Below are 144,179 nucleotides of genomic sequence, written 5' to 3'. Positions count from 1 at the left end.
TTTCTATGTGCCAGGCATATTTCCAATGCCTATGTTTTAACCACACAGCAACTCCAGTATTAACTACAATTTACAGATGGTAAGTTCACAGAATTTAAGATATGTTTCTAGGAAGTCTCAGTAAGTGGCAGACTGAAAATCCCAATTCAAGTCTTTTCTACTTTACTGCAAAGCATAAAGTCTTTTCATGACATCAGTAGTTTAGAATTTGTTCTCCCCTGAGATGAGAATAGAGAGGTTGTGATGTGATGACCTAGAAAGGACACTCTTCTATTGATTGTACCTTCAGTAATCAATTAGTTCTACTTTTGTCATATCTCTCTATATCTCTCTATAGACATATATATCTCTTTATACATATCTCTCTATATATACATATCTCTCTATATATACATATCTCTCTATATATACACATCTCTCTATATATATCAATACATATGTACCTATACACGTGTATACTTCATATATTTAAGTTACTTTGGTATTTTTAGTGTATTTGTCAGTGTGGTCATTAGCATGTTTATAAAGAAATTTAATTGTTTCAACTCCCTTTTTTCTCTCCCAAATAACTAATAATAGTCATTATTAACTAGTAAACATTGTTAAAATATTCTCACACTGCCTGATAAGTTCTAGAAATTTTCCATAATTTGGCATCAACTTATATTTGCAGGAATCTTTTTTCTCCCTCTTAATACTTGGGAGTTAATTTGTTTCCAGTCTATGAGCAAATCTACTATTCTTCAAAAATTTGGAAATATACTGGTGGATCTAATTAAATCTTCAATTTTGCTTGCCACCATGACATATAATTAGTCTAAATCTAAGACGTTAAACCCATTTGTCGAAGTTGACTATATTCTTGATATCTCCTTATATTACTTTAGACTGCAATTTCTATATACATTTTTCATTTTGGTTTGATTATTTGATTATTAATTAAAACAATTATCCCAGATAAAAAAATAAGGGAAGCACAGAGATTTTTTTCATTTAATTACTTGTTGAATCCAAGGACCATTGTTTCTTCTTCCTATTTTTAAAATGACAGTTTATAGTCCAAATTCATCAGCGGTTCATCTAAATTCATACAGTGTTGTTTTTGTGATTTTTTTCTTGTTGCTGTTTTTCTTTTTAAATATCTTCCATTTTTCAGTATCTTGTAGTTTCAACTTTTTAATACTCACGTTATATATGGGGGGGATTCTTGCAGAATTCTGACCTTTTGGTTATTATTTACTTGGCTAATTGGCTGACCCATTTTAATTGAATATCCTGTATCTACAGTTTGCTAAAAAGAGCATAAAAGTTGTTCTGAAATAAAGTGTTTGTTCAGATATTCAAGCAGGCCTTCTAACAAAATCTTTTAAAGATATATCATTCGGTTGTTTTCTGTGTACTTATGTCATTACACTAGTTTCACATGTGCTTCAGTCTGTGAGGAACTTTAAGAGAATTTAGGTTTTTTTTTTTCCCAATTAGTATTTTGCAGTAGTCTGATAAGAAATGATTTTTGCGATGTTAAGCATACTTATATTATAGTTTTTTTTTCCTAGAGTAAAACTGATGCACAAGGACTAAAATATACTGATATCTGCTTTACATTCATTAGATATAAAACAATAAATTAGGATATTAACACATGAAATGGTCTGTATAACATTTCCATCACACAAACAAACTAGTTTCTGAATTGAACCTCGTTTCACAGATTTTGTACAATGAGAATGTTAATGGATATTTTAATAATTTATTGGTAGCATGACAAAAGGGAAAGCCAGAAGTGGAGCGGGGAAAATGGAAAAAAATTTTTAATTTATCAAAATTTGAGTATGAACTTCCTTTTTATAACTGGAAAAAAATGGGTAAAGTGTGAATTTATTTGGTTGAAAATATATTAGCATTCTTCTTCGATTCTATAGAAACATGCTTTGCAGATCCAAATACAAAAGGATTTTAATTACCTAGTATTGTGAATTATCTGGGCACTACAATTATCTTGGATAAAACTATATGAACTATATTTATACACAAGAAATATACACTTAGAAGATGTTTACTATATATAATTTTAATAGAAAAACATACAATTCATCCAAAGTTTTGTTTAATAAAGAAAAAAATGAAAAAATTTTATTCCTGTCTGAGATTAACAATAATATGGAAATTCCCTGCATTTCAGTGGGAGACATCAATATGCAGTTGAAGCAACTGACAAAAATGTTGCATTTATTTTTTTATTTAGGAGTGTAAAATCTTGTCCATGAAACTGATATTTCTGGTTTAAAACAAGTCTTATTTTCTTGTAAAGAATAGAAAATGTTATACTTTTTCACTAAATTACCCTCGATCTTAATTCAAATATCTGATACTTAACTCTAGAAAAATCAACCAGGTATTTTCTGTTTACAAACAAAGCTTCGGAATTTCGGAAACTTTTTATAACGTCCAGGAATAAAGAATACACTTCAGTCTTCTGTTGATTCTACGATTAGTTCGTTTCTTGCTCATGTGTCATGAGGCATATTAGTCATTCTGATGATGAGTCTGTACTCTAACCTTATGGTAAACTCGGTTTGCTGTAAGTTGCATTGATGCAACAGAAAGTGTCATTAATCTGAATGGTTATTCCTCAATTCAATTGTTGACTCTCTCTAGATAACCCTAAGCATAATTCTACTTAGCTTCATTGTAATCAACTATTGTATCATCTTTATAAAGTGTTCCCTGTGCATACAAGCAAAACCAGTTTCATAAGCAAAACAGCAGTTAAGAAACAACCACCAAACTTTACAGTTTTGTTTCAAATATCTTTTTTAAAGCAGCTGGAGCTTTATATCTTGGTCACATTCTCCTTTCCCAGTTGATTGCCATAGGTTAATAGACTGTAGCAGAACTTACTCTCAAAACAAGACATGTAATGAGAGCAAGAGAATCACAAGTAGCAAAGTCAGTCTGAAATTCAAGCTCATGGATATTCTACACTCTTGTGGTTAACCAACCAAGTTTGAATAATAAGTCATATAAACACAAGTTATCACTTCTGCTAAATTAATGTGTCTACTGTGTCTTTGACTCTCTTTCCTCCCACAGCATCAATCCCCATTTTGGGGAAAATAAAAGATTGTGGAAGAAGTTCCAAGTGATACTTAAAAAAAATATTTTTCTTTGGATGAGGACTTTTTTTAAAAGGTTTGCTGGGAAGATCAGCTGAAGGCTTAAAACCAAACCTCTGAAAATACTTTATACATTTAGTGATTAAAGAACATTTTTAAGCAGTGTTAGAGAAAGATATCTAAACCAGAGAATAAATTTACCCACGACCAATTTAGGAAGAACAATTCATTATTTACAAATCACTGGCAGCAGTAGACCATATTTAATACACTCAGACTATTGAGAAGAGATGCCAAGAATACTTCAAGACAAGCTGTCTTAAAAAAGAAAAGAGATACATTATTTTGAGGGAAAAAGTGTTGCATATTTTAGGCATAAAATCAATATTGGTTGAATAGTTATGGCATCTGTGAGAGACTGAATATACAAATGGACGTTGACCAGACCATACATGATAGTAGAATTCTGACCCACAATCAGTAGCAGTTAGTCCAGAAATCCCAGCCACAACTTCTTCAGTAATTAACCCAGAATAGTCAGGTTTTGGTCAATGCCAGCTTCCTTATCTTTCACCCAGCTTCCAAGTCAGGAAAGCCAGCTATGCTCCAAAACCCAACACAAGACACCCTGCTTCTACTCAACCTGCTTCTTGCTTCCCCATGCCAAGAAACTCCGATCAGCACTGACTTTAACACTTCCTTAAGTCTTCACTATGAAGCTTTCCCACTGCCCCACCTGCCTTTGGGTCTCTGCTAATCGTAATGGTGGCTGATCCCCTTGCTATAGCAAACTCTGAGTAAACGGGCTCTGCTTCATCTCATTTGAGTGGTCTTTGTTTATTTCTATATTCATAGTCAATCATTCTATTGAGTAGCTTAGCTCTGAAGAAAAATCGTTGGTTTGGGCATAGAAGGTTTACAAATCTGCTAACTCAATGGAATGGAATCTATAGCTCTGAGCTTCAAAGTAGTGATGGATGATTATCACAAACAGCCACAGCCATCTTAAATAGAGATCGTTATGGTTGAGTCATAAACATTTTAATTATCCCCTAAATTTTATGTTATCTCACTGTTTAGTTATGAAATTTATTTTGAAGAAAAGTCTCCTTGTTTTTTAATAAATTTATTTTATTTTATTTACTTATTTTTATTTTTGGCTGCATTGGGTCTTTTTTGCGCTGTGCGGGCTTCTCATTGCTATGGCTTCTCTTGTTGCGGAGCACGGGCTCTAGGCGCGTGGGCTTCAGTAGTTGTGGCATGCGTGCTCAGTAGTTGTGGCTTGTGGGCTCCATAGCACAGGCTCAGTAGTTATGGCACACGGGCTAGCTGCTCGGAGGCATGTGGGATCTTCCCGGGCCAGGGCTCAAACTCGTGTCCCCTGCACTGGCAGGAGGATTCTTAACAAATGCACCACCAGGGATGTCCCAAAGTTTACTTTTCTCTTACTTATTTAAGTAGCTTTGGTTTAATCTGTGCTAAACCATCCATAAGTACTAAATAGAAACCTTGTCATTCAACACGTTTAGAAAATGGGTAATTTTAGGCTATATGTATTGTCAATTAAACATGCTACTTTCCCTGTACTGCTTATAAATTAATTTGTCTTTCATGATTGATGAAACATTTCAAATTATGTACTCTTTCAGAATTAATATTAAAAATATTTTGACTACCATTTACAGTAGTTGTGTAAATGTGCAAATAATATATAAAACATATAAATATCCCTGAAATAGCGAAGCACAGCAACATGGTCTAATAAGACATAACTAAGTGAACTGATGATCAGAAGGAAATCTCCAAAGATATCTCAACACTGCTTTAAGCAGTGCCAAAGATTGTCACAGACTGGTATATCCAAACCACTTTGGGTAGATAATATGCTCATGTGACTTTCTCAGCATATATGTAAAGTCCAACAAAGACAGTGAAAGGAGATTAAGCAACGCTAATGCTGATATGACAAAAATATCACCGTAAGAGTCACTACATAAGTGCACAGCCATTTAGCCTCTCACTGTATAAAAGAATAAACATGTCAGCAGGAGATGATAAACATAATTTTTTGCACATTACTATAGCATGTATATTTTACAAATATAACATAGCATAAGATATGAGCATGTTTTATATGTAGGAAAAAGAAAAATCGCATTATTTTATCAAATGCCAGAGTTTATTTCTACTCATTTTCAGTGAATCTGTAAAATAAAATTACATAGCAGAAAACCTCCTTTTTAAACAACATTAAATGTGGCTACAGGAAAAACAGAATGCGAGTTTTCACATCGCTGAACCATAAAATATGCTCACTGTCATAAGCAAATGGGAGTCCTCAGGAAGTCATTTAATAAGACCAAATTTCTATTCCTTACAGCTGAGTGTTTTTCCACTGTAGGAGGTACTATGCAATCCAGAAAAGAGGTCGGCCTTTCATAACGAATTGCAGCTGACACTAACATGGGAGTCTATTCAGAGAGCTTTTTTTTTTTTTTTTGTAGTAGTAGTAGTATTTGTATTTCTTTTTTTCCCACACCTTTATTGGAGTATAATTGCTTTACAATGGTGTGTTAGTTTCTGCTTTATAACAAAGTGAATCAGCTATAAAAATACATATATACCCATATCTCCTCCCTCTTGCGTTTCCCGCCCACCCTCCATATACCACACCTCTAGGTGGTCACAAAGCACCAAGCTGATCTCTCTGTGCAGTGTGGCTGCTTCCCACTATTGTATATTTGGTAGTGTATATATGTCCATGCCACTCTCTCACTTCATCCCAGCTTACCCTTCCCCCCTCCCTGTGTCCTAAAGTCCATTCTCTATGTCTGTGTCTTTATTCCTGTCCTGCCCTTAGGTTCTTCAGAATGATGATTTTTGTTTGTTTGTTTTTTTTTTCAGATTCCATATATATGTGTTAGCATATGGTATTGTTTTTCTCTTTCTGACTTACTTCACTCTGTATGACAGACTCTAGGTCCATCCACCTTCCTACAAATAACTCAATTTCGTTTCTTTACATGGTTGAGTAATATTCCATTATATATATGTGCCACATCTTCTTTATCCATTCATCTGTCGATGGGCACTTAGGTTGCTTCCATGTCCTGGCTATTGTAAATAGAGCTGCAAGGAACATTGTGGTACATGACTCTATTTGAATTATGGTTTTCTCAGGGTATATGCCCAGTAATGGGATTGCTGGGTCATATGGTAGTTCTATTTTTAGTTTTTTAAGGAACCTCCATACTGTTCTCCACAGTGGCTGTATCAATTTACATTCCCACCAAGAGGTTCCCCTTTTCTCCACACCCTCTACAGCATTTATTGTTTGTAGATTTTTTGATGATGGCCATTCTGACTGGTGTGAGGTGATACCTCATTGTAGTTTTGATTTGCATTTCTCTAATGATTAGTGATGTTGAGCATCCTTTCATGTGTTTGTTGGCAATCTGTATATCTTCTTTGGAGAAATGTCTATTTAGGTCTTCTGCCCATTTTTGGATTGAGTTGTTTGTTTTTTTGATGTTGAGCTTCATGAGTTGCTTGTAAATTTTGGAGATTAATCCTCTGTCAATTGCTTCAATTGTAAATATTTCCTCCCATTCTGAGTGTTCTCTTTTCATCTTGTTAATGGTTTCCTTTGCTGTGCAAAAGCTTTGAACTTTCATTAGTTCCCATTTGTTTATTTTTGTTTTTATTTCCATTTCTCTAGGAGGTGGGTCAAAAAGGATCTTGCTCTGATTTATGTCATAGAGTGTTCTGCCTATGTTTTCCTCTAAGAGTTTTATAGTGTCTGGCTTTACATTTAGGTCTTTAATCCATTTTGAGTTTATTTTTGTGTATGGTGTTAGGGAGTGTTCTAATTTAATTCTTTTACATGTAGCTGTCCAGTTTTCCCAGCACCACTTATTGAAGAGGCTGTCTTTTCTCCAATGTATATTCTTGCCTCCTTTATAAAAGATAAGTGACCATATGTGCATGGGTTTATCTCTGGGCTTTCTATCCTGTTCCATTGATCTAGAGTTCTGTTTTTGTCCCAGTAGCATACTATCTTGATTACTGTAGCTTTATAGTATAGTCTGAAGTCTGGGAGCCTGATTCCTCCAGCTCCGTTTTTCTTTCTCATGATTGCTTTGGCTATTAGGAGTCTTTTGAGTTTCCATACAAATTTTGAAATTTTTTGTTCTAGTTCTGTGAAAAATGCCATTGGTAGTTTGATAGGGATTGCATTGAACCTGTAGATTCCATTGGCTCCCATGTGCAGAAGAATCCATGAGAGATTTCACTCTACTTGCTGCCTCCTAAAAGGAGACCCACCTTGATTTGCCTTGTGAGACTCTAAGGGAGTGCCCTGTTGAGCCCACCTGGACTTCTGACCTACAAAACCGTAGGATAATAAATGGGTGTTGTTTTAAGCTGCTAAGTTTGTAGTAATTTGTTAAACAGCCACAAAAAAAAGCTAATAGAGACAAGGATACATTGTGGTTTTTAAAGACATGGGTGGGGTAGGGCTCATTAAGAAGGTGCCATCAGAACAAGCATTCATAAAGGTGAAGGAATCAGGCATGTGAATATCTGGGGTGTGAGTGTTTTAGGCAGAGAAGTAGCCAGTGCATGAGTATAGGGCAAAATCTGGGAGCTGGGGACAGTGTGGAAGCCCAGAAGGCTGGAATAAAGTGAGAAAGTGGGACATAGGGGCAAAGAGAGCAAACATGGATCGGGGAGCAGATCACACAGAGCTGGGTGGTCTTTGTAAGGATTTTGGATTTTCACTGGGTGAAATGGGATATCAATGCATGACTTTTAAGCAGAGAAATGTCATAACTGACTTTGTATTTACAGGAGCACTAGTAGAAGCAGGAAGAAGAGGTTTGGGGGGAATTGAACGATGATGGTGGCAATTGAGGTGGAGAGAAGTGGTTAGATTTTGGAAAATGTATCATTGCCATACAAAACTCAACCCAAAAGCAAGTGGCTTGCTGCAGGTAAGGTTATGATTGAAAGATGTTGCTCTGATCTGATGGATTTGCTGCCAGGGTGTGATGGTTAATGTTATATATCTGTTTGGCTCAGTTGCCATACTCAGATAATTTTGTCAAACCTTGGTTCAGATATTTCAGTGAAGGTTATTTTTTAGATTAGATTAACATTTAATATGTCAACTTTGTGTAAAGCTGATAACCCTCTAAAATGTAGTGGACTTTATCCAATCAGTTGACCTCTCCTAAAGAAGAGGGAATTCTTCCAGTGAGTGGCCTTCAGCTTTAACTGCTACTCCTCCAGGTCTGCAGCCTACCCACCCTGCAGATTTTGGACTTGCCAACCTCCACAGTCATGTGAACCAATTCCTTGAAAGTAATCTCTCTCTTTGTGTATACAGCAGACTCTCCACACAGTCAAAAATCCACATGTAATTTATGTCCACCCTCAGTATCCAAGGTTCCACATTCTTTGGTCCACCCAATGTTGGATCGCGTAGTACTGTAGTGTTTACTGTTGAGAAAACTTCCACATGTAAGTGGGGACCCACAGTTCAAACCTGTGTTGTCTGAGGGTCAGCTATGTATATTATATTCCATCATGTTGGCTGTGTTTCTCTGGAGGACCCTAACACCAAAGGTCTTTGGTAGACTGCAGATAAGAGGTGCCTGGAGACGGTGGAAAAACCTTACCCTGAATTGTGTTCCTTTATTATTGAGCTCCTGCCGTGTGTCAGAGCTTGGTTAGGCCCCTGGGGATACGGCAGGAGGGAAGAGGAAGATGAGGTCCCTGCCCAACTTTGCCACTGCTCTGCCCTTTGGAAACACTACTTAAACACTCTAGGTTTTGAGTTCTTCACTTAAAAATAGACATGTGACTAACCTCATTCGGTCCTTGAGAACATTAAATGTTATAATGCATATAAAGTATTTAGTGGTGAACTGGGCTCAAAGTGAGCTCTTAATAATGACAGTGGTATTATTACTGTCTCCAACTCAAAGGGCATTATGTGGCTGCCATGAGTGTTAATAGTACATGTGGTAATAACAGCAGAAGAGATAATAACACCTTACACTGATTTGACTCACTTAACATTTTAAAGAACTTTCATATATTATTTCATTATTATGCCACTGATAACCTGTGTAGATTATTGTGCTTTTAACATCAATGGAAACCAGGAAAATGTTGTATGATTTTATCCTCAATTAAGCATAGGGATATAAGGGTCTGTATACACAAATTCAACATTCTACCTACTATGGATGAATTAATTGCCTGCTGTTATGAGTAATCAGTGTTGAAAAATTATTATTGAACCAAAAGTCAATAAAATGTACATGGAAAATATTTAAAAGAAGCATACATAACTTTTATAAGAATATTTTAAGGGACATATAATTTTTTTGAAAACAAAAATTAAAAAATAAACACAAGTTTTCTGCATTTTAACACTCAATTGTGCATATATTGTGTCATTAATGGAACTTTGCAAAATTACAGTAGAAACAATGGCAATTTTACTTCGGCATTTTCCAAAGAGTTTTGCACTGGAAGCTATTGCATTATATTTTAATTGTTTTCCCAAGGAGTAAATTGATTTTATTTAATACTTACTTTAATTGACAATACAAAAATAGAATTAATAATAATAATGGCTATACTTATTGAGTACACAATATGTAGCAGGCAATAAGACCAAGGCTTTACAGGCATTACACATGTAAACATCATTACAGTCCTGTGAATAAGATATCCTCTTTCGTTTTCCCAGTGAATAAATTGAAATCTAAGGAAGTCAAGTATATTTCCTAAGGTTCTGCCGTTTGCATGGCAGAGCTGGTATTTGAATTTTATTACTTGGATCCATGTTTGAAGATAGCAGAGCAGTCAATAGTTCTTAAATTGCATTGCATGAAAGGTATTAGAAGCATTGTTAAACCGCAGATGCCTAGAACAACACTTCAGACCTACTGGGTCAAAAGTTCTGAGGGTGGGGTTCAGGACCTTAATTCTCGAACACACAACTCAGGTATTAGTCCTGGGACGGAGGACTGGAGATCCACAATTTGACAAACACTGTACTCTTGTTAATGGAATTATTAAGATATTGTTAAATATGATTTTCTGTTGTAAAAGTTTTAATGTTAAATCATGTTCAGTGAAAGGGTTCAAATTTCTGTCCTCGCTGTTGTGTTAAATATATGTTATTATTTTAGGAAAGAACACATTGGGTTCATGTCTTTCCTCAGCTTCAGCCAAGATTAATGCACACCAAAGGACTAAGCTCCTCCTTCTAAATTCACCTTCTAAGGTTTTATGAACAAGCAGGGCTAGACTGATCTACTTCAGAGGGACTTAACAAAACTTGGAAGAGTGCTGATATCCTTGTGCTTTTTTTGTAAAAGTCAAACTTGCTTCTTTCTATATATCTTCCTGGACCATTTTTATGTCCTAGTATTTTAGGCTGCTTACATCTAAAATGCCATGAAGACTTCAAAATATATTTGTGTTGCATATGTATCTACTAGAAGATTAAATACATTATCATCAATAAGTAAAATAAAAAATTGTGGTGATGGGGTAGAGAGTGTGAGGGTTTTTAGGGTGGTATAAGAATAGCTAGCTATTATAACAGGGCTGGAAAGGGGGGTAACTCATTGATCTAACATTTTTAAAAATTCATTTTGTTTAAGCAATTTACTTATTCTAATTCAATATTATTCCAGCTAACATACTTAATTTGATGGGTTCCTGCCCTAGGAATTACTTGATTAAACTCTCTTGGACTTTGCAAAATTTCAGTTGTGTTAATGTTAAATCTCCAGCTATTAATGTCATTGGTGCAAATAATTGTTTTATATTAAAACACAAAAATTTTTACTTGCTTTTATTTTTTTTGTTTGTTTTTTTGTTTTTTTTTGTGGTACACGGGCCTCTCACTGTTGTGGCCTCTCCCGTTGCAGAGCACAGGCTCCGGAAGTGCAGGCTCAGCGGTCATGGCTCATGGGCCCAGCCGCTCTGCGGCACATGGGATCCTCCCGGACCGGGGCACGAACCCGTGTCCCCTTCATCGGCAGGCGGACTCTCAACCACTGTGCCACCAGGGAAGCCCTACTTGCTTTTAAATCATACGTGATAGTACTCTCTTGTTTTTGAAATAGTTTAAAATATATTTTAATCTCTAAAAGAAACTGGAGAAATTAGCAGGGAAAGCGATACTTTTTGTAAATAAAGAAAATGATTTTTAGAGGACTTACATGACTTGCCCAAGATCATATAAACAAGAGGTAGAACCTAGAAGACATTCAGGTCTGTGGATTCCTTGTTTAGTGGTGAATTACTAACTTGGTCTAACTGGTCTATGCTAACATCTATTTCCAGGAAGTTTAGCTATGTTTACTGATGTCTACCTACAAACCTTATTTTAAAGGATTCTTACAACATTGATATACTCAAGTTATTTCCCCAAGGAGTTTTGTCTGAAAGTCAATAATGTCCATCTCGCTGTCATGTCCTGCTGTCACTGCATTGTACCGTCTAGAGGAAGTGTATCTTTAGGGCACCTTTGTATAGGAGATTTGCAAAGCGGGGAGGTGGGGAATAAAGCAGTAATTTCTGTGTTATCAGAAGGGTAGGTTGGGGACTTCCCTGGAGGTCCAGTGGTTAAGACTCCACGCTTGCACTGCAGGGGCGCGAGTTCAATCACTGGCCAGGGAACTAAGATCCCATGCCACGTGGCACAGCCAAAACAAAACAAAAAAAGGGTAGGTTCTAATGTTAGAGCAATTGCACGTGGGCAGCACAAAGGCAGCATAAAGTAAAGTTCTAAGGGGATGAGCTCAGAAAGGAAATAGAAGAATCCAAGGCACCCTAACTACTGGGCCTTGCTGACCAGGACTATTTAGTCCTCTGTATCATCGACCACCCCAGCTTAGTTCATCCTCACAGGAGTATCCGGTCATGCCATAATCTGTAAATTGATTGCAATTAATTGATGAATTAATGGTTAACATTCATAGCATTCTCCAAGGTTAAATCCTGTGAAATGCATAGATTAACATTACATTTCAGTTATCTTTATACTAAAGCTTAAATGTCAACCTGAAAAAAAACAGGAAAAGCAAGCAAAACTCAAATGACACAAACAAAAAAGAAAACACCATAAAAGATGACTGTTGGTTCATGAGTAAGGAGTGCACTTTATTTTCTGAGAGAAGAAAATGAGGAGTAATAATTTCCTGAAGATAACCAGTCAGTGACTTTTTCCGTTAAAAAAAGCAATCAGTGGTGTTTTTCAAAGTAAATTCTCCTGAACAAGATTCTCTGACCAGTTCTCTTTCAACCATGCTGCTTCTCACACCTTCGTTAGGCTGAATTATGTTTTCAATAAAGTCACCAAAACATTAAAATTCTAAAGCCATCTGTCACTACTCATGCTTATTTTTTTAAACATCAAAGTTGTACTTGAAAACAATCAAGGGTAAGTCTGCATTCTCTTTGCTGGATTTGGAGAAATCAAAGAGATCTGAATCATCCACTTGTAATCTGTGTGGTTTTGGGTTAGTTACTTAACATCTTTGTGCCTCAGTTTCCCCATCTATGCGAAGAAGATCATAATCATAATGGCCACATTAGTTTGTCGTGAGGAATCAATGGTAATAAAGGTAAAACACTCAGAAAAGACCTACCAAATAGTAACCACCAGAGAAGTGCTCTTTATACATGTCAAATACTCTTTAGCATCAACAAACCTGTTTGGAGAGATATGGGAGTTTATGTGCCCAATTGGAGTTGCTGCTCCCACTGTTACTCAAAATGCAGATATTTGCAAGATTTTGAGTACTGCTGCAAATTCCAACACTTATTTGATGTTTCACTGAACCGTGGAATCCATGCATAATGTAGCTATATTCCTTTAAATAATTTACCACCAACTGTATTGTCTCAAAAGAAATGTAAAAATGAGTGAAATATTAGAAAACCCCATATACCTCTTCTATCTGGAAGCTTAGGACTAGAGATTTAAGAAATGTTTACTCTCTTTTCTCTTATGAGCTTATGCCTCCAACTTAGTGAGCATTATGCTATTTTAAATTTTGTTTTCTTTAGGGAATGCAAGGGCAGAGTATCTTCTCATAACTACAGAGAAGAAGAACTGTATGTGTAGAATTATATGATGACAATTAGAATATGATCTCCCTGGAAGGTAATCAGCCATTATATTGTTTTTTGGAGGAAATAATTGGAAATTTTTATCCCATGAAAGGATGAGGGCACAGAAAGAGCTATAGGGTTAACGTAAACAAAACAGAACAAAACAAAACCATGTAAGTGCTTGGAATAATAAAATCCACACACCTTATGATGATCTAAAAATCTCTACATGATTTAGCTCCTATCTTCCATTCTAAACTCATTTCTAAACCACTTGTACTCAGTCCACTCCAGACCCAATGGCTCCCATTTTAGTTTGTGTTTGAACACGTCAATCTCATTCTTTGAACTTGCTCATCTCTCTGTCTGGAAAGTTTATCTCCTGGACCTTCACAGGTTTTTATTTTCTTACTTATTTTATTCAGGTCTTCACTGAGATTCAAACTGAAACAGTACGGCTCTAAAGATGCATTTCTTTCCGTGCGATATAAGTTACGTGAGTCAACACAGTGTTGTGTGGAATGCCGTGGTGGTGGATCCAGCTTTTTTGAGTCCACAGATCGTGGTGCCAGCAAAAACATCATGCACGGTGTGGTGGGGAATCTATATCCAGAATATGTGTCTAATCCAGTGAAGAAAATTGTGGCCCTCCTCATGGTGAAAAATGACCAGTGTATTCTATCTGTCACCAGGTGTCAGGCTAGTCTACCTGGGGAATGGTTTCATAGAGGGGGCAGATAAGGCACCCAGCAGTAGCCAGATCAGTCTTGTTGGGGGGAAGTCCATGAATGGCCTCCACCCGTGCCACCGTGGCCACAGTATCCATGGACACACTGAGCAAGCACTGGATGACTGTGGAAAGAGGCTGACTTACACCCCCAGAGGGCATTATTTTGTCCTCCTGATTTTTAAGAGTCTCTTCTCCAGTTGATGCCTCTTTGGTGAGAGCTCACAGATGACAGAAATATTTTCACACTCCGTTCCCATTCTGAAAGTTCCAGCCACATATTTCTTCCTCCAACTTCCCTGTCACCAATAGTCTAATCTTATTCCTTGCAAGTCAAATCATTAGTAATGGCTTATGAACTAATAAAATCAGTGCTCCATCCACCTCCCACTTCAGTATTAGTGGACAATCAAACATACTGCTCAAATTCTTCCCACTGGGAAGATTTTCCTTCACCACTCTCCTCCAGGGTCCCCCTGAATGGTTTGGCAGTGTTGTAACCTTCTATATTCAAGTGGTGCCAGTATATCAGGGAGACCCATCTGTAAATCAGGCTCAAGTTTGTTTCTTATTAAGTTAGTGGTAAAGACACCACAGGTGGCTGCAGGCTTGGATTGAAAGAGAGGAGGTGATGCAACAGTGGTTGGTTGAAGGACTCTGGGTCACCTGTCCTTACTACTTACTTTTACCTTCCAACCTATCTGAGCTCAGTGTCTTACAAACTTTTCTATTTGATGGTAGAGTGTTTCTGTACACACCCAACCATATGAGTATGTGGGTCAGACAACAGCTAGTTTATTATGGATGCTCAGCTCATGTGGTCACCTGATAGCCCATGGTTAAGTATTCACTTTCTACAAGGCCAAAAGCAGTTTCTCAAAAAGTAAAATTATCTGCAGAAGAGGGCACAGATGCTCCAGAATCTGAGAGGTGTGTGCAGTGATTCCGGTACTGGCAATTGCCAGAGGCTCTGCACAATGGCCCTATTGGCCGAAGACACTTGGAGTGACCTTGGCACTGCTGAAGGGCAGAGCAGCCTGAACTTGCTTCAGAGGCTTCTCTTCCTCTGCGTCCCACTCAGAGAGAGCAACCTGTGGGTTACTCTGTGCCTGGGTTCAAGTAGCACATCATATACGGCATGTGTTGCCTCTACACTCATATCTTGATTTTTTTAAACAAAATTGGGAAGTATATGTTTCCAGAAAATATACAATATTGCTGAAATGGTAACATTAAAAAAATCTAGTTTTATAATCTTTCAAATAATGCCCAATCACTTAACATAGATATAGCTGGATAAAAACAAAAACAAAAACAAACAAAAGACAAAGCCAAAGGTCTCTTGCAATGCTAAAATCATATGATTCCATAAATTATTTTGGGGTCTAAGATATTATTTGCAAAATAATTTATTATTAACAAAGCATACCATTCTATGTATATTCATTATTCTCATTAATGATTAGCAAGTATATTTTAAATAGGATATTAAAGTTCATTAAGATCACATGTTTTTTTCCTGGTTGGAATTTTTTCTGAATGGATAAGCACAAAATTTTATTTAAATCTCTTTTAAAACAGATAAATAGGTAGAAAAAGTATATATATTAAATATATGTTATATTAAGCTAGGTGATTATTTTTCCCCATTTTAAAAGTCTATAGATTTTCCAGGATAAACCTTTAGGTGTTCAAAGTTGTATGCCAATAAATAATATTTTAAAGTTTTATTTTTTTTGTAGACTGCCTAGATAAAGCAATGATTTATCATGTATACACTAGGTACATAATAGAAATTTGTTGTATCAATAAAATAATTAATTACACATTTTATGGTAAAATACTCATTTAGAATGAACCCATTCTTTAATAAAACATACATTTACAACTGTGGAAAATTAGTATTTGAAATCTGTAATGTTTAACTGAACTTTCTTATCAAATTCATCACGAGAGTTGAACCAAATATAAGGCTCAACTTTCATGGCTTCAAAGCATAACTCAAAGCAATTTTTTAGAAATGGAAATAATAGCAGCAGTAAACGATGGGGGTTGTTTTGACAATTAACTGCTAGTTGTAACTACAATTTAAGGTATACAAGAGGGAATTCAGACCCTTAGGACCTCTGCCAACAGGCACCATACAGGCTGAACTCACCTGTAATAATTTGCCCAATCCATCCACTATTTCCTCCACAGAAGATGTTCAATGCACATTAGTTGAATGAATGGATATCTTATTAGTGAACTGTGACCTGCAAATGGTTCCCATATTGCCTCTTCACATCTAGCGTTTCCTTCAATATTCTCTGCTATATCTCTTACCTACCTTTAGGCTGGTCCCACTCCTTAATAACAGAAATGTTTAGCTCACTTCCCAGCCTACCGTATGCCTTCCCTGTGTTGCCTTGTCACTCACAGGACTCATTATCCTGCTGCTCTTCACTTTTATGTTGTTCAACTTTATCTTATCTCTCCGGTAATACACATGCACTGTTAGCCAAAGACATATTTGATGATACACAAATTGCTTTGGTTGTTAGACTGATGTTTACAGACCCAGAAAGGTATTTGATTTTCTAATGTTTACTCTAGGATGAGCTAGCATGAAGATTCAGTCTTACCAAGCAGACTATAAATCACATGCCAGAAGTGGCTGTATTTTGATTTTAGAAAGGTCACCATAGAAAATAATTTGTCAAGTGCTCATTGAAAGATTATTTCTTTTAAAAACCAAATTAATCTAGGCTATCCAGAATCTTACAATCTAAGAGGAAGCACACAACATGGATATATGGACAATGCAACGTCAGACAAATACATAAAAGGCATGATATTTGCCAGTTTTAACTTTTTGGCTCATTAAAAAAATCATTTAATTATAAACTCCCATGGAAATTTATCAAAGGTGTACCTTAAATAGATACGATATTTTAAAAATATTTAGCCCATACAGGGAGACCTTACTGTGTGTGGTTCAGTGTCAACTGAAACTTCTGTGTAGTGGCTGAGGGGACCGTGTTGCTGGGCTCATACCCGGGCTCCATCCCTGACGCCATGGTGCTCTGAGGATGAACATTTGTGGAAGTAGAGAGGTGGGTGAGTTTGGAAGTTGGCTGACTTCCACTCAACGAGTTATCCAATCTACACAGTTGCTCAGTGTGTCCTCTGCAGTGGCTGATCTCCTGGGCATTGATATGAAAAAAAAAATCCATACAGTTTTGCCTACTTATATGTTAATTGATAGCAACAACTTAGCGTTCTGGAAATTGACTAAAGGTGAAGAACAGTCTGAGAATCTCTCATGCTTGAAAAACCTCTGAATTTAAGGAGAATTCCAAATTATGTCTGTAGACACTCCACAAGCTGGAGGTAAAGCATAACGTGTCACTCCTCAAGTGTCGGGTGCATATAGTGACTGTTAAAGGATGAACACCATGAAATCCACATTTAACGTTACCTTTTATTCCCTGAAACTTGCTGGACAAGTTGGAGGAATGTCCTTGGCCCAAGAGACTATAAAGGGCTTGTACCAACCTGGTAAAGACAGGGCAGAGGCCCAAGGCACAAAAGAGTCTGAACAACAAGCCAGGAGCTCAAATTAACCAAACTATCGTTTCAAACGGAAAGTGTGGCATCAAATTAAACTGGCACATCACAGTCAAGTGTCTGCTTTTAATTTAAGGCCTGGAGGCATCAGCTAATTTAGGGTGGTTGTTAACCAATGTGATAAAGTCTGATTACAAATGGCAGATACACCAATGACACATGGCTCTGCCCGCAAGGACCTCAGAGTGGGTGAAAGAAATACATTAAATGTTCACAATACAATAAGATTATGGCAACATTCCTAAAGGCTATGCAACACAGAAGTGAACGGTCTCGTGAGGTGTGCTTGGGCTTCTACATGAGTTCAAGCATACATCTGTAAATTATTAGCACAGAGGGATTAGAACTGCTTGTAGAAGTAACACAGGACAATACATAGATTACTACTTCAGGAAGTAGTAATTTCCAGTTGCAGAAGGGATGACTGGACAGCCTACTATTTGCCAAGTATTGTGTGCACAGAGCTTTCAGGTACATGTGCTTATTGCACTAATCTGCTATCTGGTTATCATTAAACACACTTGTTATAGTTACACATGAAAGGAACAAGAAGTCAGATAATTTTCCCAAGGTCAGTTGGCAGGAAGAAAGAGGATTTGAACCCGCGTCTGAGTGACCCTAGTGTTGACTTCCTTGTCGTGGAACCACATTCTTGGCAACCACCAAAGCTATTCAATATAGCCCAAGTACCATACACTAAGTCCATCTATAAGATGTTTGTTTAGATGTATCAGTTAGGGTCCAGTTAAGACACTGAAGCCATACCAGTTGTTTTAACAGAATTTGGGAAGAATTTAACATACATATAATCATTAGCTAGGTTTTGAAATCTGAGCAGGCAAAAAAGCAACTCAGATACCATGGGGCAGTGCCAGAAGCAGCTACATCTTAAAAGGTTGAACGAATAAAGGGCAGGAAGTGAGAGTATTAGAATTTAGACATTTGAAATGTGGGCCTTTGAGTTGGGATGCAGATGTCTGAGGAGAGCCCCATCTCATCAGGACCCTCACTCAGGAGCTCAGAGAAGGGGTCCGTGTATCTGTCAAAGGAGTAATGTGGTTTGTAGAAGCAAGCTCTTGCCTAACAAAGCAAAATATGCCAGGATGAATTTGAAGCTGGGAGATAGTAGTTTAAGAACCATCATGCTCATTGAGGCTGCATTTCCAGAAACCCAGATGCCCTTTTTGATTCTTTTAGAAATTCTTCCCATAGGTACAACTAGTTATAAGTTACCACCATTACTGAAATTAACTAGTATCAGGAGCTGCTATTAAGTATTTTGTTCCCCAAATGCCATAATTTACCAAAAAGAATTCAGAATGTAGTTAATATATGATTCATGTTAAATTTTTATTTATCAAATGATAGTTAATTTTAATTTTTATCATAGACCCATGAATAAATATATTTCCTCTGCTGCAAACTTAAATAAAATATTTACTTAAGCATAATTATACCACAAAAGCTTATTCAAATGCCAGGTTCCGTTCAGAGATTTTCACAATTGTCTTGAATCTAGACAGGAGGGTTAATCACAGTGTAATTACTCTGACCTTAAGCCACATGTATCTTTTTTGTTTGTTTTTGTTTTAAAATTTTTATTGAAGTATAGTTGATTTACAACATTGTGTTAGTTTCAGGTGTACAGCAAAGTGATTCAGTTATACATATATTGTCTTTTTATATATCATGCTATTTATAATGGTTTTTGGCAGACTAGCCTTTCAAATGTGTAGGAACCTATTTAGTGAAAGGAGTGATTATAACTGTCATCAAGAACACATAGAGATCAGTAAGAAATGGCTACTGGACTCCACCTACATGCATAAGGACCTTCTGGAGATACAAGGAACTATAAAGAAGCTCTCAGCTCATGCTGAACTGGAATTTCTGTAGAAGATAAGCCAAGCACAGAGGCAAACTACATTACTCACAACATCTCATCAGAACCGAATATATGCTACAATCTATAAGTACAGTAAAAATTGAAAGAGAGAAAGAAATTCCCTGTGAGACTCAGGGAAGCTTTTGAGAATGAAGTGGAAGTTGAGCTCGACCTTGAAGAATCATTGCTTTCTCCTCTCATTTACCACCTGTGCCAAACACTGTATCAGCACCTAATAGCCTTCCCACTCCTCGCCATGTGAGCTGTCTCTCCATCAGTCTCTGAGTTCCTCCAGGTCAGGAGCTTTGCCTTGTTTATCCATGAGTATCTAGTTTGCTTTGATAAGCATTATCCAAACAGTGTGTTATAAGGATCTAGATTAAACGTTAACATCCTATCCATTAAGAAAAAAATTACCAAGTAGAATTTCTTCATTTAGTGAAATGAATATTGTACTATCTTCACTTTTGATTAATAATTTATTAGTAATGATTATCAACACGCTTAAATTCGGTAGAGCCTAGTCAAGGGAGAGAAAAAATGTTTAGTATTCCTAAGAACTGGAATTAAATCTTGCTTCTATCAAAAATAAATATCAACACCCTTTAAAATCAGATAGTATTTGTGAGCATCTGTCTACATACTTGTAAAATTAGGGACTTGACCTCATTGTTCCATGAAGTGCTTTCCCATAAATAACACATTGTGTAACACATTGGAAACACTGAATAAATATAAGCCATTTATTGTAAAAAAGACAATAATTTAAGTATCTTCTTCTTCATATTCACTTCAAGTAATTAGTAATACTTAAGTAATCACTTACATGTACCAAGCAATCTTACATATATAAATGATTTTTCTTTTAATAAGGAGAATAATTTATGATTAAAGCAATCACCCAAAAGAAATATGCTTAGTAAATTCAGGTTTTCTAAATTCTTAACTTGTCCTTATGTGCCTACAATTTCAATAAAGAATATAATCATTCTCATTTATTTGATTTCATGAAAAGAAGTTATTTTTATTTTCTCATATTTCTTTACATAACATCTAATTTACATTGTATAATGGTCTATAAAAGATTGCCAAACTAACATACATTATATGATTTGGGATAAATTGTTTTGGAAATGATTATAAATTTCTGTTTTCCTAACACTAATTGAATACAATATTTAAAGTCTTTGGCATCCTTCTGCGTTAATCAGTATTCAGCAGTTGAGAGCCAATGATTTCCCTGGGAATACTGATCAAAATCCTACTCAAGACTTCTAAAATTTGCTAGTCAGATGGGGACTTAATACAACACTGGATTTGTTTCTATATTATTACTTGCTTATACATTCTAATGCAAAAGTCAGATTATTATACATAGTAAACTAGAAAAGACTAAGAATAGTGGCTAATTGACCTATTTTAGATTGTTTTATAAAATAAATATTTAAAAATTTTACATCTGGCTCTAGAAAACCAGCCTTCACACCAATAACAACTAGAAGATCTGTAAAAGTGATCTTAGATCTTAAGAATCTGTTGAAATGCATCAGAGCAACCAAAGCAGCACTGACATTAAGGTCCACCGTTTTAGAGGAAAGGGAGGCCCAGGGACGTGAGTCCTGTCTTTGGTCTTTGACAATACTTTTGCAATTGATGCATTTGCCCATTTTAAGGAGCAGCTGACACTAAGTAGAGCTTTCAGTGGTTTCAAGTAGCTGTAGTGGGAGTGAAAAATGATTGAATTCAGGATTCTCCAAGGAGCATGTACCTAGGTAAGCACACCAGGATTTTTTATTGGACCCAATAATGCCCACAATGTACGAATAAAAGCAAACCTGGTAAGCCAGTTATAAAAAAAAACCCAAAGCCAGGTTCCAGTACCTCAGTCCTTACTTGGTTCAAAACTATCTGATCTCATCTTAGCTCCACTGCTGGAAGTATAATTCCTCTCTTGGGGAAAATAAAGTCATCTAGATTCTTAAATTATCTTTATAATTTTTCAGACACAGCTCATTATTCAATCAGAAATAATAATGCATAAGAAGGAAAAGAAATGATGAAAATCAAGAGATAAAAATAAGTGTAGAAATAGACACGTGGGACAGGACAATATTGCAATTCACCAATAAGAACTTTAAAATAACCATGAGTAATATAGAATATTAAGGGAATATAAAACACTACAAGAAGTAATCAAGAGAAATTGTGAAAAAATATAAAAATTGAAACAAGACAATAAATGGTTTTAACACTAGTTTATACACACATGGATAGAGAAACGGTAAGCTAGAAATAGGCTAGAAGAAAATATACCCATAAAGGCACGGAGATAAAAACATGAAATATACAGACACACATGGAAGATACAAATAGAATATAAAGAAAGGGTCTTGAAACAACTGCGATCGAAATTTGAGAAAAGAGGAGGGAGGAAAAAAATGGGATAAAAGCATATTTGAAGATGCATTGGACGAAATCCCTCTCACCCCCAAATATGAAAAAAAACCCCAAAATATTCACAGTACTCTATAACCCCAAACAGGGTAAATATAAAGAACGCCACACAAGCAGATCACAGCAAAACTTAAAATTTAAGATAAAGAATATTAAAAGCATCCAGAGAAACATGGACTTCTCAACAAGTAAAGATAGAAGGTTTAAGAAAATGAATAATTACCTTCAAAGTAGAAAAACAAACATAATACTGATCCAGAATTCTATACATAGCAAAAATGTCCTCAAAAAAAGAAAGGTAAATGAGTACATTTTCAGATAAATGAAAATTTAGAAGATTAGTGAACAGCAGGTCTGCATGAAAGGAAATAATTAGAGGACTCTTCAGACAGAAGGAAAATGATCCCAGATGGAGACATGGATGTGCCACAAGGAATACAGAGCCCACTGCAAGTAAATATGTGGATACATCTAAATGGCTATTGATTGAATAAAACATTAATGATAAAGTCTTGGGTATATGAATGTATAGAACAGCAAAATAATTGACAACAATTGCACGAAAAAATAGGAGTTGGTTAGAGAATAAACCAAGAGTTAAATTGTTTTAAGGTCTTTGCAATGACTAAGTGTTAAAAGTCTACTATTTGGATTTTAATGTTAATGATGGATTTTATAATTTCCATATCAAACCCTAAAAATTAGTAAAATAATATATAATAGAGGAAGAAAATGAAATACAATAAAATTTGGTTATTTGAAAAAATAGGAGAAAAGAAATAAAGGAGTATAAAGAGTTGGGACAAAAAAAGTGCAGAGAAGATGGTAGATTTATGCATATATACCTGTAATGACATTAGATAAATGAGTAAAATTATCCAATTAAAACTCTAACCTTATCAAGTTAGATTTTACAATAAATCTACTATAAGCTTCTTATAAGACATATCCTTTAAATATAAAGCTACAGATAGAGGGTGAAAATAAAAATATTGCAAAAGATATATGTTGCAAGTATGAAACAAAAGAAAGCTGGGAACAATATACAAAAAAACTCACCAGACTCAGTGTTCTTTAAGAAAAGATTACTGAGATAGAAACATTTCATAATATGAAAAAAATCAATATATTGGGAATATATAAAAAGTCTAAATATGTTTGTGTCTAATAAAACAGCCCCAAAATATCCAAGGTTAAAAGAAAAACAGAATTGAAAAGATCACCTGAGATGAAAAATCACAGTGGAAGATATTAACATGCTGTTTACATGATTTAGTTGTCATCAATTAAAAGTGACGACTAAAGACAGGAACGATTTACTCACGCCTGTCACAGCATCCTTATGAGTTTACAATTACACTCTCATGGGTTTGTTGAATTTTTTTTTTTTTTTTTTTTTTTTTTTGCGGTACGCGGGCCTCTCACTGTTGTGGCCTCTCCCGTGGCGGAGCACAGACTCCGCACACGCAGGCTCAGCGGCCATGGCTCACGGGCCCAGCCGCTCCGCGGCATGTGGGATATTCCCGGACCAGGGCACGAACCCCTGTCCCCTGCATCGGCAGGCGGACTCTCAACCACTGCGCCACCAGGGAAGCCCGGTTTGTTGAATTTTAAATCTGTAATTAACATGTGAAATACCTGAGGACCAAAAAGAGCAGAGGTTTAAAATAAATAATTTGGTGATGCTGTCAACAGCGAAGTATTATTTACTGTCCTCTGAATAAAAATGAATGCTAGTGATGCCTTTAAAACATCTCGAGTGTGATCATACCTTACAAAATAAAAAGGATCATGAAAAAACGAAAATAAATAGCCATGAAAGTTCATGTAAACATGGAAAAGGTTATAGAATCCTGGAGAAACAAGTTGACAAAATGAGGACTACGAGAGGCACTGGAGGTTTAAGAAATATATGCACTTTGTTCCATAAAACATTGAAGGACCCAAATTTGTAGCAAATTCCACGGCAGTTTTAAAGTTGAGCTGCTATAGTAAACTGGGCATTCTTGATACTTGAGCATGGAATGTGTGCACAGGGAAAGAAAATAGCATTGCACTTTACAAGCACTATATTGTAAGTGGAAAATGCAATGTCTTAAAGAAAACTGTATTTAAAATTGGCAAAAAAAAAAAGAAAGAAAGAAATGCACAAGCTAGTCCATTCTGAACTACACTCATGATAATACCCCTGAAATCATAGCTTTCAGAATAAGTGCATTATCAACTTTAAAATGAAATTCTGTAGTATTGTGCTGAATTAGCTCTTAAATAATCTAAACTGATATTACTAGGAAAAGGTTAATTTGTCAGTTTCAGTGATTGTCAACTAGAAAATTTGAAATCAATAAAATTAATATCATTTCTCATCCTATTCTTTATTTTCTACTCTATGTAGAAAATTTACATCATGCCTTTATATTTGACTAACATGGAGGTGCTTTGTATGGGAAGTAGAATCTTTACTACTATTGTTTCCAATTTGAAGCCCTCATAAACCAATTTTAACAGGTATCCAGTGAACATCAGTTAGAGGTTGTGGCACTTCACTGTACGTTATTCTTACTGCTTATAATATGAATAAAATGCTATTGTCCCATGATATGCTATCATTTTTTTTGCTAGGCATTGAGCGAAACAACGATGATAGTGAAAAATAAGCAAGAGCTTGACTTGGCCCAATTAAATAAAAAGCTGTCCTCCCATGGATGTGCTTTGACTATTGTTTAATGTCATAAACCAAACTTCTCAGTAGCTGTTGTAGAACAAGGCATAAATGATGGGTTTCTACACTTCCAGAAGAAGGGTGGAAATTCCTCCTTATCAAGTATTCTGAGTGGATTACATACATATCACTTAAATACACGGAAAATAATTTACATTGAGGGTCTTCTACCTTTAGGTAAAGGAGATGCAAGAGTTCTCAAGACATAGCGCCTATAAAAGAAAGCACTTTTGAATCATGCCATTACAAAGCTGTGATCAATGCTGTGGAATGGACAATACAGGCTTCAGAAGATAAAAATAAGAGAATGTTTCCTAAAGAAAATTAACTTTAAGACAGAATATTAATAAGAGCTGTTATTAGCCCAGTGAAGAGGATAAGGATGGGGCTTGAACCAGATAGAAGTTTCAAAATGACATTAATCAAAATAATAGGTAAAATATGTATCACCTATAATATATACTAGGCATTGTTCTAAGTACTTTTCTTAAATTAACTCACGTAGTATTTGTAAGAGCCTTGTGAGATAGGTAATATTACTATTTCCATATTGTAGATAAGGAAGTTGAAGCCCAGAGATGTTAATTAACTTCCTCCAATCACACAGCTAATAATACTGGCACCAGATAATCTGTCTCCTGAGTCTTACTATGGCCATTGTCCAAAGGAGAAAGCCTCTCTGAGGTGTCAAAAAACTCTTTAATCAAGATACACATATAACCCTTCTGTCTCATTAAAAGGTACATTTCCAATAACATTTTGCTTCTTATGCAATTTATGAAAGTATCATATATTTATATTGTTTTGATTATCTGTTTACCAATAATAATTATGCCACTCCAATTAAGAAGAAAAATGTGACAATTTAGTGTCACAGGAACATTTTAAGTTATATATATATATATATATGTGTGTGTGTGTGTGTAGTATACAAACAAATACATATATATCTACATATATATGTGTTTAGTAAAATATTTTCAAAATTAAAGCATATTATTTTAGGATGGGACACTGGAGGGAAGGTAATATGCAATTAGAAATTCAAAAAGGGAAATGCAGCAATGTAAAATTCACAACTGTTAAAGAAGAAATTTTTCTGTATTTTTAAAAGGACTATGGTGAGTATTGAGTGACATTGGTGTCTATAATCTATGGTATATATTTAAGTGAGAGAAAATAGTTGTAGTTCATATGTCAATATTTCCAATATTGCAAAATACATCCTTTATAACTATTTAAACTTGAGGTGAGAAACATAAGATACCAATTTAAATGTGAGAGGATGATGCTCAAGCACTTAGTGAAAGGATCTGTTTTCCCTCCAAAATCTAGAAATTTTATTCGTCTTTCCTCCTTCCCATCACATGGAAGGAAAATGAGATAACCTTCAATTTGTCCCCATCCAAGAGAAGGTCACAAATAACCACCCGGAGGGTATTAGGAAAAAATAAATTACTCATGAGTTACTGATTAAATTCTTAATATACAGGGTATGAGAAATTAACTTATAATGTTTTTAGATTACAAAATGTTTTGGACATCTGTATCTTTACAGGACACATCTTGATGAACTTTTCTGATTCTTAGAAATGACATGTGTCTGCAGATGAGATATTTCACCAAATATTTTTTTTAGAAAGAAAAGACCCAAGAGATTTGTTCTCCTTTTCATGTTCACTTAAGTTCAACTGTTGTGAAATAAAAAGTACTTGGCAATGTATCTTCTGAGATTTTTAAGAGCTGTATGTCTATGGCCTGGCAAGCTGCCAGAGTAGTATTCCAAATTCAGATGAAAACAGGTTATGCAGGAAGAGCTAACCTAGTGACTCAATAACGCTAATTATTTAAAACTCTTCATGAGAGTTAAGTACACTCTACAAGCCACTATCAATGTGACAGAGCTGTTTAATTCCCTTTATATTGTAATTATAAAAGAAGTAATTGTTGCTTTTCAACCGTGGAAAACTTTGTCTACGATTGTTCCTTCAACCCCCACTCCCTGTGGCAGATGGAGGGGGGCAAATCCTCAGAGAATGGAAATAGTTCCCAGAGACCTTATCTTTTTTCTTTTTTCACACCTACCAGGTAACCCTAGGTAAAAACAATAACAGAAATGAAAACTTCAAAGTTCAAACTTTCTAAAAGCAGAAGAGAGTCTCTGGGCCAGCATGGAATCCATCAGTGTTCTCAAAGTGAGGTCTCTGGACCAGCAGCATCAGCATCACCTGGGACTTGTTAGAAATATAAATTCTTGGGCCCCAACCCAAACCTACTGAGTCAGAATCTCTGGGAAGGGGTCCAGAAGTCTGTGTTTTAACAAGCTCTCCGTTTACCATGGCAACAAAAGGAATAAAATACTTAGGAATAAACTTACCTAAGACTTGTACTCAGAAAACTATAAAACACTGATGAAAGAAATCAGAGATGACATAAACAGACGGAGAAATGTACCATGTTCTTGGATTGGAAGAACCAATATTGTGAAAATAACTATACTACCCAAAACAATCTACAGAGTCAATGCAATCCCTATCAAATTACCAATGGCATTCTTCACAGAATTAGAACAAAAATTTTTACAATTCGTGTGGAAACACAAAAGACCCTGAATAGCCAAAGCAATCTTGAGAAAGAAAAACAGAGCTGGAGGAATCAAGCTCCCTGACCTCAAACTATACTACCCTATCCTTTTAAGTGTTCAATCCCTTCAGAACTATGTAGACATAGGTGATTTAATTAGAAGCCCATCCTGTAGGCTACTAAAAGTCTTCTCAATAGACAGAATAAATGTATTTAGAACTAAACTTCTTTTCAGGGAAATGGTTGTTACATATACTTGATACATTTCAAAATATTTAAAATAACTATATCAATTTCAATAATTTTTGGTCCCTGTCAAAGTTTAAATGATAATCTTCATGAATGCATGTCAGTGCCCCATGTGCCATATGCTATAAATGCAAGGAGATTATTGAATTTAGTTATCAATATTTATACAGTAGCTTTTTTGACAAATGCTCAGAGAATTGTAAAGTAGCTATTATGTTTAGAGATAAAGACTATGAGATAGATTTGCTTCATATTCCAACAATGTTTGCTATTGTTTTAAGCCTATACTGTTGCCATAGTTACAGCATGAGGCTCAAAAATCCTCTCTTCTTTGTAATATGTTAAAGGATGACTTTATAATATTCTGGTAGACTATAATGTTCACCAAATATACCATCATATAAATACAGTTCTTATTTTACTATCAGACCCCACTATATCAAACATGAAATGAGCAGGATTTTTTTGATATTAACTATGAATAATAATGCTTAATATTTTAGGGATTCTTATCAAAAAAAACTAAAGGAAAGGGAGAGAAATAAAATAATTTTTAGTTTAGTTGGTTTTGTTACATTATTACAATTATGCATTATCATTTTTATTCACATTACTCTAAGGCAGACATTTGTTTTTCCAAATCAATGCTTGAAAATTAGAATACAATTTATAATTTCTACATCAGTGGAGACATTGTGTCTTTGAAACAGTGAACCCTGGAAGGAAGCCCTTTGAATGGCGGCCCTCTCTTTCCCTCTTCCCGTATCTCAGATCTCTCAGACTAAATGTTCTCCACTCCCCCTTTATCATCGGATTCTGTGGATCATGAATAAGTCACTTATCTTTTCAGTCCTTACTTTCTGCCTTGAGAATGCAAGGATGACAGATAAGTACATTTGACATTTGACATCCCCCTAGCAAAGATGGGAAATGAATAAGATCGGATGTTGTGAGAATGAATGAAACTGCATCTGCAGAGAGAATTTTGAGCTTTTCAAGAAAACAACTAGCACGTTGCAGGTTGTCTGTTGATTGTAATTAATTCTTCAATTAGACAGGCAGGTATAAAAAAGAGCAAACAAATGTAAAGAAACCCCTTGCCCCAAATGCCAACTGCTAAGAATTTTTTATCTTGAACTTTTTGATTTCCATTCTGCCTGTGCACTTTCAGGACAAGGTGAGTGCATTTTCAGCAATGAAAGCTTTTGTTGAATAACTGAATCACGCAACTCTTCACAAACCATCTACTACCTATGCCTGCCTGAAGTTGCCTCCCTGCTCTACTGGCTAATTCCTTAAACATACCAGTCATCTGTCACACCGAAAAGTCCTATGAACGGCTTCAACATGATTTTTTTTTTTTTTTTTTTTTTTTTTTGCTGTACGCGGGCCTCTCACTGTTGTGGCCTCTCCCCTTGCGGAGCACAGGCTCCGGACGTGCAGGCTCAGCGGCCATGGCTCACGGGCCCAGCCTCTCCATGGCATGTGGGATCTTCCCGGACCGCGGCACGAACCCGTGTCCCCTGCATGGGCAGGTGGACTCTCAATCACTGTGCCACCAGGGAAGCCCAACATGATTGTTTTTTCTTTTTTTTTTTTTTTCTTAACATCTTTATTGGAGTATAATTGCTTTACAATGGTGTGTTAGTTTCTGCTTTATAACAAAGTGAATCAGTTATACATATACATATGTTCCCATATCTCTTCCCTCTTGCGTCTCTATCCCACCCTCCCTATCCCACCCCTCTAGGTGGTCACAAACCTCCTAGCTGATCTCCCTGTGCTATGCGGCTGCTTCCTAGATAACATGATTGGTTTTTAACGAACAAAGAAATTTACTCCTATTTACTCTCTCTTACCTCTATTTACTCCTTTCATTCTCTTGAGGTAAAGAAATTTGTTTTCAATTTAAAACCAAATACTATTATCAATATCCCTTGGAAATTCTACTTAATTAAAATGCTCTGGTCATAAAATCTGCCAAATAAAAACTTGGTTAGGTTTTTCAATTAACTGCATTTAATTAGAATTATATAATAGGAAGTAGAGCTGCTTGTGGAGCTTATCTTAATCAAAGAGGTTTGGGTTTGGTCAAAATAAAGAGAACATTTAAAAAGGAATGGATATCGATAAGATAAAATGCTTTTCTTTCCAATTTAAGTCTTCATCTGGCTGACACAACAAAGGAAAAGTCTCACGTTCTTGTTTAGTCCATTGTCAGGAATGTATTCTCAGGACTCAGATCGGCTTCAGCCTAATTCCTGCACACCTGCAGCCTCAAGGCTGTAGCTCAGTCCATAGGGCATCTCTGTGTTTGTACCCAGCTCAGACCCAGTTCAACAGGCTGTTCTCATGGCACTTACCTGAAAAAGGAAAAGGTCATAAAAAGCTGGCATGTATATCCTAGGATTTATTAATTTTATTTTCCTCAGCTCAAAAAGACAAAAATAATCTCTACAGTATTAAATTACAATGCAACAACACCCTACCCCAGTTCTTAAAAAGAAAGGATAAAAAAGTGCATCATTAGGAAAATTATGTGGTCAAAGTGTGTCATCTGCACTTCTCTTTGAGGTCCTAGAAATTATTTTCAAGGGTGTTGACAATAATTATGTATGAACATCATCCCGAGTTGAAAGCAGGCTTCTTTGCATGTGAATCACATCTATGACAAAACCTAAGGAAATAAAATGTCTTGAAGTCAGCTTGGATATTGCACATTTAGAAGCATAGGTTAATATTTATGAATTTGCATAAGAAAACTTTTGATGCTCATAAAATCTTAAATTTTAGGGCAAAGAGCTTTGTTTCTTGTTGCTCAAACTACTGTGGAAAGAATAGAACCATATATTTTAGACTTGGAGGCTTCATGGCAGTCCTCTTGATCTGGTATTCTGGTGAAACAGGGCATTTTACAGGAAAAGGGGAACGCAACTTGGCATAGGTCATGGCTTGACCTAGGTCAAAGGGAAGAACAGAAGTGTAGATCCTGAGCCTAAAAGTGTGCTACTTTGACTTAACTGGACAAGATACTACTGGTTTGCTTGCTTTCATTTCTTCAATTTAATTAATGTATTTTGAGACTTTCTATTAAGGTAATGCTAACTGCTATATCACAAAAGCAGAGCAGAAGTTTAATTATTACTCACATAAAGTCCAATTGGTGACTGTCATAGGTGTTTTTGTTTTTGCGGTATGAGGCCCTCTCACTGTTGTGGCCTCTCCTGTCGTGGAGCACAGGCTCCGGATGCAGTCTCAGCGGCCATGGCTCACGGGCCCAGCCGCTCCGCGGCATGTGGGATCTTCCCGGACCGGGGCACGAACCCATGTCCCCTGCATCGACAGGTGGACTCTCAACCACTGCGCCACCAGAGAAGCCCCTGTTTTAGTCTTGACTGGTGGGTATCACCTCCTTCTCCTCCACCTGCTGTTTCTCCAGGCACCTGGTTCCTCTCCCAGCAAGTCTATGCATTACACAACTTGTAGCAATGACTTAATGTAAAACAATATTTTTTCTATTTGATAATTCTTGAAACTGATTTAGGAAAAAGGGGATGGGATGAAGTATGACATGGCTTCTGGCATTACTAGCTGCAAGTGATGCATTTGATGTTTTATTTTCCTAATACCTAATCCATTTTTTGTATGAAAGTCACAGGGTACTTGTTCAAGGCCCCAATATTACTGGAATTTTTTTCATCATAAATGTTAAATTCCAATTCAGACAAATCTATACACAATTTTAAAAGCTGTATAATCAGAAGCTAAATTTCAATGTGTATTGGAGAAAAATTATTGCATATCTTATTGAAAAATAAAACAATAATAGCATGTATTATTCACTTACTGACAATTCTGGTGGTAATTTCAAACACCCAATGATTTCATCAACAACACATTTCTTTCAGTACTCCATACCGCCATCTTCAGATATTAACTTTAACCATGAGCTTGCTCCCTTATGGTCAAGTGGCCATGAAATCATCTCTTTATACATCTTCAGTTATAAAGATTTATATGATAATGCTCATAATTGCTGTGGATTTGCCTCTAGGCTGACATCATAATAAAAAAATAATGGATGATATCAGCTTATAGCTCACTATTGGCTTTTCCTATAAAACAAAGCAGTTATTTATCAATAACCAACTAAAACATAGTGATGATGTTTTATTTCTTAAAATAAGCAAATTATATAATTTCTTTTGTATTTATCTAAAGAATATTTTGGTTAATTTAATTTTCCAAAGTTGGGTCTTACTCTTAAAATTTTTCTAAATGGTGGTTCTAGTAATTTGATTAATTTAACAGGTAAACATTATATTTAAGTCTTATATTCTACTATCATGTCAATTTTCTGTTTATTCATTTAACCTTGAATTCATTCACATATTAATGCAGTTTATTTATGTTTTCAATTAAACAAATGATAACATAGTGGGGAGGCAACACGATAAAATGTTCAAATATGTGGATTCTACAACAAAACTTTCTGTGTTTGAATCTACTCCTTGGTATATCATTCAGTCTCACTGTGTCCAAGTTTTTCTACCTGGAAAAAAGAGATAAAATGCACATACCTCATAGGGTTATCATCTTTGTATGAGTTAATATATGTAAATTGCTTAGAAGAGTGCATGGTTCCTAATAATTACTAAATACAAATAAACAAATAAAGATACACAATTGAAGGAAAAGATATACTGTTTCCATAATTGCCACACATAGCTGTTTCTGTATGATTAAAAAGCTCAAGCATCAAAAGCAAAAATAGGCAAGTGGGACTACATCCAACAAAAAAGCTTCTGCACAGTAAAGGAAACAATCAACAGAGCAAAAGACAAACCTACGGAATAGGAGAAAATATTTGCAAGCCGTATATCTAATAAGGAGCTAATATCCCCAATATATAAGGAGCTCCTACAATTAAATAGAACCCCCCCCAAATAATCCAATTTTAAAATAGGCAAAGGACGTGAATAGATATTTCTCAAAAGAAGACATACAAATGGTAAATAGATACGTGTACAGATGCTCAATATTACTACTCATCAGGGAAATGTAAATCAAAACCACAATCAGATATCACCTCATACCAGTTAGGGTGGCCACTAACAAAAAAAACAACAACAGAAAATAACACAAGTGTTGGTCAGGATGTGGAGAAATTGGAACACTTATGCACCATTGATGGGAATGTAAAATGGTGCAACCTCTATAGAAAACAGTGGGGGGTTTCCTCAAAAAATTAAAAAGTGAACTACCATATGATTCAGCAATCCCACTCCTGGGTATTTATCCAAAAGAACTAAAATCACAATCTCACAGAGGTACCTGGACTCCCATATTCACTGCTGCATTATCCACAATAGCTAAGAGGTGGAAGCAACCTAAATGCCAATCAGTGGATGAATGGATAAAGAAAATGTGGTTTATAAATACAATGGAATATTAGTCTGCCTCAGAAAAAACTAATCATGCCATATATGACTACATAGATGAAGCTTGAGGATATTATGTTAAACAAAGAAGGACATAGTGCATAATTCCATTTACATAATATGTCTATGGTAGTCAATCTCACAGAAGCAGAGAGTAGAACTGTGGTTGCCGGGGGCTGGGAGGGTGCAGAAATGGGAGTTGCTGTTCAATGGTATAGAGTCTCAGTCACACAAGATGAAAAAGTTCTAGAGACCTACTCTACAACAATGTCCATATAAATAACAACACTCTACTCTATACATACAAATTTGTTAAAAGAGTAGATTTCATATTATGTGGGGGTTTTTTAAACCACAATTTAAAAAACAAAGTTCAATCAATTCAAACCCAGAAAAACTGGGTTTGTTTTGGTTGGATATACCACACAACCAATGGTCAGCTGATGACCTATATTCTCCATTTTCAAATTCTACTCCTGATAGGACAAAACCTAAAGAGTTTGGGCTTTGAGCTAACACCTGCTGTCAATCTGGCTGGAATAAGATTTTGTCAGACAAAATTACTTTAAATCATATTATATTAATTAGGACTCTTTTCCTGTGCAAATGACAATAAATCAATGCACGCTGACTTTTGCAAAACTGAACTTATTGACTCATAAAACCGAAAAACCCAGGAGTAGTACTTTAGTCACAGTTTAATCCAGAAGCTCAAATTATTTGGAACAATTTGTTTCTGTTCTGCTTTTCTCTCTATTGGCTTTTTTCCCTGTGGGTCCTAATCATCCCCAGGCTCACTTTTTCCTTTCTGGCAGCTGCCCGACCCTGAACGCTGCAGGCTTCTTTCCAAGTACACCTGTGTTATCTTATATTACATATGTACCATATACATAATATATATAGTATATCATCCTGTTTAACATAAATATATATAGTATATAAGCAAAAAATTATCATTACTGAGTAGTCCAGTAGGTTCAGTAATACTCAACAGACCATTTAGCCATATTATTAAAGCCCTAAAGGAAACATCCATTTGGCTCCTATTATGTGCAGATCCCTGTACCAATGGACTCTCTCTGAATATTTGACGGAAACAGTGTCATTGTATCATTTGCTTGATTTGCTCAAGTGTTCATCACTGATCAGTCACTTTGGCCGTAGAATTTAATGTATTAGTTGGACGACCCTAAATCACCCTCTACCCTGGAGGCAGGAGTGGAGTAATATATTTTTATATTTTATACTGTTTAAGGAAACTGCACACTTGTTATATTTTAATAATCTCTTTAAAAACTATGTTCCATATTTCATTTGTTTTATCCAAATTCTGCTTACAGTAATGGGCTTTAATTTTATATTCAGTATTCCAGAAAAGCAGATTTTCTTTTCAAGCACCTCTATCCATATGTATGTAGTTATGAATCCTAAGTTATGTGCCTAAAATTTTAAAAATGAGTCAAAGGTATATACTAAGAATGTTATTAAAAAAATCCTTACTGCTAAGGGTAACAAGAACTATATGTTTCATCTTTAAAATAATGTCCTGATTGCCTAAGGAAATGCAAATCCTCATTTCCAAAAGATGGACAAGCTGGTACTTGAAAGTAAATTCTAGATAGATAAGATATTACATTCTAAGATATGTATAAATATTCATTTCTTATCTATCGATCTACTATCTATCTAATATATTTTCATTTATTAAGCACTTTTTTTCCCATTTTGGGGAATCAAAATTATAATTATTTTATTTTTTTTGAAAGTAATCTATACTATTAGTATTATTACCTAGGTAAGTTGGCCTTGGATGTGCAAAGCATATCCTGTGGCTGTGTAAGGAGTGTTATTTTAGGACAGCACATTGGCTCTTCATGAATCAGTCTGACCTTCTTCTCTCACTCCCTGGCAAATCTACTCTGTTTATTCAATACCGAACCTTCTTGAAAAGGAAAGCAAACACTCAAAAAGAAGAGGCTTTATATAAGAGCTTTGTTCCTCCCTGGAGGATTTTGTCATCTGAAAACTAATATGGGAGAAACTCCAAAAACAAACAAAAAAGATAAATGTCTACTCACCAAGATGATTGTCATGACCACAAATTTACACAAATAATACATTTGGCATTAGTTTGATTACCCCTCTCAATTATTTGGAATCATTCCTAATATATATTGTAGGCCTCTGCAGCTGTAGCATCTATTACAAATATTTTTCCCAATTTTAGAGTTGAGATTTCAGGTGGAATCTTCATGGTAGCTATATGAATATCGTGGGGAACACCTCATTCAAACTTGGAAATAAAATTGTTTTGTGAAGCAAAAGAAAATACTAACTGGATATAAATCTAACAGAGTGTGTACTCAATGTACAAAAATATGATGAGCTCTAGTTTCTTATTTCTATACTCAATCTAACCTCAAGCTCTAACATTTGCTCAAATACAGGAAGACAATTATTTTCTAAATTGAATATACATAACCACTTACGATTTAAAACTCACTTCCTAAATGCCATTAACTGATTCTCGACTGATGACTGGGCTCAAGGATCACCATGTCCCAATGGCAGAAATTCTGTTAGTGTTTTGAAGGGAACAGAATTATTAGTAGGGCCTGGGAATTAATGAGCAGGTGCCATGCTGGGGACAAAATGTAAATATCAATAAGACATTTTTGACATGGGGGAACTTTCCTATAACTCAGAATTTAACGACTTGACAAGGACATCTAAAGCAAGCACTAATAGCTACTAATAAATCACTGGAATATCTCTTTGAAGCGTTAAGAAAACAATGGCTTACAATGGATCAGCTGGAGATGCTGCTTTTGAGGGCATGTAGCACCCTCAAGAACCATTCTCAGTTTCTGCTAATAATCTCTTTCATCTCAAAATGGAGACAGGACTTCCCTAGTTAAGCCACGCTGAGATTTGAACCTAGTATTTGGTCTTGAACCTCGTAGCAGGTGAGGTTGGATCTTGAGAGAGCAAGCATCATTCTGTACGGCCTTTGCCTTGGAGTAGGGAATTACATGGATTTGAGACAAGGGGAGGCTGCTTTTCTTGAGCAATTGTAGATGAGACACCTGCGCTGACCTAGAGGATTTAGGGAAATCTGAATGTTCAAAGTTCCCAAGCACAGCCACCATGGTATCTCCATCACAGGTCTCAGGGTCCCACTTCCCTACCCCAGCCTGCCTTTAATATAGAGACAGTAGCCGTATGGCATATGCCAAGGCACCCTATTCTGTTTTCTATTCCAAATTTCCACAGTGCATAGTTGCTGGTCATCCACCAGTATATTCCATATCCAATCCTTCTTGGGTTGAGCAATTACAAAAGAAGCCAGCTGCTCTGGACAAGAGTAATACTTGGGATGGGGCTATTATGAGATGGAGCAAGGTATAGGGAATGGCTAAATCAAGAGGGAAACATTACAGTTTTTCTGACCCAAGACACACTCCAAAGTCCCATCACCTAATTTCAGGTGTAGAAGAACAAGCTAAGACTTAAATTTTTGTTCTTTCTTTACATAAGCATAATATCGAGACAGTTTCTAGTCCCAAGGGAATAATGAAAAATTTCACAATTGCTGTGTAAGCACTCTGAAAGGATGCAGGGCATCTGCATGAGACAATCTTAGTACATCACACACTAATTTAGCCACCAAGTGACTACTCCTGAATGAATGACCTGAGGTCAGACCAGCAGGAAATCTACCCAACTGAACACAGCTCAAATTGTTGACCCACAAAATCATGAGCTAATAAATGGATTATTGTTTTTAGCCATTAAGTTTTGAGTTGGTTTATTTTATAGCAATTAAAAACTGACACACAAGGAGAATATATTAGAAATATTGGGCATAACAGTAATCATTGTTAAAATGTTAAATGAGTTGATTGAAACAGTCAACATTGAAGTACTTTCCCAGAAGGTATCAGGAAAAAAAAATTCTTGGATATGAAGAACAGACGTAAAATTATGCACACATCTCAGAATGAAAGAGGGGTAAGATAATAAAAAATGGGAAGAAATATTTCATGTTAATAATAACAAAGAATGTTATAGGACCTCGAACCAAAAACACATATGAATACTGAACATAATATTTTGGAGAAAAAATAAGCAGCTAGAATAACAATAATAAAATTTAATAAAATCAAATGCAAAATAAATTTCTAAAAGATTACAAAGAAAGGAAAAAAGAAAACAACCAATGCAGATCAACAGAAGCAAACACAGATCTCAGAAAATAAGAATTACATTGACAACAATCTTCTGAAAAGAAACATGGGGCACAAAATGTCAATAGAGCTATATTGTTAGTGTTAAAGAAAAAACACTTTGAAAATGAAATTTAAAAGCATGTAACCTATCACTTAAATTCAACAGTGAAAAGAAAGATATTTTTAGCATACCCAATTTTAAAGAATGCTTAGATGATGTGTTATAGCAAGAAGAATAATGCCTTCAGGAGGATATATTACTGTATTTTGATACTAGTTCTGTATGTTTATCTTTTGAATTTACCAGTTTTGTTTTTTGTATATGATGTATTTGTTTTTAATAAATGCTTAATAAGAGTTTAAAATGAGTAATAAACTCATTTTGTTTGTTACATTGAATTAAATTTCTGCTTACATCAAATAAATTGAGCTTATGTTCATATGTTCCCAACATTTGCTAATTTTAAATATATTTAAGCAGTCAGTTTCTGAGAGGATTGTGTTAAAAATCTTAAACTGCAATTATTATTTCATATAATTCACTATTTTTTCATTTGTTCTTTTTCACAAAATGTTAATCAGGCTAAATTTTAGCTGTATATATGGTGAGGAACATTATATCAACTTGTCATATTTCCTTTTTTTCTATAAATATATGACAACTTTTTTTCTCATGATATTTATTTTGCTTTGATTCTATTTGCTTAATATAAAAATTGCCTTCTCAGTGTACATACCTGACTGGGACATCTTTTGCCCCACAGTGGCCACACCCCTGGTCTCCCTTTAGTTTTTTTGTTTTTTTTTTTGTGGCCGCATCGCTCAGCTTGTGGGATATTAGTTCCCTAACCAGTGATCGAACCCGGGCCCCCTGCAATGGAAGCGTGGAGTCCTAACCACTGGACCGCCAGGGGAGTCCCGTGATGTTCTTTATACTGCACTCAGCCTTACAGTCACCTTTATGCTTTCCAGCCCAGAGATAGCAATGGGGCAGGTATGAGAGATCATATATTCTGAAGATAGGCTCCACAATATCTCCAGTCCCTCATGTTCTTCTTCAATGTGACCATGTCACTTTGCCAATAGGAGGTAAATTCTACTTCTCTGTTCCCTTGAATCTGAGTGGACCCTGTGATTGCTTTGTTCAGCAGAATATGACAGAAATGATCATGCACTAGTTGAAGAGGACAGTTTCACTGGCCTTGCAGCTTCTATTCCCTGTTCCTCATAAGGCAGAAACCACTGTAAGATGTGCAAATAACCTGATACTACCATGTTGTGAGAAGCCCAGCCCATGCGGAAAACACTGGGGAAGGAAGCATCATTGCTTGAGAGTGGAAGAATGAAAGAGAGAAAAAGGGGCACCAAGGCATCACATATGAGAGTAAAGAAGTTATCTTGGAAGTTGATCCTCAGTTCTAGCCACATCAGCTGGTACCACATGGAGCAGAAACAAGCCACCCTTCCACAATCTTCTTGATAGTTTGTTGTAAGGCAAGGTCTTGGAGCAGTATGTTACACAGCAATATATAACTGGAACAGAATTAGTAGCTGGAAGTGAGAAGATGCAGGTGTTAAAAAAAGAAAATAAGGCTAAATCAAGTGTCATTGGCTTTGGGACTGAGCAGAAGTTGGAAGCCTAAAGGTTTTTAAGGAGACTTAGTGGGAGCTGAGAAGATAATGCAGAAATTGTTACCAGAGGCAGGAGAAAAGTTGACATGCATTGTACAGTGGTGGAAAGTTTAACAAAACTGCCACCTTCTTTAATTTAGAAAATAGAAAACATACCTAATGATGTGATCAATCTGAGCTTTACTAAGAAAATGCCAATAGGCTTATTTTAGCTGTGTATGCTAAGACACACCTAGAGAGAGAAAAGCTAATGATGGAACTGTTCACATTTCAAGCAGAATTTAGAGAAAACATAAAGGAACCAGAACCTGCTAAATTCAAAAAATAAAACTTTTTGTCATCCCCAGACTTTGCAGATAGCAAAATACACTCACAATTAAGAAATGACTTCAAAATAAAAGTTAAAACCAGGACATAGCCAGTGAAACAGGACTTCAGGATAAGTTCAAATCAAAGTTGCCACTGTAAGAATCTTGATTAATAATTCAGTTAGAAGATAAGGTCTCAAGAATCTTACATGTACATTGTAGATTCTCTCAACTAGACAATAGGGCAACTAATGATCTTAAAAGGCATTATTCCACAGCCCCTAACTCTTAGCCCAAGACAGAGAAGGAAATCTCTCAAAGAGATTTATTAATGTAATTTTTATCTTATGGAGGAGACCCCAATAAGATCTATAGGAAACCCACAAAGCTTTTAAGAAAAGTGTATTGGCAGAAGCATCCAGAGCAATGAAAGGGAGAGTTGTGACATTACTATAAAGCTCTCTCAGCAAACCCCACTCACAGCCCCTAGCCTTCTCTATCTCTGCTGCAGGCTCCAGGTTTCCCAACTCAAGACACAACTATCTTCTGTTTTCTTAAGAGTTTCTCACATTTTTTGTATTAGTTATTTTGCTTGGCTGTGATATATGCCAAACTTTCTCAGCTTAGATATCTATAAGTATTTTTATATTAAGCTATAAAAGTATATAGAGCTTGATGATATAGCTATCCTACAGCTATAGCTATAGATAAATATATAGATATAGATGTAAAAATAGGTATAGGTACATGTATAGATATAGGTGTAGGTATAAATATTATCCAGGTACCTAGGTTTTTATGGAATTGTTTCCATCTGCAAGACACAAAAATAGGTGTTTTTGATCACTGTGTTAATAAAAACTGGCAATAATTATTTATGCGTGCCTGACACTGTGCTCAGTGCTTTATCTGTCATTCCATTTAATTATTCAATAACTCTATATATTATTTCTGTTTTAAAGATAAGAGCAAGTAGGCTAAGAAAGTTTAAGTGATTTTATATATATTCTAATTTACAGACCTGGCATTCTAAAAAGACATTACTGATTCCAGTGTCCTTAACTTCTATGCCTCACATTTAAATATTGTAAAAATCTTATTAAAGAATTGCAATTTCTTCTAACAAGTCATATGGTTATTATTCAGTTTGGATATATGCAATGTCTACCCACCTTCTGTCTCCTTATGTTGTGTGTGTGTCCGTGTGCATAATTACTCATTTATTCCAGTAAGACTTTATAACAACACAAAAAACTCTGCCATTCTCCATTTTTACCTTCTATGTCCCAAGAAATTTCTGCTCCCTGAGCTTTTTCTTACAATGCACTTGCTATTTTCTTTAATTGCTTTTTGGATTTTTTTAAAGCTAAGGCCCATGGATGCTCTTATTACATTCAGCAGTGGCTCTGGAGGCATGCACACTCTGGCTGGATGTGAGTGGTGAAAAAAAACAGAAGAAATTAAGACTTTCCTTTGAACTCAGGTGAAAAAAATCCAAATTGAGTAGCAAGCCTTTTTTCCTACTCTTCTTCCCCCTGTGAGTTAGAAGATCTAGGATTCCATCAGTTATTATGTTACAAATAAAGCGGCATTGGGGAAATCTCTGCACTTCTTTTGGTCTCATTTTCTTCATTTGTAAAATTATAAAACAGGATAAGACTGAGGATTGCTCACTCACATGCACACAGAGACCAGAAAATCACCACTCTATTGTGTCCTAAACAGTCAAAACTGGTATTATAAAATTGTTGACAGAGATGGAAACTATATGTTAGTGCAGATGAAATGGTAAAGTGGAGCAGATATTCCCTACATAGTATCTCAGAGTAGTTGAGGATGGAGGAGATTGTACTGAATTATCAATTGCTCATTTGGATTAAAAGGGCTGCTGACATTTAGGAATGTCGGTAAACTGTGGTCCACTGAGGATTTTTAAGAGAAGCAAGAATTATCCAGAATTGGATTGAATAAAATACATTACTCAAAAGCATCAGCTTATAACTTTTGGACAAACAGAACTATGCTGTGCTTTTCAATTACAAACTAAGATAATTTTAACTTAGTCCTCTGTGATTTTAACTCAGATATTAACTCGGTTCTCATAATCTGACCTGATATAATACAATATATTCATACTGGGAAGATAATCATATTTTATATTCCCTAGTCATTTTCATAACATATCCTGTCTAGTTTAAATGTGAGATTTCAAAGGTCCTATCTGTCTTCTATTTTATGAAGATTTTCTACTCTGTCAGGATATATTTACAGACTGAAAGGAAATGGCTTCATCAATACTGCTTAAAACCAGTTTCATACTAGAATATTGCAGATAATTTTCCAAAAAACTCCATTATTTGGTGGCAATTATTTATCAGGTGTTTTTGATAAACTAATATTATGACTTGTATATTGAGTTAATAAAATGGAAGAAACAGAACTTTAAAGCTCAGAACTGTGTCGATTAAAATATGGTAGCACATTTTCAAGAAACTAATATAATACAGAATGTATCAGAAACATAATTGATTTTGGTCATTTTTTTTTTGGTAACATCACTTATTTTAGCTATTAAAAAAAAAAGCCCTTGAAGATGTCAATACTGCAGTTGAATTAATGAAAGATCCCTAGTGGGCCTGGAGCTTTATTATTTTCTATAAAGAACTACATGTATGTAGCTAAATACTACTTACTTTTGAATCAGAAGAGCAAGTGTCCTACACCAATTCTTTATAGGGTTTTGGAAATCCTCCTTATCACCCATTGTTATAGGGTGCAGGCTCAAAGGAAAGCAGTGATAGTATAAATCAGGTTCAAGAGGCATTAATTCTGCCTTATATCCTATAAATAGTCTCTACCGCAATGCTAACTTTGGAGAAATGTGACAAAGCACCCTCTTCTAGGACAGCACATTGAACTTATAAAAGCTAGCAGTTTATAAGCTCTCTCTTTCAACAAAATCACATCCTGCAATTTGGCCATATGTGTGCAAAACCTTCCCTTGGAGAAGCTGAACTTTTCCCATATGTTGGCTTTTCTCAGAAAGTAAAAACTCGTGGGTCTCCGTCAGGGAGGCAGCATTACTCAGCAAGTGGTAGTTCAGAACTCAAAAGTGAGAAGAGTTTGCCAAGCAAGCAGGATGTGGTGGATGGTTAAAAGTCCTTGTGCATGTGTGTGTGTAGGAAAATGAATGGACTCTTCAAGGAAAACGTTGCAGCCATAACCTGGAAGGATTAGGGGAGTAGAACAAAAGTCTTAGCATCTTCCTGACTCTGACTCTTGGTGAGTGAAGAAGTGAATAGAGGACCTGAGAGCCTCTGTCATGGACCAAGTCTGGGATGTGCACTCTCATTCCATCAGCACTGAGGTTTGAGCAGAAGTGCAACCCTTCAGCCCCAGGCACAGCCCAGGAGGCAGGCCCCTATTTATGAGAATTTGATCTCAAATACAGACATGCTGGCCAATGGGATATGGGAGGAATAAAGACATGGACAAAAGGTTTGGGTGCCCCTCTTTTTTTTCCCCTGGGATTTCCTTCCTGAATTTCCTGGATCCCCCTTCAGATGCAAGGACCACCCATTGGTCTAGGAATATTTCAGTGGCCACTTTCTTGGCTACATTACAACGACCTGTGTCCTGGGAAAGCAAAGAGAAGGGAAAAAATGTTAGACATACTTGAGTGGACGGATTTAGCAACGACCAACTTTCCCTTCTTCTACCTTCAAATTGCTATTGAGAAATACAGTGGTTTCCCTTAAGAAAAATGTTAACGTTGCCACTGTTTCACTGAAGGATATTTTTTAAAAATTATTTTTGTAGATAAGATTTTTGGATGCAAAAAATAATTACTATCCATTCTTAAACATGTCAACATTCAACTGCCAACTTGCGTCACTGACCAGTTTTCAATGACCCTCCCTCCCCCATCGGTGACCTGTTTCCTTTGTCATCTATTCACCATCTACTAACCGCTCTAACCGTGCACTAGCCACTCTTTCTCAACTCCACTCCCATCCACTCATTCCCCCGCCCTAACACACACACACACACAAAACCCCCACGCTGGCACAAGAATCGCACGTGGGTCACACAACTCCCTCGGGACCTTCTGCTATTTTTCCCCTTTGATCCTTTTACAAGTACATACGTGGGCAGGTACACCCGGATTTTCTGAGACGCTCCTCCGGGCTCTTCATCCGTCAGCTCACCCCTTGCTCCTTTCTCAAGCCTGTAGCTCCCCTTGCAGGCACCAAGTTCAGATGGAGTTGGCGTTCCGCGGGCGCGCAGTCTCTCTCCCTCTCTGTGTTCTCTCTATCTCTGCGTCTCTCTCTCTCTCTCTCTCTCCCCCAGTCTCCCCTCCCCTTTTCTCTTGGTCTGGCGGTCTGGCGTTCTCCTTCTCTCGCTCTAGCTCTCCATTCCATCCTGCCCCATCTACCCACTTTCCATTAAATGGACGGAAACACACACACACGCACACACGCACGCCCGCACGCAAGCACGCGCGCGCCCTTCTGTATTTGATCACTTTACCCCACCGTCGAGGGCCTGCAGCTTCCGGGAATCAAAGGGCCAAAAGCTTGATGGAAGGAGTCTTCCAGGTTGCTTCCAGGGCTCGGGGATTGCCCCCGGCCCTGGGGGTGACCTCATTGCAAATTATTGGTCTGTAGACCTCTACCCTCTCCCAGCGGCTCTGCTGGGAAAATGAGGGCAGGACAGCAGCGAGCGTTCACCCGCCCCCGCGCGCACGCACGCGCCCACGCGGGCTGCCCCGAGCCGCAGCAGCAGGTGCTAGAAGGTGGAGGTCAGGCCGGGAGCCCGGCGGCGGCAGCAGCCCGGCAGCCACCAGTCTCCGGGCCACTCTCCCGGCCCTTGCCTCTCTCTTCTGCCTTTTGAGGTGACCCTAGTCTTCGCAGCAAAGCGCCTCTCCGCTTTCTACCTCCTTTAATTCTCCCTACGCCCACCTCCTCACCGCCATCATCCCCAACAGGAGTCCCAGTCCGGTCTGCGGAGTGGGAGGCGCGGGGCCTGCGGCTGAGCGCCCCTGGGGTCCCGCGCCGCCGAGGCGGGGGCCGGGGGTCGCCGGCCTCTGCGTGGCCCGGAGGTGCGGCTAGCGGCCGGTGGGCGCGGGCGGAGTCTGCAGCGGCTGGAGGGCGGGACGCAGCCGGGAGGGTAGTAGGAGGTGGCGCTGCAGCGCCCAGGGGGGACTCCCCGCTCCGCGCGCTCCTCGGGCCGCCCCGGGTTTACTGTTTTTCATATTCATTTATTTGCATTTTACAAACTGGGTTTTTTTCGGAGCTGTTTGCCTAGCAACTCTTTTTTCTTTCTTTCTTTCTTTCTTTCTTTCTTTCTTTCTTTCTTTTTTTTTTTTTTAAGTTCCTCTTTCTCTCCGAGTTGAACGCGCTGCGCGCGCGCGCGTCTGTCCATAAAAGGGTGGGGTAGGAGGTGATCTGTGTTTGCCTTGGGGGTTTTAAATATTTTGGGGAGGGTGAAGGAAAATTGCTAGAAGCCCGTGTCTTTGCAGGAGCAGTTTGTTGCGGGCGACCTCCGCAACAGGCCAGGTGATAAAACGCGAAACTTTTAAGGCTGCCTTTGCCTCCGGCGCGCCCCTGCCTCGTCTCCCAGCCCGAGACCGGAGTAAATGGCAAAGCCTTCACCCCCGAAGGGAGTCAGAACCCATTTCTTCTAGGCAGATCGAATATGAGGTGTGCGGGACAGATCGGCCGAAAATTCTAATCGTTAAAAAGTGAACATTTGAACCCCGAAAGGGATTTTCACATGGCGGCCCCTCCCCCTTGCACGCCTTTTATCCGGCACGAGGTTGCAGCTTCGGATTTGCCGGCGCCCTTCTGGCCCCCTCGGCCCAGGCTGGCCGAGTGACGGATCCCAGCCTGGTCCTCCCCCCGTCCCCCTCCCCCTCCCCCCCCCCACCCCGGGATCGGAGCTGCTGTGCTGTCCTTGCTGCTGCCGCCGTCGCCGCCCCATTCCGCTGCGCACCAGCCCCGGGGGCGCCGGCCGCGCGGAGCGGCCCGATTTCACGCCGGCCCCGGGCTTCCCGGAGGACCGCGCAGCCCCAGGCGATGACTCAGGCGCCCACCCGGTAACTCTGTCATTTTCCCGCTCCCCCCACCCACCACCGCCCTCCCGTCCCCGCCCCCCTTTGCCACCTCGGTTCCCCTCCACCACCCTCCGGCCCTCCTCCCAGACGCCCACCACCCCGCTCCTCGTTCCGCGAGATCGCAGAGGTGGCGCGCAGCCCGGCGAGCCGATGACGGACCCCTTCCTCCGGTCTTCAATGCCTCAGCGGAAGATCCCCAAGGGCTGGAGAGAGGAGGGCTGCTGGACATCCTCCCGCGGAGGCTGCTCCGACCTGCTGCTCGTGGTGTATGAAACCGGGGACTGAGCGAGCCCCACAGCCGCAGCCGTCCGCTCCGTGGCTGCCGTCGGTCCGGACTGGGCCCCCCTCCTCTCGCCGCGCCCGCCGCCCGGCTCCGGCTCGGGACGCCCCAGGGCTCGCCCGCGCGCCGACTGCCCGCGCGCCCTCCTGACGGCTGCGGCGGCGGCGGTGATGCAAAGGAGGAGGGTGCTGTCGCCGGCGGCGCTGATGGTGGCGCCCGGCGCCCGGGTGTGAGGCGCGCGTCACGGCGAGGATGCTGCTGGCCTCGCGGCGCTGAGAGGGCGAGCGCGAGCCCGGGGCGGAGGACGCACGGGTCCGGATCTTGCTGCCGTGTGGGCTCCGATCTCCTTCTCCCCTCTCTCTCTCCGCGCCCCCCCCCCCCCAACCGCCTTCATTTGCTCTCGGTTTGCGTATCCAAAACACCTCTCGACTCCCACCTCTCCCCGACCACTGGAAGTCTCCCTGTCTCTAAATGGAATTAGTGGAGATCGGAGCCTCGGGTGTAACGAACAGACATGATCTATGGACGCAGTTTGTTTCACAGTGAGTACCTTTCCCGCCGCGCCGAGGCTCTCCGGGTGCCGTCCTCCCCGCCTGCCCTCCCTCGTGGCCGAACGCGCAGGGAAAGCCCGGCCACCGCCGCGCTCCCGCCGGACCGCGCAGGCCCCGCGAGTCTGGGGCAGATGTAAACTTTCTGTATCGCAGCATCATAGAACCGGCGTGCGGGCTGCGCAAGGCGGTGGTCACTGGATCGCAGAATCTGCCGCGGAAAACAGCGTTTCCGTGGGCAGGAACGTCCCGGGGCAGAGCATGGCGAGTAGTTCGGGGGTGGGCACGTGCGCAAGAGCGAGGTGGCCTGTGGAAGGAGGGAGAGAGCTGGCCTGATAGTTCCTTTCGGGGGCTTCTGGAGCTCGGCCGGCCCGCCTGCCCACCTCCGTGGGTAGTTTGTGGTTCACCTGAACGCAGCCCCCCGAGGGGAAGGCGAGAGCCAACCTCAACTCTGCCGGAGAGTAGATAGCCCTCTAGTGTTGCTTCACGAGTGTGGGGTGCGCGTGCAATTGGGGCGGGGGGGGATTGGAGGAAAATAGTGTCAGAGGTCATCGAGTAAACGGCAGTGTAAGAAAATGTATGGTGGAAATCTCACAGTATAAAGCAAGGATTAGGGTGGCTATGCCACGCAGTCAAAGGACCGGCTTTGCCGCTGTGTTAATCACAACACACGCTCCACGATGTGATGCCAGCAGAACAGGAAAAGCAGAGTGAAAACACCCAAACTCCAGCTTGATACTGATGGCTGTACACCCGGGTGTGTGCGCGTGCGTGTGTGTAGGTGTAGAAACACGGCAAGTTAAAGTAAGACTTTTGTTTTCCTGCTTGAACACAGACAATAGCAACGACTGATATTTTAATCTAAAAGCAGAGAGCCAGGCTAGAGTACAAAGTACAATAATTGACATCATTTCTCAAATACTAATAGCAAGGCCCACATACTTTTCCTGGAATAATCTTTAAGCATAAATTTGTAAGATCCTGTAGTGACCTTTAGTTAAGGAAAGTATTGTGAATTATACCTTCCCTTTTCCAAATGCGTTTTAAAGTGGACGTATGATTATACACCTAATGGAACTTAGGGCTTTTAGGTAATCGAGCAACAAAGTCATTAATAAAAACAGAAATAGAGAATGAAAAATCAGACATTATGAAGACTAGATGACTTTCATACTTTTCTCAGTTTTAGGCTTTGCAAAAATATTAAGTAAATCAAGGATATGGAAGTAAAACAGAAGGGCAAGTTTCAGTGGTCTTCGTAGATTTACTGTTAAGTTACAGATCAGAGGCTCTTTCTGATACTGGAAAAACTGACTCAATAAAATGCTTATAGAAATAACCTTTCTCAAAATTATAAAATATTTCTGGATAATATTAAATAGTAAATCAAAGTTAAGGCTAGAAGAGATTAATTTCAGAGCTTAGAAAATGTTGAGGCCTGGGGTTACTTGGTAGTTCATCAGTTTATAAGAAACATTTTTAATTATGCTGCTTAATGCCTTCAATCCACATTAGTCTGTTTTTCTTCTGTTCCCCTCCCCGACCTGCCATAGGATTTTGCCTAAGTATTTATTTTCTAAAACACAATAACATGGCTGATGAAAACACAACTTTTCCTTTTCACCCTTTTACCTGCTGTCCCTCTTTCTTCCTTTAGAGATGCTAGCAAGGTCATACACAAAGAGCAGCTCAGACAGACTCCTGAAATCCTGCTGTAATGGGACATGAGTAGGTGACAATATTGACTCTTTAGTCATGAAGTCTGCATTTTCCTTAGGAGTTTGGGTCTCAGCCATTCCTAACTGGCATTACTTCCTGAGGAGATTCCTAAGTTGTCCTGATTTGTACATTTTATCCGTACAAATTTGTACATTTCATCAGTTTTTGCAAGTTCTGAGTCTACTCGGAACAGTTAAAAGTGATAAAGTAATCTTCTTCGATATCATTTTATCTTTAAATTGTTATGTTGTTATAGAATTTGATCATTTTGGTGTACATTAAGCTTTCTAATTTTTCTTTTTTTGTTTCAGTTGCAGCAAGTTTAATCATCCTCCATTTGTCTGGGGCAACCAAGCAAGGAACAGGTGTGTTTCTTTGGAAAAATGCAAGTGGAAGACCTCCACTCACTTGCATTTTCCTATTTTCCCCACATTCTTAATATTCCAGAATATCTGAGCATTTTATAGTGTGTATAATTGATTGGTTTTGACTAAGACAACATTTAGAAGTTAATTTACTAATGGATATTGTAAGAATGTCCTATTTTTAGTTTTCTAAAAAATTGGATAATGCTTTAAAAGACATCTTTTTTTCCAGAAAAGCAAAGCACCTCAGAAACGAAGTCTGTGCAGTGTGGAAGTTGGACAAAACATGCAGACGGAGGTGTCTTCACCTCTCCGAACTATCCCAGCAAGTACCCCCCTGACCGGGAGTGCATCTACATCATAGAAGGTGAGGAAGCCAGTGCCAGAGCTGGAGAAAACATTCAGCCAAGTCTGGCCACCACTAAGCTTTGGATGGACAATATGCATATAGACATTACAAAAATTGGTTTTGGAGACCATATGCATAAATATCTCTGAGTGAATCAAATAGCTGTAAATTCTGGGGTCCAGCTAATTATTGAAATTATTAGTAATGGTTTATAAACAGGTAAATTCTGGGAAATAAAAAGAAATCAACAACAGTTTATTTCGCAGTTCATGTAATTGAGTTGGAATTCTACATTAATGGAATGGATGCATGGTTGGCATAATAGTACCTAATGTGTAACAGTTTTGGCAACTAGTATTTTTTTGGCTTAATAATTAGTAGAATAACCCATACATTTGTTATTTTTCTCTTAAATAACATGAAGCACAAAAAACATTCTCGTCGGAAGTACATCTATGATCATATTTTCCAAACGTCCGTCTGAATAGCAGTTGCCTTAGTTTGTGCTCACAAGTGATATTTTCGTACTTTCATGCCAAAGTCAGGATTCCAAATGATGATGCTTCTTTTCATCATTTTTTTCCCCAGCTTGAAGGATAAAAAGTGCTGAAAAAGGGATTCAGTTCTCTTTGAACATTTTCCATTTCCATTACCCTTGTAGACACGTCTCTATTAAGGACGATACTGATACATGAACATTTCATCTAGTGATAGAAGTTTTCAATATTATGTGTTAGTACTTGATAGCCCAAAACTTTCAACCTCCCCAACCCCTGTGTTTCCCCAACACACACACACACACACACACATACACCATTACCTTAACAAAGATGGTATTTATGCTCAATGTTTACTTATAAACAAGGGCCATGTTAATTTGATAGATCTTTCAAATTAAAAGATGTCCTGGTTAACTGATTTAAAGAATTTCATTTAGAAATGATTCTTTTTGTAATTTCTGGACCAAGATCTTTCCTCTCTTCTTGTCATGCTTCAAGTTGAACTTTTAGCAAAGATACACCATATTACAAGAAGAAGAGAAAGGAATAAGCTCTGATAATAAAAGCATAAAGCTGAGAAACTGAGCTCTGGCAGTTTTTCTTCCTCTTATGATAGTTAGAAAAGGAGACTGAAATGTGGAAATTCTGGGTTAAAATTAGCTGTTCTTTCTATCAAGTTAATATTACATATCTGTTATATGTAGTAATACATATACTGTATAATTGTATCGGGTAGTACTAGTTTAAGATCCTCGGCTGATTGAATTTGAGGATGTGAAAACCCACAGATACAAATACAGAGGGCCAAGTAAGGGACTTGAGACTTGAGCATCCTTGGATTGTGGTGTCCAAGGAGGGTCCTGGAACCATCCGCCTCCCCTCTCCCCTGCTGCCTGCAGGTACCTAGGGACGACTTGTGTATGTATACATATATATACATATACATAAATATTTAATCATAGAAATTTGGTATTTATGTTGTCCCTACTGTACATATAAGGAAACTGAGGCACAGAAGGGTTAAATGTCTTGCTTAGCTTCATATAACATAATTTGTGTTTTGAAGCAACAGTATTTCAAAACTACAAATTATTAAAAAGAATAACATCAACTAATTCTCTTGTAATTCAGAAGAAAATCTTTGCATGTTAATTGTGCTTTCATGCCTATTCTTATTGATAATTTAAATGCATTGCTAACATTTGATTCTAATATCATGCACATATTTGCATTCATTTGTAGTCATGTCAAGGACAAAACTTAAAGTTGGGAAATAAATAGAATCTCATGTCACTGTTAATCATACTTCTATACCCATCTTGAGATACTTCATACTTATCTTTTTTTCCATTCGTACATTCATTTAACAAATATTTGCTGAACCACTCTTGTTTAGAGAGTATTGAACAAAATAGACATGGTACTTGCCTTATGGAACTTACGATGTGGTCTGGGGACTAAGCTTTTTTCAGTAAACAATCTAAAGTGGCCCCGAGATGAGCAGTTTTGGAATAAGGAGAAAGATAAGAAGTCTATAAGGAGGAAGAGATGCTTACATTCAGTTTTAAAGAACATTCAGGAGATAATCTTCCTCTGTGTAGAATAGTATGTGCAGAGGTTCAGAGACGCAGTGAGGTTGGTTACACACGTGTAGTATCATAGGGTGTCTACAGAGCAGCAAGTGAGGAGTTTGAAGGGCAGGTGGCCTCAGATAAAGGAGAACTTGGCATCCATCTTGCACCCAGGCAAGTTTGGACTTTATGTTATAGACAAGCGAGTGCCATTGAAATAACTCGAGCAAAATCATAAGGTGAGATTTCGATGAAGAAACTGGAGGAAGAGAACATAAGCTGAAACTATTGTGAGAGATGGATTAAACCATAGGAGAAGCCTGAACTACAGAAGTGACATTGATGGTGAGTCAAGAGAACAAATGAGAGGCATTTGGGAAACCGAGTCTTGTGTGACTGGATGTAGGGATGAGAGAAAAGGCAATCTCAGGGCTATTCTAAAGTTTTGGCTTGGTGATGTGTTACATGGAATTGCCATGTCAGATAAGGAATAGAGGTGGAGAAAGGGGGGGTTAAAGGAAAAATAATGTGTTCCATTTGGTGTTTATGGAGATGTTTCATGAAGAGATTGGATGTGTGATCTTTAGTTCAGTGGATAGTCCTGGGGTAAAAATATATATTTATAGGTGATAAATATAGTGATTGCTGTTGAGGCTGCTAGTATGAATAAAATTACCCAAAGTGTATTTGGAGCACTTTAGCTCTTTTGGAAAATACAGATGCTTGGGTCTGCCTCCAGGAATTGTGATTTAATTGGGCTTAGATGGAGCTGCAGATATTATTATATTATAATCTCTTTCCATTGGGATGCTAGTGGCATCCAGAGCCCTGGTCTAGAAAGAGAGGAAAGAAGACAGAGAAGAGATTTCTGGAAAATGACATGTAAGGGAAGGCAGAGTAAGGAGAAAGTCACCATGGACTGTGAAGGAAAAGCCAGAGAATATCTGGATCGTATTGTTTTGTAAGTCTCTAATTTTCAAGTAATCATGTATCTCAACTCTATATACATTTTGATACCCAGGCATGCAAGGCTTTAGTTTTAAAGCCATTCAAGGGAGATATTCAATATATATTTAAGAACTGGTGTGGAGGGGACAGTAGTCATTCAGAATGATTGCTGACCACGTGGGAAGCAGGCCCTGCCGTGCCAGGAATTAACGTTCAAGTTTCTGGAGGGGATTGGTCTTTAAAGAGGATCAAGTGGCTGGAAAGCAACTGAAGGACTCAAGACAGCAGTTTACTAACTAGGATAAACGTGTGGATATTTCAACAACTGTAATGGCTATTCTGGGGGTACTCTGCCTGAATATCAGCCTGGAATGCCAGCATTTTGAACAGTTTTGACCATGACAAGGGAAGAATGGAAGGGCACTAGCAAATGCATCCATGTGGAGGTTTAAGGAGCTGCTCACCCTATCAGGCTCTTCCATGATTATTTAAAGAGCTGTAAACACATTTATAAAGATAAGTTCATTTATAATTCACCCAACAAAGATTTGTGTTTTTTTGAGAAATTCTCAATGACGAGTATTGTGCTTGAATGCTGAAAAAAGAAGGTGAATAGATATGGGTTTTGTCTTTAGTAAGTAGATGTAGAGAGGAGATTTTTTTTTTAAGCAAGATTTTCCCACAAAAACAGGAGTTGGATTGGAGGTATATATGTACTCAAGAAAGTGGGAAAACACACGAAAGCCTAAAATAGCATGCTGTCTTAGAAAACATGATATGCCTGGAGTGGCCTGAACTTAGGCTGTATGTGAGGTGAAAAGACCCTGGCAGGGTGAGTTGTTGGATACTTCTAAGAAACCTATATATCAAGTGAATTGATCATTTTCCTATAGCTGATAGAGAGTTGCTGAATAAGTTTAAACCTGAGAATGACATGATAATATTTGTGTTCTAGGAAAATTACTCTTAATATCCCTCCACACACATTTCAATCTAATCAACACATCTAATTGGGACTATTTGAATGGTTTAACTCTATGCTGAGCAGTTTTCAAGTTTCTGACCTTAAAACTGGATTCTCCTGAAGATGTGGGAAAAGTGACAGAGAGATGCCTCTCTACTTTTGAAACCTGAGTCAGCAGGTTTTCACAAAACTACTGTGATTTGTTCATTCTGTGTTAGATATTGAAGTGGTCATTTTATATCAGGTAATATTTTGTGCAACATCATCAGTTTTAAGAATCATCTCTTAGACATTATTATGGAAGTATTATCTCTTAGGATGCTAAGAATAACAAAGTTGCTTAGTGTTTCTATGCATATCACAGTCAAAATTTGATAGGAGTTATACAGATAAAATCTGAAGTAGAATCAGAGAAACCAAACTACAGATTTAAAAAGGACCTTCTAGACATAATCTTTCTTTTTTTATTTTCCAGCTGCCCCAAGACAGTGCATTGAACTTTATTTTGATGAAAAGTACTCTATTGAACCTTCTTGGGAGTGCAAATTTGATCATATTGAAGTTCGAGATGGACCTTTTGGATTTTCTCCAATAATTGGACGTTTTTGTGGACAACAAAATCCACCTGTAATAAAATCCAGTGGAAGATTTCTATGGATTAAATTTTTTGCTGATGGAGAGCTGGAATCTATGGGATTTTCAGCTCGATACAATTTCACACCTGGTAAGTGGGGGCTTGTTTTTTTCCCTATATCTTTTTCTTCCTTGTTTTTCTATCTTCATACTATAAGAACTTTTATAAGACAACTTTATAATTTCCAAAGAGTTTCCCAGTTCTATTTAAAACCAAACCTACAATACTTTCTCTTTTCATTTCATTAATTCTGAAAGGAAAATAATTTTTCTTTAAAATTTAGCCTACACTAGAGGTACAGCATAGTGACTCAGGGGTCTACATGGTCATCAGCAACACAGTTAATTAGTTGGACTTCCATTATGCTGAAACGTGTAATTTGAGAGGCCGTCTGTAATAGAGAAACTAATTATGCATTGAATCCCAATAAACTTGAAAAGGCAATTGCAATATTGTAAAATGTATCCATCAAAATGATCTTTGGAGAACTCGAATAAAAAATTCATTTGTTCTGAAAATTATAATTTTTTTTTCTTTTTTTTTGAAAATTATAATTTTTAAAGCAAATGGGTCTTCGTATAAAGTAGTCAGTCTAATCTCTTTTTAGAAATGCAAATTACTAAGAGTTGTGATAAAAGGAAAAGTGAGCCCCATAGCAGCCAAATACCCATTTGCAAGGTCTGGCACCCATTAGCTGCTATTATATAATTATCTATTCTATGTCAATTTTCCTTTTAACCTGTTGATATTAAAAAAGGTCTGTGATGTTGACTGGCTCACTTTATGATGAGTTATCATTTAATACAATAAAAATTGGTTATATTTTTAAACTGCAAGAACATCAGGCTGAAGCAATTTGAGATTTGATGAAGTCACTTTTTTTTAATGGAAAAATGACTCAACTTCCATAAATGACATTATTTATTTAAAATTACATTTTTTAAGTTTGTACATATTGTTTTACTCAGGTTATAAAAGGGAATAAATTAAATTGGAATATATGTGAAATTTGTTCAAGTTTCCATTCCATGTTACAGAGGTAACATCAGAGCAGGGTTATGATGCTCAGTTCAAGCACTAACATTGTTGAAATAATTAATATAAGATTAATGATGACTTTTATTGTGATATTATGGTTTAATAATATAATAATTAAAATAAGTAAGATATTAACCCTACCATATGCCTTAGCCTTAAACATTAGGAATGTTTTTATAATATTTCTAAGAGATTGTGGTTTTTATTATGCTTTGCTAATATTGGATTGTTCACAGAAGTCATGGGTATTTCACATGTGGCCATCAGACTAATTCAATGTGTTCCAGAAAGGTGTAAACACTGAGATTACTTTATTAGTGCTAGAGTTTTCAATGGAAATATATATATATTTTTTTCTTAACTGCTAATTTTGAGTATAACTAGGACCTAAAAATAATGGCACATGGTATGATCTAGGCTTTTGTAAGTTATATTTTCACCTTGAGACTGGTGATCATAGGAACAATGTGAGGATCTAAAACTGTAGTTTCATTAGAAATGTAGGGTCAACTAACATACTTTATCCACTTAAGCAATTCTATCCACGTTTCTAGCTCTACTTGAGATACATAAATGGTGGCGTTCAATCTGATATCCTAGGTTTTCCAAAACTTCTTTGTACCCGAGCGTTGTTCTTTGCTCCTTGTTTCTTTAGATCCACTTTGCTTCATCTGTAGAAGGAGAAGATTTTATTACCAGGAACATCTGAATCGGAAGGGAATGTGAGGAGCTGATTCCATGTAGTTAAGAATGAGTTAAGGATAGACTGAGGCTTCTGCTGTCACTCAGATAAACTTGAGGGAAGCGTGCCAGGAAACATCCACTTGGCATCTCAGCGGAAAATAGGACCATAAAAAGGAGTTGTGTAAAACTTCCATGGCTGCACAAGTTGACACGCTATGGCCCAAGGACATTGCCTGAGTGGCACAGTAATCTACAGCTCATTCCAGAAAGAGGCAATATTGAGGAAGCCACTTAGTTAATGTAGGAGGAAGGGGGCAGGGATTAGTGATCATTTAGACAGCGTTTAGGGAATAAGGAGTCAGGCAGGCTTTAGTTTAATTTGGGCTTCATTTTTACTTGGTGGTATGCTTCAAGCAGTGACCTGTGGGAATTGATAGAGTTCCTCAAGTCAACTTAATCATTTACGTGATAAAGCATTGCTGAAATCTCGAGGGCCCCAGAGTGGGATGCACATTGGAGGAGAGATCTTCCCACCAAGTCACCCCGAGAACTGGAGTCCAGCACAGCTGTGAGGAACACTGGTTTTGGAAGCAGATTGGGCTTCCAATTCTAGATTTCTTATTTCTCACTTGCTGTAAACTCTGGACATGATCCTTCATGTTCTATGCTTCAATATTTTTATTTGTAAAGTAGGGAGAATATTGATTACTCACAAGATTGAAGATTGTTTGATTATCGACCCATGCATATTTATGGATTTCTTCACTTCCTATAAGATCTCAACTGTTGATAGCTATTATTGTATTAATTTGATCACGTGTTCTTTAAAAGTAAAGGAGGCTTGGCATAGTTTATTGGGAGAGCAAGTGTCCCAGATTTTTTAAATTACAACTTCTCTTTCCCTGATTTTTTGGGATGGATATGAAAAACTAATACTACACGATGTCACTTTTCCTTATTAGGTTTAAGTGGGCCTAAGTCTCCACATGAGGGTTATAGTTATATCTGATAGCTGTCATAAAATATGTTAGAGCAGAAATAGCAGTAGGAAGGCTGGGTGGTCTTTATTATTTTTGAGAATTTACCATAATCTGGGATCTGGATCTTAATTTACAGTCCCAGAAACTTGATGTCAGCACGGTGAGAATGTACCCACTTTTAGGAATGAATCACATTAACCAAGCTAAATATACATATATACATACATGTGAATGTACACAAATATATATACATATGAATATACATATATACATGTACACATACATATATGTACACACATATAAACATACATACATTTTTAGTAAGAATTCTTAGAATCACACATCTCAGTGTTTCTTGTAAGTGACCATACACGGGCATCCAGATTATAATCAGAACATTGTACAGTGAGTGTGAAATCCAAATATTGAAGCATGTTTAATAGTGTCCAGCGAAGGTACATGATGATTCATCTTTATAACATGGACCATTTTTCCCAATGATGCTCTAGGTCCCAAATTGCCATGGGTCAGTACCCCTGTCCAGTCTTCAGCTTCGGCCATGCCTGACTGGGACACTAATTTGTGTCAACTCTTATCTCAAAACTTGTTTCTATCTCTTAATATCTGAATATCTTTGACTTCCTTTCCTAGTCAACTTTAAAACATAGCCTTTTAATCCCTAGCTCCTGTGTTCCTAGGAGCTACTTCTGAACTGGTGGTCGGTGAGAACTAGCCAACTGGAGGTCATGTGTGGACTTGGAAGGCAGGAAGGCAGAGCCAGAGAAGATGCCACAGATACACACTTAAAGGGGTTTTCCATCTTCTGACACATTTTGATGACTCCGCAGTTTTTATGTTATGGATGTGGTTGTTGGTAGATACTGAGCCATTACCTGGGCCCACAGCACAATGATGAATCACCTAGGAGTATAGTCTAGCATGCACAAGAAGGATTGTGAGACTGAGCAACAGTCAGAGAGAAGTCAGCCTGTCAAACCCCCAGGGCTTGCAGAAATGAAGGACAGTGTGAGGTTTGAAAAAGGGCCAAGGAACCCAGAACACTGGTGGGAGCCTCCGGGTGATGCCAGTTGGGTAAACCTCTCTTCTTCCTGTGCAAGCACAGTTGTGTTGTGAGGTTTTCTCAACATACACTCTCCTACTTCCATGAAGAGAAATGTCAGAATCACTAAAAATGTTAAAAGTTACATGATGGAAAATTTGATAACCCACAGATAATTTAACGAGAAAACATATAGAAATGTTCATTGCAATAGACTGATATTGTTTTCTCATCTTAATAATGTTTTCTGAAAAACATTTAAACCAAATATATTATAGAAAAATGAATCATGAGAAAATATTTTATAATGAAATTACCTTAATAATACTGGAATAACATTCACCAAACTCATAACGATGATTACCTTAGATGATGTTGGTGGATGAGAAGGAACTGAAGGGACCAACAGAGAGATATAGTGAACTTCTATCAACATTATCAGTAATGCTTAAATTTTTGAAAAGGATACAACATTGTTTTTGTTACTACTGATGTAAAGAAAAGTATTTAAGATAAATTAAAAAAAGAGAACATACCATAGTTGGTAATTATTAAAGGAATTGTTATTAGAATTTAAAATGTATTTTTTAATGAATTTTTAAATTTGAATGGAAGTTTAGAAGAGGGAATCCCATTTCTCCACAATCTACATTTTTAATTTTTTTTACTTACACTGAGAATGCCTTTTAAGTAGAGATTAACTCTTCCCTGCATCCAGCTGCCCCCATGCCTCAATTTTCTTTGTTACTTGAAAATATGAACTAAGGAGAAACCACGTAACTGTATTTGCTGTATCCCCAGTCCAGAGGCATTATCAAGGACTTTATTAGACATTAAGAAAGAAGAACATCCAGGATGTTCTACTCTTGGGGAAAGTAACCCTTTCAATCTCTGTAGGAACAAATACCTCTTGTTAGTCTTGTACTTTCCTTCCTAATGGAGAGATTTTCTCCTCTTTACAGACCTAGAATGTGATGTTTTTGGAAGCTTCCTCTTTTGATGTTATTTTTTTCTGAACTAGTTTTATGAAACAAGGTTACACACACCCTACTGGAGAAATTTAATTTAAGGATTATGCCTCAAAAGTACCAAATAGGTGAGGTCATGTTAGGTATTGGCTTGGGAGTGAGTGGAGTTGTTAACTATGTTGAAATTATGAGGATCTTTGTACTTAGTGCCTTTCATCTGAGCAGCCTGAGGTGTTGTAGGGATGTTCTGCCCAACTCCTAGCCTCCTGAGAAACTCCACGCTGATTGACTTCAAAGGCAAAGGAAAGGATACAGTGCAGTACAGTGATTTAAATTGAGTGTTTTAAAAAGATTTCCATGCATATTAAATGAAATATATTATTTAGGTAAAATATTGTCATGGACTCGATGTTACTTCAATTATCTAATGCAGTGCTTTTCCTCTTTCTGTCTGAAATGTGAATGCATGTGTGAGTATTAACCATGTTGAAAATTCCTAAATTTTCTTGTCTAGAATATCAGAGTTCAGATATATGCTTTGGTGAGAAAGAAAAGAAATATTTCACCTATCTATCAATATCAGTTTTTCAACAACTAAACTTTAATTTGAATTTTGCACTAAAAGATGAAAGAAGTAAAAGAGGTTAATGTTAAATTAAGGACTTTATCTGATTACTTTATTTTTTAACAGAAATAAAAGGTTGAATACATTTAGGTCAGATAGTATCATACTGTCTTTCTATTATATTTACACTGTAGACCCAAAATATTCTAAAGGTTATCAAATGGAAAATGTATGAAACAAATTCACATTTCTCGTTGAGGCTTATTTTTCAAGAAATGAAATTAGAACTTGAGAGTCACGGTAGGGACAAAATTATCAACGTGTAATAGTTACCACAGATATTCGTGTGAGGGCAATTTCATCTATCCTTACTCTCTTCTGCCCAGCCTATGACTTGGTTGATCTGATGTGTAGAAAAGAGGGCTCAAGGGGAGGGCTGAGGAATAGAGAGAGAGAGAGAGAGAGAGAGAGAGAGAGAGAGAGAGAGAGAGAGAGAGAATGCTGTTTGGTCTAGGTGGGTGTTCAGGAGAGATGTTGAGAGTGGGAGAGAAAATTTCCAGGATTAGCTCCCATCTGTACAGAGAATATTGAAAGCAGTGACAAAGGAGAAGGAAGATTTTTAAAGAAGTTTCCTGTATGGAAAGAATGCCTTCCTTAGCTTGTTGTTTCATGGAAAGGTGGAGCAGAGTGTTTAGGTGTGTTTATATTTATTTAGTGGTTAATTGTTGGACTGCATGTTTTTGAATATGGTACATTTGAGACTGGACCACATGGAATCTCAGGTATATTTCCATTGTAGGTGTGTATTTTCTTTTGATCTGAAAGAGACCTTGAAGTTCATCTCATTCAGCCTTTTTATTTTAAAGATAAAGGAGCCAATGATCTAGAGAAAATGTGTTACCCAGGTTCATGAACTCTGTGTAGAAGTTAAGTTACTGCTTGTTTATCAGTTATATAACCACTGTGCTGATACACCTTCTACAAAGGGTAGAGATCATGACTTTAATTACATCACATATTGCAAGCACTTTCAGTTTAGTTCTATTAAGAAATTTAATTAAGGGATGATACTGTATCACCCATATTTCACCATTACTGGTGTATGAATTTTAAAATTCACCTTTCCCATGTTGCCTGAAATGCCTATTAATTCACAGTGATGAAAAAGGCAATGATTTGTCTTCCTTCCCTCTACCTCTATTATAAAAATCTGCCTTTTCAGTCCTCCTGAGCTGGAAGTGTATGATTCATTTCCTGTTCTCAAATATCTGCTGTTACTGACCTGGTCAGTTGTATGTAGAATGCTCTCATGACTTGGAACCTGTGACTTACGTGCTGAGTACTCAAGGGAAAAACTAATTTCTTTCTCCTCGATCTCCCACAATTATTCCTGCTTCCTAACACACGTGTCTCTCTGACTTCTTCTGTGGCCACTTGCTTCCAGTCACCAGCACCATCCCTCTCCCCAGGGCTGCTGCATACAGCTGCCATGGTTAAGGACACTAGGTTGAGGGAGAGAGAAGGGCTGATTCCTTTCACATTCAGATGCCCAGGAGCAGACCCATATCCAGAAATGGGTACCATTTACTAATTGCCACAAGGGGGTCTTACGGACTAGCCCTGATCACGCATTGATCAATCATAACATCACCTCTGGACCCAAGCACACAGTTGTGCCAACATCCAAGGACCAGCGTCCACCCTTCACTAAAATTGTCCTAAAGAGAAATGGTATCATTTGAGCCAGAGAAACATTCAAGAAATGAAATGAAGAAATAATGCATATGTTCTATCTCCATCCTGCATTCTCATGTTTTTTCTAGGTGTCCATAGTTATCAGGCTTTTTGGTAAAATATTCTCCTAGAAAACTCTAACATTTAACTTGTTATTACATATTCAAGAAGTATGTTTTTCAAATGATAACATCCTATGTATTTTGCCTAAGAAAATATTATAATCTAGGCTTTTCTTTTTTAACATTTTTTCACAATAATTTGCTGATAGTTTGAGGTTTATTATTTTCTTTCTGTGCAAAATAAATCAAACAGTTATCAGGAAAACAACCCACAGTGTTAGTTTCTTGACCAAAAATGTTTTTTATATTTTATAATTTGTATGCCATTATAGCTATTTAAGTATAGCTCATGTAACTATTCTTAAAGTGAATTCACAGAATAACTTAATTTTCACTAGGCTGTATATGCCACTTACATGTATTCAACAAATATTTATTGACTTACTATGCTAATACTGTAAAAATACAGTATGTACAAGACATTATCCTCCCTACAATGAGTTCAATTTCTATAAGAAGAGAAAAATCATGTGTAGTAGACAGACTAATGCCCTTCCCCCTTCAAAAAAAATGTCTATGATCTAATCCCTGGAATCTGTGAATATATTTGGCTACATGACAATGGGAATTGAAGATAGTACATTGGATTAAGGATGCTAATCAACTTACTTTAAGACAACAACTTTGGATTATCTGGGAGAGCCCAAGGTAATCACGAAAGTCCTTCTATGTGGAAGAGGGAGGCCAAAAAGTCAGTGTTGGAGTGATGCAATGTGACCAATACTCATATGGCCATTGTTGGCTTTGAAGATGAAAGGTCCCATGAGCCAAGGAAGGTGGGCAGCCTCTAGAAGCTGGAAAGGCAAGGAACGGATGCACTCCTGGGGCCTCCAGAAAAGGCACAACACTTACGGACACCTTGATTTTAACTCAGCAAGACCCATTTCAGGTTTGACATACAGGACTGTAAGATAATATATTTGTGTTGTTTTGATAAACTTGTGATGATTTGTTATAGGAGCAAAAGGAAATTAACATAACAAGTAAGTAATGTTTCAAATATGTGTTAAGATACGAGAAGTGATGTAAAAAGTCAACAAATGATGTAAGAATTCACCATTGAGACAGAGAGTTTAACAATTTGAGTCTGTCAGTTCAAAATTTTAAAATAGTTTTGTTCCAGATATAAAATATCCAATACTCTGAGCTGGACTTTCCTATACATAAATTGATACTCTTTCTATATGTATGTATGTATCTCTTTCTCTGTCTATATATATACATATCTTTTGATTTTATGTAAATGCCATCTTTATGTATAAATATGGCAGAAACCCCAACAAAATAGCAACTTGTGATTCTTTCCAAAGATGTGCATGGGATGGTGGTATTTTTGTTTGTGGCAATAATAGCTATTTGTAAAACCTGGCACTCTTTAAACCTCTGCCTCTTCATGGCATATCTGCCTGATGCCTTTGCTTCAAAAGAGCTATGCTGTCTGTTCTTGCTTGCTCACTTGGCTAGCTTCCCACCATTCCACAGCTATGCTGACTTGCTTGAAATTCTGCTTCAGTACATCCTTATGGCATTTTCCCTTTCCAACTAATTTCAGACACCTCACTTCAACCAGACTACCACAAGAATTACAGAGTGATTATAATATAGTAGGACTATTCACAATCAGCAAGGCAAGTGCCACAAAAGAACTAAACTTGACTTTTTTAAGCAGAAGGACATATTAGTCATACATATGTCACTTATATTCTGTTGTCTATTGATCATAACCCAAATCAGAAGATGGTTCTATTCCCTTGGAACTTTTCTTCTGAAATTTGCACTTCAAAGCCCCAAGGAATTTCTCTAAATGATTCAAAGACAAATGAGATACAGAGATCAGTACTACCTTAAAACATTCCCAGACTCTATTATGCTTGCTGGTGCAGCCTGAAAGGAAAGTGTATTTCCTTTAGCGGATTTGGCAGGCAAACAAAGTAGAATTTGTAGAATGGTCAGTGGCTGTGCTGATGAACTAGGAAAGCAGAGATGGGGGTTGTATGGGAATGGTAGGTAAAGTCTGAAATAGAGGGTTTCCATGGGCATGAAAATGAACCAGGCTTGCAGAGATCTGCTGTCGTAGATAATTGTTTAACTGGTGAAAAAATTATTCTTAGCTATTTTTCATGCATAAATTACTTTCCTTTAATAAGCATTTTCAAATAATACTTACATCTCAGTTTTAAATTAAAAGAAGATTATCATTTAAAAATAATACAACCATGCTTATTTTTTGTTGACAACTGTTTTACCATTTGTATCATTTCCATTCTGTCCATTTCACTTGTTATCCTCTTGGCTCTTTTTGTGCTTCTGTGGCCACCCATTCCTTCTTATCTCCTCTTGGTACCCTGAGCAGTAGCTACATACCTCTTTCCTTGACAACTCATAGGCAATGTGTCTCCCACTAGCTTCTACCTACTGCTTACCACCTTCTATTCACAGGCTACTGAGTCCCTAGGTTCTACATTATGCCTCCTGACTCTGCCAGCCCCATTTTTTGGGTCTGCTCCCACACTTTCTAGAAAAAAATTCAGATATCATTTCCATCTTAACTATTTATGAGCCCTTGATATAGGAGAAATGTAGTGTTTATATGAATAAATAGGATGTTCAGTTTCCTGTTCAAAATGTCAGTGTTGGTATTTATGTTCTTTGGGCTAAACTTTTCACATCTAGCTTGAATTGGATATCAGTTTTTCTACTAACAAAAACTTACATGCTCCGTTTTAGATCATAAAGTAATCCACAATAAAGCCCAACTTTTTGTTAACTTAAGGCAAATTGGTTCTAAGGGTGTGATTTGGTATGTTTTCTCATTATCTATGGATGGACTGTTCTTTTATGCCTGTGAGGTACCCATGTTCTAGAAAAGTTCCTCATGTTTTCAAGTTATTTTCAATGTAACCTATCTTTCCTCATCAGGGAAAAAATTAATAATTTGAGGCCATAATTTACAATACATATTTAACTGAAAAGAGTTTAGTTTTGGTATTTCCTTTGAAATGTACAGGAGAATGCTCAGTTCCTTTCAGAGCATATTGGCACTATGTTAACTCTTTGTTATAGTCTACCTGTATGGGTCTTCAGTTTTTCATTTCTGCATAAACCTATTTTTCTCAGTTTCATGGTTTTCTAATAGTTCCATATTATATGTATGTGTACATATATATGTATACATATATATATAAATATTTTTATTAAACATGGTCAAACATGGGCCATAGTGCTAGATTGTCTAAGTTTTGGCTTGGAAACCTTCTCATTATGTGACTTGTGGCAACAGCAGTTTCCTTAACGTCCTGGAGTTTCAGTTTCCTCATGAGACCAGCATTTGACACATTATCATTATGGATTTTGCTACCTAACGATAGAGTCAAAATGTTAACATTACTTCCCATGTAACATGATATTCCCTGAGATCACATCTAAGCCTCTGATTCATTATTTCATAGATTCATTCAACAACAAGTAAAAGATTATTGACTCATAATTGGTCCAGGCTATACACTATATGCTGAGACATGAAAATGATTGAGATGCAGAATCTACTCTTGAGGAACTTATCGTGTATTTGAGGACATGAATACTTATACCCAATATAGTGAGTGCCATGGCAAGTGCACAGAGTGCTGACACCTAAAGGATAAGTGGAGGCATCACCGGATGTGGCGTGAGATGTGTACCTCAGTGGCATTTGCCTGCACACCCCTCACTGCATCTTCTGGATGGATCATGTGTCCTCCTGTGCTCACCCAGCCATAGCTCCATCATGCCCTTGTGACATGCATTATAACATGTCATACCAAACTTCTCAAGGGGAAGGAGCTTTGGTTTATACCTTTAACATTTCTAGAGCCTCTTCAGTGTCTAGCATTAGCTGCTATTTACTGAAATTTATATGAATGAATATCTAAATGAGTTAATGAATGAATGACTGGAGTTAAGTAACCAAAGAAGGTAGAACAAGTGAGATACCAGGTATGGAGAAGTTGGTAAAATGTATAGCAGGTAGTCAAGACCACTTGGAAAGTAGACGTGTGGCTTTGAAAATAGAGAAGTTGAGGTGAGACTGATTCTGATAATGAATGGTTTTGTAAGCCATGGTAATGATACATACATAATTTTAGGTGAAATGGAAAATATACTAATATTTGAAATTGAATTGCAATTTTTGAGACCTTTACTGCAGGCCTGTGATTTATCAGAATGTGGAGGATGGATTGAGTCAAGAGAGAATAGAAGCACAGGAAACAAAGATAAACAATTAAAACAATGCAGGTAAGAAACTGTAAGAACCAAGATGAGAGTAGCATGTGCAGCAATGTAGTGAAAGAAAAAATTTGGAATCAGTGAGATTTAGTGACCCATTAGATGTGCATGTTGAGAAAGAAAAGTAGAAATGACTGAAGTTTCCATCCTTAATGATTTGGTGATTATGTCATAACTTCTGTTGGAGAATAAAAGGATAGAAAATGCTATGTTTGTTTTTAAAGATGTCAAAAGAGGAATACCAGTGTGGTATCTTTGTGGGCACATTGCAAAGGCTGTTAGCAATTTAGAGCTGATGCACAGAAGAGCAGCCAGGGAAGGTTAAGAAGTGAGCTAATTAGAGGACTAAACACAAAACCCCAGCTAATTATGACATCCAAAAATTAAAATAGCACATTATATGAGTTTGATCTAATACTCTTGTCTAAGTAAATTAGAATACAAAATTATATATTTTGGAATTTTACATTTTATTTGGTCTTAGCTTCTTCTTTTTGGGCAATTTTAGCTGGTAATCAATTGGCATCAGTTTTTCTTTGAGTATAGGTGAACTTCAGCAATGCATTTTGTTTTTTGAAATAAGGGAAGAATATTTCTTCTGTCTCATGCTTGGAGTCTTCCAATGATTAGGGACCTTTTCTTGAATTATGGAGAAACCTACTTCCATGAGACTGGTTACAAAAGATGAGCTGCCCTGGGATATTTTGAAAGGGGCAAGGGTAGATGTGAGCTGTACTGCATATTAAATGACAGATCATTTAATAATATTTTCATTTTCTTTCTGTATGGCTTTTCCCTACTCCCTTTTAGGAATGATGTCATTTATTTATACTTACTTTTGAATACATAATATCTCAATTATCAGGATGATTTCAAGTGTCCCGCAAGATTTGAAGAAATACATTTTGTTTAATTTAATGAATGGGCCAGGGGTGGGAGGGAGAAAAGAAAAGAGTTACTTTTATCTATTCATTATTTCCTTGTCATTCAGACAGTATTTACTACTTTATCTGTTGCTTGATTCTATTGGATTTATGCTAATTGCAATTGTAAGCTATGATATTGTAAAACAGCAATGATATTCACTCTTGGCTACAATTAAGATGGTAGGGATACGAAAGGGGAAATAATTTTGGAAAATAAAAATTAAATATATCCTACATATTTATAAAAAATAATTACTTTCTTATCAAAAGTATTTGGATTGTTTATTAGATAAAACATCTCCCAATTTTCTTAATGAAATTGTCCAGCAGAAAAATACGTGATAAATGCAGTCATTCAAAATTAATTTAAATGAAATAATAGTATGATTAGGCAGTGATTCTTGCTTTCTACAATCTAATTATAAGATATTCATCTTAATAAAACTAATGAATTGTTGAGTTCTTATTATATGCCGGGGGTTGTTCTAAGCATTATCTCATTTGATTTTTATAGCCCACCTATGAGGTATTGTATCATTGCCATTTTTGTTTTGAATTTTTGAAAAGAAATATTTAAACTGTTTAAATATTGTGCTCAAGGTCATCTCCCTAGCAAAGCTGAGATTTGAACACAAGAAATGTATATATTTAGGTATTATGCCCTGCTGTCAACAAATGTCTATTTGCTTCAGGGCTAAACTTCTCAAAAATATTGACCATTTTTCACCCTTTGTAATTTTACTGTGGGGCATTGAGGTGTTTTCAGTGATCCTAGAATTTATCCTTTCTGTATATTTTACCATCTTTCAGACAACAGCAACATTTGTCCCTGTAATAATTAAGCAAAAAAAATTTTTTCCTTGGATTTTTAAAACCATAATTACAATATATTACTATTATCATTGGCTTCATCATCATATAAATCATCAATATTAGTAACCAATAATAAAAATAATATGACATAATTTATATCTTATGAGTCAACTTTAAACCCATACAACTGATATTTATATTTGTGAAGTACATTATAATATGTACTTGCCATAGAAAATAATTAGCTCATTCGATATATGTTGTCAACTAGTTTTAAAAAGGTGAATAACAATTTCAGATGCTGAAATAATAATGGACTACTTCATTTTGAATATTTCCCCCCATAGGTGTACTACTTTATATTTCTGTGTCCTTGTTTTAAAAACTAATTTTTAAACAATTTCAAACTTAAAGAAAAGTTGCAAGTATAATGAACATATCTTCCCACCCTCTTACAAACCTTTTCAGAATGCATTTTGTTTTAGTTAAAAAATAGTATCAATTAGCTCACCTGTTCACTAAATTTCAGAAATAACTTAATATATTTCCACCACACTTTCTTGACCATGAATGTCAACATGATACAACCCCTTGTTTTAGTTGGTGGTGACAGGTGAGAGTGCCATGCGACACAGTAAAAAGAACACAGCTTTGGAGTCAGCCAGGCTGAAGCTAAGACTTTGCATCTGGGAACTCTGGCAACATAGTGGCCAAAAGGACACAGATTTGGGAAGTAAGGTGAGCCTTAGTCAAGCTGCACTTAGGATACTGTCCAGCTATTAACTAAAACATAACAATCAGCCTTTCTGATCTCATTTGCCATCTGCCAAGTGATTGTTACATTGACTGTTTGATCCAGTTTTGCAAGGATTAAATAAGATCATAATGTGTGTAACCTGTTTAGTAGAATCCTTTGCACCATCTTCTCCCATCCTGGGCCTGTTTATGGATGGTTAGAAAACATTTTGTCCCACTATACTAGAACCACAAATATAATAACAAGGTCATGGATCCATAGTGCAGATTTTACTGAAGGTTTCTTGTGGAGCTGGGTTAGGCAATTATTTCAAATATCAAAAAAGCACATTTTTAAGTATTTATTTTAAATATTTGCTTTCCCTCCAAATAAATATTCTCTTCCTCCCCTAAACTCTTTCCCTCCAAATAAATATTCTCTTCCTCCCCTAAAGTCAAATGCTTCTCAGTCTTTCCATAAGCCTGGCTTCAACCTTGGGCTCCCAAATCCTTCTTCTCCAGCTCCTTGATGACCAAGCACCAGCTAGAAGAGCTGTCACCAAAAGAGAAGACTGCCAAGAACTCTTCCCCAAATTTATGCTGCTGGTAGTGGTGAGGAAGGGACTCCCTCCTTTGGAAGATATTTAGTATGGTGCCCAGGACTATAAGGGTTAGTGGGCACTTTACAAAAGGTAGCTAATGGCTTTATATTCAACTATTATGCTAGTCACCATTCATCTGCTCTACTTAGTGACTACCAAGCTTTTCATTAGTCTCCTGCTGTGGTCATTTCTACTGTCAATCATTCTACCTTGAATCCCTAGAACAAACACTGATCTCACTAGAAATTTTACCTTCCCTTAAACTTACATTAGCCATAATCTTATACCTAGATTATTTGTTAAATCCCAGAGCATGATTTCCAAAAATCTCCTTTTTTTTTCCTTTACCCCTGAACGTGCTGCTGGAGCAAGCTCAATTTTTTTATGGAGTTATATAATGTATATTTGTGGAAAATTTCTCTAGGCCACTAACAGACTTTCTGAGATCTTTATACATCATCTTCAATAATTATGTGCCTATTGCTTGTATCACTGAAAGAATAATCCTTGAAATATGAAATGTTTGGCATGCAACATTTGTTTGTTGGGATGTTTGTTCACTTTTAATTAGCACTCTGATAAGATGTACGATGGCTTCTAGATGTAGGGCCAATAACTGCTACATGTAGTAATTGGATGTTACTAAACCAAAGATTCATACTTCAGAGTTATTCTAGCTTCCTGTGGGAATAAAAGTCACATTGATCTAGGCTAAAGTGGAGATGGGGAATTGTGTGCAGCCCATTCATATCTTCCATTTTTGTACTTTCCTACTTCTTCTTACAATGCTTCCTTCCCCTCATCTGTTTTCAGTGTTCACCTTAGAATCTTATTTGCTGTCTCTTTCATGTAGATATTTATTCTGAGTTAGTGTCCTGGCTGGAGAATGGCCCTATAAACCAATCTCTACTGATGAGGAATATTATCTGATGAGGAATTTTATTCACCCCAGCCAGAGCAATCTGCATTTTAAATGGTGACTTACAAGGACTGAAAAAATATGCTGGTCTCAAAAGAATGAAACATGGAGATTATACTTCTGGTCAATGGGACAGAGTATGGAGAGATAGAAACAGCTTCTGACTGTGATAGCAATGCAGAATCCTTACCCCTGGACTCCATGCATTCATTAACCACATGTTCGCCGAGCACCTGCTATGTGTAGGCACTGGAAATACAGACACAGAGACTGTTCCTGTCCTCCGGGGGCAGGAGACTAACAGACAAATGTAATTGTGGTACATATAAAGGGCTAAGGCTGAATTAAAAACAGGAGTAACTTAATAATAACTTTTCTTGCTTGACTATTAGAGCCTCAGACAAAAATTAGTCTTTTCCCTCTTTTCTATTCTTTCAATGTGGATAGGATCTCTCTATGTACACTGCCTGTATATCTTAGGGAGAGTCTATACCTTTCTGTGACAAGAATGAAAAGAACTAGGCATTTTAAAGGCATTTGGGGTGTTCTACCAAACCAAGAGAAAGTTATTTCACCTTCAAGGCACTTAAACACAGCATCGTGTTAGATGACCCTGGATTCAGAATGGGACCATGTGACCTCAGGCAAGTCCTTCATCCCTTTAGGTTTCCATTTGCTCATTCATAAAAGGGGTGTGTAGAACTTGCTGTCATCCAGTACTGTTGGAGCTCTAACATGCTAAAATTGTAGAATCATTCACTATCTCGTTAAAACTGGTTTTAGAAACAATGATCACTTGATTTTTCAAAACAAATTTGTGTTGTTTTCCATGTTCCCCTGTTTTATAGATGAGCAATTTGAACTTTGGAGCATGTCTTAGTCAGTTTGGGCTGCTGTAACAAAATATCATAGACTGAGTGGCTTATAAACAACAGACATTTATTTCTCACAGTTCTGGAAGTTGCAAGTCCAAGATCAAGGCACTGGTAGATTCAGTGTACAGTGAGAGCCAACTTCCTGGTTCATAAACAGCACATCCTTGCTGTGTCCTTAGGAGGTGGAAGGGGGAAGGGGGAAGGCATCTCTCTGGGGTCCTTTTAAAGGGCACTAACCCCATTCATAAGGGCTCTGCCCTAATGACCTAATCACCTCCCAAAACCCCTACCTCTTAATACCATCGTCTTGAAGATTAGGTTTTCAGGGTAATGATCATACCCACTCTTTCTAACTCTCCTATATTCTTTTTATTCAAATTGGGAGACAACAGGTTCAGATTCTTTACTTCGTACATTCAGCATAACTTCCCCTTGCTGTTATTTCGTTCTTAACAATAGCTCTGTTTTAAGAAAATGATCATTTATTTTATTTACTTTTTTTGGACGTTAGAGTAAAAGAATTTTAAATTTGTTAAAGGACATGTGGTTGTCTATGTTTAGTTGAACAGTAGAGAAAATATGTAACAGGCAACGTCTGCTTAGGTTCTTTATGCATTATTTCCTTTAACCTCCACATCACCCCTAAAAACTTAAACATTATTATGACTATAACAGGATGTAATTTTCCTGTTACTTGGAAATTTTAGTCAAAACCTTACAGTTGATAAATATATGTTTTAAAAAATCCTAAAACTCTAGAGACAACTGTTAGATACATCCATGTCAAGTGTAAGTGACCAAGATTGTGCTTCACATTTTACCGCCAACTCCCCAGCAGCCTTTATTAAATAGAAAGCTGAAAACTCACAGAGACTTAGAATAGGAGAATTTTTATCCTGGTAAGGGATTCTCTAAGAAAAAACAGACTTAGAAATTGCTGGTTCCTGCAAGAAATGGAGCACCCCACCCAGATGTACTGGAGCAGTGCAGGAGAGAGTGAGACCCTAGGGGAATGTCTGTGCCCAGGAGTGTGGAAGGGAATGTGAGCAAAAGCATGGCACCTGCGTCTTACTGGAAGCTAGTCATAGGCTAGAGTCTATAGAGTAGAGCAGCCTGATGGCCCTAGAAGTATGAGGGAGGAGTAGGTCAAGGCTGCACCCTCTCATTTTAGAGAGCACATTTCCTGTGGGCCATTGGTCACTGCCCAGCCAGCTGGACTATCAGAAGTAAAACCTAGAGGTGCCACATCAATTGTCTCAAGATGTCAGTCAAAGAGAATGAGTGAGGGAAGAAGGGTCCAGCCTGCTCACCTAACTGTGACCTGTGCATGAGAACTACCCTCAGCCATTCATCAACAATCAAGAGATAACTAACTACAAATTTCATCAGCTAAACATACAAACTTCTGCTCCATTTCCTTTAACCTCTTCCCCAACCAGGTAGTTGCAGAAGATGAGAGGCGCATGAGAACTGGAAGAAGAAAGACCAACCGGTCTCCCCTTTCCCTCCACAGGGTTCACATAGAGACACCTGTTAGGATGGAGACAGGGGAGGGAGGATGCTTTGATGATGTGCAGCTATTGGATTTTGAGAAGCTGAAATATCAGAAAGTGAGTCTTCCTGATCATAAGAAGAAATATCCTAGAAATTAAAAAGCTATAGGACCCTCTCAAGCTCTCATTCACTGACAGGGAAAGAAATTTCTACATCAGTCAAAGCCTGTAGATGGAAGTAAAATAAAGTAAGATTATTCCTCTTTGAAGTCCATAGACATAAACCTAGTAAATTGGTTCAGCATGTAACTATTTTCCTATATTAGAAGGAAGGAAACAGAAGCTTAGAAAAGTTTAAAAACTTGCCCAGCCTCACCCATTTTACAAGTTTCAGTAGAAAAATTAAAATCCCATGCAGTGTGACCCTAACTCTTGCTTTTTAACTCCTATGCAGTACTTCCTAAGAAAATTAAATTGATAAACTAAATGCAGTCATAGATATCTTCACAGTAAGGAAGGACAATATTTTGACAATTTTTACTTTGATGACTAATGCAAAGATTGTTTAATCTTAAACTCAAGCCATGGATATTCCTTCATTTACCTTACTGCACTTTCTCTGGAAATCCAATTCCGTAGAGAGCTACTTCCTAGGGATCCCCCAGATGTACACTAGCTCTTATATTTATGATGATCTAACTTGAACTTATTAATTCTGCACTCCAAATGAACACCACAGACTGAAAATTCTCCCAAGCTTATGTCTTTTCCTGTTTTCTATTTGTTCTTATTCAAGAGTACCATGGTTCACCCAGAAATTCAAATCCAAATTATATGAACCCTATTTCATTTTCTTTTTCCTACTCCCTAAGTTCTCATCACTCACCAAGTTCCTATGAATCTATATCTTAAAAGTTCTCCTATGCTTTTCATCTTCTCCATTCCCACTCACATTATGTTTGTTCTGGCCCTCAGTATGCCTCATCTGGCCAAGTGTAATATTCTGTGTCCTTTTATTCAGACACATTTCCCCCGTCTTTCTAACCCACTCTTGCCAGAGTTATATGAGAGAATTCTAATTGTAGCCATCTCCTGATTAAAACCATTCAGCAGCTTAGTATACCATTTCTTATCATGACATTCATGGGCCTTAACAATCTGATGTCTGTCCAGGTTTCCTCCACCATTCTTTGTGACTCAAGTCCTCCATTCACAAAAAACTATTTGCAATTACACTCTTCTGTGCTTCTGCACGTTTCTCCTGCCTAGAATGTCTTTCTCAACTCGTTCATTTATGTATGGCACTTAGTAATCAAGTATGTATTGTGTACTTGTTCTGAGTCAGTTTCCACTGTACTGGGCACTGAGATCCACTGATGATCCAGACAAGTACACATCTTCATCTTAAAGATATTAAACATCTGGTTATAGATTTTAAATAACATTTTAAATGATTAATTAGTTACAAGTCCTGGAACCAATCCTCCATGGATACCTAGGGATGACCCTATGTATATCCCTCTCTTATTGCTCTTTCACATTGCATTGTAATTAACTATTTACGTAATTTTTCTCTCACTGAACTGTGAGATTCCTAAGGAAGTAACTGTGAGTCATACTTGTGTTCCAAACATTAGCCATAGTATCAACATATGGAAGAATATGCTTCGAGTATTTCCTTTTTCTCACCCATTTATTTCTCAACCCACTCCTATTTTTACTTGCATGTCCCAGTGTCCTCTTCAAATTCAAGCATATCAATATTTCCTTCCCAGAAAATTATGTTTTCCTTTCGTATTTCATGTTTGGGATAATGGTGTCACCAGTCCATTGTCCTCCAAACAACAAGCTGTGCAGTTCTTCACCATTCTTCCCTCTTATTTAACCTCCACATGCTTCAGAAATGCTTTCTAATTATTTCTTGAATCTTTGCCATACCTTCCTACCTCAGCACTGATTTCAGGCCCTCCTGATTTCTTATCTGAGTTGCTACAACAGTGTTTTAACTTGTGTTCCTACTTCAGAATTGTCCCTCCCATAATACCCAAACATCTACTAGAGCGGGCTTTCTAAAATTCACAGCTGCTCATGATACTGGCCTAATTAATCTCCTTTATTGGTGGCTCTTTGCCTCCAGAATAAAATCTAAACTCTTTAGCAGGACACACACGGTATTTTGTGATCTTGCTTCTCTAGTCTGATGTCTAGATGCTCCAGTGCTCAGAACTCTAATCTAAAGCATCTTGAACCACACTCAGAGCACCCAATGCATCACTGTGCCACCGAAAACGCTGTCCATCTAGATGGCTCCTCCACTCAGCAAATGCCAGATGAAGACCACCCTCCTCTGTGAGGTACCTCTCATGCGTATCCCTACTCTGGCGTTCATGGTCTTTCTATTACAATCTTAGTAGTCACTCCATCCTCCCTGACTAGCATACTGTGAGTTCTTCAGCACAGAAATTGTGCCCTAGGATTTAAAAAATCACCAGTGCCGGGGAATTACCATATATTTAACATATTTTTGCCCAAACAGTGTGCCAATAAAAACTCAAGATAGTATTTTATTTCTCCAAACAATGAGAGATTTGGAGATGATTTCAAGACCCAAAATAAATACAGAAATAAATTAATGAATTACAAGACATGAATTTTCTCTAGCTCCAACCTCATTTTGATTTGAATAAAAATGTTATGAAATTGACAACTAAATTATTTTCATTACTTCTGTGTTGCTCATAAAGAAATTAATATTGTTTAGAATAGTTGATTAACTTTTAAAAATGTCATATAACTTAAAAGTGGAATTGGAGCTGGGGCCCAAATATTTTTTTCTGTGTTATATTGTCTAGTATAGACTGTATTTCTGTGGGAATGGTTTGCATTAAGTGCTAGAGATCTGGCATAAAGTTACAGATCCTTTTAACTGCTGTTCTAAAGATTTTGCTACAGCAAAATATAACCTGTGGTTCAAAGGGAAGTAACTCACTTTGGAGAGTTTGGTTAAAATCCTGCTCCATCACTCTGTAATCGTTTGGCCTTCAGTGCCCTTCAGATCTCTCACCTATAAAGTGGGAACAGCAACACCGAACTCATCGGGTTACTGAGACTATTTAAAATATAAGGCATGCCGAGTTTTGGGTACACTATATGGATAGATTGCTTAATAAGCATTTATTGCATTTATTATTTTTCTCTAGATTACACATAAACACTTGAATCTTTGATGAACATTTGAGCAAGAAACATGGTTAGATCTGTCTCCAGGGCAGGAAAAAAATTTCCAGTGGACACTTTTAATCATATGCTAAATGCAACCTGCAAATTCCCTGTTTTGACTGAATGAATTCTTTAATTAAATGATTGTTTTGTCTTATTTTTCTCTCTTTTAATTTTACATATCAAAATCTACTTGCTGGTTGTCAGGGCCATCAAAGAGAAAAAAACTAGGGAAGGGAAGTGATAAGATAGTAACTTTTTGTTTTCTCTGAAAAGCTCTTTATCACCCTTTGCCATGTTCTTGTTAAATTACTCACCATTAATTATTAAAAGTACAGCTCTCCCTGCATTTTACCCTGTTGAGAGATAATGTTCTTCTTTCATAAAATGTTTCTCCCTAACCTTGCTGACTTTTCTTTAAATTCATATAGCATACCCTTCCTAGACTATATCCCCAGATTTGGCGGTAGTTATTTTTTATTGTTGTGTGTTATTCTGTAAGTTTCATGTTGATATGTTAAATATTCCTAGGTAGGTTTTACTTCCCTTGATCTGATTCTGTATCTTATTCAGTGCCTACCATGGTTCTTTTGAAATCAATGTATACATAATGATTATAGGTTGATGACCAGCAGAAAGAAAGTACAATAAGTACTTTTAAAACCTTTAAATTAATAACACATTTCAAATGAAGAATGTTCAAACTGTCCAAAAGTATTTCTAACTTTTGCTCATTTTGTTTGTTTCAAGTTATCAGCATAATAAACCACACATTAAAAAGTTGAAGAAAATAGTATCACTTGCTAGTAAAAATATACCATTATTAAAAACAGCTTTTTATTACACTCCTATATAAGTAAAATATACATATAAACACCAAAACTATAAAATTTTAGACAGAAAGCTGAATTATAATAAATGATATTCAGCCTATTCATTACTAGCAACCTATATAAACATGAGGGCAGCCAGTGGAGTGTATTAGGCTAGTCTAGTCACATATCAATCCCTTGGATCATGCTAATAAACCAGAAGATGTTGTGTAACAGAGATTATAAACATCAACTGCCAGATGTTACCTATGAGCTCAAGAGACAGAATTATAAGCCTTGCAGTATATGGGTTAATAAAAGCCTAAAGAAGATGACTTGGTTCTTTCTTAATTCATATGCAGTATAATTTAGAAGTGGCTCTTCCTAAAGAATAAATGTAAGTAAATAAAATCCGAAGTGTTTATATTTCCTGGAAAGAAATTTGATCTTTATGAGAGTGATGCAAACTACTCTAATTTCAAACCTGAGACTTATTAACTATTGCAAGCAATAATGGTTTTCCTAAAAATATTTCGAGTCCTACTGAAATATGTAGGATGTTATGAAATATTTTTGTAAGTAAAGTTCAGGGACTACATTTGTATTTTATTTTCTAAGAATTACAAAACATTTTATGTTGCACTAAAATTTAAGAGTAAGCACATGGTAGAGCTAGCAGGAATTCTAAAGACAACAACTAGTTCTTCTATCAGTTATTTATTCATGTGCTAGGCACTGGAGGTAACAAATAAATGAAACTCATACTGCTCATATCCTACCTTAGGAGATAGGAGGTACAATGTGATATATGTCATAATAAAGATAATATATGGTTTATGGAAGAGAGCTGCCTGAACTCAGGTGAGGCTAGGCAACAGAGAAACATTCTCAAGGGGTAAATCCAAATCCTATCTTGAAGCACTTAGAAGAGGAAGCCCTAGGAGGAAGGTAGAACAGGCCTTCCAGACTCTTGGGCCACAATGACCAAAGACAGAAATATTGCTATTGCTTTTCCTTCAAAACAAACAAAGAAGCAAAAAGAAAAAGAAAAACTGCAAGCGATTTGGCTTGGTTGAAAAAAAAGGCTGTGCACAAAAGTATAATGAATGATGTGTTTGGAAAAGTTATCCAAGATGAAAGTCAGTATTTGCTATGCTAACATATTTGAGTTTAGTCTTGAAACAGTAGAAACTACCAAAAGATTTTATGTGTGGAGATGATCATAGTTGAAACACAGAAATATTGTTGGATCACAAGATAGATAGAAAGTAAATTGGGAGAAGGTGGACTTGTTTATGAATCAGGAAGCTGTAAAAGATGTCCAGGTGAATTAACATGAGTTCTAGAGGCAGCACCAGAGATGGATAGGAAGATATAGCTTCAAGAGTTATGGAGATGTTAAAATTTATAGCATATGTTCTCTGATTATATGTTAGGAGAAAAGACAGTGAGTCACATGGGAACATCTTTGGTTTGAGGTATCTTTGAAATACAGAAGCGAAGTAACCCAGTGTGTGTTTTTTTAATTATCTGATGCACCAGACTGTAATTCTATGCAGAAATAAACCATTTTTAATTCGTTGTCATAGCTCAACTTGTTGAATGGAATTTTAAGTTATAGGAGAGATCTGATCAGTGGAATCAATTGTGTTAGTCATTGACATGGGGGTGGTAGTGGAAATCATGGGTGTAGATAATATTTCTCAGCAAAAAAATATCAAGAAAGATAAAGAAAACATTTGAGTAGGTGTGTTGGCAAGAAAACAGACATGTTGCTGTTTGAGACACCTAAAATAAGTACTCTGATGGGTGGCTAACTAGTGTCAGAGCTTCAAGTGATGGAGTGGGGGTACAAAAAACCAAGGGAAAGAGACCTTTTCAAGTAAGCTGCTTTGTGATGTATAAGATGGAATACAATTATCAATCTAATTTTTTGCATTTAGAAGAAGTAATTGATATTTCTATCAAATACAATTTTCCTGAGTGGTTAAGGTAGAATTCAGACTGCAGAGGATTAAGCAGTGAATAAATCTGGGCAACCAGCGTTTATAAGTGTAGGATAATCTTCAGGAACCTAGTCTGTGAAAGGAATAATGTGACGGGAGGATGAAGAAAGAGTAGGTGTTTGAATCTGAGGCACAAGACAGCGTTAAGGAAGGGGGCGGTTAAAGTTCATCTTTTGTTTCTTCTTTATGCAAGACTTGGCTTCACTAGGAATGAGCCTTAAGACAGGTTTTTCTTATGCCTTGCTTCTACCTGTTGAAATCCACCTCCTTCCTGCCCATCCTACCCTCCAAACGAAGTCTGCTCCCCCAGAATTCTGGCAGTCTTCTTTATTATATCTGCTCATTGAGGAATCTCAAGCCAAGCAACAGCCCCTATGGCCTTTGTTTTTTGGGTCCTTTTTCTACTTCTTCCTTGGGATCCTTCTTTAGATATCCCATTCCCTTTCAGTGCCCAATATAAGTGATATGACAATGGTTTTCTGAAGACATATGTGGTGTTACCGACTTTGCTGAAGTTCACACCTAGATGCCAGCCTCAGTTTCCGGTGTTTGGATACTGTCCATGGTGCTGAACATGTGGACGCAGATGCCACAGCTTTTGCCAATTTCAGCAGCACCGTTCCCACTCTCTCAAGCCCGAGCCAATATAGCCCTGCTGTTCCTAACTCATGTGGAGGCTGCTTCCTCACCCATGCTGCTGCTTCCCCAAATCTGTGGATGACTTATATACTCCATACGATAGGATGATAAAGCAATAGATATCTTAGTACTTCCTCTTTGATTTCAGCCACATATGTAGCTCTGGGGACTGGACTGAGACCATTTCAGAGACGTACACTATGAACTCTTCCAAATCGCCCCTTCTTCTTTATTTGTACAACCAGGAGTCTCTCTTTTCTTGGGCTGAGGTTAACTTTCCCATCTGTGGATACACTCCAAGTATATTCAGATGTATCTTAACCTGCCTGGCTCAATCCTGGGTAATGCATTTTAGCCTCAATCTATAAGGCAGTGCTCATCCGTACACACGAGCATGTTGTCTTTAGAGCTCCACAAATGTGACAGAATGGTACACCAAGAGGAGGGCTACCTTATGCTTCTGACTAAAGAACAGTATGTGTGCTCCCTCATTTTCAGAGAAGCTGGCCAAACATCGTTTTGTTCCCTAGGGTTTTTCTGCCCTTATTATTCCATTTATTTTTCAGTCTTCCTTTTGGCAAAGGAGGAAATCATTTGCTTGAATTGCTAAAAGTAAACATATGTTAGAGTAAAACAAACATAGATTTACTTTAACAGCTAAAGTAGAAGCTGGATGTTAAAATACGCATTTAAATTTCACAGGTTTGAATAATGTCAGGTGTGTCAGGAATGTGCTAGGACTGTGAAAATACAAGAAGAAGAATAATAATAAATTGTATTATAATAAGATTGAATAACTAGTCGGAGTGTCTTGGATATTTCTGCATCTTTATTCTTCCATCAAAGAAACAGAACCAGCTTGTCACATTCCACCAAAAAAGATCACCGTTGGGATTTTGGTTGGTCTGTAGATCAGCTTGAGGAAAGCCAGCATTTTTAATATGTTGAGTCTTGTATTTCATGACCATGGTGCATGGTATAACTTTCCTCCTATATAGGTCTCATCTAATCTCTTTCACTGCCATTCAGATCTAAGTCTTTTAAAATTTCTTTCTTGGTCCATTCTTTTTTTGCAATGATTGTGGTTTTCCATTTCTAAATGAAGTTAATTTATTTTTGTTATTAACTTCTAATTTAAGTTGTATTGTGATCAGAAAATGTGGAGCGTTCCTTGTTACCATTTCCTTTGTTTTCTGACCTTTTCTGTTCTCAGATCATTTTTCTTTGGGAATTACAACCTCAAAATTTCCTTTAGAACCAGTCTCTTGGAGGTAAAAATCTTCCCATGTTTACTTGCTGTCTAAATGTCTTTATTTCCCCTTCATCCTTGAAAGATCCTTTGGCTGACTGACAATTCTAGGTTGACAGGTATTTTCTGCCAGCTCTTACTAGATATTATTTGACGGTCTCTTGGCTTGTGTTTTTGCTATTGAAATGTCTGCCATCACTCTAACTGTCATTGCCTTTAATTGACATGGCCTTTCTTTCTGCTCCTTCAAGGTTTTATCTTCATCTTCCGTTTAGCGATTCTACTGCCACGTGTCTACATGGATTTCCTTTTATTTATTTATTTTCCTGGAAGATATTATACCTTCTAGATCAGCGGCTTCATAGTTTCATCTGCTCTGAAAAATGTTTAGCTATTATTTTTTAAGATATTGACAATTTTCAATTGTGTTCTTCAACAAATTTATATATGGAAATTCCATTTTCAATCTCTTTGTTTTCTTTTTCAATAATTTCTTATTGTATACTTCTTTTTGCAAATGTCTCTTTTCAAATCATCACATATATAGCTACAGAAAGTATACTCTGTATTTGATGACTCCAAACTCTAAGATCTATTGTATATTGTTTCTGCTGGCTGCCATGTAGAATGATGACCCTTCTCCTTTTGTGATCTTTTTATATTCTCTTTTAATCTATTGCCATGTGTGGACTAATTTACGGAAACTTTCGTCTTAAGATGACTTTTTCTGCTTCTGAATTTTTTTCTGCCAGTAGCAAATGGTAACACCTGACCAGTACCACTTCAGCACCCTCGAAAATGTTGGTTTCCAAAGTTCAAACCTCCCATAGAAGTGTCTATATACGCATCAGCAAAACCCTCCTTTACAGCATGCTCAAACATTCAGACCAATTTATGTTTGAACTTCTATTCCCCAAATTCCCTTCTCCTATGGGCCTGTCTACTTGCCCTGGATTCCAGGTGTTTGTCTCTCAGCTACTGCAGGTCACTTCAACCCAGGCTCCATCGGTGCAGCAAGGGCTCAGCTCAGGCTTGTAGGATTGTTTGAGCCTGAGAGTCATCCTGTGGCTAGTGGACCAGTGAGACCTCCATGAGTGTGATTGTCATGGGACTATCCTTGGGGAATAGTGTGGGTGTATGAGTGTGGTGCTTCTGAGAACTTCTACTCAATTAATATGACAAGAAACAGAAGTCCTCAGAGTCATTTTCAAACAGTTATTTTACTATGAATATATTGAACATCAAGAAAAAATAGACTAAATATAAAATTCTGCAAACCCACTTCTGAGCCTTTACGAATATTGGAAGTTTACCATGAAGCAGGTAACTTGAAAATTTGAGAACAGCCACTAGGTGCATAGAAATACTGTCTATGGTTTCCAAGCCAGCAAAGAATTAGAAGGGAATACAGAAAGCAAATGGAAGGCAGGAAGATTGGAGAAAGGAAATGTGAAGAAAAAGGAGGTTTAAGAAAACACAAAATTTGGTGGCAAAAATAAACCCACATATATTACTAATCAATATAAATATAAACAGAGTAAATTCACCAATTTAAAAAAAACTGAGAAGTAGATTAGATTAAGGAAAATTTCAGCTATATAATACTTATAAGAAACACACCTGAACTTAATTAAAATATACATACACACATACAGGAAGATAGAAAATTAAGGAATATAAAAAGATAGATAGAGAGGCATTAATGAAAAGAAAGCCACTGATTTCTGATCTCTTTCCACATCCACCATTATTAGCTTAAGAGTTCATGGCTGGAAATTTCTTAATTTATTGGAACTTTCTCAAGAATATGTGACAACTTTTCTTGTTCTATTATTCTAAAAGCAAGATGTAATTTTATATTTAATCCAAATCTCTCTTATGGTACTTTAAGTCACTTTTCTAGTCTCAAGAAATGAAATGAATATTTGGGAACTATTCTCATGCAATGATGTCCTCATGACAACATGTCCCATTGTTCAAAGGGGACACCTAATTCATCTGTACCAAGTATACAGAGCCAGATAATTGTAAGTTCAATTTGAGATCATAATTCTAAGATTGAGGCTCACAAAAATTTTATGAGAAGAGAAACATATTAAGAGTAGAACACCATGAAAATATAATTAGAAATAAAATTACCTTCAGACAAGACCCAGCACGTGATGTGAGTGCCTTACTTCTTTAACAGTTGTTTCATGAGTACCCACTAAATGTTAGGAATTTTGAGAACTATGTTTACTGAGATTAAAACAAACCAAAAAAACTCTACCTACTCTTAAAATGCGTATCTACTCCTTTAGGAGTTTTGGATGAGTATACATTATTGCCATAGAATAAAATGCTGTGATACAGACATAAGATTGTATAATAAAGTCAAGCCCTATTCCCAACAGAATATTTTCCACATGGCAGCCAATGTGATCTCTTAAAAATAGAGTCAAAGTCATTCCTCCACACAACCACCCACGGTTTTTCTTTTCCATCAGAGTCCTTCCATTGCCAAGATGCCCTTTAGTAAAGGGCTAGAAAGTAAATATTTGGGGTCTACACAGCTTCTGTGGCATTTACTCGGCTCTGCCATTGTGGGGGGAAAGTAGTCCCAGACAATGCATAAAAGAGTGGGCGTGAATGTATTCCAATAAATCTTATTGTGGAAAATAAGATTTCTTTGAATATCTTTTTTTTGGGGGGGAGCAGGAAGGAGGGCGGTTGAAGTATTTATTGCTACTGCTGCTTTTGTTTTTCTTGTTTTCCCAGAAGTTTGATTGTATATGCAGTTTTAATAATTTCTTTTTTAAAAAGCTTAGAGAACAGTGTCTGCCAAGAGTTAAGTCTTCAGCTTTTATTCCTATGACAACCCATGTTGTTTTGATAATAGTAACACAATTATTATCTATTTTACATTTAGAAGATGCACAAAACTCGGGGATAGAAAAGTGTCACTGTATTTCATAACTAAAATTCTGTTCTTGACTCTGAGCTCATAGTTTTGCTTGGCAGTAAACAACTTAATCTTATCCAATAAATTGTCTCTTTTTTTAAAGTCATAGTCAAGCTTCACCTCAATTCTTTTGATGCCTCCTCGGCAACTGGCTCTTGCTCTCTGCTCCACTTCCCAAGTCCTGCAAGGAGACACAAGAGGGGCAGTGTTCCTGACTCTGTTGGTGTTTTGTTGCTGGTGTCAGGGCACTGTAGCTGCCATCCTTGCAGTCTGATCTGTGGCTTTGGTTGTGCCAGTGCTCACTCTCCTACGTGGCCCACTGGTCAGTCTGCAACTACCTGGCATCACGAGCCCACGTGGGCTGACTCTCTTACCTGGTCCACCTGCCTGCCCCGTGAGCAGCTATCCCTCTGGGGCCCATCTCTCCCCACCCCCTCTGGCCTCGTGAGACTTGAGCCCCAGTCAAGCTCCCACCGAACTTCTGACATTCCCTCTGTGTCTGTGAGCTACCCACACATTCCCCTCTAGCTGTGAGAAGTCAGAGATGGTACAAGACCTCTGCTGCTTTCCGCATAGAATCTTCCCCTGCTGGATCTGGGATTAGGTATCTGTGGTCACCCAGGTGTCTCGGGAACGTCCCTCACTCATCAGACCCCAGCAGGGGAGTAAATTAATCAGCTTCTCTGCTCTTCAATTTATAGGACATTGGGACAATTTAGAAAACTAACAGGAAGCCAGCAGGTGAAGGTCCAGTATGTAACCTAGGTGAGCATGAGCCCCATGTCCCATTCCAGCCCTACACCTTTCTCCTTGCAGTTCCATTATATTAAATCTTAGAAGGGCACTTTAACCCCGTAGCAGGGAAGAGTGTGGACTCTAGGGTAAGATTACCTGCATAGGAATAGACTATGTGTACATACATAACTGTCCTTCCATTTTTATATTTTTAGCTTATTTTAATTTTCCTGTGCTGTTAATATTGGAAAGTTATACACATAATAAAATTGCAATGACTATCATGGGAGTTTCAAGAGAATGTATTACTTGTTGGTTTTATTTGACTAATAGATACATGAGAAACTCTTTTTATAAAGTTATAATTAGCATAATATTTTATGGTATAAAATTTTCCCAAAGAAATATTGTAATATAGATAGTAACACTGTAATATATATTTTTATCAAGCCAATCATGTCTCAATAAGCAATGGATCCTCTAGGATGAAAAAAATGCCTCATGCATGTGTGTGTTTGTGTGTGTGTGTGTGTGTGTGTATTTATTTATTTTAATGCCTCGTGTTTAATTCTAAAATCTGAGAACACTAGGCTACTTAAAGTCTTCTTTCCTAAAGAATAGTCTTAAAATGGTAAAGGGAATATTTTGTTCTGAAAGCAAAACCATGTATTCTTATTTTGAGGAAGAACTACACGAGAAGCTTCTACACGTTTTCCACTCTATGGCAACCAAAGACTCATATTATTTAAGACAAAAAAAACCCGACAGGTCTGTGTGCAAGATAACTGCAGTTATCTCAAGGCTCAGCTGGATGAGGATGCACTAGCTCATCCACACAGCTCTTAACAAGGCTCACTCCTCACTGGCCGTGTGGGTTTCTCTGTGTGTTTCTCCATTGGGTAGTTCATAGTAAGTCTGTTTATGGGGTTCTTAATTTCAGTTATTGTGATTTTCTTTTCTAAATCAATTTGTTGTTTTTCAAAAATGTTGGGCTCTTTTTGATAACTAGTCCCTGCAGGTATTTTCAATCTTGTTAGTAATTTCTTTACAATATATTTTCATGGTTTTATCTACACACTTCCTGAATTTCTTGTTATTGAACATTGGTAAATTCTCCAACTATATTCCTGCCTCTTATTTTCCAGGGACATGCTCTAGTTCTTCTATCCTGATAATTGTTAAAGAAGAATATATTTATTATCTGTATGCTGTTCCATTTGCCACTGACTTTGGCAAGACATCCCTTCATCTTCATCATTTTCCTCAAACTTTTCTCAAACCTTCTTTTGGTATATCTTAAAGAAATCTTCCCGTGCTCATTTGTTTTTCTTTTTTGTACTTTCTTTGAATTTTTTCCTAGTCCCTTTCATTTGTCCCTGTGCTGTGGTAACCAAGTGGCCAGCAGTGACTTAGCTATGCATGGGTCCCCCAGAGGAGGAAATCTTGATAAGTCTCAATTGGTGGCATTCCTGGTGATTCCTGGTATTGTAGAATGGGAATTCTAGGGCTCTGTGGGAGAAGTGGGACTTCTCAGAATGATAAACCTACATTTACTTCATACGCCGTGGTGTAGGACCTCCTGGTGTTGGCCACGTGTTAAGTGGATCCTTAGCCCACTCTCATTTTATTCTCCTCACCTGCTGGTCCACCTCTAAATTCAAGTTCTACTGGGCCATAAAGTTTATAACAAATAATGGGAATTAATTATAGTAGGAGTGATTTTCTTCAGATTAACTCATTGTGGGCAGTTTGTTCTGAAGAGTACTATACACTGCTAATTTCAGGTCTTACATTAGGTCTTTGATCTGTTTTGAGTTGATTTTTGTATATGTTGTTAGGTTAAGGGTCAGACTGTATTATTTTGCATGTGGATATACAGTTTTCCCAAAACTGTTTGTTGAAAAGATGGTCCTTTCACCTTCAAATGTCTTGGCACTCTTGTCAAAAATCATTTGACCACATATGGGTGGACTTACTTCTGCATTTTACATCAGTTCAGCTCAAAAATTATATGCAAAGCACTGGATAAAGGAAGGACTAAGGCAGAGACTGGTTGAGATTCTGATGACCTAAGCCTTAGGGCTAAGGTGATAAGGGTTGGGACAGAGATCATAGCAGACTAGAAAAGGAGGTTGGTAGTGAGAGATTTTACAAAAATAATTGAAAGCTCTTGGTATCTTGCTGATGAAAGAACAGTGTGAAAGAGTCAAGTTAATTTTGTTTTTGAAGTTTTCAGCTCAGAGAATCATGAGAAAGCTAATGATTGATAAAATGAAAAATCTAAGGGAATAAAGCTAATGGGATCTCATCAATCGTACTCTCTGACTAAACAGGAGAGACCTAATTCTCTCCCTCCAACCTAAAATTTATGATATTGATTTATATTGCTATAGACCATTACTTTGGGAAAACCATGGATTATTTTCACACCTCCTAATGAAATAACTTTAGGTGCTCTTATACTTGAAAGAAAAATTAGCAAAGGGAATGCAGATTTAGCAACTGTCTCAATAAAGAGCTGGGTCTTAAACTGTAGTCTAAAGGCCAAAAAACTATTTCAATTTTTATAATGCAACACTATTTTCACAATTACAAAAACATTTTTTAAATACAGTGGAAAGAAATATCAGTATAGCATTATTAAAAATTCTAAGACATATTTCAATGAACACTTCAAATTGTGCTTGATACAGGCTGAAAATGAACTTGATTCTTACAATCTTTAGGAAATGATAGATTTGGAGGCTGAATGGACCCTGAGAGTCCAGCTCTGCCTGGGGCTCTAGCATCTATAATTCTCCCCAAGATGGAGGTTACACTTTTGAGAAATAACTCTTTCTCAGAGATGGAGGGGTTTAGGAAGCTCTAGTCTAACTTTCTTAACAAGTGGTTCAAAACTAGGTACCCAACTCTGATCACCTGTATTCTCAAGTGAAATACTCATTAAAAACACTGGTTTCAGACACTCATTGAAACCTGCAGAATCACTGTGATATGGGGGACATGTGTACCAGGGGGATGAAAAGAGACGTGAGAAATGGAGATGGAAAGGTTATGAACTTTTTGTAACTGTTTAATTCCCCTAGACTTAAAATGGGCCATGTTACTTGCTAGTGGAGAAGGCAAAAAAGTGACGATCGTTTCAGTTTCCAGATAGTTGCATACACCTAGGAGTAGACCTCTGAAATTGCCAATTGTGATATTAGACACACTGCTATCTTACATGGCTTCATACATATTTAGATCAGCTCAATTTTACTGTTATCTAAAATTTGGATATAATTTTTGAGCTAAATTGACATACAAGGGCTTTTTGTACTTAGTCTATGTTGTTATATATTAAGGGGAAAATGGATATCTGGAAATTTACCAGGTATCCAGCATTATTTGGATGTTTATAAAAATTCAGTAAGAATTATGTTATGACTTTTCTGCAGAAATTCTCCAGCTGATCTTAGGCATTTGAGAGAGTGAGATGAACTTCCCAAAGTTAAATACTTTCCAATAGAAATAATTGCAGTGTGAAGAATATACAATGAAGCTACAGGAATGGTATTTAATTTGTAAATAATGGTTTTAGAACCACAATAATATTTTAGGTATATAAAAATAATATTTCAGGTATTTTTCATCCATTTTTCACCCAGGAGCTAAAATTCTGAACTGTACATGGATAAGATAACTTATATTTACACATCACTTTATACTTTAGGAAATCTGTATCCTATCCATTATCTAGTTGGCATTTTGTGAGTCCTCTGCTTTGTACCAAGCCCAGTTGATATTTTTATCCTAATCTCTTAGAAAGAAGCCTTATTGTTGTTACATAATACAAGTTCAACATCATCAAACTTTCTGGTGAATTCTTCTTGATGAAATTAATATTTACCCTACCTTTTGATTTTATATTTTGGTTTTTCTTTTAAGTCCATTTTGTTTAATAGAATATCATTATAGTTTTCCATTTTTTTATTATTTGACTGGCATATCATTTTGTGCCCTTCTAATCTCAATCTTTCCACATCACCACGCATTGCCCATGGCTTTTATATAAAAGTGTGTGGCCGGGTTTTGGGATTTGAAGAGCAGAAGGATAGCTAGAACTCAAAGATACTGACCTTGGTGAAAGGAGATGAAAGTTGTGACTTAAAAATAAGAACACACTTACACGTAAAGACACAACAAGGTAACTTCAGCTCCTTGTCCAGACTGGCAGAAACTCAGTCTGTTCAAGTCATTCCATGGGCTTCTCCGGGGTTTATCAGGAGGACCCTCCTGCGTGCTCCCACATCAATTGATTGCCACTGCCAGCTCCTGGCTTTTTGCATTTGCTCTTTTATTCTAGTCCCATTATGGCTCTACTTGCCCATGGGCACTGCTAGTGCCTGGCATGAAAACTCTAGTGTCCTTGCCAGGGGCAACAACAGAGGACACTCCCAAAGTTTCCAGTTAGAGGCTGTTCCAGTTCTATTTAGAAGGGGCTAAGGCTCATCAAATTGAATGGAAGCACAAAAAAATCTTGCCTTGAAGCTAAATTTGCTTGGCTTGTACCACTTTATGTGTCCGTAGTATATTTACTTAGCTGTAACTTATAAGGCTTTTTCAGGATATTTGCATTTATATTTTTAAATAAAGTTGAGAAAATGTAGTATTTTAATAAAATATTTTAATTTTTTCATTTTCAGTGATGTAATTATTTAGCATACAGTGACTTAAGTGAGATGAAAGATACTGATGTAGGATAATGCCATTCCTCACCACGCACACACAAAACTTGTGGTGCCACCCTTGCTTTCAATTCTTGGCCTATCAGAGCCAGGAGGATTCTGTTCCTCTGCAGCCATGTGCTACACGTGCTGGCTCAGGTTCCAAAACAATTAGTTATTCCCAGACTCTCAAATTGCTCTCATGAAGTAATTTCCTGTTCTGACTCTTCTAGGCATAAAACCTCAGATCCAGTTTCATACTACCTGCCAAAATATTTACCCTAAGCCCTTCTATGGTCAACGTTCTACCCTTCCTCCTGATTACCAGACAATACTTGCTGTGCATGTCAAAAAACATGAATAGGTATTGAGAAGGGAGTAAATGGGAAGTAATGGTTAGAGAGAGGAGGACATTGGAGGTGTTTTACTCACTAACAGTGCTGGTACCACAGTTGTGCCAGCAAGAAATGTCCATTAAATCAGTTCTAGTGGAGAAGATAGTTCAGAAGATGGACTCATTTATTTGAGGTTTCACATGATTTAGGAAGTCCTTATGAAGCTGAATCTGGCCTCTGTACCGTGACACTGAATTAAATCTTGGAGACAGAGTTTTGGGTGAAATAGAAAAGAATAGCTTTATTGCTTTACCAGGCAAAGGGGGCCACAGCAGGCTCATGCCCTCCAAACTGCATGTCCGGACCTGAGGGGGTAGCGAGGAGCTTCAGAGAAATGGTTCAAAGAGGGCGAGGTCAGCTCGTGGACATTGTTCTGATTGGTTTGTGGTGAGGTAATGGGGAGTCAGCATCATCAACCTTGTGCTTCCAACTGTCTGGGGTCTACGGGCTTGTGGGCAGCATACCGTTAACTCCTCCCACCTGGCAGGGATTTCTGTATCTGCAAAACAGCTCAAAGATATTGGTCTGTGTATCCCTTTTTAGGGGAAACCAGGACCCTGCCCCAAGGCTGCACTATTTTTTCTTTGACTGTTCCTCCCTGATCTCTGCATCCCTTCCCTTCCTTAATTAGCAACTGTTTGGACCTGCTCCTTGGAACTCAGGGAAGGTCAGGGGGGCTGAATGAAGCCCATTTCCTGTAATCCAGAAATGGGGGACACAGAAGGCTTTTGTGCCCAGGAGATCCAGCTCAGTGTCACTTACTGGATGAATGAATAAGGGCATTCTGAGAGAATTTGGTGGCAGGGGAGCGGTTTGCTAATAATCAATCAAGAACTTCCCTGGTTTCCTTTGAACAGACAATTTAATATGTTCTATGATAGCTAATTCAAATATACAAACACCAAACACCAGTTTTGGATGATCTAGTTTTTTAAAACTTGTCTTTATTATATATTTTGGTCTTCTGATGATTTCTTCTTCCCTCCTTCCCTCAAGGTTTTTCTCTAGTCTGTAAAGTAAATACATATTTTCTGCATAGAATAATACTATTGCCTTGTGACTGTCAAGAACAAACATTGTAAAAGCCTATTTAATATGAACACAAGCAAAATCCAGCACCAGCATCTGTGCATTCATTTTATAAGAAAGAATATATTTTCTCAATATATTTAGAATTATGAATACAAGTATCTTGAGGAAACATAATATATTACAGCTAAGTAAATAAAATAAGGAAGCAATACATCTCTACAAGCCATGCAAATGTCAATAATATTTTATGGGGCTTGCAAGCTTCCCTCCTAAAATTCTCATAAGTTTTGATTTCTAAAACTCATATATGAATAAATTTTATGTTAAACTAGAAAAAAGAAGTCATGGTGTGTAAACTCTATGCCAACATAAAGACCCTTTGGGAGGCAAACTCAGTATGAAGCTGTAATTGTCATAGACAACAGTAATCCTTTAAAAGAGGCTTAAAATAATTGTGCTATGAATTTTGTACTAGAAAGATGTTTCTTCTAGAGAAGAGTGAAATAAATCGGATTAGTAAAATACTATGATGACGCAAACTATCTTAGTACTGCACTGTCAAGTTTTTGTTTTTGTTTTTCTGCAATCGATTTTTCAAACAGCATCTTAAATTCAGTTAACTGATTTCCAAAACCACAAACAGTGCTTTTCAATCTTGACTAGGAAGCAAGGTGTCGACAGTGATGGGCTGAAGGCCGGTAAAATAGGACAGGAAAGTACCCATTGAAGTGGACAGTTAGTTTTGCTGCAAAAGCTGATTTAATAAAGATACGCATACAGACATTACAGGCTTTCAAAGGTAAGCAGAGATGAGAAGTGGAGACGTTAGGAGCTCATGACATAATTCAGGATGTGTGAGATGGTGGAAATTTGATGAAAATATTGATTATCTTTCTCTAAGACTAGCCCGTCAGGTGGTTGAGCTGTGCATTGCAAAAATATTAAAGTATCAAAGTTGATTTCTATAATCAGAGGGTTTTGCAGGTATAGTTACTTGGCCACGTCAGGCAATTACATTTTCCCATAACTGTTCTTCTAGCAATGCTACTGTGCTCTGTGGTATAATGACACACTTGTGCTATAAAAGCCTAAACTAGGGGGCTTCCCTGGTGGCGCAGTGGTTGAGAGTCTGCCTGCCAATGCAGGGGACACGGGTTCGTGCCCCTGTCCGGGAGGAATCCCACATGCCGTGGAGCGGCTGGGCCCGTGAGCCATGGCCGCTGAGCCTGAGCGTCCAGAGCCTGTGCTCCGCAACGAGGGAGGCCACAACAGTGAGAGGCCCGTGTACCGCAAAAAAAAAAAAAAAAAAGCCTAAACCAGCATCTTGATTTTAGCTAAGAAAAATATGTTTCAGAACTACTTAGTGATTTGTTCAACGTTTTAGGTTTAGTTTTTGGATCAGAACAAGTTTATTTTTCTAAAGTTGTTGAACCCCCGTTTTGTTCATTTGTAAAATGAAGATGCCTCTGATTTTGATTTAGTCATAGTCTAATCAGATAAACAGTAATTTACTGAAAGTCCAACTACAATGTGGCTAGCATTGTGGAAACTTCCTTGGAATATAAAATAAATGCATTGCACAGTCCTGAGTTAATAAGTTGTAAGTTAGATTTTTGTTGGGAGAAGGCATTTACCCATAATTCAAAGATGGGGTTCGTTCAGGCAGAAGTTCTGAAATATTTTGGTCTCAGAAGCCCTATCTTCTCCTAAAAAAAAACTGAAGACCTCAAAATGCTTCAGCTTATTTAGCTATATCATTCAATATTTATCATATTAGACATTTAAACTGATAAAATTTTAAATAGTTATTTATTAATTCATAGAAAAATTACCCTGAAAACCAATTATGTGTTAACATAAAGCATATTTAAAAAACTGATTAAAGTGAACATATCTATTAATAAATATTAAAATAATAATTAGGGGAATTACATTGTTTCACATTTTTGTAAATCTAATGTCTAGTTTGTTAGGGGACAGCTAGATTCTCACATGTGCCTCTGCATTACATCTTTGCAGTGTGTCTTATGGTCGAAGTATATGAAGAAAATTCAGCCTCACAGAGAAATGTAGGTGGAAAAGGGAAGAGTGTTTTCATAGCCTTTTCAGATGGATACTAGCACAAAACTCAAAAAGTCATAGTTTCTTAAAGGTTAGTTGCAATGGGGAATGTGAAGCTATATCAATGGAGTTTTTGTATTCTGTTAACATTAACATCTATTGATGTATTTTGCTCTTCAAATGCCTCTTTTACCCATGCATAATTATTTAACACCAAACATCACTAGATGACAGTTATTGGATCACGGTTATGCTGCTCTTCCAAATACGAGCATATTTCATTATTCAATGTCAAAAAGCATACTTGTTCACATAAACAACAATCACATTGAAAAATTATTTAAGTATGAGGAACTGTCAGATACACAGTGATGGATACATTTTTGTTTGATCGGAGGTGGAATTTTATCTTTGGCAGCAAATATTTTCAATTTGTTTTCCTTAAAGTCAAAAGATTCACTATGTTCTTCCTGCAGAAAAGTCAGCAAATTCACTGTGTTCTTCCTGCAGAAAAGATATGTATTCAAAATGATACATTTTTAAAAATTAGCAATTTTGAGTGCCTCATCAAGGAGACTTTAAAGTAAAATTGTTTTTTTTACCCCCGAGAATGCATGGAGATGAATTATACAATGAATACTAATAGCTAAGGTTTGGTGCCATTGTCTTGATTCGGGGTAAAGCATCAGCAGTTTTATTCACCACTGCCTTTGCACTATCAATGCAACTGTCAACACAGATGTTTCAGTATGTCATAAGATTTAAAAGTCATCCAACATTTGGATATTTCAGTACTTCTTGCATTTGTTGCCAAGCATTCGCATGAAAGAAGATCTATGATGATTGGTCCATGCTGACACTGAATGAATTCAAGGAAAATAAGCAAGCTTAGCCATGTCTGTACATCTGTCTATCTGCTAGACAAAAGTAAGGTTCTGTAGAAAGATATTAACTCTGTTTTCTTGTTTAAAGCTAAAACTTTCTATCAGCAAGTTACTATATGGTTGGAAAGCAGTGGTGTCCTGAGTTTGTCTTTTTTTTTTTAAACTACTTTTCAACCAGTAGACATTCAGCAATGGCAGCTGACTAAAGGCATTGTTTTATTAATTTCTCAGGTCTTATGTGTGCTTCTCCAGCCAACACAATACAATAACCTACTTTGTAACATGTTTCAGTGACTGTCATTTTTAATTTGAAAAGTGTGACAAATGACTTTTAGCTTTTGATTTTGTTTTGTTTTGCAATATTATTTTTTGTTTATTCAAAATTTTGTTTATTCAAAAGTTATATGTAATAACTATATAATTATATAACATTATCTCATATACTTTTACAACTATTATATTAATGTGTGTTATTTCATCATAAAATAAAAAATTATTATTATGTTTTAATATTTAAAGACTCATTGTAGACCTTTATTAGGAAAATTAGAAGACTTGCTTTCTCAACCCAACTGAACAGTTTAACATCTAACGATGCTGAAAAAGAAATTGGAATAACAGAGTTCTCTGACTCATGGAAGTGAAGGATCTACTCCAAAGAAAATGAACTAAACTCTAAATAAAATCAAAAGTATAATGAAATCTGTTCTTTCCCAGGCTTCAGAGATGTTAAAATTTAACTGATTGTTATGCAATAGGACATTTTTGAATGGTATTATTGCATTTGTTCAGTTGTGGCATAATTTTGAGGTTGATCATTAAAGAAAAAGAACTGAGTTTTTCAACCATAAATGTGATGAACTCTTTAAAATCTGAAAATTAGCTGTTATAGCTTTCAAACTAGATATGCAAAAGCCACCAAAGCATCTTACAAGGTAAATTGTCACAGTGGCTGGAGAGGGACACACAATACTGAGAGAGCTTTAGCTTTTAAAGAGCATATTAATGTCTACATTTAAAATATTCAATACTTCCCAAACAATTATTTGTCTCAAAATAATGTTGCAATCAAACTGTCACGACAAAACTACCAGAAAATATTTTTCTTCCTAAATCACAATAGGACAAATTATTGACATCAATGAAGCTGAAGGAAAGATAGCTTTTGTCTTCTTTTCATTTCTTATGTGAAGCTTTTTCATTTTATTCAGAGTAGATTTCTCCTTTCCATAAATAAGAGACAACTTTGAAATATCCGTTTCATTCTTTTCTCAAACTTTGGATATAGACAGTGTAATGGTGATGGAGAAAGTGAGGTTTAGTCTCCTCCATCTCTGACAAATGTCCATCCTTCACAGTAAGAAACCTATATTATAAATATATTTTATTTCAGGGGAAATACTGTTAAATTTCATAATACTTACACTTTTATCTATGTGTGTGTATTTATAAAATAGGACAGAGAAATGTACTAATTCTAGCTGTGCTTCCATGTAGGCTGAAGACAAAATTCAAGATTTCAAAATTAGAACGTATCGGACAAAAATGGGGTTACAGGGATTATAGCAGGGGAAAATTAAAGATAACATGTCATTTTAGTAGGATTATGAAACACTTTAGCCTTTGGGTCTCATGAAAGGGTCTCATGGACCCTAGGTGCCCTTGACCATAACTTCAGCCTTGAACAACACTGGGTTAGAGGAATAATAGCTGTAATAACAACAACACACAATCTAAAACCTCAGTAATTTCACATTATTAAAGTGTACTTCTTGCTCATTTAACCTAATCAGGAAAAGGCTGTGCTCCACACATTCATTTAGGAATTGGAGCTGATGGGGTTCTACATCATCAATGTCTGCCTTCTGAGGTTGACCAGGGGAGAGCAAAAGTGGGAGTGGATAATTTTTTCAAGAAGTTTTTATGAGCCCAGCCTTCAAGTAAACTTCAATGCTTTGTCCACATTTCATTAGACATGGTATCCCCAGTTGCAAGGGAGGCTGGAAACATAGTCAGCTGTGTGCCAGGAAGAAAAAGATGCAGGTTTAGTAAATATGAGGTCAGTCTTCAATATAGCACCTAATTTGATAGATTTCCTGTGAGAGCCTCTGAATTGGAAAAGTGTAGGTATAAAGCATTGTACATATGTCAACAATATAAGAAAATCAAGTCAGTGTAATGTAAATTCAATAACATTCAATAACATTTATTGTGCACGCACTATGTCCAAGCAGTGTCCTTGGTCCTGGATAAAGGGAGGAAGAATAGACATAAAGGCCATTGTAGAGCGTACTTCCTTATAGTCTAGTGGGAGTAGGTAGTCAATAAAAAGCTAACATCTGGCAAAATAATAGTGAATTGTGATAAAAGAAACCATGAAAGGAGAAAAGAATGTGGGAGTCAATGCTGCCTTGGAGAGGGTCATCCAGAAGACCTTTCCTCAGAGATATTTGAGCCAAAAACTGAAGAATGAGAAAGATTCACAGGTGCAGAGCCCTGGGGAGAGATACTGAAGACAGAGAAAAGAGCAAGATCAAATTGCTGAGGATGAGAACAGCCTAGAATGTTGTAGAAATAGAAAGGGTCCATGTGGTTTGAGAGGAAAGAGCAGAGATTAGCAGTCTAGGGTATGTTGGCCCAGGTGGTCTGGGGCAAGAACACACAGGACTTTATAGTCCATTACAAAGAGTTGTGGCTTTAACTTAAGGGCAATAGAAAGCCAGGTGCATTTCATGATTTGATTTGTATTTCTAAAAGTTTATTCAGGTTGCTTAGTGGAGAATAGATTTGGGGAGCTGTAGAGTAGTAGATGACTATTAATTTCAAGGTCATTGTGCTTCTGCATAATAATTTATGTCATTGCCCTGGACACCCTGAAGCAATAAGTCAATCTCAATATTCTTAAATTCAGTGTAGGCTGTTTTTAAAAATTGTGTCATTTATTTTCTATCGTTTATTTTGCAGCTTGTAGGGGCCATGTGTTATTGTGATTGTAATATTACTGGTGCCTAATTCAAATGAAATTGCAGAAATGATTTTTTCCTAAAGATGTTTTTTAAACAATCAGTACTCTCACCATTAATACAATGACAAAAATACATTTTCAATTCTCAGAACTGGAATTTCTCTGAACGTTGTCTAGCATGAGTTATAAAAATGACAACTCTTCGCCTTCAAGCTAGAGAATAGAATACTAACTACATTCTCACAAGAATCATAGCAACAGCCACGCAAGGCTGAAGCATTCTCATCAAAAAGGAGATAGTGAGTAGCAATAATGACCATTATGAAAAATAGTAAAAAGGATATAATAAATAATAAAGAATCCTGATAACTGGGGTAGGCAAGCTTGATGGGTGGGTCTCTTCAATACCAATAAAAGTGCTTAACCGTGACAGCCAATCTGAGTAATTCTATACAAAACTGTTCTTTTCTTGTACATAGTAGGTGTTACATATACTTTTCTTGAAAGAATAACCAAATATCCATTGATTTAGATGAAGGAAAAAATCTCTGCCAGGAGGAGGCCTGATCCAAATAAACTATGTTGTCCTCATTTCTATTTCTTTCATGGATATTGCATACAGGTATTTCTTTCTGTCTTTCTTTTCCAAAACAAAGCAAAAGAACTGTTTTCAAAACAGTTATACAAAGGAATTTGTATCTTGATTCAAAATTTGTATTTGAATTTGTACAAATTTGAATTTGTATCTTGATTCTAGTGTCCTGCAATAAAGTGAGTCTAAATAGGTGATATAACTAAATTGTAGGGGGGCCAATCCAGGACTTTCAGATTCAACAGATCAGTGCACATTACTGTTTAAAAACAAACACACAAAAAATTAAATATTTTCTTTGCTTAATAGAAAAAAAAAAAACCCTGTATTGATGATAAGTACCCTAGTAAAATCACCCTGCGATTAAGGATTTGGTGCATTCACACACACAGATGCACTAGGAAGCACACTTAGGTACACACGGACATACATGCACACATGGTCTTAATATGCAGAACTAATTCTATCCAGAAAGAGTGGTACCTTTTCATATTTCAGCCTTAGATCATTATTGAGTGGTGTCTTATGAAACATTTCTAACTTTGTAAGATTTTTGATTTATCGCTAATACCATAGTAGCAAAAATTAATTAAAATTCACAATCATCTTTTATATTGAATACCATGTGTCTCCAAGATAAATCATAGCCTCTGATGCCCTCACACATAAATAAGAGAAAATCAATTCAAAGTAACTGAGATTATAGGGATGTGTATTGTTTCAAAAGAGCAAGAAGGAAGCCCAGAGAAGTGCAACTCCAGGCGAGGTGAGTACAGTGCCCCAAGGATATTCTTAAGGACTCACGGTTCTCGATGGTTCTATTCTGCTCATCATAAGAGTCAGCATTTTCTTACCTTAGCATATGTCAACATCACAAGTTGCCCACCACACATGATCCCAAAGGCGTCAACACAAACACGACCACAACTTGAGCTGGGAAAACTGTATGCCTTATGTCTGTTTATTATCAAGGAAAATGTTCTCAGAAGCCCTCCAGTAGGCTCACCCTTATGTTATCCTGGCTGTATACCGACCTCAAAATCAATTCCAGGAAATGGAAATGAGACTATCGTTTTTGGCTTATAACAATTAAGATGTTTTACAGGCTCATGATAAATCAAGCTTCCCTGAAGCACACAAATGAGCAGAGAAGGACAGTTACCTGGACTGGAGTAGATTGAGAAGACTGGGGAGAGACTGGATGTTGAGTAGACATAGCAGAAGACTGAGTGGTAGTTTGAAAACCAGAATGGGATGAAAAGTTATGGTAGAAGATTTGATGAAAACAGGATAATGGAGCCAGCCAGGGGAGAAGGACCCTAGGGTTTACATCTTAACTTTGTGTTTCCAGTATTTCAGTTGAAATTGAATCTTTTAAATCAGACAAAATAATTGTGTCTAGAAGAGATGGAAGTTTACTCAAACCTTGAATTATCTATGGATACATTTTACAAAAAAAATCTGTTGTCTGATTATAAAGAAAATGAGTAAGATGTTTACTTGGTTATTAGATGAAGTAATGACATGGGGAGGTTTTTTAAAATGGCTTCTTTTAATTGATAAAAATCCTGTAGTAATAATATTACATTATGTAATTTAACATTTCAGTCCTAACATTATCATGCACTTTTTATTTAATCATTTAATTTCCCCTAGTATGTTTTATAAGGCAGATTCTGGAATAATTTAATGGTATCTTACTCAACCTCATTTTAAGTCATAAATGCAGAATAAGACTAATTGTCTTTTTCTCAATTTTTAAGATCCTGACTTTAAGGACCTTGGAGTTTTGAAACCATTACCAGGTTGGTAAAATAGATATTTAATACTGTTCAGAGGCCTTTGTTTTCTGCTATGATATATACTTTCGGTTTATTACTCAAGCTCCATTTTTGTATGTTTGTTTGGCATTTCGTTATTTAGTGTGTGAGTTTGAGATGGGCGGCCCTGAAGGCATTGTGGAGTCTATACAAATTATGAAGGAAGGCAAAGCTTCTGCTAGCGAGGCCGTTGATTGCAAGTGGTACATCCGAGCACCTCCACGATCCAAGGTCAGTCTTAAGGTGAAATGCAGGTTTGACAGTTGGCTTGCAAAGTGTCTCCAGCGTGCACTGCTTTGAACCAACTGGACATGCTTCGTTCATTTCAGAGTGCAATCATAAGCTATCATTTTCTTTTAGTTTTGAATTGCAAATCATCTTCCTCTGTTTAATGTAACTTTCAAGGTCATAACTAATATGGAGAGGATGTGGAAGAGCTCATTGGATAACCTGGATAAGAGACTCTGGGGTAAATCTACCTCTCTGAAAAATGCATTGAAATGTCATATATAAGCTATGGTTCTGAGCATAACTTATGTCCTTATTGTCAGTATCTGTAGTTTACTTGCTTTTAACCTAAAATCATATCTATGGAAGAAATTGTCCAGGGCTCACAAAGTCATGTGTCTCTGGAATATAAAATAAACCTGCAATAGGGCTGAGGGACAGACAGCAGTGATCAGGACCATGAAAAAGGGACAGCAGGTCCTTAACTACCTATTAAACTCCTTGACGATCATCATGAGAAAATGTTGGTCCAGCATCACCAAGTCCTCCATTTTCTTCATAATATGCCCCAAATCTAGATTTTATGTTGATTACCTTGATTTTTTTTAAAATTTTTTGGCCATGCTGTGCGACGTGTGGGATCTTAGTTCCCCGACCATGATCAAACGCACATCCCCTGCAGTGGAAGCGTGGAGTCTTAACCACTGGACTGCCAGGGAAGTCCCTAATTACCTTGATTTTTAAATGTTGATGATAAATTTTAAAAGTGGGAAACATTAGATGTATTAAACTAAATATATTGTAGGCCAGATTCAGACTCAGATCACTGTTTTGGAAACACTTGTTTAGAACAACCCTATGCATTCTATTATGGATGTATCTTAAGAAATATTGGGATGAGTAATTTTGTGCCAGTAACTGTCACAGGTTTAGAGTGTCTATTATTTGCTTATTCTCCCTTTATTGTCATCCTTCATTTATAGAATATAGTTACAACCAAGCTTTACTGATTTATTAGATGTGGAGTTGACCATTTATTGAGGTTGAAACAGTTCGTTATTTAATTAATTGACTTAGTGATGCTATAAACTCTCAAGCACTATGCTGAGGAAATGAAAAATTATGCTGTCCTCATGTTTCCAGTTTAATCCTTAGACAACTATGTATCAAAATAATCCATGGAATATGACAAGATCATTAAGGTATTTGTAAGGTGTAGTAGAGTGAGGGAAAAGACCACATACAGCTGGTGAGGAAAATCAAAGGTGGAATCAAATTGCATTGCAGGGCATCCTCTGAATCTTAATGAGAAATGGTGCTGTCAGGTAGACAAGGTGGGAAAGACACTCCATGTAGAGTGAATAGCATCTGTAAGGTCATAGGATCATAAGAGAGCATGCTTTTTCAGGAATTAAAGTAACTGCATGTGGTCAAATGAAAGCAGAACTATGGAGGTAAGCGGTTAAGCCGAAGGGCCCTGTCCATTCCCCTAAAGAGCCCAGATTTATCCTGAGTGCATTAGTGATACATGGAAGAGTGTGAAACAGGAAAAGGATGTGATTAGATCTGCATTTTTGAATGACAGATTTTCCCTGTCTAGAAAATACAGAGGTGTTAACACCTCAAGCTAGATACAAAAGAATTTGGTGGCTGGATATTTAGGATGAGGGCAAAATAAAACTCATCTCTGAGGGAGTTGGTATTTCAGGAAATATTTTTGTCCTTCTTCACTTGATTTCCCATGAATATGTCTTTGGGGTTTGCATATAATTTGGAAGTGTGGAACACTTTCCCCAAACTTCTGGTTATGGAGATTCAGACCATGGTCCAAGTTCCAGCTTTGCCATTGCAGGTCTCTTTGCATCTGAACAAGTCTTTATAAAGTTAATTGCATTATGAAGAAAGACACAGTGATTCCTCCTTCAAAAAAAAATCCAAGGCTACTGGTGACATAAAACCCAACCCACTACAAAGATAATGTGAGAGCTAGATTGCAGTTGATTATGCTCCCTTACATAATATGTGGGTACACATGTGCTATTTATTTTCCTTAAACTCTATGAGTGAAAGATTTTTTTAGATTTTTTTTCAACAGGAAATATTTGAGTCCAACCTCATGGTCATAACTAGCACCTTTGTCACCTCAGTGGCAAAGAGACAGTTTCTATGGAATTGCAAACACACAACCATTTCCTTTCAGCTGGTAAATAGACTATCTTCTGTACAATTGCAGAACAACAATACCCAGTATACCTGCCTGTTACAGAATTTGGCATTCTGTGACCCAAAGGGGAAGCCGCCTGCAGAGCTGGACAAAGCTGCCTGCAGAGCTGGCTCTATTGTGACAGACTTTCTCTGTTAAATTAAAGGTTAGAGGATAAGAAGTGACTTTGAATAACTGTCAAGAAAAGCAAGAACTGGAGATGACGGCCTATGTGGGCTTTCTATTTATATGGAGTTCCTAGCAGCCTCGGTGAACAGACTATCAAAGCTCAAGTTAAACCTGAAATGGCTCATGCGAATATATGAATGATAACTAATGATGGAAACATATTACACAATGAAAGTGCTAAGTAGCTTACTGGGGTTCTATTAAAATTTACATCAAGTGTATCATTGCTCCTCAGCCTTTTCACAAACAGAAAGTACAATATCTGATATTTCCTTTGTTTGAGAATTGTAATACAGATGATTGCCTTTAATTAGAATGTGATTAACCCAGATTTCTTAGAAACTGGAATACCAGAGCCAGAAAGAAAGTTGGAAATCCGTTACTGATGTGCTCCTTTAACAGATGAATATGTTGAGTCAGGAGAGAGAAGTTGGTTAACGATGGGATGTCGAAATATGCCTCTGTAAGCAACGCTTTGGTTTTCATACAGATTCTAGAGCAAGGGTAGTAGGAGAGTATTATGGTGTCTGGTTCTGGATCTGGTTCAGTAAAGAACCACTAGGGAAGAATTTTGGATGAGCCAGTCGTGGTAACAATGTTAATTTCATGAAGGCTGAGACTTATTTCTCTCTAGATACCCAGTACCAAGAAAAATCTGTCATTCAGTTAAAACTCGTGGAAAAAATAAACTGATGTATATATATCTAGAAAAATGGACATGGTGACAATCTTCAAACATTTGAAGAACTGTTAGGAGACAGAAATAAGAGGATAAGGCTTAATCTGCATGTTTTCAAGTACTGCAATTTATTTGTATGCTTGAATCTAGAGAAATATTCAATATAAAGAAGGTTTTTGTTTTTTATTTTAATAATGGAGATGCCCAAAGATCAAATGAGATTCCATGGGAGGAATCCAAGTAAAGTTTGGCAGGGATTTTGTATAATAATTAAAAAGTCAAGTAATTTTTTGGCATAGATAATATTAAACTCCTTTTAAGACCCAAACTTGATGAATCTATGATAAGAAACTGCTTAAATATTTGATTAGTTAGTAAAAGGGCTGAAGCCAGTTCTCCATGTCCTGACTCGAAGTCCAGTGTGATGTCACAAAACCACATTATTTGGGGAAATTGTCAAATTTGTTAAGACAAGAAAATAAATAAATCAAAAGACTTTTCAAAGTATATACACGAAGATAATTAATTTAATGATTAAGGTCTTGGGAGAATAAAACTAGCTTTTATTAATTACCCATCATTTAAAACTTCAAATTAATTTTTAAAGGTTACTTAATTCAAAATACTTTGATTAAAATTGGGATAAAAAACAGAAAAACTTGACAAATACAATAAATCAATCTTTTATAGTGAAGTTGAGTTTTCAGCCTCATATGACCTTAGCAAAAAAACACAGTCAAGCTCACCAACACTTCTAACCTATTGATAATATATGGGCATTGTTTACAGCTGCTCAATTTGTGGTAATTTGTTATGGGATCAAGGAGAAAATTAATGCAACAGGAGCAGGGTAGCAACAATAATTGATGACAATGATAAGTTTAAGGATTCTAAAGATTGAGTCTGCTCTTATTATCTCCAAAATGAAAATAAAAATTGGGCAAACAGATTGAAAATCTTAACTGACTAGATAACTACCAATGTTATGGTTCAACTTTGTTTTTAAATGAAATCTCAGTTTTGTAGCATCAGATTTTGGAGGGTTACTCAGATGGACCTGAAATATTTTGATACTTGTCTGTGAATGCCAGAAAATCATTTTAATATGGTTGTATCTGGGTTTGTTGTGGGGGGTGTGTGTTTTTTCAATAGTATGATGTTCTGTTTTTTTCCTCCAAATAAAGTGCTACCTTCTAAATTCATGGGATATCCTACCTAAAATTATAAGGCCTGGCAAGTCCAGCCACAAATAAAAAGCAACCACAGAAGTCCTGGGCTACATGCTTTTTAGAATGTAGCTTTATTTATCAAAGTGTAAAGCAATATGGAAACTGTGGTTAGTGTTTCTCAGACTGTGGTGTATTTAATTTGTGTTTATCATGGAGAAAACTTTTCTGGCAAATCTTAAATAATTGTGCCAAACAATGTTTGTATTTTGCATATCATTGTGACATGAGAGGAGAGAGCCAGTTGAATGGTTGGTATTACACGTTTGTAAGTATATTAACTTAGTAAATCGTTAGCTAGATTTACTTGCTTTAAGTATACGAAAGGGATTCTGCTGTCTACATTAGTGTGATTTGGAAGACAGATATTACTAGAAATTGTGTATGTGTTCTGAAGCCTCCCACGTCCTATTCAATAAATCATTTTGTCAGCTCAAACTCTTTGTGATTGATTAGAAAGAAGAATGCATCAAAATGATTCACGGAGAGGAGATTGTAATCTGACTATTTTACTGGAGTTATATATGATTCTGTTTATCACTTTCTCTTTTCTTCAGCAGAGACACTGACAAGCTTTCTGTGGTTTTCTACCTTAAGTGAAAACATTGTCATATGGCATTCTTCCCCTTAGTGATATTATGGCACAATGTTTCAGCTGATGAGATATCATTTAAATCCTAATGTAGGGAGGGTTTTTATATGGTATATACTATAGCTAGTGTGGGAAAACTTGATCACTTTTCTGGCTAATGGCATTTGGCTTTTGCAGCAACAGCTCTGTACCCAGTAAAGCTAATACCCACTGGAATATTTTATTTCTTTTTTTAAACTATTAAAAAATATTTTTAAATGATTGAATGCTTCAGAAGTGAATATATAAAATGTAGTGACTGTAATCGTTCACTTCCTCTATGAATAGTATTCTGTCTAATAAGAATAGTCTTTAATACAGAAGGTTCTTAGACTTCAGCCATTGCCCTTCACATAAGAATGCAAACTATTCACCTCCCGTGGAAGTTCACACTCTCTAGAACTGTCAAATGAGTAAACATGGGCCGAATATGCAAATTGTCTTTCTAACTACAGCAGTATTATTCTATAAGATAATCTTATTTTTAAAGAAAATTTAAGACAGCCATTTACTTCAGAGAGACACATTTATTTTCTGTGAATGTTATTCATATCTCAATCGTCAGTATGTTTCTTAGCCCCTTTAGAAAAATAGAAATGATTTGCTTTGCTTGCTTATTTGTCGATTTTGTTGGAGTTTGTTTTTATTCAAGACTACAACATTCTTTCTGGAATATCAGCCTTTGAAAATTTTCAAAAAAATTATATGAGGCTGCAAAGTTTGATACTAAGGAGAAAAGTGTCAGGCATATCTGAGTTCAATACCAATCTATTACTAAAGGGCCTGTGTCACTTTGAGAAAGTTACTTAGCTTTTCTAAACCTTGGTGTGTTTTTTCATTTTAAAATAGCTATAATAATAGTGTGTATTACTGTTGAGAGATTTCAGTGAAATAATGTGTTAGCTCAATGTCTTAAGTTATTGCCAGTACATGATCCAAGTACTAAGTTAGTATGTTAAGTTGTGTTTATGAAATAATTGTTCAGACATGTTCGGCCACTGAATCACTCAACCTGAAAATGTCACAGGATCGAATATCTTTCTTTCTTGAATTAGTCAAACGATTACTTTATTTTTCTTTCTGTGGGGATGGTGTTTGCTTTTTATAGCTTTGTAAGAACATTGGGGGGAGGGGTTTTCAGTTACCCCACTCAGTGTTTTCTCCTGTTAGTAACTATGTATGTTTACAATTGTAATTGCATATTCTTTTGAGGTCTAATAAACTATGTTGGAGTCATTGTATAGTATTTGAGAATATAGATATATATTTGATTTTTGTTGCATTTAACAACTTTTTAACTTTCTAAGAATACCTAGATTTTATAGGTATTTACATTTTTTATATTTTTATAGCGTTTTCAATTTGTTTACTTTTATTCAGAATGGGGCTAATGAAGAGCTCTTTAAAACAAAAGTTTGCGATTTTAATACTATTTAAGGCTCTCACATTGATTTACTTACATTGATTTACTTATTTTCCTTGAGCAAGCTATTTTGTCTCCTGTGCTCCAGCTTCCTGGTAAAGGTCATCTAACCAGTTCCTTTTTACAAATCCTTGTGAAAATTTGAAAAACAAACCAGTTAGTAGAAACTTGGAAGGTTTAACATTTTCAGATATGCCTTCCTAAGGTGGACAATTTGGAATTTTCTGGATAATTTTGAGGAGTGTAACATTTGGTTGGGAAGAGTGGATCCAAGATGGGCTACATGAGTAATATTTGAACTTTTCATAGAATAAAACAAAGCAATGACGGAGGAATGAAGAACAGGCAGGCTTTCTTAGGCTGTATGTTTTATAAGATTGCAGTAATGGCAGTTAATTTAAAGTCAGTATCAAAGTATTTGGGAATTTTGGGATAGCTTCCAACTGAGATGTGACAGATTGCATATACATGAAAACTTGCTCACCATGCAAAGCATAATGAAGCTACAGTGCTTTCCATTGTTTCTTAGTTTTGTCCATTTCCCCCTATTTTTCTCTTTTTGTTCTTCCTCCTGAGAGCTATATGAGGATTTCCTGCCATGGGACTCACATTTTATTTACACTCAATTCCTTATAAGTCTGCAACATATGACGTATATGCTTTTATGTCATAGTTTAGAGTTATAAATACCTTGTTTTGAAAATTATTGCATGTCATTTTCTACTGCAAATAATAAAACGTCAATTATTCTATGTAATTATCATGATTTATGGCACTCAAAACAAAGTCTGGTGTATAGGTGTCCAATAAATATGAGACAGATGCTGAAAAAATGAAGTTAATAAAGAAAACAGAATTTCCAATCAGTAGCTCATTACATGTGCATTCGTGCAAATTTTATGGAGTGAGCGCTTAACGTATGTAACACATGGTGTAACACTAAGAATCAAATAAGTACACCACCACCCCAGCTTTTCAGGAACTCACAGTTTAGCAAAAGGTACATATAACCTGTAACTAAAGCTTAAAATATGTTCAAAATACTTTAGCACAAAGGGAGAATCATGCCGCTGTGGTTGGGGAGGGGGAGGACTGAACATTCTTTTTTAATATTATTATTATATAAGTTACAGGTGTACAGCATTATAATTTACCACCTGTGTACTCTACAGAGTGGTCACCACCACAGGTCTAATTGCCATCCATTCCCATACAGTTGACCACTTTCACCTGTTTTGCTCACCCTCAACTCACTTCCCCTCTGGTAACAACTATTCTGTTTTTTCTATGTAAGGGTTTGATTTTTGTTTGTTTGTTTTATAGATTCCACATAGGTGTGAAATCATAGCGTTTGTCTTTCTCCACCTGACTTACTTCATGTAGACATAACACCTTCAAGGTCCGTCCATGTTGTCACAAGTGGCAGGGTTTTGTTCTTTTTAATGGCTGAGTAGTAGTCCATTATACATAAATATTTATCATTAGTTGAATTAATTGTTTGTGATTTTTAATGCACATTTGTGCAGAGTCAAATAATATCTGTTGCTCTTAAAACAGTATGTCTGAAGCAGTATAATATTGTGGAAGGATTATGGACTAGAGAGTTTGAAGGAACTTGTGTCTAATTTGCAATTTATACCATCTGAGTCTGCATTTCCTGAACATGACAATAAAATGTGCCAGTTTATAGAGTTGTTGGGAGTATTTAACAGTAATCTATAAAGTAGGTTATACATACGGTACTTTTTACTCATTAAGTGTTAATTTAATTTTTATTTATGTGGACTTAAAATGCCTTGACCCTGTTATGGTGAGAATGATCATAGATTAGCTGTGCTTTTTAAAATATTCTGAACCTCAAAAATGAAGCAGCATAGTTATGTGAAATAATCTAAACAAAGTAAAATCAGAGACTGTCTTTTGAAACCATTTCTGGTTTTGTTTGATATTTGTACAAACTATTCATTTCCATGCATCTTTGGAAGTAAATTGAAGCCACGGAACTATAACAAAAATGTATCAGGAATATTTAAAACACATTTGCGCTGATTAAAATAAAACAGTGCGTAAGTAGAAAACTAATAACTGATTCCAGATAAGTTATGAGAAGAAATAAGGTTCATTTGTGTAAAAATACTCAGCTATGGGAAATGGCAGATTTACCTAAAGAAAGGACAATAACATTTGAAAACAATTTTAAACACGAGTTGATCTGAGTCATACATCTTTACTTTCCACAGGGAAAAAATAATAAGATTGATTGCAATCAAGACTGTCTTGTGAGACAGAAAGAGAAAGGAAGTTCTGGTGCTCAGTGAACTACTTTCCTATATTCATTCTGGGAAATTATCCTATCTTTGTTGTTTTACAGATCTACTTACGATTCTTGGACTATGAGATGCAGAATTCAAATGAATGCAAAAGGAATTTTGTGGCGGTGTATGATGGAAGCAGCTCCGTGGAGGATCTGAAAGCCAAGTTCTGCAGCACCGTGGCCAACGACGTCATGCTACGTACAGGTCTTGGAGTCATCCGCATGTGGGCGGACGAGGGCAGTCGCAACAGCCGGTTTCAGATGCTCTTCACATCCTTTCAAGAACGTAAGAATCTCTGCACTTCACTGTTTATCCTTCAAACGTGTCAGATGATGCAAATCTCATAAACTGTTGATAGTGTTTTCTTCATGCAGTTTGAGCACAGCAGGCTGAGCCTCAGTAATTGTTCACATCGCTGAGATTCCCTTTCCTTCACTTTGGTCCAGGGACAGGAGCGTTACGTATTACCTTTTGGTTACCTATATCAGCATATGAATCATAGCCTTGCTTAAGACACTTCACACTATTCAATTGGGAAATGATGAAGTTTGTTTGTCTTTTGTTTAGCTCTTACCAAGCTATGGAAATGAGGCAGCAGCTTCCAATGAAGTTTAAGTCTTAAAAACCTGCATAGAAATATTTGGTAGGTTCTCTTTAGTAAGCTTCTCTTGCCGTCCCATTGATTTCAAATAGGTCTGTGACTACAGAGCTCCTATTAAAGTAGGCAAAGAGGGAGAATTGCTTGGGAAGAGAGTAAATAGAAAAAGTTCCAGAAAATAGTTTAAACGGTTCAACGGATGACACCCAGAGTTATGGGCAAAGCACAGAAATTTTAGAAAATCATGTTCTATCAAATAATGAATTATATTAATAGATATATGTTTGAACTGTTCTTTAGAAGCTTTGAATAATTCATGTTTAATATATTTATACAAATGAAAAATAAACCTAAGAAATTCAGCTTTAAGGAATCAGTACTTTACCATTTGAAACTATACATTTTTTTAAAACAGAAAAGACAAAATAGTTTTGAAATGTCAAGGATTTCTCAGTGATAGGCACAGCAGTCACTGTTTTTTCAATTCATTGTTAAATGTATTAAACGATTACTTTGTATCATAAATAAATAGTTTGGGCTTTAAGTTGCTCTTTAAGTACCCAGTTGGAGAATTCTAGGGCCCCAGAAGTACTGAATGTCGCTCGGTCTTTCTAAATCTTGATATCATCACAGAGTATGTTAAATCTCCCACCCAAGATTATTGCAGATTTCAACAGCATGTTGCTATCTATGTCTTCATTTCAGGAGTTGATCAAAATGTTAGAACGAGTGCATCTTTACTTCAGCAAGGTATCTGGCCAAAAAACCCTCATCACTTTCTTGTTTAGAATTTGAAGAAATTCAGGCTATAAGATAGCACATTTGGTGTTTTCACCGATGATTGCTTTACCATATCTGGTCGATTGTGCCTTTGGTGAGGCACAGAGTGTACCTTATTCAATATTTTTGTCTGTCTTGGATAATCACAGTTTGAGAACTTTCTAATTTAACACATATGGAAGTTCTAGTTAATATGTTAGTTGATATAATCAAGTTTTTAAAACTATCACAAAAATATGCAATTTTTATCAAAGCTATGCCATAAAATGTAGTAAGGATAAATTAAAATATGTATTCTTATGTTTCATATATCAAGTAAAGAAACTCTGACTCCTTCGGCTTCCTAAGGTTTTATTGCATTCCAACTCAACATAAGCCAATAATTTTTTAAATAATTGACAAAAAATATCTAATGCAGTATTGGCTTATATTAAGGAAAATGCAATAAGCAGCTCAAAGAAGATACTCCTGTAGGAAGCTGCACTGGTCAAAATGCAAATTGCATAGCCTGTTCTCTTCTGGGTGTTATTACTGAGAAGCAGAGTCATCAATTAGAAGAAGCTGACCAGGATGCAGAAGCATCTAGAATCATGGGAAAAGGGCAAAGGAGAAGGAATGTTTATCTTACAGATTTCTTTTTTTCAAAATGTGATAACTACCTTAGACTTAGGTGGGTGATATGGATTAATGTTTGAGAGGTAAGATTAATGTTTGTTAAATTAATTATAGGAAACTATTTGAGTGTAACTTAGGAAGAAGAAATGTCTAGATCATAGGAGCTGCAATATTCCAAAATTGAATGGGTTCCCACGGAGGATATTCCACAGAAGGATATATGAGAAATGGGTTCTCATCGGGCATGAATGGTGTAGGGGAAATGTCTAGGTTGGATAGGGGAAAAGGAAGACTAGCTAACGTCTAAGGTCCCTTTTATCTCGAAGATTAAGACCTGTGAGACTTTAAAATTCTGCTTATATAAGAAATGGTGAGATATCATTAGAGATATTTTTGAGCTAAAAGACAGAGTTTTCATTCTGTAATTTAATGATATCTGGAAGTCATTCAAGTGGGTGAACTTTCAGTGACTAATCCAGAAGAAACAGGGTATTCTCCCTAAGAAAGCCACTTAGTGTTCCTACACAGTGGAAGGATGATCACTCTCATCTGAGTGAGTATTACGTAGCAGTTTCCATGATTATCTCATAAATTTACAGGAAGCTTTGATTGAAACAAATTTATCCTCTGTGTTATGTTGCCTATGCAGTTTTGTTATGATATTTTGTCTTTTCTGCCTTGACTAAAACTGTGCAGAATTCTACTATTACATGCCTACGATCAAAGTCAGCATGTGATGGAGTATATGGGTATAGACTAAGTATTTTTGCTTTGAAATCAAGGTATTCCCGATAAGAGATGAAAAGTTTCAAAACAACAGGAAGTAGACTTCAATCAATTCTTTTATTCAGAAACGGGTGATTCTAATCTTTATTCCACATACACACACATATGGAATAAAGGTTAGAGATGTGAATCAATGACCAGCTTTTTCTTACTCAAATAATGAGAAACTACCTTGATATTTTTCTTGGTTCCTATGTTTATTGGATGATATCCCCAGTGCAGTGTTGAAAAGTGCTTAGGGCATAATCAACACTATTCTAATATCTGTCAAAATGTCTTATATTAGGACTATAGGATATTTTTAGGCGTTAGATAAGAGCTTAGAAGCCATCTATTTCTATCTCAAACATTTTATGAATTCAAACAGAAAAAGAAAAGACCCAGGGAAGTTAACTGACTTTCCCTGAATACCCTCAACACCATGCTTAATGATTTGAAAACAGCACGGAGGCAAGAATGTAAGACCTGACTAATGGATGCAAGTGGGAATATATTTTCAACTCATTTTATTTTTACATTTGTATCTGAATAAATTACAGTAAAGGGAAAGGATGAGTGTATAAGAAAGAGGCGTAGAAATTCTTACTATGAGTCATCCCACTTTGAGGTTTCACAGGCACCTTAGAAGAATTTTAAAAGTCTGGATTAAATGCCAACATTTGCAACAATGAAAACTATCCTCTAATATAATGGGAGGAATATAAGATCACTGAATTGAGAAGTATTTACCTTCAACTGTGTCATGAGAAATAACATCTTCCCTAGATAGGTCCTATAAATATCATACTCCTGCCCCTACTGTCTTGCTAACTCTTCACCTCAGCCTTTTCTCAGCTCTGCCTGAGATTGCTGCCCTGATTAATGGTATCACACTGCTGTTGGCTGCTGTTAAAAAAATGTTTAGAACAACTTTGGAACCTATCAACTAGAGAACAAACAATCAGTGTTATCACCAAATAGGCACTGTCTTACTTCATTAGATTATAGTCTTTTTAATACTTCAAATGGCATTTTGTACTCAGATTACTCAGAATGCTCAGTCCACTCTTAAATAATTTGTACTTGGAGATGTACTTGGAGATGAACACATATATGGGCACCCAAAAAAGACCTCAAATTTTTAGGTATTAGTTTTGGATAGTATTCTCTACGAAAGATGACTTATTTAAACTTTAAATATATTCTGAAATGAAGAGGAAAATGTATTAAGCACTGTGACTAATTTGCTTTCTTGGGTCAAAAATCAACAATTATGAGAGAGAATCAGGTTAGAAACACAGCTGAGGATAAAGAAGAATGAATCCAACTTGAGATAAAGATGGAATAGTTTGAATAATTCTCACATTGATATTGAAAGTATGCTATATTTTATTTTAGTGACTCAATTTAAGATTGCCTATAAGAATAAAGTTTTACACATTTGCATCACTTTTTTTTCCTTTTTTTTTTTCTTTTTTTTTTTTGCGGTACACGGGCCTCTCACTGCTGTGGCCTCTCCCATTGCGGAGCACAGGCTCCGGACACGCAGGCTCAGCGGCCATGGCTCGTGGGCCCAGCCGCTCCGCGGCATGTGGGATCCTCCCGGACCAGGGCATGAACCCGTGTCCCCTGCATCGACAGGTGGACTCTCAACCACTGCGCCACCAGGGAAGCCCTTGCATCACTTTTTATAAAGACGTTAGTCTTGCTCTAAAAAATCATCTAAAATTTTTTAAATTGATTATGGTTAGTGTAATTTCAATGTTGAGCACAATTATACATGAAAATGCATGATCAATTATGATAGAACTGTATATTTAAGTATTGTATATGTATAATGGAGACATTAGTGAAATGTACCTCTTCACACTGAGTCACAAGCCAGATTTTCTGATCCAGCCTTTTCCTGAACACACCGTGAATTTGCAGTAACTAGAATGAATGAATACAATAGTAATATATCATTGTGACTTCTGAAGTTCTACCTTCAGCTGTTCTTCAGCTCTTATTTACACCATGATAAAATCTCAATCACTTAATGCTTGATTAATGGGCAGCATATTTCTGTTAAAAACAGACATGCAAGTAAAAAGAGATGAAAAGAAAATTGTTCATTTTAAAGATGTGGGAATAATGTTTACATTAATTTACTAACATGAGATTATGTATTTCATTTCATATCAATTTTTTCATGGCAAAAGGCCATAGAGTCTAAACTACAGATTTATTTACAGTAAAGAAATATATATATACAGTAATATTTAATTTCAAAGAGAAGTTGAATTGAAGGATTCTGTAGAAGGCACAGAATCCTACAATATCATTTTGTAATTAAATTACATTCTATGGCAAAAGTTATTTTGCAGATGTAAATAAGGTCTTAGTCAATTGATTTTGAGTTCATCAAAAGGGAGATTGTCTTGGGTGGACCTGACCTCATCAGGTGAGCCCCCCAAAATAAGGTGAAGCATGAGTCAGAAAGACTGCTGGCCTGAAAGAAGAAAGCAAACAGGTATGTTGTGAACTGCCTGCCTGTTACAGGGGTGAAATCTAGGAGCTGAGAACATCCCTAGCCATTGACCAGCAAGTAAATGGGGACCCCAGTTGTATAACTGCAGGGAACTGAATCCTACCAACAACCCGAATAAGCTAGGAAGACAACCCTGAGAATCAGATGAAAACCACAGCCCCAACCGATGCCTTGATTTCACCTTGTAAGATTCTAGCAAAGGATCCAGTACTTGGGCTTCTGAAATTGTGTGAATAAAATTGGGTGTCATTTTAAGATATTAAAATTGGGGTGATTGTTATACAGCAATAGAAAACTATTGCAGATTTTGATACTGTATGTGAGATGTTGTTATAACAAATACCTAATAGGTGGAGGCAGGTTTGGGATCAAGCAGTGACCATAGGTTGGTTGAATTTTGAGAATAATGATAGAAAAAGCCTAAGTTGCCTCAGACAGGTGGTTAAAATATACCTGGACTTGGAGGGCTGCCAGTGGGGCTCAGATAGAAGTGAGGAGTATTTATTAGAAACTGGAGGAAGGGCGATCCTTGTTTTGTAGTGGCAGAAAATGTAGCGAAATTGTGTCCTGCAGGGATGTCAGAAGGCAGACTTGTAAGTGACAAACATTGGCTCTATAACTAAGTAGATTACTGAGAAAAGTGGTGGAGGTATAGCCTGGTTTCTCTTGCTGCTTATAGTAACATGAGGAAGGGGAGAAATAAATCTAAAGAATTATTAAAGTAAAAGGAATTAGGACTGGATGGTTTTTAAAGCCCCAGCTTCTCCAGGTGGCAAAGATGTTAAAAGTTAGAAATGACGCTGAAAATATGGCAGAGAAAAAAGGCTGAATATGACTGTATAACCTTTGCTCAACCATCAGAAATACCAAAAGATCTCAGTGTTTAGTAACTAAAAGGCCCTTCAAAGAAGAGGTTAAATTTGAACCTTAGAGATCCTCTAAGTCAAGCTAGAGGGTCTCCAGGAGGGGAAGGACAATGCCCCTCAGCCATTACAGTGGTAACCAAGGGAGCGAAAGGATTCTCTCAGATACATTTATGGGTGGGGCATTTGTCTAAGAGAACAAAGCCCAGTGAATTTCAAGCAAGACCCACAAGGCTCTTGAGAAAATTATTTCAGCAGAAACACTGTCGGCTTGGACTGAAAGGAAAGGAGAGAACCAAATGAAAACAGTTATCAGAACCCTAAAGCTCTAGTGGCCTGAAGCAGCCTGATACTACCACTCAGCTGCATATACATGTTACTTTTCATGAGAAAAGAAGGATGACTCAGGGAGCAGAACTGAGAGCCTGGAGAGTAAAGTCCACAGCTACAGAGGCATAGTCCTAGAACTGGAAATATAATCAAGAAAAATCCAGCATTTGCCCTGCTGGATTTCAAGACTGTTGTGGACAAGTGACTCCTATTTACTCTTCATTCTCCTTTGAATCAGAATCTCTGTAACTATTTTCTGATGCCTGTCTAAGCATTGTGTTGGGAGTTTGGGGAAGGTGGCTTGTCTCTTTGGTTTCATGGGTCCACATGGAGAGAAACTGTACCTCAGGAACTGAAGTCCAGACTTCTTCAAGGACTGCCCCCAGGAGGCTTGTCTGCACAATATTTAGGTGACTTAGATGGTGAGATTTCAGACTTGGAGCTGGTGAGATTTAGATGAGATTTTGGACTTTGAGTTGATGCTGTAATAAAACAATACTCTTGGGAGTCTTGGGAAAGTATGAAAGTATGGGTTCATTTCTGGGCTCTCTATTCTGTTTCATTGATCTATGTCTCTGTTTTTGTGCCATACTGTTGCTATTACTGTAGTTTGTAGTATAGTCTGAAGTCAGGGAATGTGATACCCCAAGGTATATTCTTCTTTTCAAGAGTGCTTCGATTATTTGGGGTCTTTTGTGGTTCCATACAAATTTTAGAATCATTTGTTCTAGTTCTGTGGAAAATGCCATGGGTATTTTGACAGGAATTGCATTGAACCTGTATATTGCTTTAGGTAAGATGGACATTTTAACAATACTAATTATTTCAATCCTTGAGTATTGTGTAGCTTTCCATTTGTGTCATCTTCAATTTTCTTCACCAATGTCTTCTAGTTTTCTAAGTACAGGTCTTTCACCTCCTTGGTTAAATTCATTCCTAGGTACTTTATTCATTTTGATGTAATTATAAATGGGATTGTTTTCTTAATTTCTCTTTTGGATAGTTTGTTATTGATATATAGAAGTGTACCAGATATCCTGGTCGGTCTGACAATACTCAACAAATATTAATAATAATCTTTATGCCCTTTTAAAAGAAATTCTAAAGGTCAGGGATGGAAGAAGTCAGAGACATTATAAGCTGCAGCCAGTACTCCTGCTGGCCTTAAAGGAACACACGGCCACATTACAGAAAGGGCCATGTGACAAGAGAATGATGGTGGCCTTTAGGGGCTAAAAACATCCCCTAGTTGGCAGCCAGCAACAAAGCAGGAACCTCAGTTCTACAGCCACAAGAGACTGAATTCTTCCAGCAGCCTGAATGAGCTTGAAAGAGGCCTCCATGCTCCAGATGAGAACCCAGTACAGCTGCCTCCTTGATTTAGCCTTGTTAGATCATAAAGAGAGACCTTACCCAACCCAGACTTCTGACCTGCATAGCTGGAGATATTAAGTGCGTTTTGTTTTAAGCCCAAAAGTTTGTAATAATTTGTTACTCAGCAATAGAAAGCTGAAGCATACTTGTTGTAATGATGGGTAATTTTTAGTAGAATGGATAACCCAAATGCAATCTATATACGTTACTTAATATACTGATTAAATATATTAATAAATATATTATTATTTAGTAATGTATTACTGTTCCTAGTTCAAGACATGTGACAAGATAGAATTGTAGGCAGTATAAGAAAAATAATCACTCCAACATCAGCTTGACCCTAAAAGTTGAGCAACTACTACTGTTTTACCTAGTCATTGATAAGTTTTCATTTTTATACTTCTTTGAGTTCCTCCATTCATTCTGTCGTTCCTTCAGTAAACAAGGAAGTGCCCAGGCACTGATGGCATGAAGATGAATAAGAGGGTTGCTCCTCTTGAGGTGCAGCCGCACTCATTCAAATTGAATTCAAGTGTGTAACTCACTTCAGAAAACGTTCCCTTGTATCTGGTACTCTGTCCCTCCCACCACACACTTTCTCATTTACTTCAGTAAATTACCCACTAAAACACTGTATTCTAAGAAGCCAAATTCTCTTCTTGTATAGTTTTTTTAAATAAATGTATTTATTTATTTATTTATTTTTGGATGTGTTGGGTCTTCGTTTCTGTGTGAGGGCTTTCTCTAGTTGCGGTGAGCGGGGGCCATGCTTCATCGCGGTGCATGGGCCTCTCACTGTCACAGCCTCTCTTGTTGCAGAACACAGGCTCCAGACATGCAGACTCAGTAGTTGTGGCTCACAGGCCTAGTTGCTCCTTGGCATGTGGGATCTTCCCAGACCAGGGCTCGAACCTGTGTCCCCTGCATTGGCAGGCAGATTCTCAACCACTGCACCACCAGGGAAGCCCCCTGTATAGTTTTTTTTCTCCAGCATTTGTTTATACTAGTAGGATCCTTACTCTTCTGTCACCATAATTGTTTATTATTTCACTCTTCAGTTTTATTATCTTATCCTTTCTTGTCTGGAACACAGTTTGGCCTTCCATCTGCCTCTTGTATAGCCAATTTGCATTCTGTCCTAGGTAGTGCAAATTCCCCATTTTGTAATGCACCGGTAAAATTACCATATCACTTCAATAAACTAAATTTAATGGCTCCTAGAGGGAAAAATATATATATAGATTTTAATTTGATTATTACTGTAAAAGTGCACAGAGGTCAGTAACACTCTGAGAAAATACACCAAAAAAAGGTGGATAATAATCAACTCACAACAATAATATTTAATTTTCCCTCTAGAAAAATCTAGGCAAAACACATGTACAAGTTTGGGGTAAATGCTAAGATCAAAAGACATTATATTCTGTATATATTTCAGCAAGGAAAGAAAATTGTAAGTTCCAGAGGGAGCAATGTGACCAATTACAACATAGATTTAAATGTAAATTGACATTTTATGAGTATAGATCTCCATGCCTCATCATTATGAATTGGCGTATTTTTAAAAGATTAAGACCACTTTATTAATACAGGAATTATTTACTTATATATGTCTTATAGCAGTGTAATTACCAGATGGCATAGATTTAAATATCAACAATACACAAAATATGATGGGGAGATTGCTGACTATGTGTCAGGTTTGGGCATATCTCAATAAAGTAGACATAAAACACACTATGTTTAAGGGAACATATCACTATATACAAATATACAAAATTCAAGTTGTATTATTATTTAAATTTTTACATTTAATTTAAATTAAATATAAATAAAAGGGAAAAGCTGAGCTGGAGGACAATTAGCAACATAAAGGATAGGCAGTGGGCAAATATTATTATCCTGTAAAGAGTACAGATTGTATGGTGTGTAATCTATAAAACCACTGAATCACTATGTTGTACACCTATAACTAATATAATATTGTAAGTCAACTATACTTAAAAAATAATAATAAATAAGCAACAATAAACAAAAAAAGAATACAGATTATATAAGACAGTAAGAAAATGTTATATAGCAATAGAAAGTGGGGCAAATAAAGTAAACAGTTAATTCATAGAGAAGCATAAATGGCCTACTGGTATAGGAAACAAATACCTGTTCATATTAGTAAACAAAAAGACATAAATTTCAATAAGAATGAGACATCATTTTCACGTACCAAATTGTTTTAAAAAATTAGCAATGATGAAATACCCAGTTTTGGAGATGGTGTGATGAAATGAAAATTTATGTATGCTGGCAGGAAAATAAAAGTTTTCTTAATTTAGCACTATATATCAAAATTCTAAAACAGGTAAAAAACAAAAATAGGGTCTTACCTGTTAATCTAAAAAGTGAATCTAAGAATAGGTACTAGTGATGAGAATGTTTAGAATCATTTAAAAAATGAAAATTGCTTAAATGGCTTGATTAAATGACTCTTGAAACATGCCTATATTCTTGTAACTGCTATGATGATGTGTTAGATGGATACTGACAATGAACTATATTAAAAAATAAAATTCTAAAAACAAGTGGCAAGCAAAACACATGTATATTACAAATATATTCTTTTAAACATGTGTGATAAATATTTAATATACAGTATCTATTATATATGTAATACATATGTGCAGAAGGCAGTGCAATTAACTGATTATTTTTAGGATGAGGCTTATTATCAGTATTTTATGAGTTTTCTACAACAAAAAGTTGTTGTTTTAGTAAACATTTAAAAAGCAATACATATAATTTTATACGACTTTCTGAAGGGATTTATTAAATCTAGGAAAACAAGATATATACATTTTTTCTTTTTAAAATTTAAATATATTTGATTTACAATATTTTGTTAGTTTCAGGTGTACAGCAAAGTGATTCAGTTATATATATACATATTTTCTATCAGATTATTTTCCACTGTAGGTTATTACAAGATATCAAGTTATACATTATTTTCTTTATTGGGAAAATTAAGATTCATTTATGATTTCAGAAAATAATAATTGATCATTGGAGGTTTTGTTGGAGGGGTGATAATTATGCAACAGCTGAGGATACCACATTTCTGTCTCATAACATACTCTTTTAGACTTAAGAGTCACTACAGCCTACGATAGAATTTCTCCACCATTTACCTTAAAGAGACACTTAACTGAGGGCTGATTTACTGCATGGCAAATGCTGATGGTCAAGCCCACATTTCTGTAAGGTCCTTAGAACAGCAGAGGTAGAGTAACATCAGCCCCTTCTCTCACAGCAGGTGATATGAATAAATGTTTGCTCTGATATTTTAAGCTATATAAATAATTAGAAAATGTTGCTCTTAACACAGTTCCCAGCTAATTGTGACTCACAAATTGTAAGGGTGTCCTGGTTCCAAACTGTTGTTCTTCAACCTCAGAGATCTCTTTCCTCCCTTTTCCCACTTCTGACCTTTCCTTCCCCATTTTGATATTGTGCAGCCATAGCTACATCTGTGGAACCTAGTGGGGCAGGTCTCTGATTACCCTGAGAAATCAGCTACGAGTTTTCCTATTGCTGCTGTAACAGATTACCACTAACTTAGTGCCTAAATCCATACAAATGTATTATTTGAAATAGGTTTCGCTGGGCTGAAACTATGGTGTCAACAAGGCCACCTTATAGGGGAGCTCTAGGGAAGAATACATTCCCTCACCTATCCCAGTCTCTGGTTTCCTTCTATTCCTTCTTCAAAGCCAGCAAGGTATCATCTTATCTCTTTTTGCTATGTTGTTAAATCATGTTCTGTCCCTTGGAGCTTCTAAATTCCTCTCATGAGGACGCCTTTGATTACACAGGCCTCTCCTGGATAATCCAGGCTAATCTCCCCATTTTGAAATCCTTAACTTTATCACATCTGCAAAATCCCTTTGCCATAAAAAGTGACATTCACAAGTTCTAGGAATTAGGGTGTGGACAAACTTGGGAGCCATTATTCAACTAAACACAATAGGTTAGATTTTTTTTTATTATTATTAAACTGACAAACTCTTGTTTGAAATTATGAAAACATAACTTAGTTGACTTGAAGACCAACGGTTCATAATGCCAAATGGTAATCGTATATCTAAACACATGTTCCCTTCATTCCCTACCACTGAATAAATATTCTTCTATATAAAGAAATTATTTAAAAATTAAATATCTTTTCACTACAGAAAAATACAAAAAAGGAATGTATCATGAAGATATCAATATGTACTTTTTGGAAAGTATACATGTGTTTGGAGATTTTAAGATTAATGTTAATATTTTAGAAAGAAAATCACAAATCTGTCATTTGAAAAAATAATTTTTGTTTTTTAAAAAAATATGAAATAGGATGAGAAAATGTATAAAAGCATGAATTTGGTGCTGGTCAACTAATTTTTCCATTTTCCTACCTGTAACACCTTAACATTAAACGTGGATTCTCCAGAAAATGAGGAATCATTACAGGACAGCTGTAAGTTTTAAATATATGTGTCTAGAACGGAGCAAATAGTCAATAGATGGTTCTACTATTCTGTCTGTTAATGGGATAACAGTATACTGAAACATTTTCCAGTCAGTAGTTTCTTACTTTCAAATATAATGAGGCTTTTGAGCAAAGGAAAATGATATAAAATTGTGTAATCTGCCAGAGACTCACCCTTCTCTCTTTCTTTTTAAATGTTTAGATGAGTCCTATTGTACCATTAAAAAAAAAAAAAAACCTGTCAGACATATCTTATTATTTGAAGTTAATTCTCGATGGACATTTATTGCTGGATATTAAATTATTTGGTCATTTAACTCAAATCACTGAAGAAAAGTTATACATATAGATATATAGTTTAGTGATATAATTAAAATTTAAAATCAATCTCCTCAACTAATTTTTAGACTAAACATATTAAATAATTTTGGATACCATATTTATATGTTGAATTACTTAGAAAATTTTGTAGAATTTTCATTGAACTTTTTAGATCAACATTGTCTTTAGTTAAGTGTCTGCCAGGGATCCTGGGACAAGAATAAAGGTAGCAAATTCCTTGTAATTTTTGGTAGGATCCTTGGGGATAATATATATTGATCTCTTTGATTCTGCCTTCACAGCTACATAGTTTATGTCTGTCAATGAAAATAAAAAATGTATGCTTGCTATGGAGAAAGGAAATTATTATTCCAAATCATTAGTCTTTGAACTAACAGAATCACAAGCCTGAGGCTATGGCACTCCATTGATGCTTGGCTTTAATCCTTATTTACTGCAAATCCTCCTTTGGGGAGTTGGCATGTTCCATAATGAAACCAAATATGCATGAATACCTTTAACAAAACGATGAGTCTACCCTAACAACTGTTGCATATATGTGTGCATCAGCTATGGAAACAAACCCTGGACCCCATGTCCAAGTCCTAATAATAGAGTGCAGACCCCAAAGAAATATAATATCTTAGTTACTGTAACTAGAGTCACGTCTAATTGCACACAATGAATAAACCATGGGGTAGCTGACCCAATGCAGACATAATCATAGTATAAAAATGTATAATAATTTCTTGGCATCAAATGGAGTGGATAGATCGTGACATGGTCCTTGCCTTCTGTGAACAATGAAAGGGCCTCTATCTATGGAATATAATTTTCTCCTGAAGATGCTTCTTTTTCATTATAACGTGTCTTTTGGAACAGTAGGAATATGCAATTTTAGTATAGAGATTGGGGGGATCTAATAAATGTGAGTGGGATTAGATTGTGAATAGAATTTCTTGTATTAGAAAAAAAGATTAAACTATAGCTTAATAATGACACTGGATATTTTGACTGATAACTAAGTCACATTGGAACATAGAGTTTTGGAAGCAGATATTGATTTTTCAAAAAAAATATATGAAGCTAATGAAAGAGGTGATGAGAAGATGCACAAACCTATTTCTGGCCTCAAATCTGGTCAGCATTTTTCAAGTAAAATGACATTTCCTCTAATTGCATAGCCCAAGGGCCATTTCATGTTTAAAGTATGTTGGCAGGGAAATTATTCCATTCATTTTGGGAAAAACAAAACAAAACATTTGTTTGGGGAGGCAATTCTAATGGCGAAATATATTTAAATGTCTTTTTACATTTTCTTTTTCTGTAATTAGAATCTCACCATTAAAAATGGTATTTAGCAGCAAGCTCTACATTTTTTTATCCAGTTTTTGAAGTCTTTGAAAGCTGACGCAGATGCTTACTCATAATTGGGATCTCTGATGTTTTAGATATATTCTTCCATCAAGTTCATGAAGAAAAGTTTAGCTATTCCTTAGAAGTTAGAAGCATTGTTAGAATTTAATGAGAATATGGCATATCCGTTTTACTGCTTAAAGAAGTTTTGTTCCAGTGTCTCATGAACAAGTATTTATTAAGGACCTATGATACGGCACCTGATGTTCTGAGCACAGTGATAAATTAGTGAACAGAACAACGCTTTTGCCTCTCATTCTTATTAAAGGAAGCTAATGATATACAAGTGAGTTAATTTAAAAAGATGAACTCAAATCCTAATAAGCGTTGTGGAAAAACACAACACGAGGTAATGTGCTGGAGAAGGATGTGGGCATGAGTGCCCTGGGTTGTGTTGGGCGATCCTTGTGCTCAGAAGTAAGTTGGGCAAAGATTTGGGGTAAGCAAAGGAGTACTAAGGAGTTTGAGATTTGATTTCACTTTATTGGGAAGATTTTGGAGTGTTTTAAAAGGGGATGAAACTCCATCTGATTTACACTTAAATATCCAAGGCTTCTCTGGCCACTGCGTCCGTGGATCCGTGTAAGAGACCATTTGGTGAAAGACAACTCAGAATTACCAGTGGAGACGTTACCAAGAACCTGGAGTTGAGAGAGAGCTGACAGACCTACAGGACAGTTTGATGTGGGTGCCAGGGCAGAGAGGACTCAATGATGACCCTGAGCCTTTAGCCTGGAGCGAGGCGATGCCCCTTATTAATGTCGGGAGGGTGTGTGAGGGGAGAATTGAGGCAGGGAAGAGGAGTAGGGTGATCACTGTTATCTGAACCCATCCAGCGATATTCCATTTGAGATGGTAATTAGAAAGCCAAGTGGGGATATTACTTAGGGATTTGGATGCACCGAACAAATCTGGGTCTCAGATAGGAGTCAGAGCCGGAGGTGTGAGCCCATGAGAATGAAGCCAAATGCAGCCTCTGTACTCTGACACCAAATTAAATCTCAGAGACAGAGTTTTGGGTGAAGTAGAAAAGAATCACTTTATTGCTTTGCCAGGCAAAGAGGACCACAGTGGGCTAATGCTCTCAAAATGTGGCTGGACCTGGAGGGGGTAGTGAGAAGTTTTATAGTCGTGGTTCAAAGAGGGCGTGATCAGCTCGGGGACTTTCTTCCGATTGGTTGGTGGTGAGGTAATGGGGAGTCAGCATCATCAACCTTCTGGTTCCATCCAGTCGGGGGTCTACATGCTTGTGGGCAGCATACAGTTAATTTCTCCCACCTGCTGGCGGTTTCAATATCTGTAAAACCGCTCAGAAATATTAAGTATATCCCTTGAGGGGGGACCGAGACCCTGTCCCTAACCTGCTCTATTGTTTCTTTTGACTGGTCCTCGCTTCCCTAATTAACATCTATTTAAACCTGCTCCTTGGAACTCAGGGAAGGTCATGGAGGCTGAATGAAGCCTATTTCCTGTAATCCAGAAATGGGGGACACAGAAAGGCTTTTGTGCCCAGGAGCCCCAGAGGGTCCTGTTTGGGATCACCAGGAGCCTGACTGCAGGGGTCAGCCAAAAGGCCTCAGAGGGCAGGGAAAATCACCTTTGTACCTGAAAGATCAAAATGATTATTGAATAAAAGTAACTGAGTTTTTCAGTGTGCCAGATTTTGCTATTTATTAAAAATTAATTACCTAAATGTATAATGCAGGTACCTATCACATTTACATAATTATAATAATTTTAAGCTTTGTTCCCATCTCTCAAGCAAAGAAAGTGATAGACTGTAGAGCCTCTTGACTGTCAGAAAATTTTAATAAATCAATATCTTCAAGGGTGATACAAGCTGAATTCAGGAAATGAAGCAAGGACATGTAAACGTTCGCCAAGCTCTTTCCTCGTTCTGATGCTTCTCCATGCATTTTTGTGACCATTTCCATTCCAATTTATGATTGGGAAAATAAGAATAAAAAAGAGCAGAAGTAGAAAGCTCAAAGACATGGGTGTGTGTGTGTGTGTGTGTGTGTGTGTGTGTGTGTGGTCTATTCTCACACAGGCCGGCACATAGAGGCGTGAGCTTTTGACAAACCTCAAATTAAAGCGGTTAAAAGATAAGAATTTGAGAGAAGCAAGAAGCGAGGAGAATACCTGTGGAATGAAACAAGATATGGGTGGGGGCTGGGAGACGGGGTTGGGGGATGGCAGGAGCATCTGATCGGAAGCCCCAAGCAGTTTTTAAATGGTATAATGATTTTTAAAGAAAAATAGGATCGAGCATCACTTCTGTTTCCAAATTTTCTTGATGAAATATGATGTAATTTGACTTTGAACAGATCTACCAACTGATAGTTTCATCAACAAGAAGGCAGAGGTATTTGAAATATCAAGGTTTCAGAGAGAAATCTGACAGTTTTTATTTCCATTTTGTGTTAATTTTCCCTGAGTGGTATTTCTGGACTTGAAAAGAAAGGTAATGGATGAGGAAAGAAATGACTCTAATAGAATGAGCATTAGTGCTGGTAGCGTTAAATAGCAATTATGAATTACATGGCTTTTAATTACAGAATTGGAACAGTATTTATAAGTATGTGACATGATACTGAAAAATGATGATACATCCACGATTAGACCTTTAACATTATAAAGTATATGTTTGGTGAGTCTTTATTATATTTTAAAATAAAACTTCCTTTATTTTGAGTGTGTGGTTGCCCTTCTTCCTCTTGTCCTCCTTAACCTAATTAAAATATGTCCAAAATTCATTTGTTTGTCTCCTGATGATGTTTTTACTCCTTAAGAATCAGCAATATGTAGGTATAAAGGCTGTTTGTCTCAGATGCCATCATGACTTAAGCATCTTGAAGGACTGAAACACTATTTCACTGAAGAATGGTAAATGCTCCCCACCTAGTGGGGTGAATGGGAACATATGAGGATTTAAAACTAGAAAAAAACGTCCAAAAGAAAACAATGAATTCGGTGAAATATTGAGTTCATTAAGTATCTTTAAAAATACTAAAGCATTATGTGAAATCTATTCTTTTACTGGTTAAAATTTGAAAGATAAAATAGACTTGTTTGGATTAATATTAGGCTTTTTTTTCATGAAAAGTGATAAGATTTTTCCCAATCCTAAGAAGTAACTGTATGTGTATATGTTTGTGTATATACACACATATGTATATGCATATATGAAAAAATTTCCCAACGAAAATTAAATATAACTTGTAAATATCCTAGAAATAGTCATTGCTAACATTTCAGCTTAGTATTTCCAGTAAAATTTTTCATATGTTTGTTTGCATGTGAGGCTTTATAATTTGAAACAATTTGTATCCTTATTTTTCACCCAACTTTATACCTCAATAATTTCCATACTATTCTATGACCCCTTAAGAATTAAGAATCCTACCACTATAATAATCTTTGAACTCTGGGGCAACACTTGCCAAGCTTTTGCTTTTGATTTTGTTTCTGTGTTGTCTATTAAGTGGTGTACAAATAAAATTGGAGATATTTGGATTAAACAAGTTTAAACATATGCTTTTTGGCATATGACTTCTCTAAACAAGGTTCTGAGAACCACTAGAAGGGTGACACACAGGAACACACTGTATTTCCCAGGCTTCCTACTCTGCAGTACACATCTTCCTTGCCAGAGCAAAATGTTGAGTTAAATTTTGTGTTTCCAAAGAATTTGTTTTGAAATATTTAGATAACTGTTCACTTAAGGTATTTTAAATTGGAATTTTAAAATTGGGCTTAAGGGACCTTTAGATAATTTCAAAATCTGCATCTGTGTATTGTGTTTCTCTGTACTGAAAATTCTGTTAATACAATTGTAGGACAAATGTCACTTTTATCCAAGCCTCAGTTTCATAGGATCACTAAACACTTCAGAACACTCCTGGATTTACATTGGAACCAAAAGACCAAGATCTAGTCTCTTTTCCACACTGCTTGCCTTGGTTTCCCAGGATGGGACCTGAATGTCTCTCTTTACAGTGTGGTGTTAGAAAATGCATGTTATCTTGATGGTTTTGTTATTCTGTGAATGATGGAATATCACAAATACCTTATATAGCTAAAGCTTCCTCCTATAAAGTAGTACAAACATTTAAAATCTCCCCTTCCTATTGTATTGATATTTCACATGTGTAGATTCTGTTTTGCTTCTTTTTTAGAATTGAACTTTAATGATATTTTACATGGGGTATGAGTGTAGCAAAGAAATATACCCCCAAGATGTTAAAATATCTCAGCCAGGAAGTCATAGTTTTAGGAAAGTCCTGGGCATGTCTTAGAAAGGTGTGTTTATTGTGTACTTGGATATAAAAAATGGAGACTGGTTATAGACTATTTTTTTCTTTTTACATGTAAATAGTACAGTAACACAGAATCAAAGACCTTGAAGCTGAAGGGCTCTGGTGTATTGTTGATTTTGTTTTCACATTCAAGTATATTACTAAGCTCATATAATGACTTTTAGGAGAGCAAGAGGATAAGAACCTTCTGCAAATTGTAAAGTTAATTGTTTGTATTACCTGTCATTGTGCTACTTCATGTAATATCAGAATTAATTTAAAACCACTTTTTGAATCATAGAAGGGAGTTGTCCACTTAGTCCTTGGGGTTGAATTTTTGTGAAATACATAGTGTGCTATAATAAGGACTTGTAAGAAGATATGGTAGGAAAATTATTAAAATAAGCATTCCCCTGTCGTTTTTGAGAAAAAGATGTTTCATTATGCATTCGTTTATTTTTCAGTTTCTTAAAAGTGACTGTAAACTGGAGTGTTGTAGAACTGGTACACACAGGTAGGGTGGAAGGCACTGGTGTGGTATGTCCAGCAGCATCCCTTTAACTCTGGTTGGTCAGTTCCCATGAAGTAATGATTGTTAAATATTTTAAATATTACTCCCAATATAACATCTTATTGATCTATGTAGCATAATCCATTTAATTATATTAATTTTATTACAATATTTTACTATCTAAAGAATAACTATCTGCTGTTTTATCACATGAGAAAACGAACAGTCCTATGTATAACTCATCTTTTTAAACAGCATTTATTGCGTGCTCTTCTGCATAAAGGGCTGTGCTCTGTTCTTTCAAATTTGCATTCTCATTTGGTCTTAACAAGAGGTCTGTGAATAACTATCGTCACTTTACAAATTAGGAAATTGAATATAAATCACTTAACTTTTATATCATGTATCTCCTTACACTTATCCCATTATATAGATGTAAACTAAAAAGTGGAAAAATTTAAGGAATATTTGCTCAAGGTCACACAACTTAGAAGTGGTGAACCCAGGATTTAATCTCAGACATTTTGAATTCACAGCCTCTGTACAATACTTGCCTTTGAGAACAGCTTACAATGACAACTACAGTGCTTGCATCCATATGGCTGGCACTGTCCTACATTCTTTGCATAGTTAAATCACTTAGGGAAACATTATCTGTCTCCCTATTTTATAGATGTGGTAACTGAGTAAGTGCTCATGGAAGACGAGATCTCTTCTTAGGAATTATCACTCCCTACAGCCTGAGATGCAGCCCTACCCTCTGTAGTGTTGTCAGGACTCTACCCCAGGATGAAGTGCTTGGAGAAGCATTCTCTAAGCTTCAAGTTCATGGACAGTTAACCTGGTCCAAAAAGGATGTTTTGCACAATTGCGTATGTGTTAGTGTATGAGAGAAGAGGAGAAAGTGGGGAAAGACTCACTCTGCAGTGTTAAAGTATCCATTTTCTATGTCACCCGAATGATTTAAATCAATAACAATGCTGTGCTTACACATATGACATTCTTTTGTCTGACTAGCATATTTCATTACATTCTGCTTCTGGCTTTTCTCAAAAAGAAACACTTAGCATTAGATCCGGATGATAAAATGGTGATGTTCAGTAAACCCTTCCAGAGAACTGAATTTGCAATAGCTGCAGTCATTACGTCTAAATATGCTTTTAAATAATTCAGAGTCAAAAAGCAATGCTAATACTTTCTTCTGTGTACTTAGTTTTTATCATCAATATGAGGCTATGTTTGCTATTCTGAAAGCAACAGAAGACCTAGTCCCAGAAATAAGTAGATTCATATGATCATGGAAACTGCCTGTGTGAGTTACTCTGAATTTTGAGGATTACGTTATTGGCTGCCCTTTATTATTGGTAAACCTTAATTTTGAGTTTCTTCCAGATAATTTTAGGGAATGAGGGGGCTGGTTTTTAAGAGCCAATAGCTTTTAACAATTATATTGAATTTCTAAGTAGAATAAGTTCTGTAAAAATTGGTAGAATATGTGCTTTTCCAGCAATAGTAAGAGAGTCAAATAAATGAATGGGATTTAGTTTCTGAGAATATCACAATTTGTATTGTATTTGAGGGCTCATTCTCCACAGTAAACACACCTGTGAGAGTCTTCTGTTCTCTGGGATACTCAGGTCAGCAGCCTGGCCAGAGCTAAACTTTTGCTCGGTGATATTAATCAATTAAAAATATCTGTTGACTATTTACTCTAAGCCTAGAGATATTAAGCCACATAAAAGATTACAAATAATTTTTTAAAAGCATGTCCCTAGCCTCAAAGAACTTGTGGGGAAAGATGATAAGCATATACTAAGTGCTAAACTCTTTTAAAAATTGCAAGTAGAATAGGATTTAAGAAAAAGATAATTTTCTGATAGATTGGAATGATATTTTAAAACTGTAAAGATAATACAGTTCTGGTATGATTTGCATAGCAGAGTGGAGAATGGGTATTCCAGGACAGAGAGAGGGAGGGAACTGTATGCCCAATGAACCAAAGATCTCAGGAGCATGTGGGGAGCAGTGGGAAATGCTTATGTGCAGAGTGTATGTACTCAGACATCCTTGAAGGAGCAGTGAGGACATGGCTTGATTTCGGAGGCAGGAAGGTGCCCTTTTATGCTTTTAGCAGGAGGTAGAAATAAGAATCTTTATTGAACTATTGTGTGTCTGCATTTATATGAGAGAAATATTCAGATATGCAATATAAATAAAATTCAGAATCCAATCTATTTTATTTTTGGTGTCTATGAGACAAAATTAATTTTTGTTCAAGGGGTATGTTGTGATACATTGGTTTCTTAGCCACTGCAAGATTTCCTTGTTTGTTTTTGTTTATTTATTGTTTGCACAGCAGTTCTATAAATGTGGCAAAAATAAGGAAGAAAAGATGGAGTAGTACTTGGAATAATAGTGATTTTTTAAAGGGAGGATGATTTCCGTTAACTGGCACATTTGCGTAATTATTTGATGTAAAGTAGTGTGTCAAGAATGTGATTCATTGACAGTCCTGGATGATCTGTTCCATTCCCAGTCAAACCACCAATATTTAATGATAACTGATACTGGCACATTGATTGGTGTTTTGTAAGACTTTCGCAACAGCAGCAGAAACAGAAACAAAATTACATTTGGAGAATTTGGAAGCCAAATCTCTAGTGCATTTACTAACATACTGTTAGTACTGTTAGTACTAACATACTTCACTGTTGCAGAATGCAATGCCATTTTTATCTGTATATTTAAAATTTAAAAACAAACCCATCCTATTTAATAGTAAATGTAATAAATTTTCCAGCTCATTCTGGAAGGTCAATAAATATTTATGCTCTTTTCGAGGTATTCTTTATTTGATGGATTAACTGTACTTTCAAAACCACTGCAATTTATCAGGTAGTAAGTGTTCTTTTTTTGCATTTTCTACTAAAGCAATTTGCAGCTGCTCTAATCTATTTGCAGAAAACTACTTTTTGTTCTGTGTACATTTTGACAACATTCATTACCTGCTAAACAGATCATATCAGTTCTGCAAAATGGTTGACTACAGAAATTCAAATTTAGTTCCTTACCGAAAAGCAGATTTTTGCAGTAATAGATTGGATCATTACATTTTACACTATAAAAGCTTTACACCATGTTGAAAGCAGGAGCTCAATAAAATGTTCAGCATGATACTTTTCAAAATGACTACTGCATCTGCATCTTTTCTACTCTTTAATACTTTGTTTTTCAAAACGACTATTACATCTTTTTTATTCTTTAACCAGGGACTTAAAGGCAAACCAAGCAGAAGGAAGAAGAAACTCTCCTGGGAATTGGGACTGGGGGAGTGGGTAGGGGGAAGGGCTTGGAGAGCCAGGGGAATGCTTGGCTCAAGTTACCCTTGTCTTTGCCACACTTTTGATTTTCAAGACTTGATCTTTTTTTAAAATGATTCCCCTAGGAATGTTAAAATATTTTAAATTACCTTACACAAAGCATTTTCTTAACAATTTTCATTAATATGGAAAATACATTTAAGGAAGACAACTTTCTTAAAAAAACAACCTTGCAATATGCGGTTTTGAAGGTGAAAATTAATTATAACATGACTGCACTGTTTAGATAATATTGATCATTGATAAAACTTTACTGATTGATGAACCTCTGTAAATTACGTGTTTTGTGTCTAATATATTTTTCTAGAATACCTATCCTTAAAAGGGTCACAAAACTATAACTGAAAAAAATCAATGCTAAAATTACCTTTTATGAGATATGTGGGATGATTACAAAGATAAAAGCAAAAACTACTTTAAAGGACTGTCTATAAGCTATAATTCATAGTGTAGCATTACTCTAGAGATGCATTACTATAAATAACCAATTACTCTGACAATGAAAGAAGTGTATTTTTTTGTAATATTGAAGTCATAGCTAACATTAGACTTTGCTATATTAGACTTGTCACTAGTTCTCTTATTTCTATAGCCAAATTGTATACTTCTTGGAATTCTTATTTAACCTCCCGATGCCCTAAATGTGCATTGTAATCTGGAGAGCATGGACCATTGTACCTAAAGTTAGTAGAACGTGTGATATATATGCAAAGTAGGCTAATTTCATCACCGTATATATTTTAAACGTTGATGAGAATAATGTACATTTTTCTTATGTTGTTCAGAATAAATTTTCCCTTGTTCTGAATCTCTGTGATATTCTTTGTTTCTTTCATATGCTTAAATAATATTATACTTTCTTAATTAGTATTTTGTAAGCACATACTTTCCAAAATATTTCAATATTTCCATTAAACTAAACCTTTTTTGCACAGGACAACTAAATTTATACATACAGAATTTCAGTGTAAAGCATAATGTTATGCATGTGGTCGGCACTTAAGTTTTGCTAAATGAATGCACCAAGTTAAATAAAAAAAAGAAGCAGAACCTATATGGATAATGTACTTCATTTTTATGATGGAAAGCTTCCCGTGCCAGTTTTATAAGCTGAGCACATCTAGAAGAACTCTAGCTCTGTTAGTAACAAGGAATAATTACCACTATGGCAACACTTTTGAGAATGGAATGTCAGTCTTATCATTTATCTCAATTTGACGGCATATTATCACACTAATCTTTTTGTTTTTAGATTTGCAACGTGAGTTATTTACAACTGAGCATCAGCTAAAACTTTTTTTTGCCTTTTTCTTCTCCTTTTTAGCTCCCTGCGAAGGCAATACATTCTTCTGCCACAGTAACATGTGTATTAACAATACGTTGGTTTGCAATGGACTCCAGAACTGTGTGTACCCTTGGGACGAAAATCATTGTAAAGGTAATCATTTGCAAAATCCCTCTACCTGTAGCATGGGAAGAAGTTTATCCAATGTTTATATGTATCAGACAGCCTTAAAAATATATTGTATATTGGCTTTATGAACTTCCTGTAGGTTTTATAATTGATTTGTTAGCCTTTTCCTTTGCTTTTACTTGTGCTGTAACCAGAAGTTTTCACATTCCCTAATGCACAGTGGACTATCCTTAGCACTTGATGTTCTTTGGCAAATCTCCTTTTTGGAGCCTGCAGCAGGGCATTGGAGCTTTTCATGCAAAGCAGGGTTTCCTATCAGAAGCTCCTTCATCTGTGGCTGCACCTCTCATTTATCCAGTCCATCTTTACCAGACATTGTGCACATACTCTAGAGATAGAGGTGTATTGAAGGAACATTAGGGCTTTCAGGTACCTAAAGCCACTTACCTCGACTTCATTTTCCCTACCAAACACTCTTCTTCCTTTCCAATGAGAATCGCTTCCAATGTTCCGGCTTCCTTCTCTAGCCTGTATGCAAAGGTTTGTTTACATGGAGAGCATCCCTTGGCTTGGTTATGAATGTTGCAAGTTTTGGTTAAGTTCAAAGTGCCACATATCCTCTTTTGTTCAGATCCAATATTAACCAGTTTTCAAAGGAAAAGAAACAGGCAAATAATGCTCCATGCTTAATGTCCAATATCTTCTATTAAAATGCCCTCTGTGGATAGAAGCAGAGAGACGTTGCCACAGTACCCATGGTTTGTAGAGTCAATAAGAGAAGCCGATCCAGTATCAACTATTTTGAGGAGATGGGCAATGATCCATGTTGTGTCCAAACAACCACTTTGGAATGGATGGGAAATTAAGCATTTTGTGAAGAACCTTATATAGCACTGTTAGGGATTCGTTTTACTTGCCTAAAGTGGGTCTGTTCCCATGGTTCTTGGTGGCCCACCTTTCTCCATGGATAAAACCTCTGCACCACTGCTCTGGATGGTAGGGTGGGGCAGGGACAGTGGTTCACTTCTCTGAGAGGAACACCCCTGCTTTATGAAGAAGGCACTCGGTGAGGATGGAGAAAGGGGCCATCTGGTCTTCTGCTTGTCTCTTCAGGGAGCTCGACACTGTGAGTGAGCTGCAGCCAGTGTGACCGGGGCCCTGTATTCTCAACCTGCTGAGCCTGGTGTAGACCTTCTTTCCTACCAGTGGGGCCTGGGAGGAGAAGGGGAGACCCTGCATTCCAGCCACTCCTACCTGGAATCTAGCATCTGCAGTATGGATCTGGGGGTGGAAAGGGCATTGAGAAATGCAGGTGGCTTGCCCTTCCTGGGGAGGTACTGTAGCTCCAGACTGGGGGCCTGTAGGGAGAGGAGACTTGTGTTGCCTGAAACCACCCTGGGTAGAGCTTCTACTGGGATAGAAGCTTCTATTGGGATAGCTTCTACTGGGTGGAGGAGCTCAAAGGCCACAGACCATCCCTATTCATAAAGAAATTCAGTAGATTTTCTTGAATAAATGTACTTCCCTTAAGACAATTTCCAGAAACTTTAAATGTTATTTTTTAACTTTTACCATGATGGGAAAAGACCCACAGAAGCCCTCATGCCAACATCCCTGAAGTGTCTGTCTTAAAGTGTAATCACCTTCTGGTATCAGAATACTTAGACTTCAGTTATCCACATCAGGAATAAATTCAAAACAATTTAGGTATATTCATGTTCCCATTAGTGGAGTTTGTGGGGTTTCTTATACCAAGAGAAATGTTTTTACCATTACCAATTGATTCGCAAATGACATCCTAAAGGTTTTATAAGACCTTCTTCAAAACATATATTTACATTTAAAGTAGGGACTCTGTGCAACGGTAGAGCGGTTTCTAAGGCTAGAAGATACGGTTCTTGTGAAAAGTGAAACATTTTGTTTCTTTTTAAAGACTTGTTTATGTTTAAGACAGTGAAAATTTTATGCTCAGCCTGTTTCATTTAAAGTTGTCAACGTACGTTTGACTACCATATTAACGCGTGGTGGGTTGTTTCTTGTTTTGTTTGTTGTTTTCACTCTCCTCAACGTGTAGAAAAGAGGAAAGCCAGTCTGCTGGACCAGCTGACCAACACCAGTGGGACTGTCATTGGCGTGACTTCCTGCATTGTGATCATCCTTATTATCATTTCTGTCATTGTGCAGATCAAACAGCCTCGTAAAAAATATGTCCAAAGGAAATCGGACTTTGACCAGACAGTTTTCCAGGAGGTGTTGGAACCTCCTCATTATGAGGTATGCACCCTCAGAGGGACAGGAGCTACAGCTGACTTTGCAGATGTGGCCGATGACTTTGAAAACTACCATAAACTGAGGAGGTCCTCTTCCAAATGCATTCATGACCATCACTGTGGATCACAACTGTCCAGTACGAAAGGCAGCCGCAGCAACCTCAGCACAAGAGATGCTTCTGTCTTGACAGAGATGTCCCCACAGCCCATCAAACCCCTCATCCCACCCGTGAACAGAAGAAGTATACTCGTCATGAAACACAACTACTCCCAAGATGCTGCAGATGCCTGTGACATCGACGAGATTGATGAGGTGCCGACCACGAGTCACAGGCTGTCCCGACATGATAAAGCCGTCCAGCGGTCAGTATCTATAGATTTTTTGATGACAACTATAACCTGAAGACTGAAATGCTTCCAGAATATTATGTTCTATTTTGTCTTCATTTTTCAGTTTCTCTTTTTATTAATGACTTAAAGCATAGTATTTCAACTTTTGCCTCTTCTTTTTCTGTGCTCTCCATACTTTTTCTAAATATCATTTGTGTACATATGTGTATGTGTGTGAGCACACACAGACCAAAGAGATTTCATTTATTTCTATACAGATATAATATTTATTTCTATAAAAATTATGGCTCTAATTTATATGGCTAATTTGCTTCCATGTGGTCATAAATGTTGCTCCAATCAACATTTATAGATTTTAAGATATGAGATGATATTTGGAAATAATTGCCTTACCAAGATGGTTAACCCATCTTGTTGAATAATTTTAATGTAGAAATAACATATTTTGCAATATAATGTATTATATTTTTGGTATGAAAGTTAAAACACTTTTTTCCACATATCACATAATACTTACATTACAAATTGCATATGATAGCATGGTATACTAAAACAGTAAACATTGATATTTAAATGTAGCGAGGATTAGTAGAAACATTTTTCTTTTAATATGGAGACAATATTATCTATATTGTATTATTAGGCCTAAAATTAATAAAAGTCTTGAGGAAAGAAGATTTAAATTGAGAAAAATATTATTTAAAATTCCCAAACCCAATCTTCCTGTGTTTTGTTTTGCATGTTTACTAGCATTTAGTTTATTTTGTAAATGTACGTAATTCCTCAATTCAATATATATTCTCAAAACCTAAACTACTTTTAGTTGATTTAATATTTTTGCATGCTGATGGAAAAAATTTTATTTCCACAGTTTTATGAATTTTTAGGAATGCTTTTAAGTAAATATTTGTGTGCATATTTATTTTTTGTGAAAATATTACTTTGTTGAATGAAATAGCCATAACATTCCAGGTTCTGCCTCATTGGGTCTCTAAGCAAACATGAATCTGAATACAACACAACTAGGGTCTAAAAAGAAAATTCAAGGTAAGCAAATGCCCTTGGTTCCTTCTCCGACTTTGTTGTACTCTGTTTTGTTTTGTTCTGTTGAACTTGTCTTGTAGTTTTTTAGGGAATGTGCTATTTATTCGTTCTTTCTTGAGATATGTGTTTCATAGCATTTCACAATTAGAAATATACAGGATTCAATGCTGATGGAAGGATGATTCTTATTATATGTATCTTTAAAATAAATCTTAATATTCTTACCATCAAGCATTGTACTACAATGTTATTGAAAAGGATGTTAAGTTAATAAGTTAAATTTTATCTATTTTAAGGTAAAGATACAAAAATTGGTGAAGTCTTAAAAGAAATACCAGAAGAAACCCAAGGTTTTCATAATTTAAAAAATTGAATACTGTCTCAATATAACTGAAGTCAGTATATAAAACTGGTAATAATGGTATTGACTGAATTTGGCAACATTCTACTCAAAACTCATACACTAAGTATTCTGAGGTACTTATACAATTTGTGCCTTCTTATTTTTGCATGAATATGCAGCTTATTTCATCAAAATTAAATGCAGCATGTTATGTCAAATTTTATAATATAAAATTTGAATGCTTGGTAATGTAAAATGTTCCATAAATATCAGTTGTCTATGTGTACATCTATTTTGTCATCGGGTACCATAATGGCTTTATTTTTAGTGCTTAGAGTCTACATCTCTATTAGACTAATTTGTCTCCAATTAAATTTGCTTGACGGTTAATCTCTTCAAAACTCTTCAATCCTATCAATTATTCTTGAATTAGGTGAATGTATTTCCATGCTCTATATTACTTTGATAAGTTGGTGTATTTGTGTGCACATTTCATCGGGAGAAAATGTTTTAACTGTGTTTTATTTTCAGAGAAGAACTATTTATACAAACATGGGGACTGTGAAAAGAAAATTCTATAGTGAATTGTGAAAAGTGGACATATTTCTAAATTCATTCCACTGCCTTTATCCAAACTTAAGAATTACAGACATTTGTTATCCCTTCAGCAAGACATACCCGCTGCACAATGATATGTTCATTTCGTAATTTGGTTGCTGGCCACCAAGTGCTCCTTAGTTTTTAAATACATTTTGAGATTTACTGGAAACTTGAAGAAGAAGTTAGTTCCTGATTAAGACTATCCCAACTTTATTTTTACTGTCAGTTTCACTTTGTTTCTATGTTGTTTTATGTCTTTGTTAGATAATTGTACATTGTGTGATATGTGAAAAAACACGATTTTGGATGAACTTTGTGTTACATGTACATTGTTTTCATTATATAGACTGCTTGAGAATAGTGCGTTCCTGAGTGATTTTGAACATGCTACAGTGAAAAGTGAGAATATGGACCATGGAAACACCAGCTAGAGGTTTTATGGACTATAAACATCTGTTGTTGTATTAAGATTAAATGCAGCCAAAAGTACCGAGTAAAATTACTGGATTGCAATAAGAAAAATCTCATTTTTCGTCTTTCCTATATACCCCCATTTCCTTTTTTTTTTTTTTTAAAGAAAATCAAAGGAAGATACCGAGTTTCAGAAATTGTTTTGAAATCAGGTATCTTACCGTTCATACCCTTCAGTAGAAATGATTTTTGATTAAGCACTTAGCAATATGATTGATTGACACTTTGAGAAAATACCTTGCATGTCAGTACTGGATATTTGAATTGGAAAAATATCCTTTTTATTAGACACATTGTAAAAAGCATGCATTCTCCAATACTGCTGTTACTCTTCCATTTCCTTGTGTCATATGCTTGCTACTTGTAACTTTTTCTATAAAGATATATAAAAATGTATAATAATTTCCTAACTTGAGTTAAGAGAAATGCTTTCTTCTATTAGAGTGATAAAAACTGACTTACGTAAGTACACACTTTATATCTACTCTTTCCACATTTTAGGCTACAGGATGTCCTTTAGTATTAAGACATACTTCTTCAAATTTTGATTTCTAAAACTTTATGGAGTACTCAGTCCACAAGCCAGTCAGAAAGAATTAAATTAACTGGGGTAAATAGGATTCCTACATTACATCAAAAGCATATGATATTCTGCAGAAACTGGGAGCATTTTCAGGATTGGCATGTTGTCCTCTTTACAACTAATTTTATCAGAAGTGTTTAAGAAAGTGGACATTGTACCACTATCAAGCACATTTAAAAGTGACATGTTTTTGTGCTAATCTGAATGACGTAGCTAGTGAACTAGTCACCAGTAACTTGGTCACCAGGCAAATCAAGCCTGCAAGAAAGGGAGCCAGTATTCAAATTACCATGTTATTGTCTGACCCACAGAATTTATTTTCAACATAAACATATAACCTCAACATGAGATGTCTAACTAAAGCAAGCACCACCAAGACCAAGACAGCATCACCTCTTCTAAGGTTTAGGTTTTGCCCAGAATTCTCGATACATGGAATAGCCCATACCTAAAGAAAAAGAATGCTAGTTAAGCATTTAAATATTTTTTTCAGTGTTAGAAAATTAAAAACAGTTCATAAAGTAGCTAAAAGTAGCACCCTTGCTAGCGTACAATACTTACAAAGGGAACAAGGCCCTACACTGCTCACACTCTTGCTTTCTTAAACAATTCAAATTTCTAAAATTCTTTTTACACAATTTCCCAAGTATCTCAGGCCAGAATGACTAGCTCAGACTGTTAAAATATCAATATTTATCTGGCAACTTTAAAAGGAGTTACTCTTGCTGTATAATACCAGATAAAGTCAATTATAAAGCCTATAAAAGCATGTAATATCTTTTCCACCTTCAAAAACTCAATAAAACAGGAATTGCGTCTCGCCCAGATGATGGATCTTATTACCAATCCTATTTACATATCTAGACTCTTCAACAAAATCATAAACTCAGTGAAGGGCATTACTATCTTTTCTTTCTTTCTTTAAAACCTTAGTAAGATTTTATCATAGACAGTAAAACTATGTCACTACTTGAACTATTTTTATTAATTCAGTTTTTATGTGAAAATGAATATAAGTGATATTTGCAAACTTCTTCAAAGTCAGCTAAAAGTATCTATCTTGTTTTATTTACAAAGAAATCCATTAACAGGGAACCACAAATTTGAGATATCCTGTAGGAACATACCCAGAGTCATTGCTCCCACAACAAAGCCTTGGGCTGCCACGCGCATGTGGATCAGGTGAATAGACACTTTAGTATTGCCCCTGCTCTTCAATTTATATAATCCATATGCAACGATTCCTGCAAAACCTGCTATTCCTGTAAAACAGACAGTCACAAGTATGTCAGATGCATGGGGGCAGGGAATCAAGATGATTTTATCATCAATCAATGTTCTATTTTTTTTTATAAGGATGCTTTAGGAGACCGTTAACCAGCTAACATACAAATTGAGTTTTTAAATTTTCCCCCTCAAAACTAAAAATCCACAATTGGAAGCAAACAGTAGCAGATCCAGAAAGCTAAGATCATCTTTAAAATGTGGGCTTGTGAAACCAGAAACTAAATTCCTTTAAGCGTGACAGGGGAGCTCTTCTCTGTCCTACTTCCATCCCCGAAGGCAATCAGTTAATGTGGTACAGACTGTAATAAACCATAACTGTGAGTATAACAGAAAAAAAACTTTATGGAATATATTCTCCTTTTAGAATAGGAAAGTCTTTTTTAAATGCTTTAAACCCACAAGCCCTTTTATGACCCAAATAACACAATTCTGAGTTGTCCTTATACTCAGGTATATATATGATTCCTGAAAGCTTACTAATTATGGTGTGTTTAATATAAATGAAGGAAAATAATATTATAATTAATTGCTGTTGAATTACATACTCTATAAAGTTTGATTTAGTGAGTGGGTACTTTTAAAATATTGAATGTGTATTCTCAGAAAATAATTTCTAAACTCAAATTACTGTAAATCTGCTTACCAGCATTTCCCAAACGGCTGAATTCTACAGAATTTTATCCTACAAACACAAAGCCATCTGGTCTATCACAATGTCAACCTGGTAACTCAAGCAAGTTCCACAAAGCCAATAGATGAGTTATTCACATACATCCCTGTTAGGAATTCAACTTCACATGTGTTACAGAAACAAATAAATGGGAAAGAAAAAATTTTCTGATAGAAAAATTAATTATCATAGCAATTCTGAATAGACTGTATTGAAAAAATGTCAATCCACAGAATTTGATAAACTGGTAACTAGAAAAAATATATCAAACATTATAAAGAAAGATTATTTTCTGTTGTTTTGCTATATATTTTATATACATTATGTTGAAATTTAACCTTTTTTGTTTGACTTGACTAATTCTTTTATTATCATGCCTATTTTCATTCCTTTTACTTCAAAGTTGATGCATCCAGAGACTTTTTAAAAGTGATTAGCCATGTTTTATATTACTGTCTCTATTTAGAAATCTTCATAAGACCCTGTACACTTTGAATAAATAATCTAAAAAAGGATGATATACATGTGAACCACTTACTATCCACTGTCCTTTCAGCTGTCCACAGGACTTTCATCTTTCCAGTTCTTCCTAAATAAGCAGAATGCTTCTGATCTGCTGGTTCACTGCTGAAAGGATATTTGCACCCGAAATCAAGGACTTAAAAAATAAATCCAACTACATAAAGTGTAATGATAAAGATAGATTGCTTACATATATTTAATACACAACAGCTCCATAGGAAAACAAAAATATTGAAATGAAGAATAGGCCTCTTCAGTGGTAATACTGAGAATGTATAACTCAACGTATAATTGGGCATTACCTAATCAGAAAACAAGATAGTGATGGCTCTGAGACAGGGGCCTGGAAGCATCCTGTTGTCCCTGTCTCAACTCTAGATGCTGGATCTTGAGTGTGTAGGGGTTCCATGATGCCTGGGGGTTTCCTGAAGGAAGGTCTTTAAAAGTCAGTAATGAAATCTACCAACACATTAAAAATTCCTGTTTACTGGCTACATCAGACCCTGTCACCTGAATATCAACCTTTGGTTTATATTCAAGTGGAGAGACACATGTAGATATGGCATGAGACATTTCAAGACTTTCAAGATGTTTCAAATCAAGTTATTTTAATAAATAGTTATATTTTTTGATAAAATGAATTCAAATATTACTTGCACGAGTGCTTTATTAATCTCATAAGATGCTTTCTGATAGCGTAATTACACACCATGTTAGTTAATTTGAAAATAGCTGGTTTTGTTTCATTTCCCTGTTTGAATTCATTTTCAAAATCTGGGAGGCATATCATGATTATGTGCAACACCTATGAAACCCTGAATTAAGCTTTTTACTTCCGTCCAAGTGCATTTTATTTGCCTAATTCAAGGTTGGCATGTTGATTTGGAAATATGATTTTTGTGTACCTGATTTTATACACAAGTCATTTTTATGCATCATATTGGAAGACAAACATATGTAATATTTGATTTACCATAATTCAATTCCATTTGATTAGATAATTAAAATGTGGCTGTAAACGTAATTGGAGATCAATGTCTTTGGGCTTTTAAAAGAGAACAGTCCACATTGTGGAGATGCTGGCTTTTCTGTTTTGCATTATTTTTTTCACCAAAATTATTTCAATGACTCCATAAACCATTATTCTTAGCATTTAATAAAGTTAGGTCTTTGACATTTCTTGAATATTCACTTAATATTGAATCAACTTTTTCTATATTTTTCATTTAGGAATTTGGCTTTTCCTCAAATTTGATAGCATTTTTTAAATTCCGCAAATGGATTTTCCTCAACCTAAGAATATCTTAATAAATAACAAAATATGATACTGATTCCTATTCCTTAATTAAAGTAATGACAAATTATTTATCTTTTGGTGGTAAAATAAATAATATCATTTTATCTTCTTATTAAATTTGTATATTTCAATTATGAAAATGAATCCTGTCAGATTCCAACTCTGGAGGGAGATTAAATAAATAAAATCTTGAAAATATCCTGAATGCGAAATGCATATGATTTGAAAAGTGAGTCTTAGTTTTGTCCATCTTTGCTGAAGCAAATTAGTTCCTGTATCATGCCTACCTGTGCATTTTTCTTCCTTTGGCTCATTTTTGGGATCACACTAATGGCCCAGAGGGTCCATCCAAAAAATTGTCAAATAGATAAAATAATTTTTAAAATCAGACTTGAATTAATGATCAGTTTCTTATCCATTTAATTAATAATTCCCATTTCTCTCTTAAAGGTGGAATTAAGTAGCAGAATAAAATATATTGTTAAAATAGCCAGAGATGTGTTTTTATAAATAATCTTGTTCAACAAATCAGAGCCCTTTTCTAATGTAGAATTATCCTGATTAATTTTATTAATGAGTTTGTTTAAATTGTACTACAGATTTCTTTAAATGAATTTTATTATTCAAATAAACCCAACAGTGTGATAGAAATAAGAAATCTAGGTGACTGACGTCAGGCACTTGTAACATCTCAGCTTTTTTTTTATTATGGCCTCTGGTTCTGTACTTTCTTATGTGTTATTAAAGAAGTAAATGCCTTCTTACTATGCCTTTAACTCCTCAGACTTCAAACTTACTAGGGCTGGTTTCCAGAAGGTTCTTATTCCTGCACTAGTATGATCATAAAGTTAAACCACTTCTTTGTGTCCATAATTGTGCAGCCAACATGTTCCTGTTTATCCCCAACTTCTATCACCTGTCCAAACTCTGAAGCATGTCACTTTACATTGGTTCATTCTTTGGAAAAAAAAAATTTTTTGCCCTCTTCTTAATAGACACATATCTAGACACAAAATGTAAAGGTGGTCAGAAAACATAGCATATAAATTATTTAAAATAAAATTTTCCTTATTATATCACATTATAAATTTGTGCTCTTTATTCGCTTTCTCATGAGTTAAGTTTAATATCAATATAGCCAGCGTTTTTCTTTAGCCTGTACAATCTATATACCAGGATTCTTCCTAAGTGCTTTGAGGATGAAAATAAAATGTGACAAAGTAATGGGAAGCATAATTATGGAACCTTATAGAAGGAAGGGTTCTTAGCGGAGTTCAATAAGGAAAATGAAGCTCAAAATTATTTGCTAAGCTTTCCATCTTGAAAAGCTAACTAGTTGCTTCCTGCTAATCTGGCATGGAAGATGAAATATATTCAACTGTCAAGAGAATACAATGCCGAGAATGTTTTATAATAAAGAAGTCAGTAGCATAGATAAGGGGGTAAAATATATTCTCAGAGAGATCAAGAGATGCTTGATGAATAGTTGTCCTTCTAAGCAGGTCTTGAAGATGGAGAACCATTGTCAATGGTGGAGCAGGGAGAGATTTCCACCTAGAGAAATTAGAGCAGAGAGTAGTCTCCCAAGGCCATGTAAATATTTGAGTTGGCTGGAGCATAGGATTAGACTAAAGGAATAATAGTCAATAGAGTTGGAAGAGCAGGTTGGCGTTTACATCATGATCTCTGAGTAGAGGTAATGCCATCCAAAAGACTTCACGTTTTAGTCAAAAAAGAATTTTAATGTCTCTTAGCAAAGTTGGGCTGAAAAACCATACTCTAAGTAGAATCCTCTGACAGCAGTGTATTTGCTAAACTGAGTGAAACTGGAATAAATAAAGGAAATCAAAACAATACAGACACAAGGTACTAAAAAAGAATAACCGATGGATTGTTAGATATCCAGAAATATCTGTCTTACTTTCTATTTATTTTCTACTATTTTTTTATTACTTCAAGGTCATGGTTGGGTAACTAGCCAAAATACTGAGTGTTGTATGCTAAACACCATTCTGAGAGTTTTTCATGTAAGTATTCCTTTAGTCGTCTTAGCAATTATTATTATTATTAATAATAATAATACTTGTTGTTATGGTTGTTTTATTGTTATTCCATTGTACCTATAAGGAAATTGAAGAGAGTTTTGGTAGCTTTTCTAAGATTGCACAATAAAGAATGATACATCCAGGTCTGAACTCTAGCTGATTAACCCCAGAATCAGCCAGCAATCCTACTGATATGAATACAACCCTTTAATATTCAATATAGTATGTTTCAGTGAAATAAGTTGATACGTATTCATAGAAACCCCATACTTTTGTGTTTTCTCATCTGGAAAAATATGTATTATACCAACTTCGCTCCACCCTATAGCTTTTGAGGACCAAATGACAATGCATTGGAAGATACTTTTTATACCCTATGATACATTATAAATAAATCATTTTTCCTAAGTCATGTGTAAACTTCATTTTATAATGGACATGGGACAAACGTATCACCTATACAGAGCAGTAATGAAAAATAACTTCCAGCCTCCTCTTGTCCACAGTGAAATGTATGACTTCCAGAGTCCACTGATTCTTATTTCACTTGAATGACATTTTTCCCCAGTGCTTATTATATTGCATCATCTTATTGAACAATATTGAACTCCAGAGCTCCTAAGTGATCCCCAAAGCCCTATTCATCAAGTACAAACAGAAATACTAATACGTGACAGAAAATTCTGTTTTTCAATTCCAGACAATTGTTTGGTATACATGCACATGATAGCCTAATAGTGGGATAAGCAAGCAAATAGATAGGTAGGTAGATAACTGCAGTCTCATAACCATAATTATGGTATAAAAATGTGGTGTAATGCAGTGAAAATAGCTTTTCAACAGGACAATTTCAAATTTTAGTTTCACTTCATACTTCTCTTAAGGGTGTTGTTGGAATCCTTTGAGCTTTGCTTCCTTTATCCTTAAAATAGAGAGTCTATACCCAATAATGAAAGTTGCTCTGAAAATCAGAGATGACACCATCCATAAACAAACAACATGAAATTGGTGCTACCAATATGGGGTCTCTAGTTTTCACATTTGTGTCTTACTAGTTTGTACTCCAGAGTGGGCAAAATATCTCCTCTATGCCTGACTTTTGTCCATCTGTGAACCAGTCATTGCTGACAAAAGTGGACTTCTCTACCTCCGTGATCAACCCTGGGTTTAGACAACTCAGGAAAAGGCCTCACCTTTCAAAGGTGACATCAGTTTAGGACGGATTCTTAGGATAGGACCAGATGGAAGGAGCGTAGGTGTTAGTAGGTGGGAGAGAATGAGGTTAGCCGTTGCCTCTGAACCCTTAGTGTGCCACCATCTGGCATAAATGAGGTTGACACTGGAAAAGACATCAACACAGATATGCTATTAATGATGTGTAATGGAGAACTGCTAGTTTCTAGAATTTAAGGATTTGAAAGTAGTCATCGGGAATGAGCCATTTGGGGATCCTTCAAAATATCTGTTAAGTGCATAGTCAATACGGTTCTGTTTAAGTGAGCAAATGAGTACAAAATTTACATGTAAATAAATAAATGCATTCCTTTACTTGTCACAGAGAAGCACTGTCCTGACCTGACACGTGGCTTATATTCATTAGCCTTTCCTTCTAGAAATGCAGAATTAAGCCAGATTCAAAAGTAAACTTAAAGTATGGTTTAATAACCATTGTTATGGGCACATTATCTTTCTCCTTTTTTAAAAGAAGTGTAATTTGCAGGTTGTGTTTTCAAAATAAACATACCCAAAATACAAAAATGCAAAAATACAAAAATTTGTGTGTTTTAGAACACACAAATTTAGAATAACATTTAAACAGAATTTCTGGGAGTATATATCAATTCAGTATACTTACAAACCATGGATCTCTCTAGATTTTTATATTCTTACATATGCTAACTTTATGAATAAAAGCGTCTTTTAAAAAAATCACTCTTTAAGTGGCAGCTTTTCCAAGTAGATCATTCTTGTTAAGGTGGATACTATGAGCATAGTTTCATACAAGATACTTGCCCAACTTTCTGAAAGGACAGTCTTTCTGTGTTAAAAAGAAAAAAGAGTAATGAACTCTTGTTAATTGATAATATTGAAGTATTTTATAAAATATTAATGCACTTGTGAGAAAACGCCTTCTCTCTCTACAAGTACTCCTTTTTTATAGTCAAGGTTTTTCTCCCAGCTCTGTTGAGACTTTTATACGATACATATAGATATTTCCTGAGCCTGTGCTTATCCTTTAGTCACTTGTAAACAGGCATCATTTTTTGAAGGACTGCTGGTGGGTAAGAAGTTATATCTCATCTTCAAATCGACTCTGCTCTGAATTGGTAGGGCTGGGACTCTGCAAATGAATCTTACCCTCTGCCAGCTGATCCCTGTTCAGGTCTCCTAACAGAGGACGGTAGAGAAAGATGGGAAGACAGATGAGGACCTGAAACACTTTTATGTTCGCCTCCTGTTCCTGTCAGCATCCTCTAAGAAACCGAACTTGGATTCACCGGCAGCCTCCAGCCTCCTTCAGCTCTCGGAGACCAAGCCTCCGAGCTCCCCCTCAGAAGCATCTGCACCAGCTTGGCGTGTCCTCCTCAGAGCTCTGAGCCCTGCCTCAGAAGGACTCCTTCTGGACTCTAGATTCTGAAAACTTCCATTCATTTCCGTTGTTTTCTCAGTCCTAGAGCAAGCCAGGCTCAGTATGGCTTAATATCGGCTACCTCTGTATTCCCTTTTCATTTTTCCAGCCTTCCAAACCTGTGTAACAGATTCCCAGGATCACAGTCTCTCTGTTGATATATCTACTATGTCTTCTGTTTTCCTGACCCGAGGATTATGATTGATTTTAACTGGAACGGTTTTCCTTGCTAAGGGCTTTTAAAAATTCTTTCCTGAGATTCTTTTACTTGACTTATGACAACTTTGCCTAATTAAATTTCACACAAGAATGAAGTGTTTGGCTAAATTCTTTCTGGACTACTAGTTCTATAGCATGAGACATTCAATTATATATGAGAACAGATACACATGTTTATAATGAGCAAGTGTTCCCTTTCATGGGGTGGGGATTTCCCAATTCCCATGGGGATTTAAAAGGGAGACTATCAGCTATATTAAAATGACAGTGAAATGAAAAAGCATCATGGGTCCTCTTTCTAATT

At 36.4% G+C, this 144,179-nt stretch overlaps 1 protein-coding gene across 3 annotated transcripts; it reads left to right on the top strand.

Annotated features, from left to right (window-relative positions):
* Positions 1-46,007: 46,007 nt before the first annotated feature.
* NETO1 (neuropilin and tolloid like 1) lies at positions 46,008-133,198 on the top strand (the record flags this gene model as incomplete). 3 transcript variants are annotated; one of them, XM_079717829.1, is made up of 10 exons in its annotated part: positions 46,008-46,035; positions 48,072-48,125; positions 48,358-48,492; positions 52,933-53,181; positions 96,871-96,912; positions 97,031-97,158; positions 105,878-106,106; positions 129,455-129,568; positions 131,619-132,177; positions 133,138-133,198. In XM_079717829.1, the coding sequence occupies 10 exons, from the start codon at positions 46,008-46,010 to the stop codon at positions 133,196-133,198; spliced, it is 1,599 nt and encodes a 532-aa protein (XP_079573955.1). The 3 variants fall into 3 exon arrangements, with proteins under 3 accessions (XP_079573955.1, XP_079573954.1, XP_079573956.1); XM_079717828.1 differs by having other exon boundaries at positions 96,992-97,158; XM_079717830.1 differs by lacking the exons at positions 46,008-46,035; positions 48,072-48,125; positions 48,358-48,492; positions 96,871-96,912; positions 97,031-97,158 and having other exon boundaries at positions 53,131-53,181.
* Between the last annotated feature and the right edge of the window lie 10,981 nt (positions 133,199-144,179).

This window comes from Hyperoodon ampullatus (assembly GCF_949752795.1).
Source record: "Hyperoodon ampullatus genome assembly, chromosome: 13".
NCBI lineage: Eukaryota > Metazoa > Chordata > Mammalia > Artiodactyla > Ziphiidae > Hyperoodon > Hyperoodon ampullatus.
Note: the sequence above shows the minus strand (reverse complement) of the source record. Positions and strands in the feature narration are given on the sequence as shown.